Source organism: Odocoileus virginianus, chromosome 17 (genome assembly GCF_023699985.2).
Source record: "Odocoileus virginianus isolate 20LAN1187 ecotype Illinois chromosome 17, Ovbor_1.2, whole genome shotgun sequence".
NCBI classification, from domain to species: Eukaryota; Metazoa; Chordata; class Mammalia; order Artiodactyla; family Cervidae; genus Odocoileus; species Odocoileus virginianus.
Window position 1 is genome coordinate 47,197,733 of NC_069690.1, and position 108,527 is coordinate 47,306,259.

Consider the following 108,527-nt stretch of genomic DNA (forward strand, 5'->3'; position numbering starts at 1 on the left):
GAGCCTATTATACAGAGTGAAGTACGTTAGGAAGAGAAAGACAGATAATGTATATTAATGCATATATATGGAATCTAGAAAGGTGGTATTGATGAACCCTTCCATAGAGCAGCAATGGAGACACAGACATAGAGGACAGAATTACGAACACAGGGGGAAGGAGAAGGTGGAACAAATTAAAAAAGTAGCTTTCAGATATATACATAACCATGTATAAAATTAGATAGCCGGTGGAAATTTGCTTTATCATTCAGGGAGCTCAAATCTGGTGCTCTGTGACAACCTAGAGGGTGGCATGGGGTATGAGGTGGGAGGGAGTTTCAGAAGGGAGGGGACATACATATACCTATGGCTGATTCATGTTGGTATATAGTAGAAACCAATAGAGTATTTTTTTTCATTTATTTTTATTAGTTGGAGGCTAATTACTTTACAATATTGTAGTGGGTTTTGTCATACATTGACATGAATCAGCCATGGAGTTACATGTATTCCCCATCCTGATCCCCCCTCCCACCTCCCTCTCCACCTGATTCCTCTGGGTCTTCCCAGAGCACCAGGCCCAAGCACTTGTCTCATGCATCCAACCTGGGCTGGTGATCTGTTTCACTATAGATAATATACATGCTGTTCTCTCGAAACATCCCACCCTCGCCTTCTCCCACAGAGTCCAAAAGTCTATTCTGTACATCTGTGTCTCTTTTTCTGTTTTGCATATAGGGTTATCATTACCATCTTTCTAAATTCCATATATATGTGTTAGTATGCTGTCATGTTCTTTATCTTTCTGGTTTACTTCACTCTGTATAATGGGCTCCAGTTTCACCCATCTCATTAGAATTGATTCAAATTAATTCTTTTTAACGGCTGAGTAATATTCCATTGTGTATATGTACCACAGCTTCCTTATCCATTCGTCTGCTGGTGGGCATCTAGGTTGCTTCCATGTCCTGGCTATTATAAACAGTGCTGCAATGAACATTGGGGTGCACGTGTCTCTTTCAGATCTGGTTTCCTCAGTGTGTATGCCCAGAAGTGGGATTGCTGGGTCATATGGCAGTTCTATTTCCAGTTTTTTAAGAAATCTCCACACTGTTCTCCATAGTGGCTGTACTAGTTTGCATTCCCACCAACAGTGTAAGAGGGTTCCCTTTTCTCCACACCCTCTCCAGCATTTATTGCTTGTAGACTTTTGGATAGCAGCCATCCTGACTGGCGTGTAATGGTACCTCATTGTGGTTTTGATTTGCATTAAGCAATTATCCTCAAATTAAAAGTAAATAAAAAAAGGAATACATACACATATGTATAACTGAATCACTTTACTATACACCAGAAACTAATGCAACATTGTAAATCAACTATATTTCAATTAAAAAAAAAAAGTATCATCTTTTCTGAAAGAGGGCTTGAGAATCTGAGAACAAATCACAGCAAAGTCATCTTTCTTTGCTTTTCCAGTTGGGTTCTGCCCACCCAGGAGGTCCTGGGGGAGCTCTGGGTCCCCATTGCGGTCTAGGCAGGTGCTTCCTGACTGGACCCGTGGTGAGGATCTCTGGACCCTGCCGTGGGCCATGCTTCTGGTTCTAGACCCCGACTCCCAAGTGGTCGGCCACCGGGCTGCTTGGCCACAATGTCTTTTGCTTTTGAGTTTTTGCTAATATGTCACAATTACAGAAGCACAGTGATTCTAGATCGATAACTTCTCATACTACGGAAATTTCAACAACATTTTAAGTGAGTTTGGTTGGAAATCACCTGAAGTTCAGCAGTAGGGATGGGTGAGTAGACTAAGGAATACCTGTGTGAGGGACACTTAGGTTGCTTTGAGGTCATCTTGGAGAAGAGCAGGGTGACAAGGCAGGACGTCATAGGGGCAGTGTGGAAGACTAAAGGGCCCGTGGGCACATATGCGTCCGAAGATAGAAAGGCTGGGTAAACTCCTGAGAATGCCTTGCCATCACCTCCAAGGTGTGGGGCAGCAGGTGCTTCTGCCCTTTGGATTTTCAGTATTTTCCCAGTTTTAAACTAATAACTATTACTTCCTAAACCAGGAAAAGAGAATAATTTAAAAAAATAAATGAAGTACATTTTGCTACAGTTCTAAACATGGTTAGGTTTATATTCTTGTATTAATTTTAAAAAGCTGCTTTAAAATTTTTTAAAATAAATAGATAAAAATAAAGGACTTCCCTGGAGGTCCAGTGGTTAAGACTGCACTTCCACTGCAGGGGGCATGGGTTCAAGCCCTGGTCGGGGAACTAAGACCCCATGTGCCACACAGTGTGGCAAAAAAAAAAAAACTTGCTTTTACAAAATTTTGAAATAGACTTTATTTTTAGAACAACAGTAGACACACAGAAGAAATTGACTGAAAGAGCTCCTATATTCCTCACATCCAGTGTGTTCTATTGGAAACATCTTTCGGAACATTTGTTACAATTAATGAGACAACACTGGCATATCATATCAATACATTATTATTAGCATTTATTCAGGTTTCCTCAGGTTTAACCTCACGCCCTCCGGCTGCTCCAGGACCTGTTCCGACCTCACGTGACAAGTAGTCGTCACGTCTCCTTCATCTGCTCTTGGCCGGGAGGGTCTCTCAGACTTTCCTGGTCTGAACGACCCTGATGGTTTGGAGGAGGGCTGGGCAGGGATGACAGAATGGCCTGTCTGATGTTTTTCTTGTTATTAGTCTGGGCTTGTGGGTTTAGGGAGGAAGGCCACAGAGGGAAAGTGCCCTTCTCATCACGTCCCGCAGGGCCAGTGCTCTCAGCATGACTCCCCACCTTTTGCCCTTGATCACTTTGCTGAGGTGTGTCTGTCAGGTGTCACCTCTGAGGAGTTCCTCTTTCTTTCTCCCCTTCCCCATCCTGTTCTCTCTGGGGAGGGGACCCACAGTTGTGGCCCACACTTAAGGGGAGTGTATTCTCCCCCACCTTGAGGGGACAGTATCAACATAAATTATTTGGAATGCTGCAAACAGGTTGGTCTTTTCTCCCTCACTTACTCTCTTCAATTATTTACTTCTATCAGGATCGACTTGAGGACATTCATTTTATACTTTGGGTTATAATCCAAAACTACATTTTTTATTCTGCTGCTCAAAGCCTTCCAAGTGTCCCCTGACAGACACCATCAGTGGGGATTGGGGTTGTTTTTCAGCACCTCCTCACTGCAGGCACTGCAAGATGCCCTAGGTTCATCCTGTGCATTTCTCACCAACCTTAGAATCAGGTGTTTTCCAAGAAGTCCTGGTTCCTGTTACTGGAGATGGTGTACGAGACCAAGATCTGGACTTTTCTGGTGGTCCAGTGGTTAAGAATCTGCCTGCCAGTGCAGGGGACAAAGGTTCGTTCTCTGGTCTGGGAAGATTCCACATGCCTCGGGGCAACTAAGCCCGTATGCCACCACTACTGAGCATGCACTCTGGAGACTGAGAGAAGTAACTGCTGAAGTCTTGGGGCCCTAGAGCCCATGCTCTGCAGCAAGAGGAGCCGCTGCAGTGAGAAGTCTGAGTGCCACAGTGAAGAGTAGCCCCTGCTCTCTGTCACCAGAGGAAGCCCGAGCAAAGCAGTGAAGACTCAGAGTGGCCAAAGAAATTAAATTAAAAAAAAAAAAAAAGAATTGGCTGCTTCCACTCCAGAGGGCATGGGTTCAATCCCTGGTTGGGGAACTGAGGTCCTACCTGCACCGTGGCTCAGCCAAAAAAACAAAAGAAAAATAAAAGAAGTTGGGACGTCAGGGTAGACAGTTCCACCTATCACATTGATCATGCACTGAACACTACAGGTTTGGCATCACTCACTCTCTTTATGGGTCCCAGGCTCATTTTGCCAATGGTACCCACAGTACTTTGGCCACGTGATGTGAAGAGCCAAATCATTGAAAAAGACCCTGATGCTAGGAGAGATTGAAGGCAGGAGGAGAAGGGGACAACAGAGAATGAGATGGTTGGATGGCATCACTGACTCAGTGGACATGAGTTTGAGCAAGCTCTGGGAGATGGTGAAGGACAGGGAAGCCTGGTGCGCTGTAGTCCATGGGGTCGCAGAGTTGGACACGACTGAGCAACTGAACAACGCTCACAGTAAGGCGCAGACACTGGAGGTAAGCTAAGCTTCCTTCCTTCTTTATCAGGAACATGGCGAGAAAGGATTTATTCATTTGGTGAAATCCCATCGGGCCTAACCTACAAGTATAATGTTCAGTGGGCCTGGCATGCCCCAGACACACAAAGCCACACTGTTACTCTTTTCAGCCCACCTCATACAGAGTAAAGCATCTGTCTGTGCTGATGTCACCACCTGCCGCCCTTCTCCACACAAAGAACTGGCCTCCAGCCAGCGCCTCTGGGGTCCCTCCCCCAGAGGCCCAGCTTTGACCGCAGCATGGACCCCTCCCTCCATGCAAGTCTCCCCTGGTAGGTGAAAGCCAGGCCCCTTTTGGGTCCTCCCAGCCCCCTCTCCCACTGGAAGCCCACTGTCACACTGGGAACCCTGTTCATGCCCTTCCAAGGAGGCTGCTCCCCAAACCAGCAGCCACCCCAGGGTCCCCCTTCTTTCATCTCCAGCCTTTGGCCACACCCCTCCCTGACCTCACTGTCTCCCTGGGTCGCTGAGACTCTGTGACCTCCCATGGGAGCTGTCCACAGAGGAAACCAGAGATGGGTCATTTAAGCTCCCCTTGGAGAAGCCAACTTTGGTGGGCCCAGAGCTGGTCAGACCTCAGGGCATACTCCCAGTCTAGGGGGGGCGTTGAGAGGACGGGGTCTCCATGATTCTCCCCACTCTGGGATTGAAGCTGCAGGCTGCCTGAGAGAGGCTGGGTGGTCGGAGGATAGAAGCAGAGACCAGGCATGAATCCTTCTTCTGTCCCTTCACATAGCCTCTTCAGGCCTGTTTCTTTTTTAAAATTTTTATTAAGATATTTGGCTGCATCAAGTCTTAGTTCCAGCATGTGGGATCGTTTGTTGTGGCTGGGGGTGGGGGCTTAGTGGCCTCAAGGCATGTGGGAAATCTTAACTCCTCAGCCAGGGATTGAACCCATGTCCCCTGCATTGGGAGGCAGATTCTTAACGACTGGACCACCAGGGGAGTCCGAGGGCCTCACTATCCCAATCTGCAAATTGGGACCTGTAATAAGACCTACTTGCTGGGCACCCGGGGGAATCAGGGTGTCATGTGTGGGGCACTTAGGGCAGGGAGCACTGAGAAAGCCAGGTCTGTTGGAGAGTCATGACCTGGCCACCTTCGGAGGGGCTGCTTATCAATATGTCAGAAAACCCACAGGGGCTCACTATCTTCCCATGCCACCTCGGGGTGCCTCCATGGAGATGCCGGCCTGTGAGCCTGTGTGAAGTGGCGCTGACACAGACTAGTCACGCGGTGCCCTTTGTACCTGAAGAGGGTATGAAGCACAGGGCTCACTGAAAACTGGGAGTGTTCTCTTCAGCCCCAAGTTGCAGCGGGAGGTAGAAACCAGACAACGAATGTGTGGTGTGCAGTCACACGTGAAGGACAAGATTGTGTGTGTTTGTGTGTGTGTGTGTGTGTATTTATAGGGAGGCTGTGTCCTCTGGGACTAACCACAGAAGCAGAGCCAAGGGCTGGCCTAGAGGGAGAATTTTCACCCTCCAAAATTCTGCCTCTTTCAAATTCTGGACCATGTGCCTGTGTGATGTTGTGAAAATAAATACAATACAAACTTCAAAGAACGTGCTAGCTGGGGAGGGAGTGTTTTGTGATAGTTTTGAAAGTGGAGGTTGCTGTTGGAGACACAACATTGTAGATGTACAAATGCCAAGTCATGCCCTTAGAAATGGTGGAGGTGTGGTGTGAATGCCACCCCAAGATCAAAATAAAGAGGAAAGGGAGCTTAAAACCATGTTGGGGGCTTGTCTGAGACAGGCCCGTTACTGCTGTGTGTGGAAAGGATGAACAGAAGGAGCAAAGTTTGGAGGTCAGGAGCCCCCAGAGTCCCTCTCAGCTTCTCCCTGCTGCCCTGGGTTTGTAGGGGGTCCGGGTCGAGTCGGGGTGTGAAGCAGGCAAAGTGCCCCCTCAAATAAACACGTCTACAGGGTGAGGCTCTTTTGTTATCTTTTCTTCATTATTTAAAAAAAATATGTTACAAAATAATATCATTCACTATATATTTCTTGCTTATTTTTCTTTTTTTAAAAAATTAATAAAAAAGTCACTTTATAAAATAATACAAAAGGGCAGGAGAGGCTGGGGGACTGGGCTGGAGGCTGAGGAATCCAGTGCTTCTGGCTCCCTACCGTGGGTTGGAGGTGGAGGGAGTGGGGGGGGGTAGGAATGAGGGGATGGGAATTGGGGGGGTGTCAGGAGGGAGGGGCGGGAGGGGGCCAAGGACCACAGCCAGGCTGATGGCAGGTCCACCGTCTCTGGCCGGAGCCCCTCAGAGGCAGTAGGAGAGAGACAGTGAAGGTTGCCAGGGGAGGGCGTCCAGACCCAGGGTGGGGACGGCTGGGGCCCTGCAGTCCTAGGAGGGCAGGAGGGCCTGGAGGGGAGATGGCTGGGGCGGGGGGCCCTAGCTCCCGCTGCTCAGCATCCCCAGCAGTTTACTGGGCTCCAGGCCCTGCTGCTGTGCCACCGTCTGCACGTCGAAGCCCATGTGCATCAGGAACTGGGCCACATTCATCTCCTGCCCCGTGAACTGGTCCCGGATGGTGGGGCACGAGGGGTTGCAGTGGGGCCAGGGGCAGCTGTCCACCAGGTGGATGGGGCAGCCCTTCAGGGGGGCTTTGCTGGCCTTGTGGCTGTCGTGGAGGCTTCGGTCCCAGCAGTGCAGCGCCCGGGGCAGCGAGGTCCCCTTCACCTGGACGTCTATCCAGTGGCTGCAGACAGAAACCCAGGTTGGGATCACTCGGGTGTGGCCAAAGCAGGGGACGGCATTGCCACCACTGAGATCTTGCCACACAGCTGGTTGTGCAAGTGGTTTTGAAAACCCTCAGAAGCAGCCAGAGCTGGGGAGGCTGGTGGGCAGGCCTGCTGGGGATGGGGGCGTTGCAGATGTCTGGATCAAGAGCCATGGATATGAGCTGTCCTGGGGCCAGGGTGCACTGACCTTCGGATGATGATCTCGTGGGAGAGGCAGGCGGGGGCAAAGCTGGCCCTGTTGGGGAGAAGGCAACTTGTGAGCAACCACATCCCACCTCAGCTCCTTCCCCACCCCAAAATGCACAGGTCACAGCTCCTCTCTTGGGAGGCTGTCCCCTACTGGCTCCTACTTCCCTCCTGCCGCTTGCTGTGCTGGCCACTGGCTCCCCCAGGCCTTATCCCCACCAGCTCCCAGGTGCCCTACTAACCCCTGTCCCTTTCTGCCTCCAAATCCTGCTCAGAGTGGGGGCTCTGCTGGACAGGTGAATATTTGTTTTTAATAGACTTTAGTTTTTCATAAAAGTTTTAGGTTCACATTGAAATTGAATGGAAGATATAGATTCTTTTTCATCCCCTGCTCTTATACATTCACAGCCTCCCCCATCATGAATATCCCCCACCAGCTGGTATGTTTGTTACAATCAATGAACCTAGCTGACACATTATCACCACCCAGTCTATAGTTTACATCAGGATTCATCCTTGGAGTTGTACTGTCTATGAATCTGGACAAATGTATAATGACACGGGGGCTTCCCTGGTGGCTTACATGATAAAGAATCTGCCTATATGCAGGAGACTGGGCTTCAGTCCCTGGGTTGTGAAGGTCTCCTGGAGAAGGGAATAGCTACCTACTCCACTATTCTTGCTGGAGAATTCCATGGACAGAGGAGTCTGGCAGGCTACATGTCGCAGAATCGGACATTATTGAGCGACTAACACTACTACTGCTGTAATGACATATGTCTACCATTGTGGTACCATACAGAGCAGTTCCTCAGCCCTAAACATCTACTGTTCTCCACCTATTTATACCTCTCTCTCCCAGCCCCTGGCCACTGCTGATCTTTCTACTGTGTCCATAGTTATGCCCTTTCCAGGATGTCATAGGGGATTCCCAGGTGGCACAGTGGTAAAGAATTCGCCTGCCAATGCAGGAGATGCAAAAGACTTGGGTTCGATGTCATAGAGTTGGAATCACACCACATGCGGCCATTTCAGATTGGTTTCTTCCACTTGGTAGCATGCATTTACAGCTCCTCCTCTTTTCACGGCTCATTTGCTCACTCCTCTCTAGCACTGGGCGATACCCCTTTGTCTACATTGACCACAGTTGATCACCTCAAGGACCCCTGGGCTGCTTCCTGCTTTCCATCTCTGCAGCCTCTACGTATCGGGGGGCCGAGTGGGGTCCCCGCACACTCACGGCACGTCCTTGAGTGTGTTGCGCAGCTCGCGGCCCAGGTTCTGGATGTACAGCCACTGGCCCTCCTGCACCGGCTGCCCCGTGAGGTGCACGTTGTCCACAGTCAGCTGGGCCTCGTCAAACAGCCACTGTACCACGAACACCGGGCCTAGGGGGACGGCTCAGCTGGGCCTTGCCTGGGAGCTGCGCCCCCACCCCAGGCTCCAGGGCCCGAGGCCACAGCCAGCTCCGCAGCAGGCTCACGGGCCAGCCAGGCTCTGCCTGCAGAGTGCTGGAGACTAGTCCCCCGGGCACCCTGCCTTGAAGAGGTGCCTCGTCCCCTCCTCCCCTCTTGGCCTGGCTCCCAGGACTCCGCTTTGACCAAAACATGGCGATTATGTCGCTTCGAGTGGGGTGCTGGCGAGGGACAGCCAAGGCCCCACACAGGGACAGTGCTGGGATTCAACTCCAAGGCACGGTCCTCACCGTGGGTGTGGTCAGCGTGACCAACCATCCTAGAGTTTGCCTTGAACCGAGTGGACTTTTAGTGCTAAAACTGAGAAAATCCCAGCCAGGCCCAGATGACTCTGTCAACCCTTCTTGGGTGTGGCAGTGGTCTCTGGGCCTAGCCTCTGAGAACTGGACTCCAGGCTGGGTTTCCAGCAGACACAGAAAGGCTGGCCACCCCCCCGCCACCCTGTGTGCCCACTCACAGCGCAGAGTTGGGTAGACTTTGTAGCCAAAGAAGCAGTTCCATTCCTCGCCCTCCTTGAACTGGCGCCGACAGCGCTCTGGGACCACCCCATTCCAGTACCTAGGCCACACACTGCAGGTTAGGCTGCTCACCCACCTCCCACCCAGCCCCCATGAGCTCCTCCATCCCGTGATGCCACCCAATCCCAGGCCCTCTGCACAGAACGGGCCCTCCCTCCCGGGGCACCTGATGCCCCGGCGGATGGCTTCTGTGGGCGCGCAGGTGATGGTGTCGATGCAGTCTGTGCGGCGGTACTGCTTGTTATCCAGGAACCAGCCGGAGTCAGCCAGGCCCCGCACCTGGATGGCTGGATAGCCCAGCTCCTCCAGCTGCTCGGCCACACGGTCCACGTTCAGCAGCACCCCTGTGCCCCCCGCGCTGCAGGGAAGGTGGGAAGTCAAGCCAGGCAGACCGAGGAAGGACACTCCCCCACCAGGTCTGCCCAGCCCCAAGCCCATTCCCCAGGGCACAGGGAGCCAAGAGCATTATGAGTTGCCACCAAGTTCTGTATTCCTGTGTAAGGGCCCTGGGCCCTTCCAGGTCTTGGAGGCAGAGAAGGGCTGGCAGAGCTCCAGGCACTGATGCAGAGCTAAGTGTCGGGTCATCTCTCTTCCTCTGACCCCTCCTTCCCTCTCCCCCTTCTCACTCTCTGACTTGGTTCCCTTATCTGAAAATGAAGGTGAATTCTGTGGTCCAGGCCCCTCTGTCCATTCCTTAGATGACCCCTGAGTCCCCTATATGCCTGCTGGGATACAATAACCAGCGGATGTGATCTTGCCTACAGGGACCCCAGCCCTTGGCGGTGCATCAGTCCACAGCTAGCCCCTAGTCAACTGCCTAGGTCACTGTGATCCAAAGCCTCCCTCACACCCAACAACCATGGAGCCAGAAGTGTCTGCGGGACAGCTTCCAGCCACATGGCAAACGGGAGCCAAACCTCAGAGACGCCCCATGTTGCTGAGCCTCCTGGCCATGCGTCTGCCCTGGCTCAGCCCCATCTTCTCCCTTCCATCCACACTCCCACCCCAGCCCCTGCCCAGCCCACCTGCTCCCTGCCAGCAGCAGCACCTTGGCCCCACTCAGCCCTTTGCCCAGGAGCTCTCGCACAACCTCCCGGATGATGAGGGTGCCCATGAAGGCGTACTCGTCTGCACAGAGAAGGAGGGCTGGCTTCAAGTGGTGGCCTGGACAGCCAGCCAGTCTTCCCATCCCCAGGTTGGAAGGAGGTCAGGTATAGCTGGGTGTCTGGAGGGTCTTCCGGGGATGGTAACAGGGGCAGGGGTAGACTGGAAGAAGATGAGTCAGGTACACAAGGCTGTGCTGGGGTCCCCCCTCGGGGAACACCTAGGAGTGAGGAACCCACTCCCCCAGGGCCAGGCCAGCCATGGACAAGCCAGGTAGTGGGTGCTGGGGGCCAGCACTCTGGGATATACTATCGAAGGGTTAGAAGGAATCACAAGGCTGAACGTCTGTATTTCCCCAGAAGTTCTGTCCTCCCTGCCCTGCCTCTGTGGGGGCAGGGGGGAGGTGAAGGGGGTGAGGGGGTGGGGGGGCAGGGGAGGGAAGGCATGGGACTCACTCTTCTCAGACTTGGATGAAGCCCCACTCCACACATCGCTGGAGCAGTAGGGGATGAAGCTGTGACACATGGATGGTGTGAGCCTGCCATGCTCCTCTGTTGCCCGAGGACCACAGGAAGGATCACCCTTCTTGGGAAGGACTCCTGAGGACAGGACCTCCCTAGAAAGGACCACTCCCAGGACCAGACCCCCTTAAGGACAGGATCCCCCAGGATGGACTTCCCCTAAGAACCTCTTAGGAAGCAGCCTCCAGAAAGGACCCCAAGGACAGGACCCCCCCCCCCCAGGAAGGACCTTCTGGCTCCCTCTTACACCATGTTGGCATTCCACCAGTGGGGGTTCTCCTCTGGCTGGGAGGACAGGATCCCCGTGCCTGTGGCAGGGGAGGACAGAGGCAGTGGGTCTTTCTGGTGGGAGCAGGGCATGCAGGCAGGGGTGAGGACTACAGGAAGGTGAGCAGATGTGGAGGGATCCTACCAAGCTTCATTCAGCAAGGGGGTGGGTGGCGACACCCGCCTGAACCAAGGTTGCCAGGGAAGTAGGGAATGGATGGGTTTAGTTACTCTAAGGAGTCTCCATGACCAGGATGCCCAGCTGGGCTGTGACTTTTGGACATGACCTTCAACCTCCCCCTTTCCACCAGCTACTTTGATCAGGGACCACCTCTGTACTGTGTAGCCAGGATGAGCCCTGGGAAGTTACCTGTGGAATAAGAATGAAATGTTACAGTGAATGTTCCTTGACCTTGGTGGGTTGGGGGATAGATGGGGTGGGGCCTCTCTGGGGGCTCTACATAATGAAGGAGAAGAGGCTTCTTCCAGTACTTTCAATTATGAGCTCCTTCCCCTTCTCGCCACCCCCTGGGGATTCCTGGGCAATCCCTGGCGCGCTGACCTGTGCGAGTGAGGGGCCAGTCCTTGGAGCTCATGAGGCGCCGCATGGTGTCATATCGGGAGTCGCAGTTCTCCCGGTTGAAGCAGTACCAGCCTCCTGCGGGCACAGATCACAATCTCAGGGTCCAGTGCCGAGGGGACCCTCCTCCTGCCCCACCGCATCCACACCTGAGACTCACCTTCCAGAAAGAGTAGCCATCGCCGACTGCCCTTGGATTCCTTCAGGTAGTAGCTGCAAGGGAAGTGGGCGGAGTGCGTGGTCATCAGGATGGAGGGGCGGGCAGGGGCTGCAGGGTCCAGCTCCAGGGAGATGGGGGTCATTCCACCTGTCACCGGGCACGCGCCGGCCGCACGGGGGCGCCAGCGGACAGGCCCCCGCAGAGCGCGCCCGGCAGGGCCAGCCGCGGTCAGTCCCGGGAGGTGGCGCTCGCGAGGCGGGGAAGAGCGGCGAGGGGCTGTGTGGTCCGTGGAAAATCCCCACGGCCCGCCCCGCGCGGGACCCGCTGTAACCTCGGCGCCGGCGGCCAGGCGGGGTGGGGGGTGGGGTCTTTGCCAGGGCTTGAGATCCTCCTGGGATGCGCAGTGGGACTTGGAGAGTGAAAAGCACTCTCGAGTGTGCGTGGGGCAGGGGCATTGGGGTCGCACAGGCGGGAGTGGAGGGGAGCGGGCGCCATCGAAGCGGGGTCGCATCCTTCCTACCAAGGCCGGACCTAACGTCGTATTCCTCAAGCTGTGGAGTCACTGAGGGCATGTGAGGGGCATGGAGTCACCCCTCTCCAACCCTCAGCCTCTCATCCTTCATCTGCTAGGGGCTGGAGAGGAGGTGAATGCCGCACCCTAGGTCCTTCTGTCCCACCTGCACCCCCTGCCTATCCCTCTGGCTGGCTGGATCTCTGGCAGTCCCAGCAGCAGCACGGAACAGACAGGGCGAGTTGAGCTGGGATGGGGGTGGGGGTACGGACGGCAGGAATCTCCCCACCCCCCGTGTCACCTCCTCTTGCTGGAGTCAGGGCCACTCGCGGACTGCCATCTCCCCGCCCAGGGAGCGAAGAACGCGAGCACAGGGGCTGGGTACCGGTGGCCGAGGGGTCAGTGCCCGGGGCTGGCCCAGGACCAGCGCTGCCCCAACCCCCGCGCGGCTAGTCGCCTAGCAGGGCCCTACCCGGAGCCAGCGCCTCCGAGGCCCGACGGGAGCCCTTTCCCCTGTGGGCGACCACCGCTGCGGCCAGTAGGGACGGTCCAATGCAGGCTCCGTGCGTCTGAGCGGGGACAGGGAGGCGGATGGTGCGCACCCGCTGGCGACCAGGCAGTCCCGGGGCCACCGACGGGGGCGCGCCGGTCGCAGCGGGCGGGTGCAGGCCTTACCCGGCCGGGCTGCCGTCGTTGCAGGTCACCGACGTGTTGAGCAGGAGGTGCAGGCGCAGGTCTTCGTTGAGCTGCTGCGCCGAGCAGGGGTACAGGGACTGAGCCAGGCTCTTGACCTGTGCCATGAAGCTGTCCATGTTGCCCTCCACGGCCGTGAAGTCCAGAGGGAAGCTCTCCACCGGTTGCCCGGCTGCCGGGGCCGCCTCGGCCCGCGGCGGGGGCGGCGGCGGGGGTGGCTGCTGGCCGCGGCGCCGCCAGGTCTTCCTGCCCTCGCCGCCCCCGGCCCAGTGCAGAAGGCCCAGCAGCAGAAGCACGCGCACCCCTCGGCCCATGGCCGCACCGCTCGGGCCCGCGGCCACCTGCGGAGAGCAGGCGGCGTTGAGGCGGCGCGGCGGGGAGGGCGCCAGGCCGGGGGCGCCCGGGCCGCGGCGCGCCAGCCGCGCCTGCTCGATCGCCCCGCTCCCCGCGTTGGGCCCGGCCGAGGAGGCGCGAGCGGCTCGGCGTCGAGGCTCTCGGGGCCGGGCGCCGTCGGCCTGGGCAGCTGGGACTCCGCGCGCTGCCGGCCGAGGGCAGCGCAGGGTCTGGGTGCGCTGGCTCCGGCCCGCGCCAATGAGCGGCGGGGGCCGAGCCTGGGCGTAGTTTGCGGGGGCCGCGGCGGCCCGGGTGCCCGCGCGTTAGATGTGCCGCCGCCGCCGCCGCCCGGGCTCGGCGGAGGGGGAGGGGGCCGCGCTCGCTCTTTTCTTGGCGGAGGCATCGCCTTTTCTTCCCAAACCGCAAGCCTGACGGAGGGGCCTGGACTACCCCGCCGCGGCCGCCGGAGGCGCTCCCGGCCCGGCTCCGTGGGGGGCAGCGCGGCCCGGCGGCCCCGGCGGCTCATTCACCGCGGCCAGCCCGGCGCCGCCGCCCCCGCCCCCGGGCGGCTGGAAGGGGCGGCGGGCGGGGGCCAGCGGGGAAGGAGCGGGGTTTTTCCGCGCGGGGGGGAGCTCGGTTGGCCACGCGGCGGGTCGGCCCGACGGGTTGGGGGCGCAAGAGGAGCGCTCACCTGAGCCGCCGGGGGCCCTTCGCTCCCGCCGCCCAGGCCCAGAGCAGCTGCGGGCGACAGGCACCCCGGCCGGCACCCCCCACCCCGAACCGGCCCGGAGCCCCGCGCTCACCGCGGCCCGCGCGGGCGGCCCCGCGGCCCCGGCTCCTTGGCGTCGCTCGCCCAGCGCCAGCCCGCTGTACGCCCGGCTCGGCTGCCTCCCCTCTGGCGCTGGCGCGGAGCCGCCCGGGACTTTTATCCAGCGAGGCCCCCGGGATCAAAGCGACGGCGGACACAGGGCTCCGCGCCGAGGGGCTGGCAGCAGAGGCGCCGGGGCCTCCCGGAGGAGCGGACAGGTGTGGCGCGAGGCCCCGGCGCCCTCGGCGACCTGCGGGAGGGACTGGGCGCCGCAGCACGGCGCCACGGGGGAGTCGCCCTGTCCCGCGCCTGGGTGGACAGATTCTGGGCGGCCCTCGGAGGCAGTGGGGGCAGAGGGGGCGCCGCCACTTACCGAGGTCGGTGGGCCTCGGGGTGGCGTCCTGGTTCCTCCCCGCGTGTGCTCTGCCTTTGCATCCCGTGCAGGGACCCCCAAGAACCTCAGCCGACACTGGGGCGTGGGCCAGGATGGAAGAGCTGCCGGCTTGGTCTCTGTTCAGTGACCTCCGGGCAATAAAGTGTATCTGCCCCCTCATCTCACCTCCCCAGCGCACCTCACTGGGACAGAAGGAGAACCCTTCTCAGAAACCAAAAATGGGGTGGGGGGTGGGGGGGGGGAAGCTGCTTACTTAGGGGCTTGTTCCGGTCTGGGTGGACAGACAAAATAAAAAAAGGGGGCATTTATTTGCCCCCCCACACACACACAAAGCACCATAGACAGCTTTGGTAGATAGACCTCTCATTCCCCTCCCAGTCACAGCTCCCCGGATGTCATTAAGCCATTTCGAAGATAAGAAATAGACCTTGCCTTTCGGGACAGGGGTCTAGAGCTGGGGCACAGCTTCCTGAGCTCCCTCCTGACTCGGGGCAGTGGGGAAGCTGTGTCCCCAGGGAGGCAGGCACCTGCAGCCCCTCTGAGGCAGGAGAAGAGAGGTTGCCAGAGCTTCTAGCCACACCAGGGACCCCTGCCCCTGCCTTCCCCTCCTGCCGTGTTGGCCCCAAGCACTGTCCTCCTCACCAGTCCCTGGACTGGGTACTGAGCTGCGGGGTAAACAGTGACCACACCCACCCCGCACACATACAGCAAGCTGCTCCAGCGGTCTCTCAGAAGATACAGTGAGAGACCAGACAGGGCCCTTGAGAGCTTCTCTTCGAGGTTGAAGTTATAATTTCAACCTCGAAGCCTCATATAAGGCTGAGGTGCCCCAGAGGTTAGCCTTGGCTGGAGTCACTCAATGGAGAAGAGAGCAGACTGTGACAGAGGGCCTCCCCACAAGCAGCCATGGGGCAGCTGGGCACCCATTTTCCTGCTGAGAGGACCTGAGACTCAGAAGTGCTAGAGGAAGAGCTTAGTGTGAGCGCTGTTCATTCAAAAACCCACGCCTGCCACACTGCGCTTGTCAGGTCAGTATACAGGCCCTCCAATAGGACTGGCCAGAGGCAGGCACTTCAAAGACAGGTTCCCCCATTTGAAGGTGTTCCTAGGCATTGGGGAGAACGTGCCCCAGGAACCTTCTCCATCTAAGAGTCTGTTATTCTAAGTCCCAGGCAGGGAAATGCTGCTTCCAGCCGGATGGCAAGATTTCGTAGGGTTCTGCTTCACACGGACCTGGCTCTGAGCCATTTCCTGGCAGGAGATCCTGGGCAAGCTCCATGACCTCTCTGTGTGCCTCCGTTTCCTCTTCTTTAAAGCGGGGCAACGACCATACCTCCATCAGAGGGCTGTTGTGGGATTACGGGAGCCCATGCGTGAAAGTGCTCAGCACTGCGGGAAAGGCAGTTACGACTGCCAATGGAATTCCAGTGTGAGGGGGGAGCTTGCATGCTGCACTCACTAGCATTGCTGTAATGAGATTTAGCCTGCACTTTGACCAAAATGAGTTCGTGTTTGCTTTATTCAACACTACTAGCAGTAGTGAAGAGCCTCCCCCAGAACTTCCCTGTCCTTCCCTATCTCTGCCTTTCCCACATCCTCTTCTTTAAAGCTTTAGACCCCAGACCCCAACACCCAGGGGCAACAGCTCCTGAGAGCCTTCTGGAGCTGTTCATACCTCCTTCTCCTCTCAACTCTCACAGATTGGCTCTGTTCCCTCAAGGGCCAGCTTTACCTTCTGCACCTCGGACTCCTCCAACTCAGTCTTCAGCTCCCTAAATCTGAGAGCGAGATTCCCAGGACAGCAGGTTGGCCTCAGTTTCCAGGCTGCCTGCACTCAGCCCCGAGGCCACTGTGGCCCTGACATGTGGGAGGAAAGGGACCCTGGATTGAACAGTAGAAGTTTAGATCATACTTCACACCCACTAGGATGGCTGTGATCAAAAATATGGAAAACAGGGAATTCCCTGGAAGTACAGTGGTTAGGACTCAGTGCTTTCACTGCTAAGGATTGGGATCAATTCCTGGTCAGGGACTAAGATCCAGCAAGCCATGTGGTGCAGCCAAAACAAAAACAAAGGAAAACATCGATAACAACAAGCATTGATATGGGTATGGAGACACTAGAGCCCATGCATTGCTGGCAGGAATAGAAAACAGTATAGCTGCTATGGAAACAGTTTGGTGGCTGTGCAATAAATTACATACAAAATTATCACATGGCTCAGCAATTCCACACCTAGGTATAATCCCAAGAGAGATGAAAACAGGTGTTCAAACAAAAGCCTGACTATCACTGTTCACAGCAGCAGTACCCACTGTAGCCAAAAGGGGGAAACAGCCCAATGTCCATAGAGAATAAAAATGGATGAAGAAAATGTGGTTCATCCACACAACGGACTATTATTCAGCCATGAAAAGAGACAAAGTACTGACACGTGCTTCAACATAGATGAACCGTAAAAACAGTAAGATAAGTGAAATAAGCCAGAAATGAAAGGCCACATATCTTATGATTCCATTTACATGAAATATCCAGAGTAACCAAATCAATAGAGATAGAAAGGCCTTTCTTGCTCAGTCCTGTCTGACTCTTTGCGACCCCATGGACTGTAGCCCTGCCAGGCTCCTCTGTCCATGGAATTCTCCAGACAAGAATACTAGAGTGGGTAGCCATTCCCTTCTCCAGGGGATCTTCACGACCCAGTGATTGAACTCTGATCTCTTGCATTGCAGGCAGATTCTTTACCTTCTGAGCCACCAGGGAATCCCATAGGGATAGAAAAGCAGACTTCATTTCCAGGGGACAGGGAGGAGCAGGGAGTGACTGCTAAAGGGTACAAGGCTTCTTTTTGGGATGATGAAAATGTTCTAAAATTGACTGTGGTGATGGTTGCACAACACTATGAATGTACTAAATGCCATGGGATTGTGCACCTTAAGGTTTTTTTTTTTGTTTGTTTGCTTTTGTTTTGGTTGTGCTGGATGTTCAGTGTAGCTCATGGTCTCTTGCTTTCAGCACTTGGGATTTCTCCAGGTGTGGCCCATGGGGTCTTCTCTAGTTGTGGTGCATGGGCTTAGTTGCCCTGTGGCATGTAGGATCTGAGTTCCCCGACCAGGGATTGAATCCACGTCCCCTGCTTTGGAAGGCAGATTCTTAACCATGGACCACCAGGAAAATCTCTAAAGTGGTTTTATTTTATGAATTTTACCTTAAAAAAACAAACAAACCCAAACACCTAAAGGTCTGACCAGTGGTGGTCAGCAGGCTGGGCCTGAGGCACCAGGTAACTGGCAGGGAAGGAGGGTAGGTGAATTAATGTGGTGGGCTGGTCCCACCCTGGAGATTCTGTTGGGGCATGGGATGTGCATGCCCCTATTCACTCATTAGACAGAAGTCTATGGGACCCACACAATGACAAATGTAGCCGTGCGGCTGAGAGCCTACATCTGCCCCTGCTGGGCCTGCAGCTGGTTCTCTGAACCTCAGGCTTATTATCTGTAGGGTGGGGATGAGACTAATACCTGTCTTCCAGGGTCATAGGAGCATGAAATGGGGCAGGACTTGTATAAGCCAGTGAGCACGTGATCAATGATAGTTATTGCTCCCCAGTGGATGCCAACCATTCTTCAGGAACCAAGGCAGACTGTGGTCCTGGGCACAGGGGGCTTGTGTGATGTCTGGAGGGCTAACACTCAAGCTTGGGGAAGAAAAGCAGAAACAATGGTCCATGGACACCAGAAATGCTGGACATAGGACTTACCCTTCTGCCTACCCCACCCCAAACCATTGCCATGTCGAGGTAGTTTCTGCATCATTCCTGTCTCTTAGCTTCCTGGTTTCTGTTCAGGTGGGCGATAGGTGCTTCTAACCAAGCTTAGATCCTACACATGCCCAGGTGCAAGGAGGCCTAGGAAAATGAGAGCCCAGAGGGGAGCCTCTGCCTCTTTTGAAGTGCCATCTTTAGGTATAGGATGGGGGTTCAGGGGCTGGCCCTTTGGGGAGGAAGTTATAGGGGAGGGAGCACAGAAGCAACTGATGCGACTTGTGGTCCATATGTGGCATGTGTGTATGCTCAGTCACTTCAGTTGTGTCTGACCCTGTGCGACCCTATGGACTGTAGTGTGCCAGGCTCCTCTTTCTATGGGATTTTCCAAGGCAAGAATACTGGAGTGGGTTGCCAAGCCCTCCTCCAGGGGAACTTCCCAACCCAGGGATCAAACCTGTGGCATCTCCTGCATCTTCTGCATCGCAGGTAAATTCTTTACCACTGAGCCACCCAGGAAGCCCTGTCCATATGCGTCCACATGTGTCCAGTTTCTGGGAAGGGGGCATCAGAGATGGAACATTTTGGGAAAGAAGAGCTAGAGCCCAAGTTGGGGCAGGCTTGGGGTCCCCGCTGGCCAGCAGGCCCTGGGGAGGAATGTATGGTGGGGGGCAGTCAGTGGTGCAGGGGATCCCACCTGTTGGACTGGGCCTTCAGGGTCTCAGGATGTCCAGCGGCTCCAGACCCAGTGTCCTTACCTGGACTTGGGTCGGCCCCATATCACACAGACGGCTCCCTCCTGGGGATCCCCGAGGGTCCTGAGCCCAGAGCTCCAACAGCACAAGGCTGCTCTGGGCTGCAGCTGCTGCCTGCCGTCTGGGGCCCAGCTGTTCCCTGCTGGCCTCAGCCGCCCCGCCTTGCACAACCACCTGGGCGGCTCTGCGTCCCAGCTGCTGGCCTCTGAGGCCCAAGAGGGCAGGAAAGTGGGACAGACCACCACAACCCCCACCAGTGGCTTGCCCTGAATGAAGGCCCTACTCCCCAGCCAGCCAAGAGCCCACAGCTAGCTTTGAGCTGGGGGAGGGGCCTCAAGTCGAGGTCATGCAATCACAGAGCTTGAATCTGCCTGGTTTTCCCAAGCCCCCTCTCCATCAGCAGGAACCCCCACTGCTTCACATCCTGGGGCCTTGATGAGAAAAGCCCATCACCTGGAGCCGTCTGATACAGGGGCTGGGGAAGATGGGGCTGGGGCTACCTGGTAAGTTCCAGGCCTTCACAGACAGCTCGGAGGCATGATGTCAGAAGTTATCCTCTCCTGTTTGCAGGTGGCCATTTGCAGGCCTGGCCTGAGCAGCCTTGGGGTCACGTGCAGAAAGGACCCATACGCCCCTCACCCTAGGACTGGGAGCATGTGGGAATCAGAGCCGCCTTCACTTAGGGGTGAGAGCCCCTAGGGCTGAAGGAGGAAGCTGAGTACCAGATGTGCCTGTCACTCTGCCGCAAGCCCCGCCCTCCCACGCCTGTGAACTGAGCACTGGTAGGGTTTTCTGGCCCCAGGCTTGACCCCAGCCCACCCTCTCCTCAGAGCCCCACCTGGCTGGTGGGCAATCCTGGCTGAAGGACTCTCCTGGACGCCAACCCACAGCTGACCTGGGCTAACTGTGGAGTGTCAGAGTCCACCGGGGTCCCCCTGGCTAGTCAGCCACATTCCAAAGCAGGGGGAAGGAAGGTGATGGGGATGGGAGGGGGTTCCTACACATCTGTGGAGATGGGGCTTCTTGGGGGTGTCACCAGAGTGTCTGCAAAGTGCCAGGGCATGCTCCTCGCTATATAGGTGAGAGGGCGTGGGGGAGGTCAGGCTGCCCCAGTCCCGTGGAGAGGGCCAGAGACAGCTCCTCCTTAGCTTTCCCAGCTGCTGGCTCTGCTGAGCCCTAATGAGCTCCAGCCGGCTGGTCCCCATCCGAGCAGCCTGCTGGTCCTCAGCGCTGGCTGCAATAGTGGCTGCAGGCCATGTGACCTTCGGCCCTCCCTCCCTCTCACCCTGTGATCCGCACGTGGCCTCTGGGGAGGCAGAAACAAACCCTCAGATCTGCCACTGGGAACCTTTCAGCGCCAAAGACTTCAAAGGGGGCAGCAGGGCGGCGGGGGCGGCGGATGCTTTTCTTAAAGAGCTACGCCACTTTTTAATTCAAAGCAGACCCTGGGAACAGCTGTCAAGCCGCTGCCTGGGAGGGACGAGGAGTTGAGGAGGAGCAGGAAGGTGGTACCCTGTCCTCTCCAGATCCCACTGTGTTTGCTTACAGAACTGGCTAGAGGGTGGGGCAGTGGGGACTATGCTGAGCACCTTCCTCACACCATCTTGCAGAAGCACCACCACCCTCTACCCAGGAGTCAGGATCCACTTCTCAGAGGAGGACTGAGAAGCCCAGCAAACTCCTGAGTCAAGGGTGTTGATTCTTCTGCCAGCGGGTAAGGCGGCAGCTTAGAAACGGAACTCATTTTATGAAATTAACAGTGTGATCTCCTTTGCAGGTGTGAGTAGGAGCCGAGATTCTTACCTGTCCAGGTGTCTGCCTGGTCAGGTCTGTCTGTCCCTGGTCTCCCAACTGAGACCAGATGTGGGGCAGCTCCATGCCTGGTGGTGGGGGCATGGGGGTCCCTGACGATCTCACATACACTCACCGGAGGCCTGTCCCAGGCTTGTCTGCTGGGGGTAAGGAAGCAGATAATGGAAACAGCTGCTCAAGGATCTCCACAATGTGAGGTCAGGAGTGGACAGAAAACCAGGCAGAGGGCAGCAGGTGGGAAACTGTTAGGGAAGCTCCCCAGCTTCCATGCCACAGGGTGACCTGTGGGCATCACCCTTCTGATGGGAGGGAGCTGAGGAAAGGCCTGGAGAATGGGCTGAGTGGGAGGTCATGGGGGGAGAGTGCTGAGGGTGGACAGCAGGCCGCCATCAGGAACTCACATTTTTTTTCCTTTGGCAGTGGAAAGCCTTAATGATAATACAGATAATCTCCCAGAGAATCTATCTTGGAAAGTAGATGTTAAACTTGTTAAATTTAAATTGCAATTTTACTACAATTCTCTCTCTCTCTCTCTCTCTCTCTCTCTATATATATATATATATATATATATATATATATATCTTTATGTATATTTTAAATGCATTCATGCATTCACCTGGAGTGCAAGCACAGCATGAGGCAGGGCTGAGCCTCCCTGGGTCCAGCTCAGAGGAGCCTCAGAAGCCACTTGCTCTGAGAATGAGCCACAACTTTCCCAAAGAGACAGGTGCAAGGAGCTTCAGTCCACAGGTCAGCCCGGCCAGGGGCTTTTAACCCTTAACCTACAACCTGAAGTTCTAAGAGAACTAGTTTGGGACATCGTTTCTTTGGAAAATACAGCCTCGGTCCCATCAGGGGCACTGGGAAAAATAACCCCTATTACTGCCCCCTCGCCCGAGCATTCAGGTGGGTCCTGGGCCAATGTTGAAGGGAGTCTGGGCAGCCTGGGGTGAGGACCCTGGCCTCACCTTCTGACCTGGCTCAAAATTTCTACAGACACTAAGTGGAATCGCTGCCTGTGATGCTTGTCTGGCTTACATGCACTGAGCCTCCACCTCCCTGGGTCTAGCTTTACAGATGAAGAATAGAGGTCCAGGCAACCAGGAGATGTCAAAGCTCTGTTTGGTGCAGGTAGGGGAGCCTGGACCCCAAGCCCTGACCACTGTCTAACCTATATAACATCCAGGACTTTGTGCTCTGGATGTACCATACTCTGGAGTGAAACAGAGTTAGACATGGTTCCAGAGTGAGTCATACAGGCTGCAGAGAAGACAACAAATGAGGGTGTGTTCTGTGTCACCTTCTGTGTAAGAAGGAAGGAGAGAATCTGCATCTGTGTCCACTTAGCTTCTGATACATGCATATGCTCACCTTTGCAGGAAAACAGGAGGGCTACCGCAGAACTGGAAGATTACTTCCTATGTGGGTGACAGTCGGAGTGATGAAGAGGGAGTGACCCTTTTCTGCCTATGTGTCATTTTATAACTTTTGAATCAAATAATATTTAAATCAAATAAATATTTTCCATAATCAAAACACAATATTTAATAGAAAAAGAATGAAAAAGACCCTAAAATTCAGTAATGAATGATTTATTGATTCATTTGTTGAATATCAAATCAACATAACCACACAGAAAAAAGAGAATTAAAATAGATTTGAACACCATATTCTGAATTTCAGTGTGATATATTCTGAGGACAAAAATAATTACAAAGAGATCTTGAGATTTCCTTAGTAGGTTTGGTTAGTAGCAGGATTGTTATAGTAATTCCAAAGCTGTTTGGAGGGCATTTTGGAACAGAGTAAATTAATAAATATGTTGATGCTGCTGAAAGAGGGTTCTTACTGTGGATAAGGGTTTATTTGGTTGTGCCTTTTTTTTGTAGATTGAAAATGGTTGAACATTGACAAATTCATACAGTTTGGTTCAGTCGCTTAGTTGTGTCCCACTCTTTGTGACCCCATGGACCGCAGCACACCAGGCCTCCCTGTCCATCACCAGCTCCTGGAGTTTACCCAAACTCATGTCCATTGAGTCTGTGATGCCATCTAACCATCTCATCCTCTGTCATCCCCTTCTCCTCCTGCCTTCAATATTTCCCAGCATCAGGGTCTTTTCAAATGAGTCAGCTCTTCGCATCAGGTGGCCAAAGTATTGGAGTTTCAGCTTCAACATCAGTCCTTCCAATGAACACCCAGGACTGATCTTTAGGATGGACTGGTTGGATCTCCTTGCAGTCCAAGGGACTCTCAAGAGTCTTCTCCAACACCACAGTTCAAAAGCATCAATTCTTCGGTGCTCAGCTTTCTTTATAGTCCAACTCTCACATCCATACATGACTACTGAAGAAAACATAGCCTTGACTAGATGGACATTTGTTGGTAAAGTAATGTCTCTGCTTTTAAATATGCTGTCTAGGTTGGTCATAACTTTCCCTCCAAGGAGCAAGTGTCTTTTAATTTTGTGGCTGCAGTCACCATCTGCAGTGATTTTGGAGCCCCCCAAATAAAGTCAGCCACTGTTTCCATTGTTTCCCATCTATTTGCCATGAGGTGATGGGACCAGATGCCACGATCTTAAGTTTTCTGAATGTTGAGCTTTAAGCCAACTTTTTCACTCTCCTTCTTTCACTTTCATCAAGAGGTTCTTTAGTTCTTCTTCACTTTCTGCCATTAGGGTGGTGTCACCTGCATATCTGAGGTTATTGATATTTCTCCCGGCAAACTTGATTCCAGCTTGTGCTTCCTCCAATCCAATGTTTCTCATGATGAACGCTGCATATAAGTTAAATAAGCAGGGTGACAATATACAGCCTTGACGTACTCCTTTTCCTATTTGGAACCAGTCTGTCATACAGTTCAACCAAGTATAAATATGGAAGGAGGGAAGAAGAGGAAGACTGAGGGGTGGTGAATTCAGGATGCTAGCTCTGTCTCCTAAGGGGCCTACAAAGCATCCCAGTAGCAATGAACACACTCAACTCCAGACCTTGGTTGCTAAATCCCACTCCCATCTAACAGAGACTAGGGCTTCTTTGGGAAATGGCATTCAGGGCTGGGGCAGGGACATCCCGGGTAAGCTTAAGACACCTTCTTGTGGCTAAAGTGAGGAAGTGCTCAGAGAACAACAGAAACATCAAAAAGATTCAGGAAAGGTGTGAGTACTATAGGTGACTGCAGAGTAGCTCAGATTCTTATATCAATTACAGATCTCCCAATGTTGTATCATAGTTTGGTGGTGAAGTAACAGTGGCCCTTCTTCTTCAGAAATACATACTGAGGTATTTAGTGGCAAAGGTGTACAATGTCCCCTTACTCTCAGATGGTTTCAGAAAAAAAAAAAGATATATATACACATAGTGACAAAGAGAGAAAAAAATATACATAGAAATGATAATGATGAAGCAAAGGGGCAACATGTAAACAAATGGTGCATCTAGGGCAACATGTAAACAAATGCAAGCAGGAGTTAGTTTCTGCACTGTTCTTGCAACTTCTAAGTTTGAAATATGAAAATAAAAGTCACTGTCCTCCCCTCCCCAAACAAGCACAGGAGCCAGCTTGAACAGAGGGTCTAACTGGTCAAATTTGGATCAAATTTTAGCATCAAAAGAATAAATGAAGAAAAAGAATCCAGGCATTCATATTAACATTTAGGAGTTTTAAAAAATTCTTAATCAGAAAATGCCTGTTATATATAGAGGAAATGATAAGGTTGGAAGAGTGTGATTTTGCACCATAAATGTAATGATGGATTCAGGCAAGGACCACCAATTGGTGCTAAAACCACTAGGTCAATTGTTCTTAGAAAAATATCCTATTTGTGCTCTCAAAGAATTACCTCCACACACAGCTTATTCAGTTTACAAGGGACCTGGAACGGGGAGGTTCAGTCTTTGCATCCGTACTAACGGGACAAACTGAAATCCTGGAGCTCCTGAGTGCTGTCATCTGCACCGCCTCACCGCCCTGAATGTTTAACTCCAGGAAAAGATCATGCAGATCCAGCCTGTGGGCTCTAAAATATGTGAATGTCATGAAAAATAGAAACAAAACAAAAAACAGAGGCACTGTGGTTATTATTATTATTTTTGGCTGTGCCACATAGCTTGTGGGATCTTAATTCCCTAACCAGGGATCAAACCCATGCCCTCAGCAGTGAAAGTGCAGAGTCCTAACCACTGGACCACCAGGGAATTCCCAGGACTGTGGTAGATTAAAGGAGTGTAAACAGGCCCAACAACCAAATGCAATGTGACAACCAGCTATAAAGGACCATTTTGGGACCAGGGAAATTCTAACGTGGACTGTGTAGATATATCATTAGATTATATCATTATATCCATGGTTGTTGCATGTGGTGATGGGTTATGATTAAACAGGAGAAGGTCCTAGTTCTTAGGAGGAGCTGCTGCAGTATTTGGGGAGAAAGGGCCTAGATATCATCAACTTACTTTCCTTTTTAAAGTATTCACTTATTTACTCGGCTGTGTCTGGTCAGTTGCATCATGTAGGATCTTTCATTGTGGCACATGGGCTCCAGAGCTCAGTGACTGCAGTGCTCAGGAGCATGTGGGATCTTAAGTTTGCTGACCAGGGAGTGAAACTGTATCCCCCTGCATTTCAAGGTGGATTCTTTAACCACTGGCCCACTGGAGAAGTCCCTCATCAACTTACTTTAAAATATAAATATGTATGCACATATTAATGCAGAGAGAAAAAGGCAAACACTGTCATTTCCATGATGCTGTCATACAATGTGCAGCCTTTGGGGACCAGCTCTCTTTTTTATTGCCACATGATGCAGCATGCAGAAATTCCCCAACCAAGGATAGAATCTGCACCCTGTGCAGTGGAAGTGTGGAGTCTTAACCACTGGACCACCAAGAAATTTCAGAACAAGCTCTTTTCACTCAGCGTGACTCACCCAGGTTGCAGAGTCAGTATTCATTCCCTTGATTGCTGAGCAGAGCTCTGCATGTGGATGTGCCGCATTGTTGAAGGACATTTAAGTTCATTCCAGCTTTTGACTATTAGATAAAGCTGTTGTGAATGTTAATGTACAGATATGTCATTTTTTTAAGTGGCAAATTTGGAAAGAAAAAATAAGAGCTGCAAAAAGAGACTGAACTATGAGCACCAAGAAAGGACTCCCCTTTAGGACCTTGCATGCTTCCCAAAGATAATCTTTGACCCCACAGTCATCTCTGTGACCTCTGTTGTGATTACACTCTCAAGGCTGTAACCAGACCCCCTGTAGGAGGTCTTGAGGCCATGAGGGAAGGTGCCAAGTTGCAGTGAGGAGCTCAGGAAGGCAAGCCCAAGGAGGCAGCCTCCCCATGGAGCAAATGGAGGAGTTCTAATGGAGGAGTTCTAACTCAGGCTTGTGAGTTCTAATCTGTGGCAAACTTGCCACAAAACAGGTGAGGGTCCTTCCTGCTGTGGTGTGGAGCTGGTATGTCAACCTGAATTTTTGCCCCTGGCCTGAAATTATCCCTTGTCCCAGGGGAGCCTCTGCTGGGCGTTTCCTGCCTCTGGAGGCTTCTCAAGCTGTGTTCAGCATCAAGGGGTCGGCTCCAGGGCTTGCTTCATGGATGCCTCACAGACGCTGGTCTGTCATACTAGGTCTTCAAAAGGTCACGCCCAGCCAGGCTACTAAGGGAGGCAGGTCTGCTCTGTCTCTCCCATCTCTTAATGCCAGCACCAGGACACAGACCCCATGGAGCATGGAGCACCCTGATCTGCCTGGTGGGCGGCAGCAGCCAGAGAAAGCACATGTGGGGGGACTGCGCATATGTTTGTCTCCCCATCAATAGTCATTCCTCTCACAGATGTTTGCAGAACTCCCACCCCATGTGAGACTCTGCTCTGCGTGCCTGCCACTGGATAGCCAGGCAGACAGGGCTGCCCTGGGTGGAGACAGCCAGTAAACAAGTGAGCAGGCACGAAAGGCCTGTCCCAGCAGATGGGGCTCTGAGGAAACCCTGCAGTGCTGAAGAGGCCAGGTTGGGGGCAACTAGGGACCTGGCTGCCACAGAACTGCATGTGGGGCCCTGGCGGGCTAAAGGGTGGGTTAGAGAGCTTGCAGGCAGTGATCAGAAGTGCCCCCCAGGAGTCTGTTTCAAGGTCTTGTGTACTCAGCTACACAAGGAGGGTGAGACCCCTGTGAGCAGGTGGGAAGGGGAGGAGCAGGTCAACAGAAGCTGACTCTGAGCCAGAAAATTTCTTTGCCCTGTATCCCGTGCGGCTCCTCTCCCCAGAGGGGACTGGCCGATAGTCACCGATGTGTGGGCCGGGTGAGGCACTGAGGTTGCACAGTCAGTCCAGTGGGACTGTAAAGCAAACTGTGAAGGGTGGTCCTGGAGCTGTGGCTACCCTGAAGCTTTCCCGTTTTCTCGCATACACATGCTGTCAGTATGAGGCTGCTGGGGAGACGAATGTGTCAGCTACATGAAGGCGCGTTGCAGAACCTGCTCCTGAGAGGTGGCAGGATCCACATGCCCCTCCTCCCCGTACCTTCCACTGACTTGGGCAGCTGGAATCGGAGGACAAGTTCTGTCATAGGGCAGTGAGAGCACGGAGAGTCAGAATGCTCGTCGCAGACTTTTCACCGAATCTGCTCTCCGATTTGGAGTTTCCGGCGGGCCCTTCCCCAAAGCTGCTCCCAGACTTTCACACCACCCCATGGCCGGCAGGCATTCACTCCACAGAGGTGCGGAAACCTGACTTCACCCCTGAGGACCATAGGGGGCAGGAAAGGGGGCAGTGGGACCCAAGACGGGCCGGAGGGGATAAGAAGCCCAGGGCATCCCCAGCCCAGACCCAGGGCCACCTGGCCCGGCTGCTGTGACCGCGCTCAGGTGTCGGGCGCGCGCTCCAGGGGTGGGGGTGGGGCCAGTGAAAGCGTCGGGGGCGCGGCCATGAAGGGGCGGGCCCGGAGGCGCGCTGGCCCCGCCCCGTCCCAGGCCCCGCCCCCGAAGCCGCGAGGCTGTGCGTCCGGCTGTTGCGGATAAAGTTGTTTGACGCCGGGCAGGCGGGCGGCGGGTCACGTGAGCGGAAGATGGCGGCCCCGGCAGGCGGCGGGGGCTCCGCGGTGTCGGTGCTGGCCCCGAACGGGCGGCGCCACACGGTGAAGGTGACGCCGAGCACCGTGCTGCTGCAGGTGCGGCCGCGGGCGGGCGGCGGGCGAGAGGAAGGCGGAGACGCAGCGGCGGGGACGTGGCGCCGGCCGCTCCTGCGGTTGCTGCGAGGGCCGCGGGGGCGGGGCAAAGAGGGAACCTTGGGGCGGGGCCTGTTGCGGCCAATGAACGGCCTCAAGGCGCGGCGGGCCCGCCCTCTTCCGCGTCGGGGCTCCTGGCGCACGGGGATGGGGGCTGGCTAGCCTCCTTGAGGGGGTTCCTGGGGTCGCGGTCCCCACTACCCCCATCTGAGCACGCGGCGCTCCGAGCCCAACTCTGAAGGTCCGGCCCCATGTCTCCACTCTGGGGTCACCCTCCGGCTCGGTGCGCTGTGGCGGCGTGTGCTGAGTCACTTGCTGCCGTTAACCCGGCAGCTGGCCCATGTCGAACCCGTCTTGTTGGAAATGCTTGTTGGGCTCTGTTATGTAGGAGCCGGCGCGAAGACACGGTGGGGAAGGGGGCTGAGCCGATGAATGGCAACTCAGTGTGTGCAGAGCATGATGAAAGAGGGGCTTCCGTCGAGTGGGGAACCCAGGACCTCCTTGAGCTGGCTCTCTTTGGAGTCTGAACATTATTCTCTGGGAGTGGAGGGGCGTCCCTGAGTGTGTAGGAAGATACCTGTGGTGGCCAGTTGTTGAGGGCCCGGTCCTGCAGAGCTGAGTTGACACAGCAGGCCCAGTGAGGAGAGAGTAAGCAGAATTTTCAGGTGAGGTGTGTGGAGCTGCTGAGCATTATAGGCTCTGCAAGAGGTGGACTCTGTGCCCTCAGCTGCCTCAGTGGCACTTGCCTGCCCCCGCCTGGGGCGACCAGGCCTGACACAGTGGCTCACACCCTCATCTCACCCTTAGGTCCTGGAGGACACGTGCCGTCGGCAGGACTTCAACCCCAACGAGTACGACCTGAAGTGAGTTTGCCCTGGCCAGGCCACGGGCTCCAAATCCATAATCCACCCTTCACCCAGGGCCCTGCTGGGGCTTCAGCCCCCATGGGTTTATTCTGTCACCCCCCGGAAGCCAGAAGCCCCTGATGATGGGGTTGGTGGGGCTGCGTCCCCTCCAGAGATCTGGGCGAGTCTGCTGTGTTACCTCTTTCAGCTTTGGGGGACTCCAGGTGTCCTGGGCTTGTGGTTGCCTCCCTCTCGCCTCTGCCTCCCTGATCCTTGTGTGTGTGTGTCTCTCCTCCTCTGTCTCTTATCAGGGCACTTGTCTCTGAATTTAGGGCCTAGCAGATAACCCAGGATGACCTTATCTTGAGATTCTTAATTACATCTGCAAAGGTCCTGTCTCCAAATAAGGTTACATTCATGAGTTCTGGGGGTTTGGCTATGGATATATCTTTTTAGGGGCCATCATTCCAACCACGGCAGAGGTCTTTGGGCCTTAGGTTGTATAAGTTCCTGGTGGGGCTCTGAGGGCAAGAAGAGGTGATTATGGAGAAATGGGAAGAAACCTGCAAACTGCAGGTGGCTTCTGGTGGCCTCAGGTCCTGGAGCTGTGCACCAGTCTTCGTGTGTAGGCATTTTTCCAAAGAGAGGGCTTTCACCAGATTGTGAGATCTAGGGCAGTGAAAGAGTCAAAACCCCACCCGAGTGGGTATGGATTTCTGTCGCATATGGGGAGCTTCCTACCTTAGCAGCATATCCTTCACAGTATGGCTGTCCTCCCTTCAGAGGTAGACAGGAGCCCAAGGTGTGGGAGACTGCTCTGCTAGACCTGGCTTGTGCTGCCTCTCACATGGGGCTCTATAGAGGAGGTCTGAGCACGCATGCCTTTGTGTCATCCCAGATCCCTGCCTCCTGCCCAGCCACGGAGAATCCCAGGGTCTGTACTGGGTCTTCCCCTGGCATCCTGTCACAGAGCTATGTACTCTTACTTTGCTCTCCCTGAACCTGCCTGCGATTTCCATGTGGTGCCTGGTTGTACTCTTACAACATGTATTGATTTTTCTCTTGTTTTCTTTGTATCTACTGGCTGTGTAATTTGTTTAAAAACTGCTGCTCCTGCCAAGGAAGGCAGCCTCTTGCCCACGTGCATGTGTGTACTTCATGAGGCCCCTTCCCCTCATCTCCAGGGCTCCGAATACCTCCCTTCTCGAGTTTTCCTTAGCTCTGCTGTCCTGTCTTGCACTTAACGTTGAAGTTGTTGTGTGGCAATTTCTAAAGTGTTGAAGATGGGTATCAAAGTTCTTTCTTTCCTAGGTCTTCCAGACGCCCTTTGCATGTTCAGAAAACCATTGTTTCCAAAGGCATCTTGGTTTTCATGCTGCCGGGTGACCACTTTCTTGTGTGTTCAAATCTCATATTCTCTTGCCAGTGCTGTAGTTCCCTTTCTCCCCCTAAACTTTCATTAAAAATGGAGCTCATGGTTTGACTTCTGAGAGGCATAAATAAGTTCTCTTATTCATTCTTCTGGTGATTCATTCTGGCCGCTGTCTGTGTCTTATAAAATCATGGCCACATGGCAGTACTGTTTTCTGTTATGGGCAAGAGCTTTCCTCACTCCCAAGTGATCTGTAGGGTTAACAGTGGTGGTTCTCCTTTCCATAGCATTCGTGGGAGCAGGAGAGGGCCCAGGGTCATGCAAGCTCCAGGGCCACCTGGCTGCCACACTCCTGCCCTCACCCAGGTGAGACAGTGTCTAGGCCTCCAAGTCCCAAGCCCCTTTCTATCCCTCCTCTTGTCAGGTGTGGGTATCTGACTCTCTTTCAGTCCCCAGATGAGATGAGATCTGAGCTGGATATCAGGAGCTGTATAGTGTGGTCCTAGCACTGCCTTTGGGTGGCCTGGGCTACCTGTAGGTACTTCACATCTGGGTTTCCTGTTTGTGAAGCAGGCTGATCACAACCCTGGCCATGCTTCCCAGGAGGGCTGGCTGGCAGTCGAGACCATCAGGTGTCTCGGAGGTCGCTGGATTCCCTACCTGTCCTCTTGGCCGTGGGTATTTCCCTCCTGACTCACCAGTTCACTTTGCTCCCACCAGTTCCTTCCAGGAACCATCCTTCCTTGCATCCAGGAGCTCTGTACATGAGGGTCAGAGGAGGCTGTGGGCCCATGCAGTCCTCTTCCTCATCTGTTGGAGGCTGTAAGTTGCCAGGTCCCCAGCTTAAAACATGCAGGTCATGGACAGAGAGACGATGGGCTGCTCCAGGGTTGGAGGACCTGGCTTTGTGAGCCAGAGATGGTGGTCTCAGCCTTTTATCCCCATATTCCAGCTACTGTGAGGGCCTGGCTCTCCATGGGGACTTTAGATCAGGTCACTCCATTTGTGATTCTCTAAAACCTTTGCCTCTGTCACTGGTCTTTGGAGTTGGTCCTGCTTCCAAGGATGGCAGGAAGCAGGGGGGACGGGAGCAGGTCATTTTGGCCGGAGGCTTGCAGTACAGGGGAGTGGCTGCAGTGGCTGGAGTGCTGCTGCTCCGGGCAGTAGCAACAGGGCTTTGTTCCGTAGGAACTTTTCTGTGCAGAGCAAGGTGCATGCCCTTCAGTCGTGCCCACGTGTGCTTTCATCTTCTGAGTTTGTAGTTGGACTGATCACTGCTTCATGGTCTGAGGGAGCAGGCGCTTGCTTTGCCCCAGGGGTGACCTGTCTGTGTTCTCACTGTTCTTGCTCGAATTGTATCAGTGCTCACTCTCTTTCCTTCAGAAGACCTGCAGAGCTCACTCTTTCCTTCAGAAGACCCACTACTGGAGTCAGGGACCCACCCTGTCTTTGCAGGCTCTCAGGCCATCCCTCAGTTCTTGCAGCTCTGCCGCCAGGGATTGTAGAAGTGCTGGCCAGACATGGGCGTCTGCTCGTACCCTGCTCCTGGCAGTGCTGGGCTGTGTTTGGGTCAGGGGGCAGCTTGAGGCTTTGATCTGTTTTGCAGGTTTCAGAGGAATGTGCTTGACCTCTCTCTCCAGTGGCGATTCGCCAACCTGCCCAACAATGCCAAGCTGGAGATGGTGCCCATCTCCCGGAGCCGTGAGGGGCCTGAGAACATGGTAGGTGGCTCTCGGGGCAGCAGTGCACCTCCCAGCTCTTCTGTCCAGACCACTTGGGCCGAGCAGATGGGGTGGGGAGTGTGGGCTGTGCACACGAGGTACTCGTCCCCATCCTCGGCTGAGACTGGCTTCTCTCGGTCAGGCGACAGCCACTTTTCCAAAAACTGATGATTGGAAATGAGACTTTTCATTCTTTGTGCTGAATGTGTTTTGGGGTGGGGGCGGTTAATTGTGCTGTGTCCATGTCGGCATGCTGGCGGCATTCACCATAGAATATCGCCAAGAATCTTGGAGTCGGCAGAACTCTCTGTGCGGCATCCAGTACAGCCTCAGTTCTGGGATGAGGACACACAGGGTGAGCCGCAGGCTTCCTCTGACCGGGCGCAGCCAGAGCACAGCCTGAGTCTTCCGACCGCAGGTCCCTGCGTTCTACCAAATCTGCAATTTTTGCTTCCTAGGGATTTAGCAGATGGTAGTAGGATTATTATGGACAGAGACAAGAATCATGGTGATAGCTGTCCTCTTGTGCCCAGGCAGGGCCTTTACGAACGAAAGTGCAAATCCTCCCAACACTGCAGGGAAGCAGTTTTCATCCTGGTTGAGAGATGAGGCTAGACCTAGCCTCAGGGGTGTTAGTTCTCTGTCTAGAGCCCACTGAGCCTGATAGACCTCTTTTTCCATTACAGTTGTGGTTCTCAGCCTTTGGTATGGACGGAACCCTGACTTCCCCAGGGGATTCCTTGGGCGTGGCTGGAGACCCCCTCACGCTTTCCCACAGAGTGGTTTCTCCTTTGTCTTTTACTGGGATTTCATGTGAATAATGGCAACCCACTCCAGTACTCTTGCCTGGAGAATCCCTTGGACAGAGGAGCCTGGTGGGGTACCGTCCATGGGGTCGCAGATCGGACCCAACTGAGCGACTGACACATACAGTGTAGATAAACGTGCCCTGGAGGAGCTCCTTGGCCAGAAGGGCAAGGGTAGCAGTGACCTGAGAGTCACTGTACTGTGGCAATGGGCTAAGCAAGGTCCTCACCTGGGGACTTTGTGCTTTAGTGTGTCTGTCACTTGAGAGAGGGACCAGAGAATTTATCCCCCTTGTGGGTTATAGACTATAGGGTTATCTCCCTATTTTGGGAGATAATTGTCAAAAGCATCTCATAAAACAGTGTGCTCACTTATTTTAAAAAAATTCAGCAAACACAGTGCCCTCCGCCTGTGCCCTGAGGACCGGACCTGGGCGGGGTCCAGCCAGGGCAGTGTTCCTCTTCCTGACCTGGCTCCGACGTCTCACCCCTTAGGTGCGCATCGCTCTGCAGTTAGACGATGGCTCTAGGTTGCAAGACACTTTCTGCTCGGGCCAGTCACTCTGGGAGCTTCTCTGCCACTTTGCCCAGATCAGGTAAGTGCTGATGAGCAGGTTCTGGGCCGTGCCTTCCTCCGCTGTGGGGATGTTGCCGCAATCACCTGGGTTGATCCAGAGCCACAAACATGAGCTGTGCTTCGGCCTCCACCAGCCGCTGCTGGTACCGCCTTCGATCTATACCAGTAGCTCATGGTATAGATGAGCTATAGATGGCCAGGCCTTGCCCTCCTGGAAGAGCTTGTGGGGGAACCAAGAGACCCCTTCAGGTGTGGTGAGCATTGAATAGAGAAGTAGGGTGCTGTGCTTCTCAGCTGACAAATGCTGCAGCTATAAAACTCCCTTGTCGTGAGAATGGGCTGTGTTTAGAGAAAACACTATAATGACAGTTGCCATGGGTCAGTTTCTATCTGACTTTGTTTAAACTTTGTTTCTGAAAGTGTCAAAATGGTAGTCTTTTAAGTTCTGATTTTTCTTTGTGGGGTGGAAGTCTTTGTCCACTTTTAAAGGTCTCCAGCCATAGAATGGAAGGGACCATGGAAGGATACAGTGGTTGTTGTGTGGCCTTGGGCAAGTTGTTTGCCCTCTCGGGGCCTCCCAAGGGTGATATGATGATGAGATGAGTTGATGTTTTTCAAAGTGCCAAGAGCTAGGTTTGTCTCTGTGGAAGAGGGGACTCGGTGGGGTCCTCACGGTGACAGGGTGTGGAGGGTGGCAAGGGGACGTGGCAGGGGTGGCCACGGCAGGCGCTGGAGGAGGAGGTGAGGTCCTAGATCCCCGCAGATTCCATACTGCTGATGCCAGAGGTGGTTCCCTGGGTAGGGTGGGGCTCTGCCTGCACTATCCCAAGAATGGGGATAGGTGAGCGTGAGAATTCTGGAGGCTCCTAGTGTTGGGGGCATGGGTGGCTCCTCAGATCACCACCTGGTTACTGACAGCCAGTCGCACTGTGGCCAGAGCCCCAGTGTAATTGGGAGCTCACAGCCAACGTGCCCAGACATTTGAGTGAGCTTGACATGAGAGTCCAGTGCAAACAGGAAGGGACAGCAGCTGTCAGGACAGGCAAGAGCATTTGTTCCTTTTCTCGGAGGATGGAGAGGCTGTTGGAACTGGGTTGCTGGATGCCATTAAAAAGGAGGGTTCAGAAACAACTCTCAGAAGCAAATCAGCAAGCCACAGTAGAAGGTGCTGGGGTCAGCCACAGCTGTGGATCAGATGGCAAGATCCCAGACACACATGCCAGTGTGCTGCGTGTCTGGGAGTGCTGGTGGACTGGGGGCCTGCTGTTCTGCTGAGGCACCTGAGGGTTAGCTGGTCTGGCTGATCTGTGGCCTGCCGGAGCACATTCTTCTCATGGCAGCAGATGCCTGAGGGCACATGGGGCCACGGAGGCATGGGAGCAGACCTTGGACCTGGGGTGCAGAATCCCTGCCCTGCCTCCACCTGGGAGGAGCCACAGAGCCAAGCCGCCAGGCACGAGCACAGAGGCCAGAGGATGGGGAGTCCGGACAGGTCAGCCTGCCAGCTCCTGCTGCCTCAACTCTAGAAAGAAAACGGAAGCCCAGGAGGAAGCTGGTGGGAAGTGGTCCTGGAGCCAAAGGGCGTGCTTTTCTGAGTGACAGGCTGGCTGTGCCTGGGCCAGTGGAATCCCATCTGGTGGCATCGCTGTGACTTGTCAGGAGCTGGGGATGCGGGGATAGTTCCGCACCCTCAGGGGGCTTGCGGGCTCGGGCTCCTCTTGGTAGTACCAGGATGTTGGCCGCACAGTGCCTTCAGAACACTGTAAGAAATGCATTTGTTCTAGAATTCTCTGTTTTGCTAGATGGTTCAGGGGATGAGGATGAAACAGAGCCATTTTTAGATACACAGGGTCACCCATGTACCATGTGCCCTCTCTGAGCAGACTGCTGACTGCTCCGCCCTGAGATCTACTCTGGAGGCAGAATTGCTGGACCTGTAGGTGGGACTTGCCAAGGCTTCGTCTCCAAAAGTGCAGATCTGGGCCTTTGCTTGGAAGCTGCCATTCACTAACTGAAGCAGGGTTCAGATGTGGGAGGGTGGGTGGCGGCTTCGGCCCCAAAGCCATGGCCAAATGCCCAGTGAACTGGTGAGGTCACGCTGGGGCCACAAGAGGGCCCTGCCGACAGAGTAGGGGGCGTCCGCCTGACAGGTCCAGTGCGGTGAGGGAGCTCCAGCTGGCTCACAGCAGTTCCCTCACTGGCTAGGGGATGGGCGGCTCTGGGAATTCTGTCTGTGTGCCCAAGAGTGGGACAAGCAGGAAGTTGGTTTTTCTCACTTGACGCTTTTGCGAAGTGGTAAGCGTCCCTGAGCGACTGGCGCCGTGCGGGTGTGAACTTGGCATCCCGGGTCCACTGTGGGTCGGGCGGTGGGTCCTCTGCTTGGGGATCACGGTGGACAGTGGCCCGGCCCTGACGCCAGCATCTAGAGCAACAGACTGTCCACTGGATGTGCCATGTGGGCCACACGTGCGGGACAAGGAGGTAATTCAGAATTTTCTGGTAGCCACATCAAAGAAAAGTAAAAACAGGGGCAATTAATTTTAGGAATATAATTAACTTGACTCAGTATATCCAAAATATTGTCCTCTGAACATGTAATCAACAGGAAAAAGGAGATATTTTACATTCTTCATTGGTAGGAGGTCTTTGAAATTCAGCGTGTCTCACACTTGGAGCTGGCCTCCCTCTGGGCCGGCTGCCCTATGAGTGCTAGCACCCGTGTGGACTGGGAGCCACGAGGACGGTACTGGCTCCATGTGGGCTGGCCCGTCCTCCTCTCTGCTTCCCAGGCGTCTGCTGCAGGAAGGCTCCAGGCGTGCCGTGCAGGCTCGATTCTCCCCTTAAGCCCATTGCCCCTCGGCACTGGGCCTGATTTCATGGCTGAGCCTGCTGGTCCATCTCAGCCATGTTCACCCTGTGGATAGTAAGAGCAGGGACTCAGGAGTCCTTGGGAAAGACAGGCCATCTGCCTGTTCTCTTGGGGTTGTGCTGCCCCCACGGCACCGCGGGCTGCAGGGAAGGGCTGCCTGTGAGGTTAGGGACCAGCCGTGGTCACGCAGAGCCTAGACCCAGAGCCTTGTGGGCGGTTAGCACGAGGCATAGATCCTAGGCTATTCACTCAGTGGTCTCAGGCGGGCCTCCCTCCTCACCCCCAGCCTTGTTTGGAAAGGCCAGAGGCCGCTTTGCTCTCGAAACTTCCCGTTCTGTCTGCTCAGGGGAAGGAATCCCTGTGATTTGGCCAGTCCTCATCCTTCTTGGTCCATCTGGTGCTAACCTCATCTCTCTATGGGCTGGGTTGCTGAGTGTGGTGGGTGTGGGTCACCTGGCCCCTCAGGATGTAGCCTCGCCCACCCTTGGGCCTTCTAGCGGTCACAGGGGCCCCTCTGAGCCTGCTGGCACGGCTCTGTTAGTTTGGGTTGGTTTCTGTCAGTTTTGGTTATTCTTGCATGGGAGTGTTGTGATGCCAGCCTTGTGTCAGAGGCAGCTGAGTTTGTACCAGCCCCACTTGGTCAGGCCCAAACAGGTGACAGAAGCAGAAGGGGCTCCAGATAAACCGCCTTGCCCCCCATTCACAGTGTCACCTCCCTGGGAGCCCTGCCGGGAGCCCGCATCTGTAGACTAGCACTCTCTGCGGTGGGTGAAGGACGGCAGGGCCTTGGCCTTGCCTGGCCGGCCCCCTGGCCCTTGGCCCAGCCCCAGGAGCAGGTGTGCTGGCCTCAGATGAAGCGAGATCCTCCCCAGCACCACCCCATTGGGCCAGTGGCCCTGTCTGGGCTGGGGGAGCTGAGGGCAGTTCCAGGGGCACAGGGGTCCCCGGGAGGGCCCTGCTAAAGTTCCTTCTGAGAATGAGGATCTTCAGCGAGGCCTGTGGCAGGGAGTGGCGGCTTCAACTCACCAATGAACTGGAACCTCCTGGTCTGCTGTCCTCGGCTGGACACGAGAACACTGCTAATTGGCCAGGAAAGTCTGGAAGCGATCGTGGCTGCCACTCCCCTCAGTGTGTTTATGGGCCTCCTCTCAGATCCCACACGCGGGAACCCGATCCCTCTGGAGGAGCCGACATCAAAGTCGGGCTGCTGTTTGATGTCCAGAGGCCTCTGAGGACAGCAGGCAGGCAGGCAGACCTTCCCGGGTGCTGCCATGCTCTCGTCCCTGTTTGTGATTTGCGGTTCCTGGGCTGCCCTCAGGTGCCGTGGGCGAGGATTTTGGAGGGAGGATGCGTGACCAGAGACTCCAGGAGCAGAGAGGGCTCTGTTAGTCTTGTGATGGGCAGTCAGCCAGCATTCTGAGCCCGGGCAGCTGCCGTCTCTGTTGCCATTGAAAGGAGCAGGATCCCTGTATCTCCCCCTCCTTCTTCCTCTCTGGGCTTGGGATCTTGTTTGCTGGAGTAGCTTCCCTCGCTCCTCCTCTGTTTTGGCATCAGGATGAAGAACGTGTGGGCCTGGCAAGGGCTGACTCTCTGGCACTTTGGGGTCTTGTGTTTTCCTGAGGCCTGGCCCCGTAAAATGTGAAAGCAAACGAGAGATGGGAGAAAACATGCTGAACCCACCCAGAGGACATGTGTCCTCTGTCACGGGTCTGGGGTGGGCCCAGGCAGTGTTCCAGTGTCCATACATTTACCAGCTCAGCACCTGTGTAATCCCATCCCAGCCGCTTCTGTGTTTGAGCCCTGGCGACTGGCTGGGCTGAGCTGCCTGGGCTGAGCTGCATGGCCTAAGGGGGCTTCAGGTCTCCTGCCTTTCCTGCACATCACCTTTCCTGGAGGAGAAGGACAGGCCTGGGGCACTGCTGGTGGGTCTAGGATGGGCCTTTATTTGGGGCTGGTTCTACGGTTATGTGTCAGGAGATGCAGAGATGAAGAAATGAACTTGAGTTGGTTGTCACAGGCCTGCCACCAGCAATTTAGCCATCCAAAGCCAGGGCTTGGCCACCGTGTGCTTATAACCTCGATGGCCATCGAGGTACAGGCTGGTGCAAGTGGTGTGGACTGTCCTGAGCATGTGCCCAATTGTGCACCTACATGCCCTCCACCCTCCAGTGTGCCCAGCTACGCTTCCCTAGGGCCCTTCCCTTCCGTCTCGGGGTCTGCTTTACAGGGGAGGGGCACTGGTGGCCGGGCCTGTTGCCCACCTCCCTGTTAGTCCCGGGGTTGCCCCACTCTCTCCTTGGAGTCCGTGTGATTGTGCCAAGTGATCCTGGTGTTTCTCGTGGCAGCAGCCCGCTCGGGACAGGTTCAGATAAAAGCGCAGATCATGGTCCCCCAGGACTTGTCATCACCGACCGCAGGGACAGTTGCCAGAGCCGTGAGGCACATCGGGAGGTGCTGCCCGCCCCCTGCTCCGTGTCCTCTCTGCTTTGAGCCCAGAGGCCAGGGGCGGGTGGGAGACTCCGCCAGGCTGATGGCCAGCCATGGGGCGGCCAGGGTGCCGTCCTGAGGGCAGCAGTGTCCCCGGGCAGTGGCCGCCTTTGATGCTTTCTTCACTCTCCTCACAGGGAGTGTCTGGAGCAGCCGTGTGAGGCCAGCCCAGTCTGCGTGTACATGAGGGATGAGGTAGGTGAGCTGCGGACCCGCCCGCCTGGCCCGCACCCCGCCGCCCACTCCTAGCTGCCACACAGGCCCAGCCCCACTTTCCAATCTGGAAAATTCACTCCCTCAGACCTGCTTTCAAAGCAGCGACGGGCAGACTTGGGCCCTGAAAGCATGATGTGTTTCATGGAAAAAAGGCAGGACGCCGGCTCCGCTGGAACCGACCGCGGGCCGCCCGGGCTGCTCCCAAACCTCCCTCAGAGCCCTGTTTGTTTTCTCAGCTTCTCTCAAAGCCCAAGAGTCACAAAAGTGGTTTCATTTTAATAAATATTTGCTTTGCTCCATGTTTTGATCTTTTTCAAAACCGAGTGTGGCGTGGTGCAGGCTTGGCCTGGCACTGAGGCCCTGGCTGTCCCCGCCCGCCCGCCCGTGACGGGGGGCCCTCCTGGCGCTCAGCGCCCTGGCTCACAGGGGCTTTTGTTTCACGCCTGGCCAAGCGCCCTTTCCTGGCCTGGGGTGGCCACTGTCCCTGAGGGGCCCCTGGTAGGGATGGGCCACACCCACCTGTTTATCCCAGCCTGAGGTTCCTGACCCACGGCTCAGCTGGGTGAGGGTTCCGGGCTGTGAGTGGGAGGGGCCTGAGGGAGACATCTTCCCCGGAAGGAGAGGCTGCTGGGCCTTGGGTACCTGGGCCTGGATTGAGGCCATGATGGTCAGTCCCGGCCCTCAGGGGGCTCATCAGCTGGCCAGATGTGGCTAACTCAGGCCCGAGCCCTGCCCACCCAGACGTTGGATGGGGTGGGGTTGGGGAGACAGACATGAATGAGCAGACAAATGCTCAGGTGTAGATTGGGGTGCAGGGGCTGGACCCAGGCCTTTTGGGTGCTGGGGTCAGCAGGGTGACCCCACAGTGCTGGTGACATAGTGCCCAGGCTGGGGGAGGCAGCATGTGGTGGGCTCAGCGGGTGGGGAGCTTCATCAGCACGGGGTCAGCAGGATGTCCTGTACCCCCTCACAGGTGACCGGCAGAGCCGCCTTGCAGAGCACAACGCTGCAGTCGCTGGGCCTTACTGGGGGCAGTGCGATCATCAGGTGGGGCGTGTCTTTGAGTCTGGTTTAGAAATCGGGGGTCTCACAAGAAAGGCAACAGGAAACATGGGGAAGCCCAGACCCTTGCCGGTGGCTTCTCCTGCCCGCAGCCTGGGGGGCTGGGCACCCTAGGGCACAGCGTCAGGTGGGGGATCTGCCCTTGGCAGGGTTGGCATGATGATCCTGTGCACGTTCCTTTCGCTGGGAGGTGAGGTGGGTCGGGAAGGGCTGTGGGGTGCTTTCGGTTCACTGGGTTCAGTTTGGTAGTCATCAGAGGCCAGGGAGTGGCACTGTGAGACCCAGGGCTCCACGTGTGGAGTTTCACTTGCTTTCTGGGCCTCTCCACTCAGGTTTTCCATGAAGCGATGTGACTCTGCCAGCAAGCAGGAGCCTGGGGCCTCCTGGAGCAAAAGCCCAGGAAGCCCGACCCCCTCCATGTCGGCTGACCAGGCAGCCAGCAGCCCTCTGCTCCCGCTGAATTCAACAGGGCTCAGCCAGGGTGATGTGAGCCGTCAGGATGAGGTAGTGAGCCCGGGTGCCAGCCGCGTGGATGGCCTAGGCCCGAAACCAGCGGATGCTCAGGCGAAGCAGATCTCGAAGGAGCCCCCACCTGCCCCTTTTGTTCCTTTCTCTGGTGGGGGACAGCGACTGGGGGGCCCCTCCGGGTCCGCGAGGCCTCTGATGTCATCTTCAGCCAAACTGCCAAAGTCCTTCTCCAGCCCTGCAGGCCCCTCCAAGCCGAAGAAGTCGAGGCCTGGCCAAGAGCCTCAGCCAGAGCCGGAGCCGGTAAGGGGTGAGCTGGGCTGGGCACTGGGGTCCTTTTTTCTGACAGCACCTGACCTCGTGGCTGGTCAGCCTAGGGTACAGCAGGGTCACTTGTGTACATTTTCATCTTCTCAGGGAAGTGATGTTTTGGCATTGTTTTGTTTGAAATTAACTTTCTTGAGGCATCATTTTAGATGTACTGTTGATGGGTTTTGACAAACCTGTGTGTCCCTGTGGCCACGTCACAGTCGACAGAGCCATCCTTCCCAGAGCTGGTACCTCGCCTTCTGCTGGGCTGGTGGGTTTGACCATCCTTGGTGTGAAGGTGGTTTGGCCTTGATTGTGCCATGCCACCTTTACTCCTGAGCCAGGCGTTCCGCAGCTCACCAGTTGTATCCAATCGCTGGCCAGAAGAGGGTGAGTTTGCTCACTCTTCACAAACGTTGTGGCCTTGTGGTTGGGCCCTGGACATCTCTGCTGGACACTTTTGGGAAGTTCCTGGTGGCCGCCTGAGCTGCAGCTGGGAGGAGGGTGCACGGCCCTCTCTGAGCTCTCATGGAAGAGCCCAGGCTCTGATCAACTCTGTTGAGGTATTGGGTTGGCCCAAATGCTCATTCAGGTTTTTCTGTTAAGATATTATGGAAAAACCAGAACAAACTTTTTGGCCAACCCAGTACAGCTTACTGCATAGACACCTGCCATCAGGGCAGTGTGGGGCTTTTGTAGATGTTGAGTCTGTCTGTGGGCACCTTTGAGCTGTCGTGAATCTCACACCCTCCCCTGCAGGGAGACCCGCTCCCATCTCTTGCTCTGACCACACACAGACATGCACAGTGGCCGGGACCCTGCATCTTGGATCATGCTAAGCAAGGGGACCCCCAGGTGGCCAACACCTCTGCAGAAGACAGGCATGTGGCCAGCGTCTGCCTCCCTGCCGTCTGATGGTGCCAGCTCCCAAGGCCATCTCTGGTCTTCTGTAGGTCAGGCCAGCCCTGCTCTGGTCAGTTGCAGCCTTGGCGGAGCTCCTAAGAGGGAGGACAGGCATGACTTCTATTGGGTCAGGTGCTTGAGCTGGGTGCCAATGCAGGACTTTCCCCTCGGGGTGCCTCTGGGACTTTGTCCAGTAGGGCTTTCATGAGTCGTAGGGCAAAGCTCCCATGGGCTTGTGTCCCTCTGTGTGACTGTTCCCTCGGCAGTGCTCACGGACCCTGTTTTCAAGAGTGGCATGTTGTAGATTTCTCAGTGTCTTGGGTTCTTGGGCACCAGAGAATGTCTTGCCCTGGGGCTGTCCTGGGCACCCTGCCTCCTGGGCTTGGCCCCTAAGGAGGCTCTGTGCGATCATCCAGAGTCCAGCTTAGGCCTCTGGCTTGTGGCTGGAGAGAGTCTTTCCTAATGGAGACCTTACGGTGGCGCCAGCCTGGGTTGGCAGCCTGGCTGGCAGGTTCTCACCTCTGGAGCCCTTGAGGTTGCACAGGTGCATGTGGGCATTGTCTGAGACACTGCTGCACTTTTGGAGTGGGGCCCCCAGCTTCTCCACCTTCCTCTCCCCTTCCTTCTAGCCAGAGTGACTCCATGTGCCCACACTCAGGGTCCACTTGAGGTTTTATGTGACGAGAAAGATGCCGCTGCCAAAAGAAACTGCTCTTTACAAGTCACCTTTCCAGATGATGGAGAGCCACTGCAGGATTCCCTGCGTGGACTGGGAGCTTCTGGAGTGAGGGTGGTGAGGCTCCACTTGGGCGGTGGGATGCTCACTTGCTTTACTGGTTCCAGCAGTTTCTCAGCGTCAGTTGGAATCTGCAAATAACGTCAGTTTTATCTTTTTCCTTGATGTCTTTCTGTCATTTTTTTGCTTGTTGTATATCAGTGACTGGGTTTCTGGTGTCTGTTGAATAGCAGATTTAGTGAGCATCCTTGTCTTGATCTTGATCTTACAGGGAGTAATCTTAGTTTATCTGGGGAGGATGCTGAGAGCTGTGAAAAGTCTATCAAATCAAGCATTTCTAATTCTCTTGAGAATTTTTCTTTATTGTAAGTGTGGTTTTTTTATGAACTGCTTTTCCCGCATTGAGGTAACTCCACGCCTTATGTCTCCTTCAGTTCATTCGCGTGATGTGGTTTTGGGTAGAGTTCTCCCATCAAGCTATCCTTGCATTCCAGGGGTCAGTCCAGTTTCAGTGATGTGTTCAGCTACTCTGTTAGTTGCAGTTGCCGGAGCCTGCCTGCACCCTGTCTCTTCTAGAGCCCCCTCCTCACTCTTGCTCCAGGTCACACACTGGAGTATGGTGGAAAAGTAGGGGCACCTGTGCCTGTGTGTTGGGGGCAGGTGGGGCAGCTCAGCCATGAAACAGAGCCCGAGGCCCTGCAGAGGAACAGGCATCAGAGACCTCCTCCTGCTCCCAGATCACCCTTTGTGTGTTCTTGCTGAAATGGACAGTGGGGAGGGGGGTGTTGGGGTGGGGTGGGGACTGAGCCAGTCCCAAGCCCCATGAATGTCCATCCTAGGGAGTTAGTGGTGGCACCCTGGCCTTTCGGAGACCCCACTGGCTTCTACACTGATGTTTGGGCTGCATTAGATAGTAATATGAAGCCCCCAGTCTCATCACCTGGGTCCAGAATCAGTGGTTGAACGCAGAGCTTTATGGTTGGGGTGAACCAGGGCCCGGGGCCTGACTCCCTTCAGGCCTGCCCTTTGGGGGAGGGGTCCCTGAGTTTGGGGGCCAGAAAGCTAGAACTGGGGCTGGCTGTCTCTTCCTCCCAACCTAAAGCCTGTGGCTCTCTGCATCTCTTGGGAACCCGCTGACACCCATGGCTATGTGGGGAGTGGCCTGGGCTGGTGCTGGCCTGGTAGTGGTTGCTGTCAGGCGCAGGTTCCCAGTGCATCCCCCAGTGCTGACCCCAGGGGCTCCAGGAAGGGGGGGTCCCGGGGAGGGTCCGCCTGGCCGCCAGCAGTGCGTGTCTTTGATCTGGGAGCCCCAGCAGCTGGTTGATTGTGGCGCGTCCCCCGCCCGCCCGCCTGCCTCGCGCCTCCTGTCACACTGACAGCCGCGCACCCGGAGGCCCGGCTGGCCACATGGTGTCTGCTTTGTGTCCCCTCGAGTCCTGGGGGAGGGGAGGAGGGAACAAAACAGAACTTTTGGGGGAACTTCAAAGGTACATTTTAGTAATCAAGAAGAGTTTCCAAGTTTCCCATTAATGTTTTGCCTGTGTGTGGTTTTGGATTTGAATGAAGAGTCAGAAGAGACAGGATGAAATACAGGCAGGTCCTCGGCTGAGGCCCAGGATGGTTTACAGACCCGGGCGGCTCCTGCCTTTGATGTCAGAACATTAATTATTAGAAGGTAGTTTTACTGGCCGTCAGAACCGGGTGCGGGGAGAGGTTGGGGCTGCCCGGCGGCCCCTGGCCTGTCCTTTGAAGTCCTTCCGCTGGCCCGGGAGGCTGCCCCGCAGCTCTTTGTGCTGCTGGGCCGTGCTCCCAGCAGGCGTCCCCCCACGCAGCTGGCACAGGGGTTCGTGATCAAAAGCCCCAACCCCCTAGCAGGTCTGGCTGACCGCGGTCTCCCCTGCCTGGCCCCCCCCTGCTCCCGGGGTGGTCTTTTCCCCTGGAGACGTGGCCCCGATGACTTGCTCTGCACCTTGCACCCACACCTTGGGGCAGGCATCAGCTTCACCTCCGGCTGTCCCCGATTACTGGGAGGCTTAGAACACACAGGACTGGGGGGACCCTGGCCAGGACCTGGGGGCTGGGGTAGACTGGGAGCAGTGCCCCTTGCTGCCCTGCTGCCCTCCTTCTCTTGGTCTGGGGTGTCTGTCCATGACAGCCCCCCAAGAGCACAGCTCACTCTCCCCTGTGTGTGAACCCAGGGTGGGGTATGAGCTGTCCCTGACCTGCTGGTGACTGTGGATACCCACGGGCGCCAGCCTTGGGCTTAACTGGGATGTCCTCTGAGGGTTTTCAGCAGATGGGTCAGCCGCTTTGAAGGCCCTGGCTGAGTCTCGAGGCGGTTTCTGAAGCCTGGTGACCGGCGGGTGCCCTGCAGCTGTCTCTGTGCTGTGTCAGCCGTGACTGGCCTCAGGGGAGAGGCAGACGCCCAGCCTGCAGAGCCATGATGGAGAATAGGCAGGCAGGGCACCCCGGCCACCTGAGCATCTTTTGGTACCCAGAGCTGCCCACAGGACCAGGAGGCCTGGTTGGCGGGCCCCCATCCTGATTGGGCCCCGGGGGCTCCCTGTGTGGGATTGCTCCTGGCCCTGATCCGCTGTGTGCATCCACCCCTGGGCTTGCTGGTCTGGAACACACATCTTCCCCTGCGGATGAGGAGAGCCACCCCACACCCTGTGTCTGCTTATTTCAGTCCTTTGGGGGTCTGTGCACCGTGTGCACGGAGAGATGCCGGCTTCAAACTGCCCGTGTCGCTGTTGCAACCCAGCGTTTCTCTTTTAAAGATCTGCTCTGGTTTTTCCTGCTTGGAAGGTGGGCAGAGTCAGGTGTGGACCTCAGCCCCGGGCTGGGGCAGGCCTGGCTTCTGCCTGTGTCATGACGGGCCCAGTGGGTGAGGGGCTCAGGTTCAGTGTGGCCTCGCCGGTCAGGCCTGGCCTGACGTTGGCACGGCGCACGCTCCAGAGGGCGGCCGGCTCTGAGAGTGACGGAGGCTTGGCCCACGTCCCTCCTGCATAGTGATTCATTTCAGCTCCAAGCCTCAAGGGGAAACGCTTCACATTCCCTGTTACCAAAAACCATTGTCAGAGGGACAGTCTGGGCAAGAGGGAGGCGGGAGGGCAGGAGGGACACAAGAGCCCTCACAGGGAAGCTGGAAAATCTGGGGTTGAGGTCACCTCCAAATAGTTTTTGCATTTTTTCTCCCTGTGTCATCATGTCCTGGAAAATTACCGTCAAGAAAATGAAACCTCAGCGGGCAGTGAGGCTGCTTCTGACACGAAGGGACCCTAGTGTGCCCAAGTGGGTCCTCAGCCATTCTTGTGGCAGCACTGGAGCATGTCCACCAGCTGTCAGGGGATGCCGTGGGCCCAGATCTTGGCCCGGTGCCCTGTCCCCTCCATGTCCAGCCCCTGGCTGTGCCTGTGACCTTGCTGATCTGGAATGGTGCTGACGGTGGGCAGTGCCCTCACCTTCCTCCCCTTGGGTCTCCCTCGAAGGGTCTGTCCCACTGTCGCAGTGGCTCTTTCTAAAGGTGCTGGTGGCCATCCACAGCTGGTGGCTGGTTCCCAAGTCTCTATGACCGAGTGGCCCAGGTATTAGTCCAACCTCTCTCCAACCTCAGGCCATCGCTTGGGGCCTCCTCTGAACGTCGCCCGCAGAGGGTGTTCCTATCTCCCCACCTCCAGAGGGTCTCGTCCCTCCCTTGGTGCCGTCTGTTCCCCTTGCCAGTTTCATCCAGTTCGCAGACCCCCTGACTCATCTGCTCTTTCCATCCACCTTCCTCCTTTCAGGTTTTCTGGGTGTTGTCTGTAATAACTTTGGTGGAAGCTGGGACAAGGGAATCTTTGCCAGGGTCACGTGTTTGCAGGAAATGAGGGACCCCCACGTGGTGTTTCACCAGCAGGGTTGGGTCCCTTAAGGCCCTACCCTCGGAGCCTGCAGACACCGCTGTGCCTCCCCTCAGGATGGTGCCTGTTTGCCCATCTGTCATGGGCAGTCGTATAGACCCCCCACCTCGCAACTCCTTGGACTCAGGCCCCAGGCCCTGGCTGCCGCCTCATCATTCTACTCATCTTCTCGCTGACAGATGCCCACAGCATTGAAGCCATCAGGGGAGAGACCAGCTCCTCTGGCATTCCAGGGGTTAAGGGGGTGGGGTAGTCAGAGCCAGTCTGTGCCCTGAATACTGGCAGCCTTCAGGAGCTGGACTCTGAGCTGATGATGGAAAACTTGCAGTTTTGCCAGGATGACCCAGGCCTCGTGACATTGGGTTCTTAGTGGAGGCGCATCCTCTGAGCGGCTCCCGCAGGCTCTTGAAGAATTGACCTGGAGTTCTGGGCTGTAAAGACAGGCTGCCAGGTGTGCTGAGAAGGTTCCAGGCCTGCCACTCCACAGGGGGTGTTTAATTTTGGAGCCCCATCCCAGAACTAGGAGCTCTGGCCCTCGATCAGCACACAGGAACCCAGTCTCTGTGGTAAGGGCACCAAGGCCCTCTGACAGTGGCCATTGGGTGCCTTTCTTTTTCCTCACCTAATGGTGTTTCATCCTAGATCTCTAGTCTCCAAAAACATCTCCATAAATCCATCTGGGATGGGAGCTGTGTGCATAACAACTGCATGACCAAGGAATGGTGGCGAAGGAACAGCAAAGGAGGGCCAGGTTGCCAGCAGAGTGTCCGAAGTGGGCGGGGCCGCGGCTTGACCGTGTCTGCCGCACTTCCTCCCACGTGGAGCTGTCAGGCCCTCTTCTCCTTTCCTGGTCTCTCTCCTCTTTGCAGTGGAAATATCTCCACTGGGCAGGCTGTGTGGAGGTGTTTGAGGCCCCCTGGCTTCTCCCTTGGTCATTTGGTAGGACAGGGTGATGTGTCCTACCAACCAGCCATGGAAATCCACTCTTCTCGTGGGACAGGGCCCTCGTGGGGCCAGGTTAGGGTGGCAGCTCTGGGACTTGGGTGGTCTGGGCTCTGAAGGGCGGCATCAGACCCCTGGCTCCTCTGCCCACGAGTGCGGAGTTTCCCCAAGGCGCAGATGATGCAGGCGAGTCAGAGTCATCTCGAGGTGGCTCTCTCCCAGCCCTCTGGCTCCCATGTGGGACCCTGGCTCCAGGCTGCTGTTGGACAGACAGACGGGCTTCTGGAGCAGAGCTGAGGCGTGCGTGGGAGGAGGGGCATGAACTGAGGGTAGATCCAGCACTGAGAGAGATTTTTGTCAGTTTACTGTCTGACTAAAGGTCAGTGGCCCCTGAGCAGCATGAAGCTGAAGGCTGGTGTCGCCTGCCTCCTTGTTCTGGAAGTTGTGGGAGGGCTGTGGAAAGTGCTAGTGGCCTGCGGTCCTCCAGGTCATCCCTGGGCTGTGCACTGGAAGTACCCAGGACAAGGAGGCCAGAGTGGCCCCACGCTTTCAGGGTCGGGCTTCGCCAACATGTCCCCCGGAGAACAGGGGCACTTCTGTATGGTCAGGCTCAGCTCCAGGCCACAGACCACAAGTCACCCGATGGCTGCATTCTCAGGGCAACTCACTCGTGTGCCCACACGGGGCCCTCTGAGGGTGGGACTGGGGCAGGGTGGCCCCAGAGCCTGCTCGTTGGCACATGGGCTCTGTGCTCGAGTGCCCAGGGGCCTGGCACTCATGGACACTGCGGTGCCCTGCTCAGGCACATCCATGTCTGCCCTCACCCTCCCCCAGGAGCCCAGGCGAGTGCTCGGCCCTTTTGGAATGCAGGCGCCGTGGCTGTGGGGGGCAGCCTGGCGCCTGGCATCTTGTTATAAAAAGCTTGGCGTGGACTGCCTGTGGGCTGCAGGAGGGTTGTGGCTTTGAGGGGGCAACCCCCAGGGGCCTCGGTCAGCCACCTACCGACCCCACTGCCCGGGCCTCAGCCAGTCTTTCCTAGCTACCCTGCCACCAGTGCCCTGAGATCAGAGGGGCTTCCTGGCAAGAGCCCAGCGCCCTTTGTTATAAGGCGTGACGCAGCTGTGCGCTCAGGAGTGGCAGAGACCTGCCAGCCTGGGCAGTCAGGGCCTTGGGGGTGGCTGGGGGAGCAGCCGTGGGCCACCTGGCAGGTGCACTGGCCAGCCCCAGGACGGTGAGTCTGACCTTTAGAGCCAGCGGGGCTGGGGTCAGGCCAGAGCGCAGGAAGGGACAAGGAGAAAAGCCTGCCGAGCCCAGCGCTGGGTGTTGGAGGCAGAGTGTGGATTCCTCTGCAAGGCTGGGGTGTGGAGGAGAGGGCAGGCAGGAGGAGGAGGCGAGAGAGGCCTCACCCCAGATATTTGTGGACGGTCCGTGCAAGGGAGGGCAGGACCTGGCGTGGGCCCCGTGGGACACCTCAGCCAGGCTGGGCTCCATAGGCAGCCTCAGCACCGCGAAGGTGTCTTCCCCTTCCCCCTTCGTCAGTTGGGCTACACTCGCTGCAATTACCCACCCGGAGGCACTGCAAACAGCGAACCCTGCCTTGTAATTTCCGTCGCTGTTGGCTGCCAATTAGGAAAGAGGCTGTCCCTTCCTGTGTCCCCACGGTGGGCAGAGGGCGGGGCTGACTGCTCCCCCAGGGAGGGAGGTGGGGTCTGTGTAGCCACGGGCCAGCGGCTGGCAGGTTTTTGCCAAGCCTCTGATTTAGGGGCTGTTGCTTGTCCTGCCCCTCCTGTGGAATCTCTGACGTGGCCCTGACCATCGTACTGCTCCCAGTTTTGTTCCCCACTTCGGGAGACCGTGATAGCAGGTGGCTTCCTGGGGCTCATGGGGAGCCCCCATAAAGACAGGACGCAAACAGAGATGCTGCCGTTCATTTACTGTCCAGGTCCCCCTAGTAGTCAAGGTGCCCTCTGGCCTGGCTGTGCTGAGACCCTGGGGCCCTGTTGGTAAGGGTCTCGGCATCCGTATTGCTGAGTGGGCAAGCCTCGGGGGAGGGTCCCTGGTCCTGGACAGGCTTGGGTGCCCCATGCCCCACCCTGGAGTCCTGGCCACGGGCTGACAGGTGGGGCCGGCAGCACATGGCTCAGCTGGGGTCTGCATGGCTACCCCAGCCCCTCAGGGTGGGGAGCTTGGGCCTCTCCTGGGACCTGCGTCAGCTGAGCTCTCTGCCTGCCCAGCCGGTGGACCGAGACCCTGTGGTGTGCCACCCTGACCTGGAGGTGCTGCTCCAGGCCTGGCCTGCAGAGCTGCCTGACGAGTTCTTCGAGGTGACCGTGGACGACGTCAGAAGACGCTTGGCCCAACTCAAGAGTGAGCGGTGGGTGTGCCCTGGCCCCTTCTGAGACACCCATGCGCTCAGCAGCACCTCAGAGGGTGCGGGGGCCCAGGCAGGGGGCGCTTAGTCCTGTCTGGCCCTGTGTGTGGGGCATCTCACGGAGCCTGAGGGAGAAGCCCAGAGTCCAGCCGGTGTGGGCCTCCGCTCTGGCTGGGGAGACCTGGGACCTTCACCACTGCCCACCCTCTCCCCAGGAAGCGCCTAGAAGAAGCACCCTTGGTGACCAAAGCCTTCAGGGAGGCTCAGATGAAGGAAAAGCTGCAGCGCTACCCTAAGGTACCCAGGATGTGGGGGTGCGGTCTCCACACGGCTCTGTGCTGGGGCCTCCTGCGTTTCCCGCAGCCCGCAGGTTACTGGCCGTGGTCTCCTGTAGTTCAGCACAGGCCTGCAGGGCTGCGGTTTGTTAATGAACCAGTCAGCCCCGTTTTAAGATGAAGAATGTCACTGTGTTTTCACAAGTGCATGTGGGTACTTGTCTGGTCCTTGCTTCCAGCCCATGGCCAGGAGTTTCAGGGGGCAGCCAAGGTGAGGGGGTGCTGGCCCAGTGTAGGGGAGGCCTGGCCGTTGTGGGCCCAGGGGTACGGCTGCCTGGGTTGGGCTCTAGCTGTCCTGCTGACAAACTGGCTTGTCCTGGCCTAGGTGGTCTTGAGGGTCCTGTTTCCTGACCGCTACATCCTGCAGGGCTTCTTCCGCCCCAGCGAGACCGGTGAGCCAGCCCCGTCTGGGAGGCCAGGAGGGCGGGAGGCCCCACGAGCCCCTCCAGGCTCCTTCCATCTGGGCTCTGGGGCAGGCAGTGGGCACAGAGCTGGGGGCTGGCTCTCGTCAGAGCAGCTGGGCAGGGCCTCTGGGGCTGGGTGCCTTCCATGCACCCACTGTTCTGGGCTCTGGTGAGACAGAGGGGCACCCAGAGAAGGTGGGCTTCCCTATACCCAGTACTGGGGCCTCTGGCCTAGGACTGCAGCTCACCTGAAGAAAGCCAGCCATGCCACCAGTTCTGAGGGGGGTCCTCGGTGACCTGGGGGGTGGTCTGCAGAGAGGTTGGACCTGGCTCGTCCCACTGCAGAGGGGGCGTGGCCCTGGAATGGGGTGCCTGCTTACCCACCCTTTCTCCTGCAGTGGGGGATTTGCAGGACTTCGTGAGGAGCCACCTGGGCAACCCCGAGCTGCCATTTTACCTGTGTGAGTGCTTCCTCAGGACATCCTGTCAGCCGCCCTGGCCCCTCCCAGTTGGGGCTTGAAGCAGCTTTTCCCACAGAAGCAGCAGCATGGGGTTGGCGGGTCTTGCGCTGGGGTCTGAGCATGAGCTGGGGGAGTTGGGGAGGGAGGGTGACCCTGCTCAGTACCCCTGTGCCCTCTGCTGCCCGCCTGCCCTGGGGGTTGTGGGGGCTGGGGGAGGGGAAGAGCTGCTGGCTGCCTTTGGAGAACATCTGGGGGTTGAGGGGTCAGGTGTTCTCCTGTGGGTGAGTCTGCCCTTGGTCCTCTTCCCAGCTTCTGGCTGGGTTTTTGCAATAGCTGAGAGATAGATAGGGAGATGTGAGCTGAGGGGGCTGCTTCAGAAATCCTCCAGCTCACTCTCAAGCCTGTTCTGGGAGCAGGGGGTCGGGGGTGTAGGGGCAAGCATGAGCAAAAGGTGGGGGTGGTGATGGGGGGAGGGGCAGGGCACTTCCTGGTACAGACAACCACTTCTCCGCAGTCATCACTCCTCCAAAAACCATCCTGGACGACCACACGCTGACCCTCTTTCAGGTACTGTCTGGGGCTGGCCTGGGAGGGACAGTTGCCAGGGAGGGCGGGTGAGGCCACAGTCAGAAGTACGATAAGGCCTTGCAGAGGGGTGAGCTTGTATCAGAGCGCCTCTGAAGGCAGTTTTGGGGCTTTTCAATCTCTCGTGCCTCCTGCTTCGGTGGGGATTGGCCTGCCCAGCTGGCTGATGCTGGCTTGAGCCAGGACTGCCCCTGGATCTGGGTGAGAAGGGGCTGGCACGTGGGGCTGCTCGGGGAACCCCCGAAGGACCAAGGGTCAGAGGCCTCAGTTCAGGTGGCCAGCTGCCCAGGAGGCCCCTGGGGTGCCAGCTGCCGGGCAAGTTTGGCTGCAGATTGGAGGGGCTGCTGCCAGGCCTGCTGCCCGTCCCCTGGATCCCATGGCCTCTGCTGGGAATGCCACGGCGGGCCCTCCCTGGGCACTGGGGGCCCCCAGAGCTCCCAGGGTGAGGAGTGTTGATCCGGTGCCCTGCTGGGCTGCAGTCCAGAGCCAGAAGGAATGTCCTGTCCCTTCACCCCAGGAGAGCAGCCCGGGGCCTCCCCAGCCCTCTGGCCTAATGGTTTCCTCTTAAAGTCTCTTCAGATATTTTAATTAGTAACAGAGGCTGGCCTTTGTTAAATGGCCAGCAGGCCCTGCAGAGGTCTGAGTTGGGGCAAGGGGATCTGCTTGCTGCCTGGGGCTGCCACCATCTTGGGGGGATGGGGCCAGACCAGCAGAGAGGCTAGAAGCCCACCAAGGAAAGGAGTCAAGGTTGGTGGGAGCAGGGTGCTTCCCCGCATCCCCACTCCCCCTTCTCAGCCCCCTTCTGCAGCCCCCTGGAAGCCCCAGAGGCACCGGGCCTCCCTCTATCCCCACCCGCCCTGCCTCCCTCCCTCCCCACTCTCCATCTTTGGCCAGCCTGTTGATAAACATTGAATTTGGAAGATGCTTTGGGATGGAGAAAGGCCAGCGTCCAGGCACCCCCCCTCCAATTAGGAACCCTGGGGTGCTGCCTGTCCCGCCCACGCGGCCTGATTCCTGGTGACACTCTGCCCCCTGCTACTAGCAGCCGTCTCCTTTCATCTGTCAGCTCGCCCTGGAGCCGTGGGGCCTCCGCTCGGGGTGGCGTCCCTGCCTGCCTGCGATCAGAGAGCTGGCAGGGCTTGGGGAAGGAAGCCTTCTCCCTCCCGCGGGTGAGCGGGCGCGGAAGCTGCCGGCTTTCATGTCCCTGGCAGGGCCGCGTGCTGGCTGCTGGCTGCCGGCTGCCCTGGAGGCTGCCCGGGGGCCAGTCCTGCGCCCCAGGAAGTGACAGCTCAGGGTGGGTGTGGGGGCTGGAAGCCTAGCTGCCTGTTTTGGCCATGGGGCCAGGAGAGTGACTGTTTCTTGGGCGAGATGGGTGAGGTTGAGGATTGGTGGTTGCCAAGGATGCCATCCTTGAACACAGAGGTCCCCAACAGCCCACGTCATACCTACTTCCTGGGCCCGAGCCCCTTCATGCTGGTGCAGCCCCGAGCCTCAGGGACCTCCCTTTGCTCCTGTCTCAGCCCGCCTGCACTGCCTTACCCAGAGCCCCAACATCAAGCCCCACCCCTTGGTGGTGCCCTTAGAGGGCCCTGAAGACCACCACGATCTGTGAACTTTGTCAGCCTGAGCAGAGGGGTGCACCTCCCTCCTGGAGTCATAGTGGTCTTCTGTACTTTCTACTCACCCCTTTTTCCAGTGGGGTCATCCCCTGGGACACAAGCTGGCAGGTAGAGGGCTTCCAGCAGGTGCAGAGGGGAGGCAGGGAGGCCAGGTTCCAGAAGAGCTGCTTCGAGGGGCCCAGAGGGGTCCTTCAAGGCTTTAAGCTCTGCAGCCCCTAGACGGCCCCACTGGGATAATCCTACCAGTGCCTAGGGGGTTGGCCAACTCAGGGTCTGGCCTCACTGGGCCACCTGAGAAAGGTTAAGGCACTCTCCTACCTGTTTCCAGCCCCTCCAGATTCCGGTGCCTCCCGGGCCAGGGGGCAGCCCCCAAACACCCTCCAGGCCATCCCCCTGCAGCAGGCTGTGATCCCAGGCCTCAGAGTGGGGTTTCAGAGCATTCATGGCCCTTCTCTGTCCCTCTGCTTTGCCTGCAATCCCAGCATTCCTGGTCTTTGAAGCTTCTTTCTGTTAATACTCTCCACCCAATTCCAAGAGCTCAGAGCTGAGAGGATACACTCAGCTGGCAGCTGCGGCCCTTCTGCCGAGGGCTGAGGACACAGGGCTGTGGGTGGTGGCCTCCCTGCTCCTCAGGCCAGCTCTGGGGGTGGCAGCCACGGTCGTCCTCAGATGCAGAGGCGGGAGTGGAGGCAGGTGATGACGCTGGGGGGCTCTGGGATCCTATCCTACAACCCTGATTTCTGCACCATAGTCTGGCCTCCTGTTTGGGAGGCCTCCAGGAATGTTTCAGGGGCCACGTGATGCGTCTTATGCAGGTGGGGCCAGTCCTTGAGCAGAAATCTTGTGCCACCACCCCCACGGACAGGACGCCAGGAAGAATGTGGGGACACCCTACCCTGCAAGAAGGGCTTCACGCTGGCTAGCACTGGCTCTTCCTCATAAGGTGACCCAGTGCTGAGTCAGGGAACCCTTATGTGGGCTTTCAGGTCAAGGCAGTAGGCCTGGGAGCACCTCTGAACCCAGGTTCCCAAAGCAACTTGGCTCCAAGAGGCCCCCCGCTCACTTCCCTATGTCTGGGTACCACTGGAGAGCCCTGCACATGGCACTCCCATCGCCCATCCAGCTGCTCCCAGGCGACCTGGGCTCACCTGTCAGCCCTTGCAGAGTCCCCCCTGCATTCTTTGGGCAGCAGAGGTCGGGGGAGCCTGGGGCACAGCGGGTTGTGGCCTCTGTTGGCAGCCACCTCACACCCCATGCCCCCATGCCCCTCCATGCACTTGTGTTCATCTGCATCTCTGACCTCTTGATGTCCTGTAGTCTCTGCTGAGGGTGGGGCGGCCACAACCTTCAGAATATTAAGCGTTGACCCTGGGACCTGGGCAGGAAGGGGAGGTAGTTAAAAATGCCAGAGCACTCACACCACAAGAGCTTCCTGTTCAGCTGGTGCTTGAGGCTGGGCCCTGGAAGGACCCTGTTGTTTGATGCCCTGGCCTGGCTTGCACTGGGGTTGGTGCCAGAGGAGGAACAGGTGAAGCTGGGCAGTAGGCGGCTTGATGGGAGGGGCCTGGTGGGGCTGTAGCCTCCTCAGTGGAGCCCTGGGCCTAACAGATGTGGTGCCCGTGAGGCCAGCACCTCCCTGCTGTCCTGTGCCCCATGGGGCCCACTTGTTCCCTGAGCTCCCCTCCGCCCTCTCTGCAGGCGAACCTCTTCCCTGCCGCCCTTGTGCACTTTGGATCTGAGGAGCCGACAGGTGGGTAGCGTCCCCCTCTGCCCACCAGCTCTGGCCAGCCCTGGGCCCTACATTCCAGCTCCTGAGATGCCCCAGAGCAGAGGACTTCGGGTCTGGGAGGGAGACCTGTGGCCCCAATACCCCCTTACCCTACTACTCCCCAGGGCTGGGCCACACTCCCTCCCAGAGCAAAGCAGCAGTAGGCGGGTGGGGTCCCCATGTCTGTGGCCTGAGGGTACAGGCCTCCTGCAGGCATCTACCTGGAGCCCAGGCTGCTGGAACACACCGTCTCCCCATCTGCAGCTGACGTGCTCGCAGCCAGGTGAGTGTTCACAGAGGGTGGCGGAGCCCACTGGCACAACACCCGCCACCCGGCACCTCGGCCTTTGTGCCTCTGTTTCCAGGTGCATGTCCAGGGCTGCGGGAACCCCACCCCCACCGCCAGCCCCTGACCATGCACCCCTTGAGTTGGAGCCAGCTGCTGAGGAAGGGGCAGTGGGGCCCCCTGAGCCCAGCCGGGGGACAGCCCAGCCTGTGAGGAGGGATCTAGGCAAAGTGCCCAAGTGGTTGAAGCTGCCAGGTACCCTGGGGGCGTGGCTGGGCGGGGAGGGGCTGTGGGCAGGAGCCCAGGGCCCCGAGGTCACCCCGTGTGTTTGCCTTGCAGCCGGGAAGAGGTGAGAGCCGCCAGAGGTGCCCATTCTGCCAGCCACAGGACCCCTGCCCACCCTGAGCGGGAATAAAGACGCGAGTCTCTCCTGAGACCCTCCTGTCATCTTTTCCAGGGGAGGGTCCCTCGGTCCTCCGCTCTGCGCCAAGCTCCCAGCCACAGGCCCCCAGCCTAGCTGGATGGTGATACGTGAGCCCAGAGGCTGCTTGCCGGGGCTTGTTCTTGTTAAGGACACAGGTGTCTTCCTTGAACTGCCTGCCCTTTGGTTTTGAACCTCACTGACATTAACTCCCCCTCTGTGGAGGACACAAGTTTGGGGAGAAAGGCCTCTGGGCGTCGCCTGCTTGGCTGCAGCTCAGGCCGGGCCCCCAGCCCCTGACAGGAGAGAGGATGTTGCCTCCACCCCTGGAGGGCGGGGCGGGCAGGGCAGGGCCGGCCTGGGGTTTCCCGGGGCCCCGCCCGCCCCACCGTCTGAGTGCACTTCAAAGTGGCTGTGGGGGGGGCACGGGCCCTGGCACTTGTCGCCAGCCTCTCCCCTCAGGTCTAATTACTTCCACATGCGCCCAGAGCTTTGAAGCCCTGAGACTCCCTGTGGGAGGGGGGGAGAGGAAGATGGGGGGCAGAGGCGGGGAACGGGTGCAGGAAGGAGCCAGTGGGGCTAAACTAGGGAGTGCGGGCTGTCCCCCTACCTATGCCACCTTGGGGGTGGGGGCAGGGCTCCTGGGTGCCCATGGCAGTCAGGCAGATGTCCCTCCCCAGCAGGCCAGGTCCCGCTGCTCCATGAGAGTCCTGACTCCGAGGTCACTGGGCCCAGAGCCCTTGGGGTGATTCAATCCTAGGCTGACAAGCCCAGGCACTTTCAGAATTAATGGGAGGTAGGTGCTGGAGGGGTGGGGGGGTGGTTACTGGGCCCCAGAGGGCAGCCAAGCCTCCTGACTGGGCTCCTAACAGGTCCTGAACAGCCCTGACCTGCCTCGCCTGGGCCCTGGGGGCAGTAGTCCTTTCCACTGGCATGACCCCTCTCCCCCCAAAGAGCCCTGCCCACACATCCCTGGGCACCCCACGCCCACGGCAGCCCCGCGGCAGAGGCACCATCGCAGGCGAGCAGCCACACGTGCGAGGGCTCCGATGTCAGCCCCTCAAGCCCGGCCCACGGCAGGGTACTCACACATGCTCTTTGTTACTCTGTCCTCTTCCAGCTTCGAAGCAACTTGACTTTGGGTGATTAATGGCAACAGGAGGCTGTGCCTGGGGAGGTGGCTCTGATTTATTGATGTTGCTTTGTTGAAAACAAATGTATAGCTCGGCGAAGCATCTTTTGAGGGGAGTATCAGATGGCTGGAAGGTGACACACTAGCTTCGGTACCAGTGGCAGAACCACACCATTCTGTGTGTTTGCGGAGGACATGTGGGCTACCTGTTTAGGTGGGCGGGTCTCCCGCCACCCGCTTCCCAGTGACCGAGTGCTTCTCTCACACCGGTGGGCACCTGGCTGCCCCGGGGGGCGGGATGGGTAGGGCACCCACCCAGGCACCTGGCCCCTCATCCTGTCAGCGACCTCTCCCCTCCGCATGCTGTGTCCTGGCCATCAGCAGCAGGCAGAAGGGATGACCTGGGGAAGAGGGGTGGTTTGCTGGGAGCTGGAGGAGAATGTTGTGGGTCAGCAGCTTCTGTCATGTTTGCAGCCAGAGGCTACGACTCCCAGCAGGCAGTCACAGTGAGGGTGGAAACCCTAGAAGTCCAGAAGCTGTGGGGGAGAGGCGTGCTCAGAGCCTTATGGGTGTGGGCCACCCACCCACTCCCCGCCCAGGCCCTGTTCTGGAGGCCCACCTACCAGCTGAGGCAGCACCTTCTCCAGCTGCTCCACATCCACGTGGTCCAGGTCCTCTGCCTGGGCCTGCCGGACACTGCGGATGGCCGCTTCTGCCGTGATGCAGGGGGGAAGTAAGGTAGAGAAAGCTGGGGGTGCTTGAACCCCAACCCCCCTGGGCCACACCCCTGGCTGTTCCCCTACCCCTGTGCCAGCTGACAGCTCAGAAGACAAGGTTGGGACTTCTGAAATACAGAAATTTTCAGGGACAAGGTGCTTGTAGGAAAATGGGAAAAAGGTGTCTTGATAGCCTCACTGAAAAATGTAAAGGGATCACAAATGGTCCAGACAAGCCTGGGTGGGACCCCAGAGGACGCTCTCGGGCCCCTCTGCTCACCTACAACGAAGATCTTGAGCAGCTCGGCCATGAGCTGCAGCGCATCCCCACTGACTGCAAGGCGAAGGGAGCAGGTTACAAGTTCGTGTTCTCCCTGCCGCCCCACTCTGCCCTCACCGCTTTTGGTGTGGCTCATGCTCAGGCTGGTGACCTCCACCTTCTGTCTGGCCCCCCCAGCCCTCCCGGAGGCCCTGGCTCCTGCAGAGCAGGGTCCCAGCACCCCACCCCTGCCTCGGGTTCACACACCTTTGGTCTTCTTGTCTTTAAAGTGCAAGTGCAGCAGTTTGCTCACCAGCTCCTGGGGAACGGAGGGCACATCAGTGAGCCACTTCCCCCACCCCTCCTGCTGACCCTTTAGTCATTTCATTGTGGATGGGATGGGGTTGTAATTTCCAGCTGGAAATGCTGTCTGTGGGGCTGGGTCTCCCCAGGGTGGAGGACTAGGCATGGGGGGATACTTCCCTGCGAATGCCTCCAGGAGAGCTAGAAATGAGACGCGTGTGGCAGACATGAGGGAGCAGCCAAGGTGCCTGCCCACTGTTCTGGGCTCCAGTTCTCATGGTATCCAGAATGGTCTTGTGCTCCTGCTCCCAGAGACAAGTTGCTTTCCCCACAGTGGGCCCCTTCACAGCCCTGCCCATGTCACTGACACTGCCTGGCTTTGTCAGACCCTGCTCTGAGCACGGCGCCAGCTGCATCCCAGGTCCCTCCTTGGGGCCTACAGCATGGCACGGAGAAGGGGATCTTCCTGTAATGGGGAAGGGTACGGTGAGAACCCCAGAGCTTAGCAGGAGCCAGGCTCCTTGTCAATGGGCAGTCAAGGTAGGAGACCCAGGGAGGTTACTGAGGGTAGGGACCAGCTGGAAGAAGCTGTGAATGAGGAGCCCACAGAGCGCCTCGGGACGTGGGACAGCAGCAGTGGGTGCCCAGGAGCCGGGTGTCGTGCAGAGGCGAGCCAAGCACCCACCAGGCCTCCAGCCTTGGCCATGGAGATGGCAGAGCCTTGCCCAGTGCAGCTTAGCAAAGCTGGAGAGCAGAGTGGAAGGAGTGGACTCCACTGGAGACTCAGCTCGGGAGGCGAAGAGCTTGCTGGTCACCAGCAGCGCTGAAGCAGCTTCACCCTTCCAGCTGTGACTACGGGAGCCTGGCGCCACCTGCTGGTCCTACACGCTGTGTACCCGGAATGTTAGTCACTTACTCTTATTCTTTGCGACACCATTGACTGTAACCTGCCAGCTCCTCTGTCCATGGAGTTCTCCAGGCAAGAATACTGGAGTGGGTTGCCATTCCCTTCTCCAGGGGACCTTCCTGACCCAGGGATTGAACATGGGTCTTCTGCATTGCGGGCAGATTCTTTACCAACTGAGCCACTGGGGAAGCCCGTGTACCTGGAAGATATCAGGAAGGGCCCAGAAGGCTCTACCGCTCCAGCAGCTCCCACCTAGACCCAGGCAAAGAGCTAAATCAGTCAGATTGCTGCTGGGGGGCAGCTGCATGGGGTGGTCGTGACAAAGGGATCAACACCAGCTGGGAGCAGAGATTCCCTAAATTTGCAGAGGGGAGGATGGGACCTGGGATGTGGTCAGCCTTTGTCCCACTGTGTGGAGGCAACACAACCCCTGACGGGACAGCCTTGGTCATGGGTAATGGCCACAACCCCAGCTCTGGGTGATAAAGAGTGAAAATCCCCACTAGGACAGGCTGGACAAGGCAGTGCTCACAAGGGGCTGGGACACACCTTCCCACCCCAGGTTCACAAAGGCCTGACATCAAGGGCTCAGTGTCTCCAAACCTTAAGGCAGAGTAACAAAATGAGACCCGGACCACTCATAGCCAGCGGAGTGTGGGAGGTGGCGGGCCTCTCTATCCATCCACCCAGAGCAGCACTTGCCAGGTGCAGGGCAAAGGGGCTTCCTCTGGAAGTAGTTCTGTTGGTTTCTCCTACTGGCAAGTAGGGACAGTACTAGGACCCATGTCCTAGGGTGCTGAGCATTACACGGGCTAATTCATGCCTGGTGCATACCCAGTGCCTGACTGCTGGGTGTGTTGCTAAGAAGAGCACTCGTAGAGCCACAAACACAGCAGACAACGGAGCCAGCCCGGCTAAATCGAGACGCAAAGCACAGGGCTGGCGTAACAGGAAAAAGGCCCCCAAAAAGCTTTAGAATACACAGCCGAGCTGTGTCTACACTACCAGCGAGCTGGGCCGCACTGTGCTCTACGCTAAACCCTTGAGGGAGGAGAGTCCTGCCGATCCCGTAGCCGCGGGGCGAGGGGCAGGGGTCGGCGGCCCGGGCTCCTCTCTGAGACTCCCTGCATTTGTGCCAGCACCTACCCCTGCCCGATTTCTGCAGACCCTTTCCGTCTGGCCACAGACTAGGGCGCCTGTTCAACCTTCTGCTACCGGGGCACGGGACTACGGAGGACGAAGGGCGCACGGAATGGGGGTTACTGCCGGATTCTGGAAACTGGCTCACCCTAGATGGCAGCGCGGGGGCCGGCTCAGGATCCGCACGTGAGTCAGGCAGGGAACAGGGGCCGCAGCGTCCCCACCGGCCCCGTGCGCGTCCCCCAGCCGCAGAAACCTCGCCCGGCACCCCCAGCCCGCCCAGCCAGCACGCCCTTTCTCACTTTCCGGAAGACGGCTCCGGTTTCCTCCATGACCGCCGCAAAAGCGCGCGCCCTCTGGAGCCCCGCCCCCGCCTCCCCAGCCAATGAACCCTGAGCGCGCCCTCTGGAGCCCCGCCCCCGAGCTGCCAGCCAATCGACCCAGAGCGCGCCTCCCGGAGCCCCGCCCTCGCAAAGCCAACCAATGGGCCCGCCGCGCGCGCCCGCTCCTTCGCCTTCATTGGCCCGTGGTGAACGCCCTCCTCCGCAAGGCCTCCTGGGACTCGTAGTTTCTACCAGGTCTTCCCGGCGCGCCCTGCTCTTCCTGGATACTGAGGCGCGCGGAGGCCGCGTACACCTGCGGCGAATGAGCCGGGGTCAGCGGCCCGAGGGCTAGGGCCTCGGGCCCGGGGCCCCAGGGGTACGTCCGACGCCCGGACAGGCTCTGCCGCTGGAGGCTCCGCCCCCGAGGACGCCCACCTCCTCAGTCCCCCGCTCTTGCGGTCTCCTGAACATCACCTGCCCCCTCTCTCCTGGGGCCTCCTGCCTGTTGTACTAACTCAGTTTGTTCCTTGTTCCTCGCCTGCTGAGCACTTAGGGTCTTTGTGCCCCGCACTGAGCTGCCGGGGCCTCTGTAGGCCCCCATGGGAGAGGTCCTGCCCTACTGCCTTTCCCCGGCTTCCTGGCTCCAGCTGGCTTCTGGTGAGTCCTGTCTAGGAGTTTGGGGAGAAGCCCTTCCTGCACTCCAGGGACATGGAGGAGTTCCGGCGCGCCTACAGTCGGCTATGCAAGGAGAGTGGGACCGAACCCCAGGAGACTGTCCTGCAGCAACTGCACCAGCTGCCGCAGGGCCGGCTGGACCTGGCCACACAGAGCCTGACAGTGGACACCTGCAGGGCTCTGGGCAAGCTGCTGCAGAAGGAGTCACTGCTGACGGAGCTCATCCTGAGTGACTGCATGCTGAGTGAGGAAGGTGGGCACCAAGGGCCGGCATCGCCCAGGGCAGTCCTTGCAACTTCAGAGTTGGGGCTGGGTTCAAGCCCTTTGTTTCAGGGCCACCTCCTCTGGCTGCTTTTGCACTGCTGCTCATTAGCTACATATACCCCAGTCCTTGGTGCTTGGCACCTCTAGCAAAGAACTCTCTGTCCCACCTGATCTCTTTTTTTATTTTTGGTGAAGTTTCTCCATTTCACTGTCATTAAAGCAACCCCTTTGGAAACCTGGGCGCTGAAGGCGATTTCTCTTTTTAATGGGAAAGCCGTTAGCGTCCCCCAGCTTAGGAGAGTCCTGCTGTGCTGATGAGCACAAGGGTCAGCAGCCTGACTCGGCACTTGGAAGCTGTTTCAAACCTGACACAGAAGTGGGGTGACTTTTGGCATGAACCCTGGCTGGTGGGGGCCACGTGGACAGCTGTCCCTCCCCTGTGTCTGGGGAGCTGCCCTAAGATGGAGCCGCCAGGGGTGGAGAGTGACTGCCCTGCTCTCTTACAGGGGCCACGCTGCTGCTGCAGGGGCTATGTATCAACACTGTCGTGCGGTTTCTGGATCTCAAGGTGGGTGGATCCGCACTCAGGGGCATGCCACCTGAGCAGGAGTAGAGAAGACGCAGATGTCCTGGCAGCCAGGAGTCTGCATGGTGGCCAGAGACCATGTCTGTAAGCGCTCTGGGCACATAGGCTCCGCCCCATTTTCTCATGCTTTCATGAATGTGTGCTGCTGTTCTGAGGGCAGAAATGTGAGTTCCAGAGCATTCTCACAAGCAGTGAAAGAGCCCACATCAGAAGGCCACTCTGTTCAGGGAAGGCAGAATCTGAAAGGAGCCACACGTCTGTCCAGAGTGCGCCATGGCCTCACCCACTGCCTGACCAGGGTACTGGCCAGCCCAGGACGCCAGAGAGTGACTGGATGGCCTCTTCCTGTCCTAGGGCAATAACCTTCGAGCAGCAGGGGCTGAGGCACTGGCAAAACTCCTCCGACAGAACAAGTCCATTCAGAGGTAGGGTGGCAGTCCCAGCCTCCAGCTCTCCCTGCAGCCTCTGCTCTCTCTGTGGTTCTGGGTTGGCTCCAGGGGACACTCTTCTAAAACATGAGAGTTCACACCTTCATGCCAGCCTTCTCTGGTCGGGGGTAGGTGGGTATAAGTTACTCAGTTTCTGCCAGAGACACACCCCCCCCCCCACCCCGCCCCGCAAGCCTGCACTCCGCCTCGAGCCCACTGGATCCCATGGGAGGAGGATGCCCTTCGGGCTATGCACCTCATGTCCACCCTTCCTGCAGCCTCACCCTGGAGTGGAACAACCTGGGCACATGGGATGAAGCCTTTGCCACCTTCTGCGGGGCCCTGGCAGCCAATGGCACCCTGCGGCAGCTGGACCTCCGCAACAACCAGATCAACCACAAGGGCGCCGAGGAGCTGGCCCTGGCCCTGAAGAGCAATGCCAGCCTCCAGCAACTTGGTGAGGCTGCCAGCACCGGCCCTCCCCATCCTCAGAGCAGGCAGGGAGGTCTTGCATCCCAGCCCTCCCAGTGCTTCCTCTGTCCTCACCCAGAAGGGAGGGGGTGGCGAGGAGGGGCACACTGAGCCGGGCTCCTGATCTGTGGCTGATCACAGGAAGTGCCAGCGTCTTGGGCTGGGCCAGCCCTCCACCCCTGGCAACACCACATTTCCTTCCAGACCTGCGCTGGAATCACATTGGCCTCCTCGGGGGCCGCGCCCTGGTGAACTGTCTCCCCAGCAACAGAACCCTGTGGAAGCTGGAGCTGGCTGGGAATAACATCCCGGGCGACATCCTCAGAGCCGTGGGTATGGGCACATGGGGCTGCTGGCAAATTGCACTGTTTGAAGCAGGGCATAGAGTTGATTCCCTGTTGACGGATCAGCTGATTCACCTCTTAAAAGTCACATTTTGGCCTTTAACCTTTGGGGCAGAACCCACCGAGGGAGGGGCCGCTTGGACTGGAACCATAAAGGCATCACAATGGTAGAGTATTAGAAACAGAGGGAGCGGGAAGCAGGCACCAAGGAAGAAAGGGCAGAGGTGGGAGCCTGCAGAGTGCCAACGGCCCAGGCTCACCACGGTCCCCTCCTCACACCACGGTCCCTTCTGTCATGACCCTCAACTCCTCCATCCCAGGCCTGCTGAGCGCTCTGCCACTCCCCATGGCAACTTGTTCCACCAGCAGCACCAGCCCCTTGAGGGCCCAAGCTTTGGCCGGAATCTAGTGTGAGGTTACCACCTCCTGAGTCTCCCCAACTCATGTCCTCTCTTGTTTCTTGGTTCTTGCACCTGCCTCTGAGTCACCCCAGTTGACAGTGTGGCCGCTCTGGCCGGCCCCTCTCCAAATGCTGCCTGGATCTTTCCAGCACATGGGAGCTGAGCACAACATTCACCTCTTAAAAGTCACATGTTGGCTTTTAACCTTTGGGGCAGAATCCAAATGCCCACCTTTTGTGACAGTTGAGCACCCTCTTCCCATGAGCTTGTCCCCCCCACCCGGTGCCTCCCAGGCTCCTCGCTTCACTGTTGCCCCTATCCCCTGTCCCCGCCGCCTCTGAGCCTCTCACCTGCTAGTGCACTGAGGGGTCCGATCTGTGTGGTTAAGACATGGGGGTGGGCTGGCCGTTGGCCATTCCTGGGGCTCAGTCCCCCAGGAGACAACTTCACTCTTTCCAACAGAGCAAGCCATGGACCACAACCAGGACCGGCAGACCGTCTTCCGGGAAAGCCAGGCCCGTGCCCAGGTGCTCAGCAAGGAGGTGCGGCACCTCCGGGAAGAGAAGTCCAAGCAGGTAAGGACGATGCTGCCTCTGACCGCAGGGCCTTGCCCCGTCCCGGCTGTGTGGACAAAGAGCCCCCCTCAGCCCCCATGCCATGGCCGCCTTTCTTCCCTCTGAGCTCTGGAGCCTCTCCAAGAAGCCAGTACCTAGGCCCGAGAGGCAGCCTCTTGTTTTGATGCCTTTCAGCTGGGTGGGTGGACTTGCCCCTGGCCCTCCCTGTGTGGCAGCCACCCTCTCCTTGGATGAGGCTCAGCTCCTTGGTATCCTGCTACCTCAATAGATGTTGGCCTCCTTTCTTGCCAACCATGGGGAGTGAGCAGGCTCTGGGCCCTGACAGGCTCTGCCTGGCTCTGTCCCCAGTTTATGGACTTGATGGAGACGATCGACAGACAGAGAGAAGAGATGGCCAGGAGCAGCAAGTGAGCTTGGCCCCGGGTCCAGGGCAGGGTGGCAGTGCAGTGGGGGAACCTGGGGGTCCGGGTCCTGGCTCTGGCCTTGGAGTGACCTAATGTGTGAGCCTGGTCATCTCCCCACAGACAAGGATGTGGGCTGTATTTCCTCAGGGAGTTGGCTGGAGGGTTCAAGGCGCCACTGAGCACTGCCTTAGCCCACACCTGGACATTGTGTGAGCATGAGGGGCAGCAGCTGCTTCAGGGAGGGGCTCAGACGACTCGGGTTTGGGCCCCTCGAACCCTCCTCTCTGTCCACAGGGCATCGGCTGCACGTGTGGGGCAGCTTCAGGAAGCCCTGAACGAGAGGCACTCCATCATCAATGCCCTCAAGGCCAAGTAAGGAGGGGCAGAGGGCAGGATGGGGGTATGAGGAGGTTTCAGAACACTTTAGAGGCCTGCCCACAGGGCAGAGGAGGACCATCCTAATAGGGACTCAAGTTCCAGTGCACAAAGGAAGTCAGGGAAACCGCTAGGGTAGTTACTGAGAAGGCTTTCTGGGAAGAGCTCCAACTCATCTGCTTGCAAAGCTGGGCACTGGGCACTGAGGGAGGGAAGGTCAAGCTTTGTCTGCTTTCCCCAAGCCTCACCCCAGGCTCCCTAGAATCCTGGTTCCACTGCCCCCCCCCCCACCCCACCTCCATCCCCTTACCTGGTTTTGCAAAAAGCAAGTTCTTTTCACTGGCAGCAGACAAGTCTCTGAGGAGCCTAGACTAGCTCAAGGGGCACTAGCAGGAGTAGTGGCCTGGCAAGAATGACCTTAGCAAAGGCTAGAGATCGGCTGGGATGGGGCTGGCCCTTCCCTCCTTGCAGACTTCAGATGACAGAGGCTGCCCTGGCTCTGTCGGAGCAGAAGGCCCAGGACCTGGGGGAGCTCCTGGCCACCACAGAGCAGGAACAGCGGAGCCTGGTGCAGAGGCAGGCCAAGGAGCACAGGCTGGAGCAGCAGGTGGGTGGGTGTGGGGTGGGCAGGCCGGGGGTGCATGGTGGCAGATGGGCACTGATGCCCTTTTGCTGTGTTTTCCCCAGGAAGCTGCAGAGCGGGAGTCTAAGCTCCTCAGAGACTTGTCTGCTGCCAATGAAAAGAACCTACTTTTGCGAAACCAGGTATGGGGGTGGGGGTGGGGCCAGCCCCTGGGGAGCCTGGGGTGGGGCTTCGGGAAAGCTAAACGAAGCTTCCTCCCTCCTTGCCGACTTTGCAGGTGGATGAACTGGAGCGGAAGGTGAAGTCTCAGCAGGAGCAGCTGTTCCTGACCAAAACGGAGCTGACCAACACGACGGCTGAGCTGAAGATGCGGGCCGTCCAGGCTGAAGGTCAGCACACCCAGGCCTGCTGCTGGGGCCTGAGAACCAGGGGCCCCATGAGGAGTCCCACCCACTTGTCTCCCCTGTGCTTCCAGAACGCCTGGAACTGGAGAAGAAGAGGTCCCGGCAGAGCTTGGAGGACGCGGAACACCTGCGCTTCAAGGAGGTGCCTTATCAGTTGTGTCATCTGGGCTTTGCCTTCCCTGTTCCCCCAGTGGGGCACGGTGTCCCTAAGGCAGACTCCTGGCTGGGCTTCCCTCAACAACCTTGGGCTGCTGATGACAGTCCCGGCAGATGTCAGACCCAAACCCTCCCTACCGGTTTCTAGAAGGGACCCTGACTCTGCCCGGGCCACAGTGCAGGCTGCCATCTGGGGTGCAGCACTGGGACCTGCCCTCCGTCCTAGCTTCCTCTGAAGCCATTTGGGGCAGCCTCCAGTCGGAAGGAACAGGGTCCCCAAGATTCATCTGCCCCCTCCAGGGTGGGGATCCCATGAGGGGAAACCTAGGGGGCCAGACTGCCAGCCCTATCCCCGCCTCGCACCTGGGCAGGTGGAGCACATGACTCGCCACCTGGAGGACAGCGAAAGAGCCATGCAAGAGAGGGTGCAGAGGCTGGAGGCTGCACGGCTGTCCCTCGAGGAGGTGAGCTGGGTGCCAGGCTCGGGAGGCTGAGTGTGGCTAGAAGGGGTCCCCTGGCAAGGGCTGAGGACAGTTACTGTCTGTGGTGTAGGAGCTGAGCCGGGTGAAGGCCGTGGCACTCAGTGAGCGAAGCCAAGCTGAGGAGGAGCTCATCAAGGCCAAGAACCAAGTCCGCCTGGAGGAGGTGAGCTCAGGGTCACAGCCCACTGCTTACAGCATCCACCAGGGAGAGCACTGAGGGGCTGGCATGAGCTGCCGGGCTTCAACAGCCCTTCAAGCTTAAGTGGGCATGACCGAGGCTGTCTCCTGGCTCTGTAGGGAGGGACAAGGGAACAGGAGCTCCAGGGGTGCAGAAGAGCCAGACAAGGACACTCAGCCCATCAGTACCACCTCCAGCCCTCCCTGCAAAATGCCAGTGTCCTCCCTCCCCACGGTGGGGAAGGGGTTTGTCCCAAATGTGCAGCCTGTGACCACCTGGTGGAAGTCAGGGGTGGGGGGCCCAGGCGGCAGGATGGTGTCAGCTTGGCACACGGGGGAGTCTCCCCATTCGAGTTTGAACCCATTCAGAACAAGGCATGTGTTAACTGTAGTGACAAAGTGGTTTCCACTTTGCAAATATAAGCTTCCTTCAGCCTGAAGGGGCAGGGGTCACTCCTCACAGGAGCTCAGAGCCACAGGCCAGAGAGCAGCTCACCCGTCCTTCTCCTGGGCCCACAGCAGCAGCACCTGGCTCACCTGGAGGAGAAGCTGCGGCTGCTGGCACAGGCACGGGACGAGGCTCAGAGCACCTGCGTGCAGCAGAAGCAGACGGTAGCCGATGCCCAGGCGCGGGCCAGCCAGCTGGGCCTGCAGGTGGAGAGCCTGAGGCGGCGCCTGGAGGAGCTGCAGCAGGTAGCTGGGACACTGAGGGCTCCCGGTGGTGCCCCTGGAGCACCCCCCCCTGCCCCCGCCCGCCCTGCCCCAGCCAGCACCTCACACTCACCCCTCCTTGCCTGGCAGGAGCTGAGCAACAAGGACCAAGAAAAAGTAGCTGAGGTGATGAGGGTGCGGCTGGAGCTGCAAGAACAGAATGGCCGCCTGCAGGCCGAGCTGACGGCCCAGGAAGCACTGAAGGAGAAGGCCGCGGCCCTGGAACGCCAGCTGAAAGGCGAGCTGAGCCCCAGGCCCCTCCACACCGTGGCATTTCTGCAGGGCCTTACTAGGCCATCCCACAGAAGGAGGAGGCGGGCTGGGAAAGCTGAGCTTGGCCCAGGTCTTCGCTCCGGGAGGTGCTGGTAGGGGAGACTGGGTGTGTGTACGCCCAGGGGACCCTGAGCAAACCCCATCCCGCCAGCCCCCTGTGGACCTCCTAACTGGCGGGAGCGGACCCCCTTCCTCACTGAACTTCCCCTCCTGCAGTGATCGCGAGTGACCACCGGGAGGCGCTGCTGGACAGGGAGAGTGAGAATGCTTCTCTCCGAGAGAAGCTTCGCCTTAAAGAAGCTGAGATCGCCCGGATTCGGGATGAGGAGGCCCAAAGGGCCAGCTTCCTGCAAAATGCTGTCCTGGCTTATGTGCAGGGGTCCCCCCTGAGGACCTTGAGCCCCCAAAAGTGAGGGGGCAGGGAAAGTCTGAGAGCGGCAGGAAGGTGGCATCTGTTGGACGTGTGTCTGACACCTGCCCCTCCCTTCTTCACCAGGAACAGGCCACTGGCAGGTCTGGGCTCTTTGCACAGAGTCTACAGCCAGTAACGTGGAAAATCAGTGCTGGGCAGGATCTGAGAGCAAGACAGCCGCAGCTTACAATCAGGGTCCCTGACTGGGTGGTGGGGGCGGTCCAGAACCTGGCTGGCGAAGAGGGCCCTCCCCACTCCGTCATCCCCATTGCAGGGAGTGACATGCCTGCGAACACAGACCCAAGAAGGTAGGAGCAGTGCGTGAGCTCTCCCGGCCCCACCCACCGTGGTGCAGTCACCTTTTACAACCAGGAGCTCTGCAGTTTGCTCACCCCAGGGTATTTTGAAATACAGAAGTTTGCACTTTGTGATACATTTTCGTACCAGTGCCTTTCTCCCACATCAGTCTGTGCTCCCAAACCCGGGCCCTGCAGGAAAGGCCGGCCCTCCAGGTGTGGCTGGGTCACCCCTTCTAACTGCTATCAGGTGGGGATGGTCTGGCTACTGCAGCGGAGGGGTGGGGGTGGGGGTGCAGAGGGCTGCCGGCCTTGAGGGTCTCTGGTGATTGACAGCAAACACCCAAGTTTTCACCAGCTGCCTTTTGGTTGGAGGGTAGGTGGGCCTTGGGGGTGCTCTGTCTCGAAGAAACCCTGTGCCTACCGACCACAACCTGTCCAGGTGGGTGGGAGCCGCCTGCCTGCGCTGCCCTCACCCCATGAAGTGGGTCACAGGGAACCGGGGAGGGCCTGCCCGGGCTTAGACTAGCTGAGGGGTTGTGTCCCGCCCCTCGCCAGATTTCTCTGGAAAGCGCGTCGGCCCGGGTTCGGGGCTGGTCCGCGCCCCCCGCCCGCCCTGCCGGCCGCGCTCGGCTGTCTCCGCGCCCGGCGCTCGTCAGCGCTCGGCTGTCTCCGGCCGCTCGGCTCGGCGCTCGGCTCGGGTCCGCGGCCGCTGCGGCGCCGGGCATTTCTCCGCAGCTCGGCTCGCGGCCGCGCCCGCCCGGCCCGTGCCCATGCAGGCCATCAAGTGCGTGGTGGTCGGCGACGGGTGAGTGCGCGGCGCGGAGGCCGCTCGGCCGGGCTCGCCCGGCGGGGTTGGCCCTGGGGATCCTCCCGGGCAGGGCGCGCGGCTCCGGGGCGCGGCCGGGGCGGAGGGGGCGGCGCGCGCACAGACCAGGGATCCTGGCTCGGGGTCAAGGCGCGGCGGCCCGGATGCGCTCCCGACCGGCCTGTGGGCGTCCGAGGACCGGGCAGGGGCAGGAGGACGTGGTGGGGCGGGGTCCTGGCTATTCGCCGGGCGCAGGCCTCCAGCCCAGGCCCACCTGATGCTGCCAGCTGCCCGCGGCCCCGCCCGGCCTCCGGGTGGGTGGGGCCAGGGCTCTCACCTGGGCTGAACCCTCAGCGGGTGCCACCCTCCCAGCACCTGCCTGGGGCGCTGAGGCGGCTTGCCGCAGCCTGCACCCACCACTCTGTCTCCGAAGCCCACCTGCCCTGGTGCCCCTCCTCTGTCCCTCGTTCACTGCGGATCTGCTGGGCGAGCACCCCTGTCCCCACCCTGGGACCGTGGGAGTGGGCCGCCCTTGCTGAGCGGAGGGCAGAGATGGGCCTGGGGGCATCGTGGGCTCGCCTTCTCTCCACAGCGCCGTGGGGAAGACCTGCTTGCTGATCAGCTACACAACCAACGCCTTCCCCGGAGAGTACATCCCCACAGTGTGAGCAGGCGGGCAGGTCCAGCGGTGGGGAGCAGAGGGTGTGGGCGCCTGTGCGCGACGCTCCCCTGGGCTTCAAGGTGGGGCCCAGGTGGCCCTGGTCTGGGTTCCTGGGGTGGAGCAAGGTGCTGACAGAGCTCCAGGTCTGTGCAGGACTGAGAACCCAAACACTGGCGGATCTCTCTGTTTCTGCAGTTTCGACAACTATTCTGCGAATGTGATGGTGGATGGGAAGCCCGTCAACCTGGGGCTGTGGGACACCGCCGGGCAGGAGGACTACGACCGCCTGCGGCCACTCTCCTACCCCCAAACTGTAGGGGACCACAGGGGTGCCTGCAGGGGCTGGGTTGCTTGGGTAGAGGCCCCAAGGGCCTGGTGCGTGTGTGTGTTGAGATCTGAGGCCATTCAGAGCCTTTTGACACTTCCCACATGGTCCTCTCCTTCCTTCCCTTCCTCCCAAGGACGTCTTCCTGATCTGCTTCTCCCTGGTGAGCCCAGCCTCCTTTGAGAATGTTCGAGCCAAGGTAGGGCAGGGCTGGAAGCCCGGTTGGTCTTCCTGGGAGGGGCGGAGACTGCCCAGAGAACTTGTCCTTACAAGGCCTTCTTGGTTGAAGGCTTGACAGAGGCAAATTGTCCTTTGGAGGCAGAAGAGATGCCTATTCTACTTGGGGTAGGGGTGGTGAGTGCAGCTTTTAGAGAAAGGAGAGCCCTGATTGTGAGGCCCTGATGAGCTTGGAAGCTTCTTGGCAACATATTTTTGTTCTTGGTCATTGCTTTACCAGACCTACTGGTTGCCCTGAGAAGCAAGAAGGGCTAAGTGTGGGTCTAGGCAAGGAAGGGGCCCTTGAGAGCTGTGGCCTGCTCTGGGCCAGGCTGAGGGCAAGGCCCCCAAGGGGTAGGGAGGGATCAGAGCCTCCATTCCCACAGTGGTACCCAGAGGTTCGGCACCATTGCCCGCACACGCCCATTCTCTTGGTGGGAACCAAGCTGGACCTTCGTGACGATAAGGACACCATCGAGCGACTGCGGGATAAGAAGCTAGCGCCCATCACCTACCCCCAGGGCCTGGCCATGGCCCGAGAGATCGGTGAGTGGGCTCGTCCAGGCCTGCTGGTGCAGGGAGGAGAGTATGCTCTGCGAGCCACAGCATTAGCCTGTGCTCCCCCCAACCCTCGATACCTCTCCTCACCACCCCCTTTCTTGGCTGATCCCAGGCTCTGTCAAGTACCTGGAATGCTCAGCCCTGACCCAGCGGGGCCTGAAGACAGTGTTCGATGAGGCCATTCGGGCTGTGCTCTGCCCGCCCCCTGTGAAAAAGCCAGGGAAGAAGTGCACTGTCTTCTAGAGCCCCCACTTCCAGAAGAGCAGCCCCCTCCCTGCCTGTACCTGTTGTGTTGAGATGTGTCCTTGAGTCCGCTGTGGGGGAGTGGTGGGGGTGGGGAGGGGGAAGAAGCATGGGGATGAGGCTGCTGCTCCCGGGGTGCTGCGGGGGCCATGGGGGTCCTGTCTGCTCTGCCTCGTCTTCGTAGGGGCGCAGCTCCAGCCTCCCCTGGCCCCCACGGGAGGCCGGAAGGGAGCAGGGTCTCCCTCGGGCTGTAGGGGCGGGTCCGGGGCAGCCCCAGGATGGGCTTCCCTGATGGGGGAGTTTGGGGGGGTGGGTTCTGTCCTTGTGCCCCAGGATGGGGCAGCCCCTTCTTATTTTATACAATAAACCTTCTTCATCATCTCTGTTCTTGTCTCACTCCCTGCCCGGGTCTCTCCCTGCTGACTCCTCCACCATGGGGGTGCTAGGCCCCCAACCCCTGCCAGCCAAGAGTACAGAGCAGTGAGCTAGACACTCCCCGGCCCCCAGCACAAGGCCAGTTGAGTCCTCTGCCTCCAGAGGAGGGACCCTATGGAGTGGGAGTGATTGTGGGAGGGGGTGGGAGCCAGTGTGCTTGGCCCCTTCTGCATAAAGCAAGCCCGTCCTGTGCTGACCTCAGGCCTCTGGGAGGGCACAGCACCCCTCAGCAGCTCCCAGGGGTGGCACAGGACAGTCTGCAGTCAGGCCCTAGGGGGCCCTGTGGAGCCCAGGCCAAGGCCAGGGGCCACTCAACTGAGTGTTCACAAAGACGCTCTAAAGGACAAGGGTGTCCCACAACCCTGGAGGTGTGGACAGGACAGGAAGGGTGGCAGACGGGTCAACAGTTTGGCTTTGCTGGGCAGACACGGCAGGAGGTGAGGGGTGGGCCTGGCCTGTCACCAGGACATCACCCCTGGGGCCTGCAAGGCACCACTCTGGGCAGATACGTGACATGAAGCTAAGTGACACTCAGCTCCTCCGCAGTGGTGTGCAGAGGGTGGACTGCTGGATTTCAGGAATTCTGCTAGCCAGTTTTTAAGTAACCACTGTTAAGAATTACATAAGCTTGAAATCAGTTGTATTTAAAAATGAAATTAACAAAATACTCAAAACCCATCACTTCCTAAATATTTTCGTACATGTACTATTATCTGTGCTTTGGGGTGTAAGCCTTTTGTATCTGTGTGGTGAGGACAGCATGGAAAAGTGGAGGACAGACCTCTGTGCCAGCTCCACCTCAAGGACATCAAACAGGAGGGAATATGTCACCATGGAAGTTGGCAAATTCTACAGCTGGATCTTGTCCTGGACTGTGCCTAGTACATGGTGAAGGACTCAGAATGCTGCGGGAATATTCTCTCAGTAATCGAAAACCACCACCTGATTCGGCAAAGAAGTCGTTCAATCGTGAACAAAGTAGTGAAGTTCCAGCACACAGCCTGCTCAGTTCACTTTTGTCTTCCGCACTGACTTAAGGAATACCAATGAGCATTCACATGAAAACACCACCACTTCCACCCGAGAGGCTTCTGGACAGGGCCGAAGATCATCCTTGGTCAAATTCACTACCCTCCTTAGGAGCTGGCCTTCTGGAAAGTCCTATATACCTGCCAGGGACTTAGCCAGGCCCAACAATCTGGCAGGAGAGCCAGGCTGCTGCTGGCCCAGGGTGAGCTGAACGGGTGTCTCTACCTGGGACTTGTCCCCATGCTCAGCTCTGAGCTTTGCATCTTCCGGCCACATGACTGCAGCCTAGGTGTGAGTGTGCAGGCTGGACAGAAGAATCATGTTTACTGAAGAGATGGGGAAGGGGAATGGGGGTAAAGGTGGGTTCAACTTGGAACAGGGCTGTGTGGGGATGGAGGGGGGTGCTTAGGTAGCCAGGAAGCCCCCATCCACCGGCACAGTGGAGCCTGTGATCATGCTGCTGCGGTCACTGAGCAGGAAGAGGATGGTGTCCACCACGTTCTCCACCTCTGTGGGCGAGGTTGGTTTCAGGATGTTCATGAAAGGAGCTGCCCTTCGTCCTTCCCTCCCACCCCTCACCTGAGCAGGCCACTGGCATGACTCCCAGCCAGGCTCCTGCCCAACTCACCAGCAAACCTGCCAAGGGGGATGCGGTCCAGCATGGCCTTGGCCTTCTGAGGGTCACTCCAGGCGGCCTGGCCCATGGGTGTCATCACCACCGTGGGGTTGACTGCATTCACACGGATCTGCACTGGCACAGGTAGGGGGTCAACTGGATGGGCTGAGGCTCTCTGAGCACATGGACTGGGGCATGGGAGGCATCCCACTGGGGCTCACCTTGTGTGGCCCGAGCTCCACCGCCATCACTTTGGTCAGTATGTCCAAGGCACCCTTGGTGGAGCCTGTGAGGATGGACAGCATGTGTGGAGCCTGAGCTGCCTGCTCAGATGGGGGGTTTTGGGGGGGTGGTGGGAGTCGGGGCAGGGCACAGCCGGGCCTCACTCACAGTAGACACTGTGGCCAGTCAGTCCCCGTTGGGAGGCCTGGCTAGAAACATTCACGATGACCCCTGGGGCTCCCCGAGCTATCAGGCCTCGGGCCACAATCTGAAATCGCAGAAGAAGGATGAGGCAGGGCTGGCATCACCCAGCAGTTCCCAGTCCTGCCCTGAAGCCAGCGCACCTGGGACACCTGGATGACCGCCCGAAGGTTCACATTGAAAGACCTGGAAGGCAGATGGACAGACCCTGGTCAGGGACTGAGGCTGCTGAAGCAGGAGACAGCCCTTCCCCAACGGTGTTTCTCCACCCCACCCTGCCTTACATGTCATATGCCTCCTTGGTGACCTCCAGGAAGGGCTGCAAAAACGCCACAGCTGCATTGTTCACCAGCAGGTCCACAGGGCCAACACCTCCCAGTGCCTGCTCCGTGGCCTCCCAGTCAGCCAGGTCCACGCACACGGTCTCCACCCCGGGACACTGTGTATATTATGTGGTAAGGGAGCACATCTACTAGAGGCTCCATGCCCTGGAAAGGGTACAGCTGGGCCTCTCCCATTCAAGTGAGAGGGACTGTGTTTTCGTGACCTTTCAGTTTCACAGGGATAGGGGGTTAGGAGTCCCTGGGGAACCAGTCTCCTTTTGGGTCTCCCAGGATGCTGTCGGGGGAGGGTTAACTTGTCCTTTGGGCAACTCAACTAGGGGCTTCAGGATCAGGGATCTAGCCCCGCCTCCAGCCAGTCTACTTCCTCCCAGCGCCCGAGCGCCTCTGGCCCAGCAAAGCAGCCATTTCTGCCTCCTCCTAAGTCCGGGAAGAATCATCGTTCTTCCGCGCGTCCGGCGAGGGGCGGGGGTGCTAAGAGTCCTTGGTAAGCGCCAGCGCCCAGCTCCCGTGTGTCCCTCCTTGGCCGCCCTCAGCTCCCCGCTGCTGCCCCCTGGGCTGGGACAGGGCAGCGCCTACCTCGCGGACCAGGCTGTCCAGGTCGGCCTGGGTTCGGCTCACGGCCACCACTCCCGCGCCCGCCGCGTGGAGCGCCTTGACAATACTGCGACCGATGCCTGCGGGGAGCACGGAGGAGTGAGGCTGCCCATCCCTCGCCACCTTTTCCCGCTCCCGACTACCTCCCCAGGCCCACCTTTGCCCGCCCCCGTGACGAGCGCCCGGCGCCCCGCGAGTCTCAAATCCATGATGTTCCGGCCGCCGTACTGCGAACCTTGAGCGGCGCTCCAGGGTTCAGAAGGGCGCGGGGCGGGGCGGGGCGCGGGGCGGGGCGCGGCGGGCCAATCGCAGGGTGGTGTCCCGCCACGGGCGGGGATATTCAAATAGTGGTCTCCCCGCGGGGGTAATTGGCCGCAAGGAGTGGGCGCGGCCGAGGAGAGGCACACAGGGTCCTCGCCAGACTCTGAGGCAGTTTGTCAAACTGCCTTCTCTGTGGCCCTTCAACCCGGCGAGAAATAAGGTTAGCGGGCCCCGCCAGCACTTTTCCCCTGCCAAGTAGGTTATTACTAAATAAATAAATAAATAAATAAAACCAGATGTAATTTTTACCGGAAAGAAGGTGAAAGAGAACGCAATGCTAACCCTTTTTTTGTTTCTGAGAAGAAAAGTTTGGCTAAAAGGATCACATGCTCCCCTCCCCTAGACCTGGGAGCAGCTCATGGAAGCTCACTTGTAGTGCTTAGAGTGAACGGGTTTGGACAAGGCTACAAACCTGAAGGGCTTCCCTGGTGGCTCAGAGGTTCAAGCGTCTGCCTCCAATGCGGGAGACCCGGGAAGATCCCCTGGAGAAGGAAATGGCAACCCACTCCAGTAGTCTTTCCTGGAGAATCCCATGGACAGAGGAGCCTGGTAAGCTACAATCCACGGGGTCGCAAAGAGTCTGACATGACTTCACTTTCACCTTCACTTTCATAAACCTGAAGAAGAACTGATGAGAAGAACTGACTCCTGGGAAAAGACCCTGATGCTGGGAAAGGAGAAGGGGACGACAGAGGATGAAATGGTTGGACGGCATTCGATGGACATGAGCTTGAGCAAACTCTGGGATTTGGTGCTGGGCAGGGAAGCCTGGTGTGCTGCAGTCCATGGGTTCACAAAAAGTTGGACATGACTGAGCAACTAAACTGAACTAGCTCCCAGAGGATCACAGGACAAAGAAAGGATTTGTACACCATTCTGGGTCCAAATTGAGACTTAAATTGAAGAAACTTGGTAAAACTACTAGACCATTCAGGTATGACCTAAATCAAATCCCTTAGGATTATACAGTGGAAGTGACAAACAGATTCAAGGGATTGGGTCTGATAGAATGCCTGAAGAACTGTGGTTGGAGGTTCTTGACATTGTACAGGAGGCAGGGATCAAGACCATCCCCAAGAAAAAGAAATGCAAAAAGGCAAAATGGTTGTCTAAAGAGGCCTTTCAAATAGCTGTGAAAGGAAGAGAAGCGAAAGGCAAACAAGAAAAGGAAAGATATACCCATGTGAATGCACAGTTTCAAAGAATAGCAAGGAGAGATAAGAAAGCCTTCCTCAGTGATCAATGCAAAGAAATAGAGAAAAACAATAGAATGGGAAAGACTAGAGCTCTACCAAGGGAATATTTCATGCAAAGATGGGCACAATAAAGGACGGAAGTGGTATGGACCTAACAGAAGTAGAAGATATTAAGAAAAGCTGGCAAGAATACACAGAAGAACTATACAAAAAAGATCTTCATGACCCAGATAATCATGATGGTGTGATTGAAGGAGGAAACAGACAGAACAGGCCCCATCTTGAAAGCAGGACTCCATCTTGAACTCGACAGTGGACTTTGAGCTATATGCCCAGTATCTATGGAAACAACATACCAACTGGAAAACCAGGGCCCCGGAAGGAAGAGCCCCAGGGCTCATACCTAGACTCTACCTAGACTCTCCCTTGCCTAAAAGAATACCCTAATTATCTGTGTAACCGAATAGAATCATACATTCTATTATGCTTATTGGGGTATGACCACAGGCCTATTGATAATTGTCCACTGTTAACTACCTAGGCCTATGGCATATGAATCTTGGGTTAACTTTGACTGTATCTTTCTTTTCCTTTGTTCAGACTAGTTTCAGGGAATTTGGGGAGGTGGGTTTGGGCACATACACTTAGGGTGTATAAGGTTTTCATAAAAACTAGTTGGGGTCCTTGGCTAAGAGGAGACTCTGCCTTGGGCATGCAGGTGTAGTAACCTGCACTCCACTATCTGCATTGCCCTTCTCAGGGAGTTTGTTTCCCAGAATGCATGGCTACAATATTTGGTGCATTGGCTGGGAAACTCCTCACTTTGAGGAGACAAGTCCCATTTGGGACTACTCCGAGGCCTTGTGGCTTGAATCTTCTAGAGGGGGGAGGCGCCTCGCCCTTCTGGAAGGATTCTGCTTCTCAACGCCTGGACCTTTCACTTTAGCAGGTAGTGGACAGCAGCAGGGGAACTGAGCACTCAGGTGAGGAGGAACTCACCCAGCAGGGTGGAAGAGGGAGCCTGGTCACCCCCCTGGGAGGGACTAGAAGTGGCACAGACTCACAGGAGCCTGGAACAGGCAGGTGGCAGCGATTGCTTGGTATGCAGGTTGATGAGCGTGTTAGGGCTTAGGAAGGAAATTTGTGAATGTCATTTAGGAGGGAGTGTCCATGCTGTCCTGGGGAAAATTATTATCAAGAAATCACCAGGAGATTGTTAGGAGAAGAAATTTGGTCTTTGTGTGTTCATATTCTTCCCTCCCCAAGGAGGTGTCCCATCTGCTGTGAAATTCTTGAACCCCTCGGAATTGTCAGGCTAGAAGGAGGGGGACACATAAGTGAGTATGAATTGGCTTTTCTGGAGACAGCCTGGGATGTGGGATATTTAACCCATCTGTGTTTTCATCTGCACCTGATCAAGCCCACCGAGGCAGTATGGACTTTAAAAATTAAGGGAGAGACAGTTTTGGACCACATGGTGTTCTGGTTCGGCAGTGCTGATCAGCAGGTGAAGACACGCTGATCCCCCTTCTCCCTCTAAGATCTGGCAGGTAAGGCTCCTCTCACCTCAATTAGGAAACCCCAGTGGCAATTTAAGTGTTTCATTGAGTGGAAATATCAGAAGTACATATGGTACCAAGAACTTTGTAGACAGAACAAAAAGGAAAAGTAGAAGATGGTCTGAGAAGGTAAGCAACATGGGAAGAAATGAATCTAAGGCAACTGTATTGGAGTGCAGGATTAAAAACTTAAAGAAGGGATTTGGAGGAGACTATGGGGTGAAGATGATGCCTCCACCTACTCTGTGAGGTCGAATGGCCCCCTATGGGAGTAGGATGGCCACCAGAGGACACCATGAACTTAAAAATAGTGGAAGCAGTCTATACAATAGGAGAGCCGGGACACCTGGATCAATATCTATATATTGACTCATGGCTAGGATTATCTCAAGACCCTCCTACTTGGGCAAGTTTCTGTATCCAGAAGGGAAAGGGGGAAATATTAATGGCACAAAAATTGACTGATGATAAAAAAAGAAGTTCTACAGGATTTGGACGGGGATGAGCTGCCCCCTCCCTCATACGGGACAATGACGCGCCCGAAGCCCAGTGCTCCACTAGGACCAGAGGCCGCCTTAATGCCCGATCCAGGGCCAGGTAAAGTTCCTGCAGCAGCTGCTGCTCCTTTGCCAGCTCTCCCAGAGATCGTAGAGCCGCCCTTTTGGCAGGCTCTGATCCCAGCGATGGAGGCCTCTGGTCAGTGCCCCCAGGATTCCACCTCAGCTGGACCTCCTAGATTGTATCCACCTCTCCCGGTGAGTACTGATGGGAAGGGGGAAGAAAACACAGCAATTAGACAGAGGCTGCGCTCTGCCAAAGAGCAGGGGGAAGGAACCCCACTACAGATGTCCCTCAGAGAGCTATAATAGCCTCCAGTTCAGGACGCATGTGGGCACTACCATCAGCCCCCTGTAGCCTATTATTACCAGCCATTTTCCTCTACGGATGTATTAAACTGGCAGAGACATGCTTCACCACACTCGGAGGGGCCACAAGTCATGATTAGGCTAATGGAGACTACTTTCTGAACCCACCACCCTACATGGGATGACATAATCCAACTACCAGTCTCCCTTTTCAGCGCTGAGGGAAGACACAGGATCGTAACTGAGGCCAGAAAATGGTTCAGAGAAATGGCTCCTGAGGGCACTGCAAACCCTCAGCGGTGGGAAGAACTAGCCGCCCCGATGAGAGGCCCGACTGGGGCTGTGACACAGAGGAAGGGAGGGGCCTCCTGGAGAGATAGCGGACGAGTATTTCACAAGGCCTCGTGAGGGGGGCCCGAAAACCTATGACTATGGCAGAACCCTCCAAAGTGATTCAAAGGGAAACCAAACCACCCTCTGAGTTCTATGAAAGACTGTGCGAGGTCTCTAGAGTTTATGTGATAATAGCTCCAGAGGCCACTGGGTCTCAGATGGTGATAAATGCAGCCTTTGTGTCTCAAGCCTATCCCGAAAATGTCAGATGAGGGGACACCAAGTGACTCATGAATTTTTATACATCCCTGAATGCCCAGTGCCTTTGTTGGGAAGAGACTTGCTGTCTAAATTCGGGGCACAAGTGACCTTTCCCCCCACGAAAGACCCACTCTTCGAGTGGGCTCAACCACCTATTTGCTCTCCCTCTCGGTAACCCCTCAAGATGAATGGAGGCTGCTCAACCTCCCAGAAGGGAAACTGGACGGGCTAAACAGTTGAGAGAGAGAGAGAGAGAGAGAGAGAGAGAGTTAACTCAACAATTCCCTGAGGTCTGGGCAGAAGACAACCGCTTTGCCCCGGGCTTGCAAAACAACAAGTCCCAGTGGTAATAGAACTCAAACCTGATACAATTACATCAGCACTCACTCACCTTGGGCCTGCCAGACCTTGCTAAGCCGTTTACTCTTCACGTGACTGAAAAGGACAAGGTGGCTATGGGAGTCTTGTCCCAGACTATGGGGACACGGGACAAACCCGTGGCTTATCTCTCGAAGCGGCTGGACAGTGTTGCCACGGGGTGGCTGGGATGCTTACAGACAGTTGCTGCGGTTGTCTTACTTGTCCAGGAGGCAACGAAGCTGACTTTAGGCCAAGATTTGATTGTAAAAGTCCCGCATGAGGTCAACACTCTCCTGTGAGGGGGCCCCCATAAATGGCTGTTGACATTCTGGATTACTCAGTACCAGGTACTGTTATGTGAGAACCCCCGTGTTACTACTGAGCCTTGTCAGGCCCTGAACCTGGCCACTCTCCCTCCTGTGGGAGAAGGTGAGCCCTCACATGATTACAAGGAAATACTAGAGGTTTATGCCAGCAGACCTGTCTTGAGAGACCGGCCAATCCCAGACCCAGATTTGATCCTGTACACCAATGGCACCAGCCTGATGAAACAAGGACAACGGCTGCTGGGATATGCAGTAGTCACGGAAGAAACCATCGCTGAGGCTAGCTCTCTGCCATCACACTGGTCTGCTCAATGGGCTGAACTATATTCTCTAACCCGGGCCCTCCAGCTGTCAGAAGGTGAGAAGACAAACATTTACACAGACTCCAGGTATGCTTTTGCCACACTATATATACACGGGGCTCTGTATAAGGAGAGAGGCCTTTTGACAGCTAAGATATTTGATTTGTCAAGATATTTGTCAAGATATTTGACAGCTAAGAAAAAGATATTAAAAATAAGGAAGAAATTCTGACCCTATTAGATGCTGCCTGGGAACCAGAAAGGGGGTTGCAGTCATACACTGCCAAGGATATAAAAAAGAGGATACCCCCCCAGGCACGGGGAAACAGACTGACAGATAAGACCACTAAACAAGCAGCCGAGGGCTTGGGGGTGACAAGTGAAGCCCCTATTAAAACTCTCGTATTGGCGGAGCTGCCTGACCTAACGCTGGACTCTCCAAAATACACTGAAGTCCAAAACCAACTAGCCAAAGCGGAAGGGGCCATCTAGACTGAAAAGGGATGGTGGGAATTGCCAAGTGGCAAATTATTGGTACTGGAGGAATTGGTACCCACTCTGGTAAGCCAAACACACCAAGCGACCCACCTAGGCCATGATAAACTGGAAGAACTAATTTGAAAATATTTCTTGGTTCCCCACCTCTCTTCCCTTTGCAGGACAGAATCTCAGAACTGCACTGCCTGCTCACATGTCAGTGCCTCACATCTGTGCCTCTTGGCACAGATGGAAACTTCCAGGGATTCAGCTAAAAGGCACACTGCCCTTTGAACACCTGGAAGTGGACTTCATTGAAATGAAACCTCACCGACACTACCTGCTGGTCATGGCATGTACATTCTCGGGATGGGTAGAAGCTTTTCCTACCCGGACTGAAAGAGCATCAGAAGTAGCCCAGTGCCTGCTTAGGGAGATAGTTCCCAGATTTGGATTTCCTACCAGCATTTGATTGGACAATGGCCTAGCTTTCGTAGCTGATTTAATACAACAAGTAAGCAAAATTTTAAACGTCAAATGGAAACTACACACTGCATATAGGCCCCAGAGTTCTGGGATGGTGGAATGAACCAACGGGACACTTAAAGAGACACTCTCCAAAATGGATCATAGAGACTGACTGCTCCTGGGTGGTCCCATGGCTATTCTCCATACAAAATTGTGTATGGGAGGCCCCCTCCTATAATAAAGCAGGTGTCAATAAATCTGCCTCAGGTTAAGGGAGATGAGATTTCACAGCAGATGGAACAACTGGGTAAGGTAATAAATCAGGTAACTAAGTTTGTACAAGAAAGGGTGCCATTGCCCCTTGGGGAACAGATTCACGTATTTGTGCCCTGTGATCAGGTGTGGGTCAAGGAATAGAAACACAACTCCTTGGCCCCACATTGGAAGGGTCCATATACTGTTGTTCTAACCACCCTTACGACAGTTAAAGTTGCAGGTGTCACTCCCTGGATCCACCACACGAGAGTGAAGAGAGCAGACCACACAGACCCAGAGGATGCCAAGTGGACCACACAAAAGGACCCCACCAATCCCTGTGAAACCAAGGTCATCTTAAAGAAGAAGAGATGAAGCTCTACAATCAACTGCTGCTACAAGGACTTGCTGGTACCATCTTGGGACTAACCATAATTTCAGCACAAAGAGGGACCTGTGCTATAATTAAAGTTGAATGTTGTGTATATATTCCTGATTTATCTGGCAATGTATCAGCTGCTTTAGATGACATGAAAAACCAGGTAAAAGCAATGTCAAATGAAAACATTCCTTTCTGGACTTTGGTCCTATCTTAGGTGAAGGGGGATTGGTGGAAAACTATATTTACCATTGTTATAGTTGCCTTGATAGTTCTGCTTTGTGGACCCTTCATTTTACAATATATTATGAACTTTGTAACCCAAAGATTGGTGTCGTTCTCCCAAACTGGCAGTTGGAGAGCTAGGGTCCAATATATCCCTATGAATGATGCTCATACGATGAATTAAGAGCATCAAGGGGGGGAATGAAGGAGGAAACAGACAGAACAGGCCCCATCTAGAAAGTAGAAATCCATCTTGCACCGGACTGTGGACTTTGAGCTATATGCCCAGTATCTATGGAAATGACATACCAACTGGAAAACCAGGGCCCTGGAAGGAAGAGCCCCAGGGCTCGTACCTAGACTCTCCCTCACCTAAAAGAATACCCTAATTATCTGTGTAACTGAATAAAATAATAAATTCTATTATGCTTATTTGGGTATGACCACAAACCTACTGATAATTGTCCGCTGTTAACTACCTTGGCCTAAGGCATATGAATCACAGGTTCTTTGACTGTATCTTTCTTTTCCTTTGTTCAGACTAGTTTCAGGGAATTTGGGGAGGTGGGTTTGGGCAAGTACACTTATGGTATGTAAGGTTTTCACAAAAACTGGTCAGGGTCCTTGGCTAAGAGGAGACTCTGCTTTGGGCCCACAGGTGTAATAACCTGCACCCCACTACCTGCATTGTCCTTCTGAGGGAGTTTGTTTCCAGGAATGCATGGCTACAACATGATCACTCACCTAGAGCCAGATATCCTCAAATGGGAAGTCAAGTGGGCCTTAGGAAGCATCACAACAAACAAAGCTAGTGGAGGTGATGGAATTCCAGTTGAGCTATTTCAAATCGTAAAAGACGATGCTGTGAAAGTGCTGCACTCAATATGCCAGGAAATTTGAAAAACAGCAATGGGCACAGGACTGGCAAAGGTCAGTTTTCATTCCAATCCCAAAGAAAGGCAATGCCAAAGAATACTCAAACTAGGCACAATTCCATTCATCTCACACGCTGGTAAAGTAATGATCAGAATTCTCCAAGCCAGGTTTAAATAGTTGAGAACTGTGAACTTCTGGATGTTCAAGCTGGATTTAGAAAATGCAGAGGAACCAGACATCAAATTGCCAATATACATTGGATCATCAAAAAAGCAAGAGAGTTCCAGAAAAACATCTACTTCTGCTTTATTGACTATGCCAAAGCCTTTGACTGTGTGGATCACCAGAAACTGTAGCAAATTCTTCAAGAGATGGGAATACCAGACCACCTGACCTGCCTCTTGAGAAATCTGTATGCAGGTCATGAAGCAACAGTTAGACCTGGACATGGAACAACAGACTGGTTCCAAATTGGGAAAGGAGTACGTCAAGGCTGTATATTGTCTCTCTGCTTATTTAACTTATATACAGAGTACATCATGAGAAACACTGGGCTGGAGGAAGCACAAGCTGGAATCAAGATGGCTGGGAGGAATATCAATAACATCAGATATGCAGATGACACCACCCTTATGGCAGAAAAGGAAGAAGAACTAAAGACCCTCTTGATGAAAGTGAAAGAGGAGAATGAAAAAGTTGGATAAAACTCAACATTCAGAAAACTAAGATCATGGCATCTGGTCCCAGCCTTCATGGCAAATAGATGGGGAAACAATGGAAACCTTGACAGACTTTATTGTTTTGGGCTCCAAAATCACTGCAGATGGTGACTGCAGCCATGAAATTAAAAGACGTTTGCACCTTGATAGAAAAGTTATGACCAAACTAGGAAGCATATTAAAAAGCAGAAACATTACTTTGCTGACAAAAGGTCCATTTAGTCAAAGTTATGGTCTTTCCAGTAGTCATATATAGATGTAAGAGTTGTAGTATAAAGAAAGCTGAATGCCGAAGAATTGATGCTTTTGAACTGTGGTGTTGGAGAAGACTCTTGAGAGTCCCTTGGACTGCAAGAAGATGCAACCGGTTGATCCTAAAGGAAATCAGTCTTGAATATTCATTGGAAGGATTGATGCTGAAGCTGAGACTGCAGTGCTTTGTCCACCTGATTGGAAAAACTGACTCATTTGAAAAGACCCTGATGCTGGGAAAGATTGAAGGCAGGAGGAGAAAGGGACAACAGAGGATGAGATGGCTGGATGGCATCACTGACTCAGTGGATAGGAGTTTGAGTAAACTCTGGGAGTTTACTGTACAGACAGGAACGGTTTTTCTGGCACTCACACATTGGGTGCGGATGTGGAGGAAGGTGGTCCAGTCAGGGGATGGGCTGGTGGAGCAGGTATGGGAGTGCAGGCCCGTCAAGCGAAGCCAAGGTGAGGCCCTGCCCTCTCCTCTTTCCTGGCCGCCCCCAGGCTCTGTCAAGTACCTGGAATGCTCAGGCCTAACCCAGTGAGGCCTAAAGACAGTGTTCGACGCAGCCATTCGGGCTGTGCTCTGCCCGCCCCCTGTGAAAAAGCCAGGGAAGAAGTGCACTGTCTTCTAGAGCCCCCACTTCCAGAAGAGCAGCCCCCTCCCTGCCTGTACCTGTTGTGTTGAGATGTGTCCTTGAGTCCTCCCCTGGCCCCCACGGGAGGCCGGAAGGGAGCAGGGTCTCCCTCGGGCTGTAGGGGCGGGTCCGGGGCAGCCCCAGGATGGGCTTCCCTGATGGGGGAGTTTGGGGGGGTGGGTTCTGTCCTTGTGCCCCAGGATGGGGCAGCCCCTTCTTATTTTATACAATAAACCTTCTTCATCATCTCTGTTCTTGTCTCACTCCATGCCCGGGTCTCTCCCTGCTGACTCCTCCACCATGGGGGTGCTAGGCCCCCAACCCCTGCCAGCCAAGAGTACAGAGCAGTGAGCTTGACACTCCCCGGCCCCCAGCACAAGGCCAGTTGAGTCCTCTGCCTCCAGAGGAGGGACCCTATGGAGTGGGAGTGATTGTGGGAGGGGGTGGGAGCCAGTGTGCTTGGCCCCTTCTGCATAAAGCAAGCCCGTCCTGTGCTGACCTCAGGCCTCTGGGAGGGCACAGCACCCCTCAGCAGCTTCCAGGGGTGGCGCAGGACAGTCTGCAGTCAGGCCATAGGGGGCCCTGTGGAGCCCAGGCCAAGGCCAGGGGCCACTCAACTGTGTTCACGAAGACACGCTCTAAAGAACAAGGGTGTCCCACAACCCTGGAGGTGTGGACAGGACAGGAAGGGTGGCAGACGGGTCAACAGTTTGGCTTTGCTGGGCAGACACGGCAGGAGGTGAGGGGTGGGCCCGGCCTGTCACCAGGACATCACCCCTGGGGCCTGCAAGGCACCACTCTGGGCAGATACATGACATGAAGCTAAGTGACACTCAGCTCCCCCGCAGTGGTGTGCAGAGGGTGGACTGCTGGATTTCAGGAATTCTGCTAGCCAGTTTTTAAGTAACCACTGTTAAGAATTACATAAGCTTGAAATCAGTTGTATTTAAAAATGAAATTAACAAATACTCAAAACCCATCACTTCCTAAATATTTCCATACACGTACTATTATCTGTGCTTTGGGGTGTAAGCCTTTTGTATCTGTGTGGTGAGGACAGCATGGAAAAGTGGAGGACAGACATCTCTGTGCCAGCTCCACCTCAAACAGAAGGGAATATGTCACCATGGAAGTTGGCAAATTCTACAGCTGGATCTTGTCCTGGACTGTGCCTAGTACATGGTGAAGGACTCAGAACGCTGCGGGAATATTCTCAGTAATCGAAAACCACCACCTGATTCGGCAAAGAAGTCGTTCAATCGTGAACAAAGTAGTGAAGTTCCAGCACACAGCCTGCTCAGTTCACTTTTGTCTTCCGCACTGACTTTAAGGAATACCAATGAGCATTCACGTGAAAACACCACCACTTCCACCCGAGAGGCTTCTGGACAGGGCCGAAGATCATCCTTGGTCAAATTCACTACCCTCCTTAGGAGCTGGCCTTCTGGAAAGTCCTATATACCTGCCAGGGACTTAGCCAGGCCCAACAATCTGGCAGGAGAGCCAGGCTGCTGCTGGCCCAGGGTGAGCTGAACGGGTGTCTCTACCTGGGACTTGTCCCCATGCTCAGCTCTGAGCTTTGCATCTTCCGGCCACATGACTGCAGCCTAGGTGTGAGTGTGCAGGCTGGACAGAAGAATCATGTTTACTGAAGAGATGGGGAAGGGGAATGGGGGTAAAGGTGGGTTCAACTTGGAACAGGGCTGTGTGGGGATGGAGGGGGGGCTTAGGTAGCCAGGAAGCCCCCATCCACCAGCACAGTGGAGCCTGTGATCATGCTGCTGCGGTCACTGAGCAGGAAGAGGATGGTGTCCACCACGTTCTCCACCTCTGTGGGCGAGGTTGGTTTCAGAATGTTCATGAAAGGAGCTGCCCTTCGTCCTTCCCTCCCACCCCTCACCTGAGCAGGTCACTGGCATGACTCCCAGCCAGGCTCCTGCCCAACTCACCAGCAAACCTGCCAAGGGGGATGCGGTCCAGCATGGCCTTGGCCTTCTGAGGGTCACTCCAGGCGGCCTGGCCCATGGGTGTCATCACCACCGTGGGGTTGACTGCATTCACACGGATCTGCACTGGCACAGGTAGGGGGTCAACTGGATGGGCTGAGGCTCTCTGAGCACATGGACTGGGGCATGGGAGGCATCCCACTGGGGCTCACCTTGTGTGGCCCGAGCTCCACCGCCATCACTTTGGTCAGTATGTCCAAGGCACCCTTGGTGGAGCCTGTGAGGATGGACAGCATGTGTGGAGCCTGAGCTGCCTGCTCAGATGGGGGGTTTTGGGGGGGGTGGTGGGAGTCGGGGCAGGGCACAGCCGGGCCTCACTCACAGTAGACACTGGCCAGTCAGTCCCCGTTGCGAGGCCTGGCTAGAAACATTCACGATGACCCCTGGGGCTCCCCGAGCTATCAGGCCTCGGGCCACAATCTGAAATCGCAGAAGAAGGATGAGGCAGGGCTGGCATCACCCAGCAGTTCCCAGTCCTGCCCTGAAGCCAGCGCACCTGGGACACCTGGATGACCGCCCGAAGGTTCACATTGAAAGACCTGGAAGGCAGATGGACAGACCCTGGTCAGGGACTGAGGCTGCTGAAGCAGGAGACAGCCCTTCCCCAACGGTGTTTCTCCACCCAACCCTGCCTTACATGTCATATGCCTCCTTGGTGACCTCCAGGAAGGGCTGCAAAAACGCCACAGCTGCATTGTTCACCAGCAGGTCCACAGGGCCAACACCTCCCAGTGCCTGCTCCGTGGCCTCCCAGTCAGCCAGGTCCACGCACACGGTCTCCACCCCGGGACACTGTGTATATTATGTGGTAAGGGAGCACATCTACTAGAGGCTCCATGCCCTGGAAAGGGTACAGCTGGGCCTCTCATTCAGGTGAGAGGGACTGTGTTTTCGTGACCTTTCAGTCTCACAGGGATAGCGGGTTAGGAGTCTCAGGGGAGCCAGTCACCTTCTTGGGGCTCCCAGGGTGCTGTCGGGGGAGGGTTAACTTGTGCTTTGGGCAACTCAACTAGGGGCTTCAGGATCAGGGATCTAGCCCCGCCTCCAGCCAGTCTACTTCCTCCCAGCGCCCGAGCGCCTCTGGCCCAGCAAAGCAGCCATTTCTGCCTCCTAAACCCCGGGGGAGTCGTCGTTCTTCCGCGCGTCCGGCGAGGTGCGGGGGTGCTAAGAGTCCTTGGTAAGCGCCAGCGTCCAGCTCCTGTGTGTCCCTCCTTGGCCGCCCTCAGCTCCCCGCTGCTGCCTCCCGGGCTGGGACAGGGCGGCTCGTATTTCGCGGACCAGGCTGTCCAGGTCGGCCTGGGTTCGGCTCACGGCCACCACTCGCGCGCCCGTCGAGTGTAGCGCCTTGACAGGGCCGTGCCCGATGCCTGCGAGGAGCGCGGCTCAGTGAGGGTGCCCTTCCCTCGCCACCTTTGCCCGCCCCCGGCCACCTCCCCAGGCCCACCTTTACCCGGCCCCGTGACGAGAGCCCAGCGCCCCAGGAGCCTCAGATCCACGACGTCCGGACCGCTCTGGCATACTGCTGCGGCCACACTGCGGGCATTTGAGCTGCGCTCCAGGCTTGAGGACGGCGTGGGGCAGGGCGCGGCCGGCCAATCGCAGGGTGGTGTCCCGCCGCGGGCGGGGATATTCAAATAGTGGTCTCCCCGCGGGGGGCAATTGGCCGAAAGGAGTGGGCGCGGCTGAGGGGAGGCACACAGGGTCCTCGCCAGACCCTGGGGTAGAGTTTATCAAACTGCCTTCTCATAAGGTTAGCGGGCCTCGCCAACATTTTTCCCTTCCAAGTAGGTTATTACAAAAAAATAAACAAGTAAAACCAGATACGGTAATTTTTACCGGAAAGAAGGTGAAAGAGAATGCAGTGCTAACCCCTTTTATTTGTTTCTGAGTAGAAAAGTTTGGCTAAAAGGATCACATGCTCCCCTCCCCCAAACCTGGGAGCAGCTTACTTGTAGTGCTTAGAGTGAAAGGGTTTGGACAAGCCTATAACCCCAAAGAAGAACTGATGTGAAGAACTGACTCCTGGGAAAAGACCCTGATGCTGGGAAAGATTGAAGGCAGGAGGAGAAGGGGACGACAGAGGATGAAATGGTTGGATGGCATCACCTATGATGGACATGAGCTTGAGCAAGCTCTGGGATTTGGTTCTGGACAGGGTGCTGTAGTCCATGGGGTCACAAAATGTCGGAAAAGACTGTGTGACTGAACTAAACTGATAAGCCTGAAATAGAGGCCAAGGACCACAAAAGTGCACTTTAGCTGCAAGGGTGTTGAAACACTAACTCGTCCAACCCACCCACAGAAGGTCACTAGTAGTTCAAAAACTAGGATAGGTTGGGATGGGCTAGGCTTGGGGTCATCAGGGTAGCAGTGGCCCCCAAGGGCAAGCATTGCTTCCTGGAGTTTTGGGTCAGTTAGAGATGTTCGTGTGCACATGTGTCCATGCATGTGTGCACTGGTTCCATCTCTTAAATCCACTTTGTTCTATGGATCATGGTGGGAAAGTCTCAAAACTGCCCTGAGGGCCTTCTTTGGCCAGGATTATGTAAGGAATTGGTGACTGCAGGGCCTCTGCAGGGCTTTGGGCCCAGAGGGGTGGATTGTCTGGCGGAGAAGGTGGCCTGGGGGCAGCAGGAGGCACAGATTTGAGAAGCCCCTGGAGGATCGCCAAGTGAGTTCTCCCTACCAGACCTGGTCATGTGTTACTGCCCATCCCCTCTGGGTTCCCACCTAACCCTGCCTTCTGCTCCTAACCTTGGACCCTGCCATCTGCCTACCAGAAGCCAAGGGGCAAGGAGTGGGGGTGGGGGGGACAGTCCCCAGCCTGTCCTTCCTGAGAGGCACATCAGCTTAGATCCCTTCACTGGCTTTTCCTGCCCCCCCCCCCCCAGAATGGTGTCCAAATCCTTTCTTTGTCCCGTGATCCTCTGTGGGCCAGTTCAATTCAGTTGCTCAGTTGCGTCCAACTCTTTGCGATCCCATGGACTGCAGCACGCCAGGCTTTCCTGTCCATCAGCAACTCCCAGAATGGGCCAGTTGCACTGATTCAGATCAGTTTTGGCACAGACTTTGCTCTGGAAGCCCTGAAGCTGAGCAGAATTGCCCTTTACTCTCTCAACCCAGTGCAACCATTGCCTGGATGGCCCCACCCCAGCCCCTTGTCTCTTGCCCCCTTTCGCAGGGTTGTACACTGCACCAGGCCAGCTGACTGACCACCTCAGGCCCTCATCACACCCTCAGATGGCATGGGTAGGAAGCTGACCAGGGCAAGCACAACTGAATCCCAGCAGGGCCCGGGAGACCCTCTAGCTGCCCCAGCTGCAGAGCTCTTGTGTCTGGGGTCAGGCCAGGAACAGTAGGCACAGCAGCAGCTCTGGACACTTCACTAGCTGGGGCTGCCCTCTTCATGGGTGGTCTTGTGGGGGAAGGTGTGCCCCAAGGTCAAACTGGGTTCCTCAGGCTTAGGTAAACTATAATGGTCCAGCACCACCCTCCTACCTCCTTCACTCCAGGACTGAGAGCTCAGGCCCATCTTCCCTAGGGATGGCCCAGAGCATCTCCCCACAGCTCCTCAGACCCTCTTCCTTCTCCATCCGAAGGTAGTCAGAGCAGGGGGTGCTGGGCTAAAGATCAGATCCAGAACCACAGGGAAGGAAAGCTGGGTGCAGGCTGCCCTCTGCACAGAGAAGGTTGGGTGTATCAGGGGCATGGACAACAAAGACAAGGAAAAACACAGCCCTTCAGATCAAAGTCAGTGGTCAGCTGTGGAATTCCTTTGGCTTTGGATCTGCCCCTTCTCTACCTCTTCAAAGATTAACCTGTGCGGCTCAGTCCCTGATCCTCCCCTCCCTGCCCTTGGGGCAAGCTCATCCAGAGCCCTGGCAAGGCTACTAGTTTCAGGAGAATGGCTTCTATTTATTTAGGCAAATCCACCCTGGCACAGTGGACCACACAGTGGGTGGGAGCGTGAGGGACTGGGTCTCCTGGCACCCACACATTGGGTGTGGAGGAATGTGGTCTGGTTCAGGGGAGGGCGGGGTGGGGCAGGTATGAGGTTGCAGGCTGGTGGGGTGCTGCCAAGTTGTGTCGTGGAGGTGGGACCAAACCGTAGGCCGGGGCATGCAGGTCCTTATCTGGGCGTGGGCGTGGATGGCGTCGGGGGCGTGGTCTAGGGCGTGGAGAAGTGTTGCCTGGTGGTCCTGAAGGCCTGAGGGCGGGGTGGCGGGGCGTGGAGGTGTGGCGCTCTAGGAGGCCAGGTACCCGGCGTCCACCAGGATACTCGACCCGCTGGTGGAGGCACTGCGGTCGCTGAGCAGGAAGAGGATGCTGTTCACCACGTCTTCCACCTCTGCAGCGGGTAGGGGGCGGGGTCAGCGCGGCTCGGCCGGGCTGACTCTGCCCAGCAGCTCCAGCCGGCCCGCCACTCCGCGAAGCCCCCCTGACCTGCAAACTTCCTCAGCGGGTGGCGCTCCTTCAGCTTCTGGGAGAACTCAGGGTCAGACGAGACTTTTTGGCCCATGGCTGTCAGCACCACCGTTGGATTCACGGAGTTCACCCGGATCTGGGGCCGGAGGGGTCAGAGGGGCGGCCGCAGACGGCGTACTAACCCCGCCCTCGCGGCCCCCACTGAGCTTTCTCACTCACCCCTTGAAGCCCCCTACACCCGTTCTGATCCCCAGGCCCCAACCTTGCCCACCACCACCCACCTGACCCCTACCCTGCGTGCCTTCTCAGGCCTGGGTCCCTGGCACCCCCAGGGCCCCCATGCCTACCTTGTATGGTCCCAGCTCCATGGCCATGAATTTGGTCAGTGTGGTCATTGCACCCTTGGTGGAGCCTGTGAGAAGGCAGCACTGAGGATCCTTAAGGTTTCAGCAGGCTTTGCATGAAGCCCAGCCTGGGAGCCCAACTGCTCCTGCCCGGAATAGGGGCTCAAGACTGGGCAGAGGGACTCACTGTAGACAGCTAGGTTGGGGAAGGTGACGTGGGCCACCATGCTGGAGACATTGACAATGGAGCCAGGGACTCCACGGCTGATCATGCCCCGGGCCACGATCTGGAAGCCAAGACAGGGGACGGCTGAGCCCAGCGCACCCCCGCCTGGGTCATGTCAGTGCTGAGCCACAGCCCCCCTCGCCTCACCTGGGACACCTGGAACACAGCGCGCAGGTTCACGTGGAAGGACCTGGGGAGACAGCACAGTCAGAGCGTGGTCACGCCTGAACCCTGCCCTGGGCAGCCCGCTCCCGTCAACTTCCTTTCCTCCTCCTCACCTGTCAAAGGCCTCCTTGGTGGTCTCCAAGAAAGGCTTCATCAGTGCCACAGCGGCATTGTTCACCAGCAAGTCCACAGGGCCCACACCGCCCAGAGCCTTCTCTGTGGCCTCCCAGTCACCCAGGTCCACGCACACAGGCTCTATCCCAGGGCACTGTGGAGAGGCATTGGCCGGTGACCCAAGGGGTGGTCCTGGCAGGCTTATGAGGCATCCCCAAGGGTCACAGCCCTGGGTCACCCTAGGCCTGCACACCTTACCTCCTTGGAGAGGCTGACCAGGTCAGCATTGGTGCGGCTCACAGCCACCACTCTGGCTCCTGAGGCATGAAGGGCCTTTACCGTGTCCCGTCCGATCCCTAAAGGGGTTCACCAGGCAGGAAGATAGCCCAACAAGTCTGGACCAAGACTGCGAGGGGGGGCTGCAGATATGCTGCTCAGGAAAGAGTGATGAGAGGGTGCTGGCCAGAGGGGTGTTGGGCCAGGAGGTGGCGGGAGGCAGGTATCTGGACAACTAGAATCCAGCCAAGGGAGGCCCAGAGGGCAGTCCCTTCCTGCTGGGCCCAAGGAAGAGGCCTTGGCTAGATGCCAGGAGCCAACGCACGAGACCCTACCCCTAAAAAGGCCATAACGGAGAAAACCTGACGGGCAAGGCGAATCAGGTTTTCAGGGGTTTCAAAAAAGTCAGCTCAAGAGACCCTACTCCTAACAAGGCCATAAGGGAGAAAACCTGACGGGCAAGGCGGATCAGGTTTTCAGGGGTTTTGAAAAGGCCAGCTCACGAGATCCCACCCATGACAAGGTCACGAGGAGAAAGCCTGACAGGCAAGGCAGATCAGGTTTTCAGGGATTTCGAAAAGCTGCCCTTGGCGCTCACCTTCAAGATGATATCTGTCTTTCTGATGCCTGCCTCAATGGACTACTCCCTAATTTCTCTGAAACAGGCAGGAAGGCCTTCCCCGATCTCTTCCCAAATAAGAATCAATTTAGAACTTTAATCAGTAAGTTTCCCAGGTGGTGGTATTTTATGAGACTATCCAGGGTGAAAGGAGTGTTTTAATTTTAAACTCCTTTGCTGGTAGTTTGTTAGCCAAATGCATTTATGCCCTTGGTACTAATATGCATGATTTCTTATAATATCCTAATCATAAAATAGCATAAAGAACCTGATTATATAAAAGCCCTAATAGACATAGAGCCTTTTTAAGGGGTAAAGGAGTCCTATTAGAAAACATAAGAAAAATTATTCTATAGGTGGTTCTTGGGTTGAGATTTGCTTGCTGTGTTTTGCTTGCTGTGTTCTGCTTTTAATGTGGTAAGGTAGTGTTATAGAAACCATTGTTAATATAGTTTAAGATCTAGAGAAATAAGGACTTAGCCCTAGTGTGGTAACAATGAGATGGTTGTTAATTGTCAGCCAGGAGTGCTAAGCAGAGGCTGCCTCACTGAAGCCGCAGAGTCTGTATGGGGTAAACTTCTTAGATAAACGCAACTGACAACTTTTGCAGAAGGATTAATTTTTGTATTAACAAGGATATAATTCTACTCTGTACTATTCCTCTATGAGACTGTTACCTTTCAGTTAAGGTCACCATAAAAACGGAAAATAGGTTTACATTCACCTGACTTGCATAAAATGTTAATAGGCCCCAAGGCCAGAAGATAATGTACAAGACCCTCATAAACAAAGAAGTATTCAGAAAACACCCTGGTTTTGTGAAGGACAAGCTGACGTAATGTTAAACTATCTTCCCCATAGAAATGTACTAACTTAGGGTATAAAAGCTATGGTAAAAAATAAAGCATTGCCAGACTCTGCCAGACCCTGCAAACACCCCTGTCTGGTCATTCTCTTTCTCTCTCTCTCTCTCTCTCTCTCTCTCTCTCTTTCTCTCTCTCTCCCTCGCAGACTCTCTCCCTCGCAGACTTGGCCCTATCAAGGCTGGCCTCACATGTCTCTCTCTCTCTCTCTCTCTCTCTCTCTCTCTCGCCGATGCCGTTCATCCTGAGGGTATCCCCTGGATCTTGCCGAGGCTGGACCCCGGCAGCTAGATGCGTCCCCATCTGCCCAGACTGAGTCTGAGGGCCGCCGTCTCAGGCTCTTGCATTGACCAGGGAGAGGCTAGTGTCCTGTCCCAGTGGGGCCTGCTGGATGGTAGGGAGCAGTGCAGGCCCACTTTGGCTGGTTCGGTGGCTGGAGTGGGGGGCACTTGCTGGCAGGGCAGGCTGTGACAAGCACAAAGGGAACGTGCAGGCCCCAACAAGAGGCTCTGGGTCTGCGCACTTTGCTCTCTAACCTCAGTTCCTCTCACACCCCCACCTACCCGGCTCACACCTACCTTTTCCTGCTCCTGTCACCAGGGCCCGAAGGCCACTGAAATTCAGCTGCATGGTGCCGTTCCAAGCCACTGGTCAACTGGAAATGAGGGTGTGGGGATTTTATAGGCCGGGGCTGGGGCAGGCTGGGAGGTTTGGGGTGGAGAAGGGGATGCTGGGACACCGGGTGGGGCCAGGCATCAGCACAGCTTCTGTTTCCTGTTTACAGAAACCTGCCTTCCTGGAAGGGGTCACCCTCCTTACCCACAATCCAAAGGGGCCAGCCAGAAGCTCCAACCTGGGTTTGGAAAACAAATTAGAAATACACCTTAGGGTGCAGAACATGTCCCTTCCTGGCTGGCTGGAAGCAGATGGCCTAGAACCAGTCCCTGCGAGCACTGAGTCTGGTGTGCTAGGGTGACGGCTAAGAAACACTATACTTCAGGCCGGCCCCCGGCACCTGCTGACCTGGATCACACCATGCCCCAGTCTGGTGGCCACTTTGGCCTTGGGAATCTTCTTCACCTGCCCCTTGCCAGTCTCGGACTCTCACATCTCGGATATGCCTGTGAGCCCCGGCCACCTACACCTCACTCTCATTCAGGGCTCCTTCCGAAAACCCATCCCACCTCTCTGAGATCTCCCTGACTCCTGGAGGCCCAGATGGGCTTGCTCTTTTGATCCTGTGAATTTATCAGTGACTAAAAGGAAGGCGGTCCCTGCCCTGCCAGGGACTCGGGTAACACATCCAACCTGGCTTTCTTCCCTCACACTTGTCAGAAACTCATTCTTTTTTTTTTTTGCCTTGCTTGCAGAATCTTCATTCCCAGACCAGGCACTGAATCTGGGCCCTGGCAGTGAAAGTCCTAACCCCTGGACCACCAGGAAATTCCCAGGCCATTCTTTTTTTTTTCTTTTTCAAATTAGCAATAATCATGCATTGGATAAACCTCATTGGCTATGGTACTGATACTGTGCAAAGCTAGAGAAACATTCTTAAAAGAGACTTAGGATGCAGACTGTGGAAGTGGAAAACTGACGATCAATTCTGTGCATGAGTGAGCTGGCCCAGAATACACAACAGGGGATGCCCTGAGCAACAGAGAGCTGAGTCCTCATATACAGTGTGACCAGGAGGTTTCTTCACGGGACCAGACCACAGGATAGAGCACACCCGCTCCCAGCCCATTCCTGAGCCCTGGGAGGTAACCTCCAAGTGGCCTGATGAAAAGAAACATCCATTGGTTGTGGCATACTCCAGCCCTACTTCCCCCCCGCAACACTGCCTGATCTACTCACAGAGGTCCTTATGGGGACTGTTCTCTTTAATGCCCATAGCTTAAAAAGTCTCCCTACCTCCATCAATCCCCACCCCAAACAAAACCCCAGCAGCACTTGCCCCACTCAACCAAGGCCATCACTACACTCCAGGCACATTTTCTTTTTTTTTTTCTCCAGACACATTTTCAAACGCTAAAGATAATATTTATTTTGAAACAATTCAGTTGCAAGGATAGCAGGAACTTTTTTCCCTAAACCATTTGAGAGAAATTTGCAAAACTAGCATTCCATCACCCCCAGATAGCTTAGCGTCTGTTTCCTTTGAACAAGACATTGTCCTATACAACCACAAAAACACACAATAAATACAACAAAACCCCAACATAACACACACCAACACAACAAATATACAACATAACCATCAGAGTCAGGAGAATAACACCATGTGCCCCTACCACGTGTCCTCAGCCCTCATTCAGCTTTCATAAGTTGTCCCAATGATGTTCTTTATGTTTCTAGAGAACATAAAGCTTTATAAAGGTTTAACTGATATATACAAGAGTATAGAATTTAATGTATACAGTTTAATGAGTTTGTACAAAACACCTGAAAACCATCATCACAATCAAGGTCACAGGGACTTCCCTGGTAGCTCAGGCTGTAAAGCTTTCCACCTACAGTGCGGGAGATCTCTGTTCGAGCCAAGGTCATGAACATATCCATGACCCCCAAGTTTCCTCGTGCCCATTGTTGTTTTTTCAAGATTATTTTTTGATGGGGGCCATTTTTTAAAGTCTTTATGGAATTAACTACAATATTGCTCCTGCTCTATGTTTTGGGGTTTTGGGGGTGCTTCCGAGGCATGTGGGATTATAGCTCCCTGACCAGGGATTGAACTCACACCCCCCTGTGTCGGAAGACAAAGTCTTAACCATTGGACCACCAAGGAAGTCCCTGCACACTGGTTTTGTGTTTGTGGTGAGGACACCCCCCTCACACAGAGTCCCATTGGTTAGTACTAACTGTGAGCTACAGGTCTCTACAACCTGCTTGTCTGGCATAGCTGAGACTCCCCACTCCAGTTCTTTATGGCCAAAGTGTCCAGTCCAGGGTCACATATTGTCTTTGGAGGTCCTGTCTCTAGTTTTCCTCACTCTGGAACACTCCTTAGTCCTTCCTTGATCTTTATGACCTTGATACTCTTGAAGAATATAGATCAGTTATTATTAGAAAGTCCCTCAATTTGGCTTTGCCCAGTTTTTCTTTGTAATCATGCAGGCTGTGTATCTCTCTCATGAGCACCACGGTGACAAAGCATCCTTACAGCATCCCACCAGTTGGCACCATTTTGATTGGTCCCATCACTGATGATGATCAGATGATGTTAAATCTGATCACAGGATGGAAGCGAACATCACTAGGACACCACTTTAATCACCGTGTCTCCCTTCCAGGTGCAAAAAGAACATAATTGCTGCAGCTTCACTTCTGTTTCCCCCAAAACCCAGGCAGAATGTCCCCCGTGTTCCACACCAGCTCAGAACTGTGCAGAGAAAGGACTATGGGACACTAGGTTCAACCTTGCACAATATACACTGATCACTACAAATCCACCCCAGTCCATCTAACTTCAATTCCAAGTAAAGTTAATAGCAAACACTGCCTGACATAATGTAACCACCAACACACAACCAAATACATGTTACCCTCTGACCAGAAGGTGACAAAGTCCCTTTATCCATCTCTGGATGATATCCATTCCTCTTCCAATGGAGCCACATCCTTTTATATATTCTGTAACTTCAATGTTGACCTAGAAGGATAACCACTATTAACACATATTACGGTAGATAGTGAGGGAGAGGGAGAAGAGAAAAAAATTGGTTAATATGTGCACAAATATATTTGTAAAGGACAGGGAAGCCTGGCATTCTGCAGTCCATGGGGTCGCAAAGAGTTGGACACGACTGAGCAACTGAACAGCAACAACAAATATATTTGTGTCAGAAGGAGGATGAAATTATTATAGTTCTCTTTTCTGCAACTTGGACTGCAAGGAGATCAAACCAGTCAATCCGAAAGGAAATTAGTCCTGAATATTCATTGGCAGGACTGATGCTGAAGCTCCAACACTTTTATCACCTGATGCGAAGAACTGACTCACTGGAAAAGATCCTGATGCTGGGAAATATTGAAGGCAGGAGGAGAAGGGTACGACAGAGGATGAGATGGTTGGATGGCATCACTGACTCGATGGACATGAGTTTGAGCAAGTTCTGGGAGTTGATGATAGACAGGGAAGCCTGGCGCACTGCAGTCCATGGGGTAGCAAAGAGTCGGACTTGACTGAGCTACTGAACTTTCTGCAACTGGTCACATGACCATAACTACTGCTTATCTCTACACTGCTCCATATTCTTTTTTAAAAAAATTAATTATTTTATTTGACTGCATTGAGTCTTAGTTGCAGCACCTGAGATCGTCCTTGCATCATGTGGGAGCTCTTGTTGGGGCACATGGACTCAGTAGTTGAAGCGAGTGGTCCTAGTTGCCCCAAGGCACTTGAGATTTTTGTTCCCCAACCAGGGATTGAACCCGAACCCCCTGCATAGCTCGGTGGATTGTTAACCACTGGGCCACCAGGGAGTCCCCCTGCCCCATATTCTTTTGTTTTCCACTGCCAGGTGGAGTCAGATCTCTGAAGGTAAAACATTTTGATCACTGCTTCGGGTCTGCTTACCACTGTGGCATGGCGTCCCTAGTGGCTCAGAGAGTAAAAAATCTGCCTGCAATGCAGGAGACCTGGGTTTGATCCCTGGGTCAGGAAGATCCCTTGGGGAAGGGAATGGCTACCCATTCCAGTATTTCTGCCTGGAGAATTCCATGGACAGAGGAGTCTGGTGGGCTATAGTCCATAGTGTCACAAAGAGTCGGATAAAAAAAAAAAAAAGAGTCGGATACGACTGAACAACTAATACACACACACACCATTGTGGCAAGTGTGACCAAGTTGTCTTCGAGGATTAAGTCTTTGGAATTGAAGTGGAGCGGGACCTTATGGTCTTTGCCCCATCCCCATGTCCTCAACCTGTCTTTTGTCTGTGGAAAAACTTTAACCAAAAAGTAAGTTTAATCAGAGAAGTAAGAAAATGCAGAAACAAAGGAAAAGAATCCAGTGAGACTAGATGATAATAGTTTACTCATTAAGCATAGTTTAGTTTCTTCAGTTTCTCTTCAAGAGCTAAGATGTTATTCTGAGCATTATCCTTTGAGCTGTTTTATAGATACTAAAATGTTCATGGTTAAAGAAGTTAACTACATGATGACCAGGTTGTAGCCATGGCATAAGCTGCCATAGTTCCAAGCGCTGGCCTCAGAGAAATGGGAACAAACCTACCCTGGAACTGAAGATTAAGTGTACTTAATCAAGACGACAAATTTTAAGACGACTGTCAGAGCTGCATGTAGCTCCTCCTTTCACCTATAAAAACTCTTGCCAACTGATTGTCAGTGCAGAGGAGTCAGCCTGTGGATAGGAGTCTGTCTTCACCCCAAGGACTGCCAGTCTCCTAAAGAAAGCAAACTTTCTTTGCCACCAACCTTGCCTCTTTATTGGCTTTACAGTGGAGGGCAGCCAATCCACACTTTCAGTAACAGAACCAAGGGAACCTCAGCCACATCTGGAGCCTGGGTAGGCCTGTAGGGGAGCTCTCCTGCCTGCCACACGTATCCATGACCCCAAGCAGCAAGGACAGTTGCCTCTATTTACTGTCCAGCAGGAGGAAGAAGTCTTTCCGCCCAGACAGCCCAGCCAATCAGAGACTGTTGCCGCCCAACCAATGAGAAGCCTCCATACTGTGGTCTCCGGGTTCCTCCAGCTGAGACTCTGGTTATTACCACTTTCCTCTCACCTCTTTCTTCTGCTAAAAAAGCAAGTTCCCCTGCCTTGTTCTCTAGGTTTGCCTTTGGTTCCCCATAGTTTGTGGTTTCTTGAGTCACAATTCCTCTGGCTATTCTGGAATAAACCTGTTTCTGCTGGTGAAACTGGCTATTCTGTTATTAAGTGCTACCCCTTGATCCTTGCCTCCCTGGGATTCCCATCACTCCCAACCCGATGGCAGTTTTTGCCGCCATAAGCTCTGACCTACAGAGAAGAGCCCCACAGAGCTCTGTGCTTTGCAGGGAGAGAAGCCAACTAGAGAGTAGCCCCCGCTCGTCACAACTAGAAAAAGCTTATGCAACAACGAAGACCCAGCATAACCAGACATAAAAATAAATAAATTATTAAAAACAAAAACAAAAAACTGGAACTATAAATACAGCATATTTGATCAGGGCAGGGGCTGGGGCTGATGTCCGGGCTGGGCAGGGTCCAGGACAGGAGACCTCTGAGGGGAATGGGCACTCTCAAAGGGTCAGCCTTTGGGTGCCTACTGCGAAAGGCCAGGGTCCAAAAGGTCAGCCTTTGGGTGCTCACTGAGAAAGGCCAGGGTCCAGGCAGAATGGCCACAGGGGGCTCAGGGAGAGCTGGGCACCCAACAGAATAGGGGCAGAAGGCACATGACGAGGGTGCCAGGAAAGGAGTCCCCGCAGGCCAGGCCCCAACCTGCAGCCCAGGCTGGACAGGACTTGATGCCACGTAGAAAATTACATGTCTGGGAGATGGACTGTACCCTCTGGACGTGGAAATCAAAACTTTCTCCCAAATAGTGCCCGGGTGTAGCCAGGGTCATGGGTGAGTGGGACTCACCCATGCCCCATCCAGGTAATGCGCCTTCTTGCTGTTTAGACTGAGCCGTCACCCCTCACTGAGCTGCAGTGTCTCCTCTATGCCACCTGACCCCACCCAGAGCCACAGCTGTGGCCCCAGCACTGCCCACTTCTCGACCCAAAGCCCTCACTTGCTCCAGACCTTCCCTCCTCCTCCACTCCTCACCCGGGGTGCACCAGGCTCACTGGTTCTACCACGAGGAGCCTTTGGACTGCCTGCGTCCCTGTCTCTCTCCCAAAGCCCAGGTCAGCTCCGCTCATTGCCCAGTGCCTGCCCTGCTTAACCTGGCAAGTCTCCCTGCTGGCCTGTCTTCGCTTTCTGGCTTCTGGGCGCCCCCATGTGTCAGCTCCCTCACGGGTCAGCCCTCTGGGCTCCTCCACTCCTGGGATGGCTCTCCCCCTTCCTTGTGCTCTGTCACTTGTAGTCACCTGAACCCCCAGAAGGCAGGGGTGCTTTCTCCATCACCATTTCCCCAATACTTGGAAGAGAGTGTTCTTTCAACCCATGTCTACAGAGTGAACAAATGAATGAAAGACATATTCTAAAAGAACTGGTGAAGCCAACTGGTAGCCACACAGAACATGGGCCATGACCTATACCTGCACAGGGAACTTGAGGTTGAGTGGGTGGGGAGAAACAGGAGCAGGGAAACGAGTTCCAATAATGGTGATGAAATCTTCCACTGCTAGGCCCACATCCAAGACGGGTGAAAGTGGCTTTATTTTTGTCAATAGGACTGTTTTCAAGAGAGCACTGTTGACAATGTGGCCTCCAAGACTCAGGGCATGAACCCTTAAGTGGAGGTTAAGAGGCTGCACAGGGAACCTTCTTGGATGAAGCAGGAAGCTGGTGCAGCTGAGAGCTGCACCATAAGGGTGCATAAGAGTGACCGAAAGGGAGGGAGAGAAAAACCTGTTCGGGTCACTGGCTGAAGGTCATCGTTCCTCTCACGATTCCCGTGTGCACCCATGGCACATGCAAGTGTGAGCACATTCACTCGGGTATGCACATGGGCACACACACAGGGAGTCACATGTGTAGTCACATGGACACACATAGTCACACATGAACACACACACAAGCACACATTCGTCCCACCGGTGTGATGAAGAGGACCTGAATGTCAGCAAGTTCGTTCTACATTCAGGGAAAAAAAATGACTAATTTTGCTTGAGCCAGGTCTTAGTTTCGGCACGCGGGATATTTTTTTTTGGGTGGGGGGTGTTGTGGCCTGCAGAATCTTTATTTCTGGCATGTAGAATTTAGTTCCCTGACCAGGGTTCGAACCTAGGCCCCCTGCACTGGGAGGGCAGAGCCTTAGCCACCAGACCACCAGGGAAGTCCCAGCAGGTTCATTCTTGGTGCTGGGCTGAGCCAATAGCCAGGCTGGGCTGTGTCTTTGTCATTGTGTTTAGGGTCCTTCTACCGGGCAGCCATACTAAGGAGGGGACAGAATCTTGGCACTCGCTGGAACCCTCACACTGGCTGTGGTGAGGAATCCTGGGGATCCTGCTGGGCCAGATTCACAGCAGATTCTGAGAGTTAGATCCGGTCCTGCAGTCACCATAGGTGGGGGCTGGAAAATATTCACCTTCCTGGAGAGAAACAAGAGGCCATCTCATTGGTATATTTTGTTTTCTTCTGGACTATGAGGGGATTGAAAGGACCTAATAAGAGCTTCTGACCCTCCACTTTCCTGGACACTGTACTGGTCCTTCTGGCTCTCTGGACAGCCCTTGCCTGGCCAGCAGCTGGCAAGGGCCAAGGTCCAAGCTGATCAGGCAGGGGGCATAGCACTCCAGGTCAGATCCCAGGCGCAGGCCTCTGTGTTCGCCACCAGGAGTGGAATCCAGGGCTCAGGCCACCCCAGGAGCCCAGCTAGGGGCCTCTTGCCTCTAGGAGTGTCTGTGCGCTGAGGGCCAAGCCTTTCCTACTGCAAGCACCCTCATGGGGGCAGGGGGCATTCAAGCCCACAGACACCACGCAGAAAGGGCTTCCTGAAGGCCTCCTTTGTGGACCTCAGGCCAGTGCCTATGGCCTCCTCCAATCAAGTGGAATGTCACTGTTGGACCGTGATCTTTCTGGTCCTTCCCATGTCAGCCTGGTGACTCTTCTTCAGCCCCAAGGATGAGTCCTTCCTGTGTTGTTGGGGCAGAGGGGACAGCCAGAGGGTAAGGGAATGTTCAGGGAGGGGTGGTGGGGCCATGCCCAGCCCTGGCAGGATGGGGGAAGACTCACTGGTTGCTGAGTCTCAGTCTTTCTCAGGATGTGCCCCTATTCTACCCCACATCAGCCATCTCCTGCAAACCCCAACCCCTCTCTGGGGTCTTTGCCCTCCAGGAAGCTGACTTGTTCCCAGCTCAGTACCAGGGTTTTGAAGAAATGAGAGGGAGGCTTAAGTGCTGGGGTTATTGTGCAAGAATTCCACTCCCGAGAGGCTCCTGGATTACTAGGACCCACAGAATCTTCTCTGATGGGAAAGGGCCTGCCTGCAGTTTCTTCCCATGACATCATGGCATTGTAGCCTGGGTGTCGACTGGGAGAGGCCCTGCTCTCCTTCACCTTGCTAAGAGCTGTCCTAAGCTCTTCTGGGTAAGGAAATATTTCTGGGAGAGGAGAGCTTCAGAAGTAAGGTGACCCTTGGGAACAGCCAGGGTGGCTTTTCCCAGGGTGATTAGGCTTGAGTGGCAAGAGCCGCAGAGCTAGGGAGGGGTTGTCAAGTTTCCTGTGGGCAAACAGTTTTCCCGTGGGCCCTTTCCCCACCGTAGGGAACAGAGGCCTCACACTCTCCTGGAGTCAGTGGCTCATGGGGGAGTTGACCCCAGCCTGGAGGCACAGGGTCCCAAGTACTGTGAGCCCGGAGCTGAAGACCCTGCTCTCCAGTCCAGGGTTTTCTCCGATGGCAGTTCAGATCACTCCGTCCTAAGTAAGCAGTTCTGTCTGCTCCCTCCACACCCTGGCCTCTCACAGACACGGGGAAAGGGTGACCCCTTCCTCAAGGTGATGATGTCCCTGGGAAGTTGTCCAGATTAGCTGCATTTCTGCCTCCCCAGGCTCCACCAGACCCTCCCACCAGCTAGTGCCTCCTTGTGGAATTGGCTCCCCAGGAACTGCTATAACTTGATCCCTGGGAGCTGAGGAACAAGTCAAAAAACAGACTGAGGTGTACAACACACTCTTCTCACTATAAACTAAAAATACGTAGCACACACATCTGCTTCTAGTGGGGATGCTGTAACTGGCACCCAGACTAGCCTTCCTGCTGTAAATAACCAGGAATCTTGACATCAGAGGCCCAGGAGTTATTCCCAGGAAACAGATAACAAGCAGCACAAGACCTCCAGTTCTGGAAGGTGGAACCCCTGAGATGAGACCCTCAGATGCTCTAGCTCAGATGACGCTTCCCCCTGAGGGATGGGAAACTGGAGTCCAAACAGAATGCATGGTCCTGCCGAACAGAGGAAGCAGATCAGGGCTCGAGGAGCTGAAATCTTCAAGGCACAGCAGTAGAGAGAAGGCCGTGCCCAGAGGTCTGTGCCAGTTCCTTGAGTCAATAGCTGAGGACTGAGCTGTGTGTATGCAGGGAGAGATGACCCAAGAGAGATTAAGGGCAGAGTGAAGCTACTAGGGGTGATACAGGGCCAGAGGCCCAGGAGTTGTGGCCCCACCAGAGTGAACACAGCTCATTAACAACTAGTCCACTCTCTGCAACCCAGCTGAGGCCTGCAAAGTCTGATCCTTATGATTCAGGACTAGTTGAGGTAAACTTGCTCCAGTCCTAATCCCTGAGACCTTGATAAAATGCACAAAGGAGACAAGAGAACAGCATTGAAACATGTATATTATCTAGGGTGAAACAGATCACCAGCCCAGGTTGGGTGCATGAGACAAGTGCTCGGGCCTGGTGCACTGGGAAGACCCAGAGGGATCGGGTGGAGAGGGAGGTGGGAGGGGGGACCGGGATGGGGAATACATGTAAATCCATGGCTAATTCATTTCAATGTATGACAAAAACTACTGTAATGATGTAAAGTAATTAGCCTCCAACTAATAAAAATAAATGGAAAAAAAAAACAAACAAACAACAAAAAAAGAATTTGGATCCCACGAAGTTAGAGGCCCTTGGGAAGACCAGAGAATTTCCACAGATTATCCCAATGAAGCATAGAACCAAGATCAGACAAGTACAAAGTGATTGCTCAATAATTAAACTATCTACCAGAACAAACATGAACACTTCATTGGAAAATAACAAAATCCAGACTCTCTCTGGCATGTCATCCACAATGTCCCATATACAGTGAAAATTGTCTAGCCATGAAAAGAAATAGGAAAATGTTATTCAAAGTCGGGGGGAGGGGGAGGGAAAGCAACCAATTAAAAATGGATCTGGCTTTACCAAGCTAGACTTTAAAGTAGCTATTATAAATCTATTCAATGAATGAAAGGGAAAGTGGCCTCAGGGGTAGGTGGAACCAGAGTGCTAACTCAAGTGCGAGGGAAGAAGTTGCGCTGCTTGACTCTGGTGCAGGCTTAGCGGCCAGCCTTTGGTGCAGAGATTAGATATGGGGTGTGTAGAAGGGTGAACCTGGTGCCCACCATGGATCTGTGAAATTAGATGGAAGTGACAGCTTGGGATGAGTCTTGGAACCCAGCCCACATGGAGAACAGGGTCACCCTGACTCAACACCTTCCAATTTGTCCAACTTCTGTTAGAGCCAATTTTGACTCTGTGTTGAAACTGTTTCTTTGACTTTGTTATTGTGGTTGTTCAGTCACTAAGTCATCTCCAATGCTTTGTGACCCCATGGATGGCAGCATGCCAGGCTCCTCTGTCCTCCACTATCTCCCGGAGTTGGTTCAAATTCTTGTCCATGGGGTCAGTGAGACTGTCTAACTGTGTCATCCTCTGCCACCCCTTCACCTTTTGCCTTCAATCTTTCCCAGCATCAGGGTCTTTTCCAATGAGTTGGCTCTTTGCACCAGGTGGTCAAAGTATTAGAGCTTCAGTATCAGCCCTTGCAATGAATATTCAGGATTGATTTGTTTTAGGATTGACTGGTTTGATCTCCTTGTCCAAGAAGAGTCCAAGAAACTCTTGAGTCTTCTCCAGCACCTCAATTCAAAAGTATCAATTCTTTGGCACTCAGCCTTCTTTATAGTCCAATTCTCACATCCATATATGACTATCAGAAAAACCATGGCTTTGACTAGATGAAAGTTGGTGGGCAAAGTGATGTCTCTGCTTTTTAATACACTGTCTAGGTTAATCATAGCTTTCCTTCCAAGGAGCAAGCAACCTTTTAATTTCACAGCTGCAGTCAACTTCCACAGTGATTTTGGAGCCCAGAAAAAGAAAATCTGTCACTGCTTCCACTTTCCCCCTCCTATCTGCCATGAAGTGATGGGACTGGATGCCAGAATCTCAGTTTTTTGAATGTTGTTTCTAGCAAGCTTTTTCACTGTTCTCTTTCACTCTCATCAAGAGGCTCTTTAGTTCCTCATCACTTTCTGCCATTAGAGTGATATCATCTGCGTATCTGAGGTTGTTGACATTTCTCCCAGGAATCTTCATTCCAGCTTGTGATTCATCCAGCCCAGCATTTCATATGATGTATTCTGTATAGAGTTTAAATAAGCAGGGTGACCATATACAGCCTTGTCATACTCTTTTCCCAATTTTGAACCAATCTGTCATTTCATGTCTTGTTCTAACAGTTGCATCTTGACCCACATACAGGTTTCTCAGGAGACAGGTAAGGTGGTCTGGTATTCCCATCTCTTGAAGAATTTCCCAGTTTGTTGTGATCCATGCAGTCAAAGTTTTAGTGTAGTCAATGAAACAAAAGTAGATGTTTTTCTGTAATTTCCTTGCTTTCTCCATGATCCAACGAATGTTGACAATTTGATCTCTGGTTCCTCTGCCTCTTTAAAACCCAGTTTGTATATCTGGAAATTCTCAGATCACACTGCTGAAGCCTAGCTTGAAGGATTTTGAGCATAACCTTGCTGGTATGTGAAATGAGTGCATTTGTGCAGTAGTGTTGTTGCAGAAAGGGGGATCCCTTCCAGGGCCAGAAACTGGGTTCTTGTCTAACACTCGGAAATGAATTGTCTGAGAAGACACATGTGCTGACAAAGCAAGATTTTATTGGGAAAGGGCACCCGGGTGGAGAGCAGTAGGGTAAGGGAACCCAGGAGAATAGCTCTGCTGCATGGCTAGCAGTCTTGGGTTTATGGTGATGGGATTAGTTTCCTGGTTGTCTTTAGCCAATCCTTCTGACTCAGAGTTCTTCCTGGTGGTGAACACCTTGTTCAGCCAAGATGGATGCCAGTGAGGATTCTGGGAGGTGGTCGGACATGTGGTATCTCCTTTTGACCTTTCCCAAACTCCTCCGGTTGGCGGTGGCTTGTTAGTTCCATGTTTCTTACCAGGACCTCCTGTCCTAAAACAACTCATGCAAATGGTTACCTATGGTGCCTGGCCATGGTGGGAGGTTTCAGTCAGGGTGCTTCTCCTAACAGTTTGAACATTTTTTGGTATTGCTTTTTTTTGGGATTGGAATGAAAACTGACCTTTTCCAGCTCTGTGGCCACTGCTAAGTTTTCCAAATTTGCTGACATATTGAATGTAGCACTTTAACAGCATTATCTTTTAGGATTTTAAATAGCTCAGCTGGAATTCTGAGCTAATTCTGAATTATCACCTCTACTATCTTTGTTCTTAGTAATGCTTCCTAAGGCCTATTTGACCTCACTCCAGGATGTCTGGCTCCAGGGGAGTGACCAGACCACTGTGGTTATACCTTTTTTTGTACAGTTCTTCTGTGTATCCTTGCCACCTCTTTTTAATCTCCTCTGCTTTTGTTAGGTCCTTATCATTTCTGTCCCTTATTGTGCCAATCATTGTATGAAATGTTCCCTTGTTTTCTCCAATTTTCTTGAAGATGTCTCTAGTTTTTCCCATTTTATTGTTTTCCTCTGTTTCTTTGCCTTGTTCATTTAAGTAGGCTTTCTTATCTCTCCTTCTTATTCTCTGGAACTCTTCATTCTGTTGGGTCTATCTTTCCCTTTCTTCTTTGCCTTTCTCTTCTCTTATTTCCTCAGCTATTTTTAGCTGACTTAGACTTTACCCTTAGCTTTTCATTGCTTTTGTTATCATAATCATACCTAATGGCCTTCCTCAGGGAACCCTGCCACTCTGCCTGTTAAACTAAAGTGCCTTTGTTCAGTTCACAGAGACAATCTAACCTTGCCTATCTCTGAATGGCTGCAGGAAGAAGAAATTAATAGATGCCCTCCCCGAAGTTGGCCATTCCAGGAGACATTTGCTAGATTAATGGCCTTTTAAATTTACTTTCTCACTTCCTCCTCCTCTCTGTTCTGTAAAAGAATCTGGCATCCAGGTCCTGACAAGATGGTTGTTTTGAGACATTAGTCTGCTATCTTCTCAGCCTGCTGGCTTTCTGAATAAAGTCCTTGTCTCAACACCTCATCTGTAGATTCATCGACCTGTTGTGCGGTGAGCAGAGTGAGCTTAAACTTGGTAACACTTCCAAAGGATCTTCTGCCCTTGCTGATTTTTCAAAGTTCAAGTGCTTCTCCCTCCTTCTCTTAAAAGACATTAAAATAATGACTTTCCCCTATAACTGTGTGCAGCACCCAGGAGCTATAATACGGAAGAGCCTGTATCCTTTGACAAGTTAATTACCTAAGGGATATCGCCTATTAACTAAATTACACGTAATGGCCTATCTCTGGGAACCCTGCCTCCCAGGTAAAGAGCATGAAGCTAAAATACTTTTGTGTAACTCTTGGAAAATATCCCAGCTAGGTCCAACTGTGAATGGTTGTAGGCAGGAAGAAATTAACACATCCCCTCCAGAGTCTGGCCAGAACCAGAACTTTCCCCCTCCCGTTTTAGTTTAAGAAGCTTGAATTCTAACTCTGGGAAGATGATTCTTTGGGACAGTAGCCCACTATCTTCTCAGTCTGTTGGCTTTCTGAAAAAAGTTACTGATTCTTACTCTCAATTTACTGGTCTGTTGTGCAGCAAGCAGTTCAAGCTTGGACTCAGAGCCACCCTCTCAAGCTGAGGGGCTTACCTTCCATATCTTCTCTATTTTTTATATTCCTTCTGTATGCTCAGGCCACTCAAGATGACTGTTCTCTCGCTTTCTGTACATCCCCTTTCCTACCAGTGCCTTCTTCATGTATAACCTAAACACAAGACTGACCTTCCTACATACTTGCCCCAGGCCTCAGCTAGTGATTGTTCCTACTAAAGGATTGGTGAGGGGCATGCCCCTTTACTGGTTTCCCTGGTAACTAATGAGCCCATCTGTTGTCAATTCCCCTATAACTGGCAATCTTCCCTGTCCGCTCCCCCCCGCCCCCCCATCCCCCAGGAGAGAAGACTGCCACCATTTCCTGCTCTCTGTCAGCTGCACATGGTAGAGTGTTACTCCAGACCTGGAAATTCCCCAATCCGTTAAACCATTGATGGCTCTGTTGCTGACTCTGGGCTCTTCTGTCTTGAAGCTG

The 108,527-nt window shown here is 55.4% G+C and overlaps 8 protein-coding genes and 1 long non-coding RNA gene across 17 annotated transcripts; 4 read left to right on the forward strand and 5 right to left on the reverse strand.

Moving 5' to 3' along the window:
- Positions 1–6,143: 6,143 nt before the first annotated feature.
- Positions 6,144–14,141, reverse strand: NOTUM (notum, palmitoleoyl-protein carboxylesterase). Its single transcript, XM_020906147.2, has 12 exons — positions 14,060–14,141; positions 12,906–13,264; positions 11,720–11,772; positions 11,542–11,637; positions 10,960–11,020; positions 10,647–10,705; positions 10,113–10,215; positions 9,254–9,445; positions 9,027–9,127; positions 8,335–8,482; positions 7,096–7,143; positions 6,144–6,865 (listed from the first exon to the last, which is right to left on the reverse strand). The coding sequence occupies exons 2-12, from the start codon at positions 13,235–13,237 to the stop codon at positions 6,559–6,561; spliced, it is 1,500 nt and encodes a 499-aa protein (XP_020761806.2). The 5' UTR covers positions 13,238–13,264; positions 14,060–14,141; the 3' UTR covers positions 6,144–6,558.
- Positions 14,142–27,800: 13,659 nt separating this feature from the next.
- ASPSCR1 (ASPSCR1 tether for SLC2A4, UBX domain containing) lies at positions 27,801–55,486 on the forward strand. 4 transcript variants are annotated; one of them, XM_020906098.2, is made up of 16 exons: positions 27,801–27,954; positions 28,819–28,874; positions 31,835–31,949; positions 33,251–33,351; positions 38,826–38,883; positions 39,878–39,951; positions 40,299–40,734; positions 49,458–49,597; positions 49,810–49,891; positions 50,255–50,321; positions 50,732–50,794; positions 51,309–51,361; positions 54,697–54,748; positions 54,980–55,049; positions 55,132–55,307; positions 55,392–55,486. In XM_020906098.2, the coding sequence occupies exons 1-16, from the start codon at positions 27,853–27,855 to the stop codon at positions 55,403–55,405; spliced, it is 1,659 nt and encodes a 552-aa protein (XP_020761757.1). In that variant the 5' UTR covers positions 27,801–27,852; the 3' UTR covers positions 55,406–55,486. The 4 variants fall into 4 exon arrangements, with proteins under 4 accessions (XP_020761757.1, XP_070335835.1, XP_020761772.1 ...); XM_020906113.2 differs by lacking the exon at positions 27,801–27,954 and adding an exon at positions 28,151–28,252; XM_020906111.2 differs by lacking the exon at positions 27,801–27,954 and adding an exon at positions 28,310–28,676.
- Positions 55,487–56,643: 1,157 nt separating this feature from the next.
- On the reverse strand, positions 56,644–60,309 carry CENPX (centromere protein X). 3 transcript variants are annotated; one of them, XM_020906128.2, is made up of 5 exons: positions 60,233–60,309; positions 57,848–57,899; positions 57,602–57,655; positions 57,229–57,317; positions 56,644–57,006 (listed from the first exon to the last, which is right to left on the reverse strand). In XM_020906128.2, exons 1-5 carry the CDS (start codon positions 60,260–60,262, stop codon positions 56,983–56,985), a joined length of 249 nt encoding a protein of 82 aa, XP_020761787.1. In that variant the 5' UTR covers positions 60,263–60,309; the 3' UTR covers positions 56,644–56,982. The 3 variants fall into 3 exon arrangements, with proteins under 3 accessions (XP_020761787.1, XP_020761791.1, XP_020761797.1); XM_020906132.2 differs by having other exon boundaries at positions 56,644–57,141; XM_020906138.2 differs by lacking the exon at positions 57,602–57,655.
- A 186-nt stretch (positions 60,310–60,495) lies between these two features.
- On the forward strand, positions 60,496–68,407 carry LRRC45 (leucine rich repeat containing 45). Of its 2 annotated transcripts, XM_020906078.2 has the most exons (17): positions 60,497–61,181; positions 61,699–61,760; positions 62,133–62,203; positions 62,485–62,663; positions 62,882–63,010; positions 63,885–63,997; positions 64,346–64,404; positions 64,696–64,773; positions 65,248–65,383; positions 65,464–65,541; positions 65,637–65,748; positions 65,835–65,905; positions 66,291–66,383; positions 66,472–66,564; positions 67,098–67,271; positions 67,380–67,527; positions 67,779–68,407. In XM_020906078.2, exons 1-17 carry the CDS (start codon positions 60,962–60,964, stop codon positions 67,973–67,975), a joined length of 2,013 nt encoding a protein of 670 aa, XP_020761737.2. In that variant the 5' UTR covers positions 60,497–60,961; the 3' UTR covers positions 67,976–68,407. The 2 variants fall into 2 exon arrangements, 1 of the variants encoding a protein (XP_020761737.2); XR_011492402.1 differs by lacking the exon at positions 67,779–68,407 and having other exon boundaries at positions 60,496–61,181; positions 67,042–67,271; positions 67,380–67,465.
- A 537-nt stretch (positions 68,408–68,944) lies between these two features.
- On the forward strand, positions 68,945–71,465 carry RAC3 (Rac family small GTPase 3). Of its 2 annotated transcripts, none has more exons than XM_070479737.1 (6): positions 68,945–69,078; positions 69,671–69,742; positions 69,935–70,052; positions 70,201–70,263; positions 70,667–70,830; positions 70,954–71,465. In XM_070479737.1, exons 1-6 carry the CDS (start codon positions 69,044–69,046, stop codon positions 71,015–71,017), a joined length of 516 nt encoding a protein of 171 aa, XP_070335838.1. In that variant the 5' UTR covers positions 68,945–69,043; the 3' UTR covers positions 71,018–71,465. The 2 variants fall into 2 exon arrangements, with proteins under 2 accessions (XP_070335838.1, XP_070335837.1); XM_070479736.1 differs by having other exon boundaries at positions 70,667–70,826.
- Positions 71,466–72,142: 677 nt separating this feature from the next.
- Positions 72,143–74,786, reverse strand: DCXR (dicarbonyl and L-xylulose reductase). Its single transcript, XM_070479735.1, has 8 exons — positions 74,683–74,786; positions 74,508–74,605; positions 73,872–74,026; positions 73,731–73,773; positions 73,555–73,654; positions 73,386–73,450; positions 73,177–73,294; positions 72,143–73,057 (listed from the first exon to the last, which is right to left on the reverse strand). The coding sequence occupies exons 1-8, from the start codon at positions 74,732–74,734 to the stop codon at positions 72,954–72,956; spliced, it is 735 nt and encodes a 244-aa protein (XP_070335836.1). The 5' UTR covers positions 74,735–74,786; the 3' UTR covers positions 72,143–72,953.
- An 82-nt stretch (positions 74,787–74,868) lies between these two features.
- On the forward strand, positions 74,869–82,307 carry LOC139039163 (uncharacterized). The gene is made up of 2 exons (XR_011492403.1): positions 74,869–78,356; positions 80,709–82,307. It is a non-coding gene; the product is annotated as an uncharacterized lncRNA (long non-coding RNA).
- A 3,269-nt stretch (positions 82,308–85,576) lies between these two features.
- LOC110145948 (L-xylulose reductase-like) lies at positions 85,577–87,145 on the reverse strand (the record flags this gene model as incomplete). The annotated part of the gene is made up of 6 exons (XM_070479738.1): positions 85,577–86,168; positions 86,288–86,405; positions 86,497–86,561; positions 86,674–86,764; positions 86,841–86,883; positions 86,982–87,145. Coding segments are annotated over 6 exons (585 nt in total), but the record flags the coding sequence as incomplete, so codon positions are not given.
- Positions 87,146–90,238: 3,093 nt separating this feature from the next.
- On the reverse strand, positions 90,239–94,147 carry LOC110145642 (carbonyl reductase [NADPH] 2). 2 transcript variants are annotated; one of them, XM_020906056.2, is made up of 8 exons: positions 93,955–94,147; positions 91,877–91,974; positions 91,618–91,772; positions 91,487–91,529; positions 91,301–91,400; positions 91,117–91,181; positions 90,788–90,821; positions 90,239–90,692 (listed from the first exon to the last, which is right to left on the reverse strand). In XM_020906056.2, exons 1-8 carry the CDS (start codon positions 94,004–94,006, stop codon positions 90,589–90,591), a joined length of 651 nt encoding a protein of 216 aa, XP_020761715.2. In that variant the 5' UTR covers positions 94,007–94,147; the 3' UTR covers positions 90,239–90,588. The 2 variants fall into 2 exon arrangements, with proteins under 2 accessions (XP_020761715.2, XP_020761711.2); XM_020906052.2 differs by having other exon boundaries at positions 90,788–90,905; positions 93,955–94,138.
- Between the last annotated feature and the right edge of the window lie 14,380 nt (positions 94,148–108,527).

Bases quoted from the DNA above. Each gene is read 5' to 3' on its own strand.
- NOTUM (XM_020906147.2), bottom strand. From the start codon at position 13,237: ATGGGCCGAGGGGTGCGCGTGCTTCTGCTGCTGGGCCTTCTGCACTGG. The intron at 9,446-10,112 runs GTGGGCTGGGCA...CCTTCCCTGCAG, and splicing joins CTGCTGCTGGCAGGGAGCAG to CGCGGGGGGCACAGGGGTGC. The intron at 9,128-9,253 runs GTGCCCCGGGAG...TGTGTGGCCTAG, and splicing joins GCCATCCGCCGGGGCATCAG to GTACTGGAATGGGGTGGTCC.
- ASPSCR1 (XM_020906098.2), top strand. From the start codon at position 27,853: ATGGCGGCCCCGGCAGGCGGCGGGGGCTCCGCGGTGTCGGTGCTGGCC. The intron at 27,955-28,818 runs GTGCGGCCGCGG...TCTCACCCTTAG, and splicing joins CGAGCACCGTGCTGCTGCAG to GTCCTGGAGGACACGTGCCG. The intron at 50,322-50,731 runs GTGAGCCAGCCC...TTTCTCCTGCAG, and splicing joins CTTCCGCCCCAGCGAGACCG to TGGGGGATTTGCAGGACTTC.
- CENPX (XM_020906128.2), bottom strand. From the start codon at position 60,262: ATGGAGGAAACCGGAGCCGTCTTCCGGAAA. The intron at 57,318-57,601 runs GTGAGCAGAGGG...GCATCACGGCAG, and splicing joins GCTCAAGATCTTCGTTGTAG to AAGCGGCCATCCGCAGTGTC. The intron at 57,007-57,228 runs GTAGGTGGGCCT...CCTCTTCCCCAG, and splicing joins AGAAGGTGCTGCCTCAGCTG to GTCATCCCTTCTGCCTGCTG.
- LRRC45 (XM_020906078.2), top strand. From the start codon at position 60,962: ATGGAGGAGTTCCGGCGCGCCTACAGTCGGCTATGCAAGGAGAGTGGG. The intron at 61,182-61,698 runs GTGGGCACCAAG...GCTCTCTTACAG, and splicing joins CTGCATGCTGAGTGAGGAAG to GGGCCACGCTGCTGCTGCAG. The intron at 66,565-67,097 runs GTGAGCTCAGGG...CTGGGCCCACAG, and splicing joins ACCAAGTCCGCCTGGAGGAG to CAGCAGCACCTGGCTCACCT.
- RAC3 (XM_070479736.1), top strand. From the start codon at position 69,044: ATGCAGGCCATCAAGTGCGTGGTGGTCGGCGACGG. The intron at 69,079-69,670 runs GTGAGTGCGCGG...TTCTCTCCACAG, and splicing joins TGCGTGGTGGTCGGCGACGG to CGCCGTGGGGAAGACCTGCT. The intron at 70,053-70,200 runs GTAGGGGACCAC...CTTCCTCCCAAG, and splicing joins CACTCTCCTACCCCCAAACT to GACGTCTTCCTGATCTGCTT.
- DCXR (XM_070479735.1), bottom strand. From the start codon at position 74,734: ATGGATTTGAGACTCGCGGGGCGCCGGGCGCTCGTCACGGGGGCGGGC. The intron at 74,606-74,682 runs GTGGGCCTGGGG...TGCTCCCCGCAG, and splicing joins CGTCACGGGGGCGGGCAAAG to GCATCGGTCGCAGTATTGTC. The intron at 73,058-73,176 runs GTGAGTTGGGCA...CCTCGCCCACAG, and splicing joins CCCCCTTGGCAGGTTTGCTG to AGGTGGAGAACGTGGTGGAC.
- LOC110145642 (XM_020906052.2), bottom strand. From the start codon at position 94,006: ATGCAGCTGAATTTCAGTGGCCTTCGGGCCCTGGTGACAGGAGCAGGA. The intron at 91,773-91,876 runs GTAAGGTGTGCA...GCCTCTCCACAG, and splicing joins TGGTCAGCCTCTCCAAGGAG to TGCCCTGGGATAGAGCCTGT. The intron at 90,906-91,116 runs GTAGGCATGGGG...CTCCGGCCCCAG, and splicing joins TGGAGCTGGGACCATACAAG to ATCCGGGTGAACTCCGTGAA.